General features: G+C 36.0%; 2 protein-coding genes across 3 annotated transcripts; one reads left to right on the top strand and one right to left on the bottom strand.

Moving 5' to 3' along the window:
* Positions 1-32,884: 32,884 nt before the first annotated feature.
* Positions 32,885-133,325, bottom strand: SPRED1 (sprouty related EVH1 domain containing 1). The gene is made up of 7 exons (XM_045527967.1): positions 132,955-133,325; positions 83,292-83,466; positions 63,069-63,237; positions 60,613-60,659; positions 43,029-43,187; positions 38,909-39,010; positions 32,885-35,911 (listed from the first exon to the last, which is right to left on the bottom strand). Exons 1-7 carry the CDS (start codon positions 132,984-132,986, stop codon positions 35,261-35,263), a joined length of 1,335 nt encoding a protein of 444 aa, XP_045383923.1. The 5' UTR covers positions 132,987-133,325; the 3' UTR covers positions 32,885-35,260.
* LOC123621899 (immediate early response gene 5 protein-like) lies at positions 133,107-135,821 on the top strand. 2 transcript variants are annotated; one of them, XM_045527978.1, is made up of 2 exons: positions 133,107-133,562; positions 135,185-135,821. In XM_045527978.1, exons 1-2 carry the CDS (start codon positions 133,143-133,145, stop codon positions 135,188-135,190), a joined length of 426 nt encoding a protein of 141 aa, XP_045383934.1. In that variant the 5' UTR covers positions 133,107-133,142; the 3' UTR covers positions 135,191-135,821. The 2 variants fall into 2 exon arrangements, 1 of the variants encoding a protein (XP_045383934.1); XR_006729325.1 differs by lacking the exon at positions 133,107-133,562 and adding an exon at positions 134,597-134,935.
* The last annotated feature ends 8,358 nt before the right edge of the window (positions 135,822-144,179 follow it).

Raw genomic sequence — 144,179 nt, 5'->3', positions numbered from 1 at the left:
TGGGTGCTAAGATGCCACGGTCGGAATCAACCGTCCTCTCCCTACCATTTAGCCATTTGACACTGTGGCTTCCCAACACATGGAGGAAACCTGGAAGCTTTTGAAAAAGGACAGCAGAGAGCAGTGAGGTTCCCAACCAAGAGCAGACACATATGCAAGCGAGACTGTTTTTAAGGTAAAAAGGATCTGTGATCAGTGATCATTTTCAGGAAAAATTCTGGCTTCAAAAAAAAACCTTTAGCATTGGATCTTGGCATTTTGTCTCTAGGGATTCTTTTCTTTGGGTTAAGTAAATGCTTTTAAGTTTCTTCTTTAAAATGCTAACTCAGGGAGGCAAAAGAGTAAGTGTAAGTCCCTTACACTTAAGCATAAACCTTAAGCTATTTCATTTTGATTCTATGAAAGTCTTTGAAAAATAAAAGATATGTGTGTTGAGGGGAGGGGGCAAAGATATGGAAACTGAGGAGTCTGAATAAGGAGAGAAAAGAGAGACTTAAAAGACCATCTACAGAGATTTTATAATTATGCCAAGGACTGTCAATGTAAATAATGGCCAGGACCTTTACTCCCTGGGGTGACTGAAACCATGCTGTGAAGCAATGGCAAGACACTTCTATGGAATATGAACCACATGATCGGAGCTGCAACTTCACTCAAAAAATGTAAAGAGCTTAAAATCAGAGTATGAGGAAGAGGAGGATGAACACAGAGAAGTATCAGTAGTTTGGCATTATTGAAAACAATTCATTTGGAAGTTTCAATATTCAGTGGACAATACCATTAAACAAATTAATCAGCTACATTTCGCAACTCTTAATAAATTAATGAATCTAGGCAATCATCATCAATGATTTGCTAAAACCATCCGTTAGAAGAAGATGAGGGACTGTATAATGGATGGGTCAAGTTGACATCTGAACTCACTGATCAATCTTAACATCACAAAACAAGAGACAACCAGACAGTATATGCCTCCTGATATGAAGCAGTAGGAATTATGTGGCATCACCTATGAAATTATCTTGCCAAAATATGGAATCTGAATCTGATTGAGCTTCTAGCTTTAACTATTCATCCATTGGGAAACCCAGGAAATGAAGAAACATGCTGAATGCTATCTTGGGGATGCTATAAGCAAAAGCCAGAATGTGTGAAATTATACAGACAAATGAATGGCAAGAAAAAAAGACAGTGAGAGGAGGGACTGTTCGGTTTAAAAAATACTTAAAGGACTTATCACCAGATGAAATTTATGATGCTTGTTTAGATTCCTTAATCAATCAATCAAACTAAAAAATAAGAACTGATTATAAGAAGGCATGTATAAGATTACCAAGAAATTTAAACATTGACTACAAATTTGATGATATTACTATATGTAATAATAGTACTGGGATCTTGGATTAGGCAACAGTTTCTTATATATGACACCAAAACCACAAACAACAAAAGAAAAAAATAAATTAGACTTCATCAACATTTAAAACTTCTGTGTATCAAAGAACATCATCATAAAAGCGAAAAGAAAAGCCACAAAATGGGAGAAAATATTTTCAAATCATATATCTGACAGGATTGAGTATCCAAAATATATTTTTAAAAGCTCTTAAATGCAACAATAAAAAGACAAATAACCCAACTTAAAAATGGACAAAGGACTAGAATAGACATTTCTTCAAAAGTATCAGTATAAATCTGCAGTCCCTAATCCCCAGGCCTCAGACCAGTACTAGTCCGTGACCTGTTAGGAACCAGGCCACACAGCAGGAGGTGAGCGGTGGGCAAGTGAGTGAAGCTTCATCTGTATTCACAGTCACTCCCCATCGCTCACATCACAACATAAGCTTCGCCTCCTGTCAGATAAGCGACCGGCATTAGATTGTCATAGGAGTGTGAACACTACCATAGACTGCACATGTGAGGGATCTAGGCTGCGTGCTCCTTATGAGAATCTAATGCTTGATGATCTGACATGGAGCTGAGGCAGTGATGCTAGCACTGGGAGTGGCTGTGAATACAGATTATCATTAGCAGACAGGTTTGACTGCACAATAAATGTAATGTGCTTGAATCATCCCAAAACTGCATCCTACCCGCCCCTCTGTCCATGGAAAAATTGTCTTCCATGCAACTGGTCCCTGGTGCCCAAAGGGTTGGGAACCACTGATATACATGACTAATAGAACATGAAAAGATGCTCAACATCATTAGTCATTAGGGAAATGCAAAGGAAACCACAATGAGATATCATTTCATACCCACTGCAACAGCTATAATCAAAAAGACAGAAAAATAACATGTTAGCAAGGATGTGGAGAAATCAGAACCACTCACATTGCTGGTAGGAATGTAAAATGGTACAGCCACTTTGGAAAACAGTTCAGCAATTCCTCAAAAAGTTAAATGTAGAATTATATGATCCAGTCATTCCAATCCTAGGTAAACACCTAAGAGAAATAAAAACATATGTCTTCGCAAGAAGTTGTACATAAATCCTCATAACTGCATTAATTATAATAGCCAAAAAGTAAAGGAAACAACCCAAATGTCCATCAACTGATGAATGGATAAACAAAATATCCCTACAATGGAATATTATTTACCCATAAGAATGAAGTACTGATACCTGCTACATCAACGAATCTTAAAAACATCATGCTAAGTGAAAGAAGCCACATATTGTATGATTCCATTTACACGAAATGTTCAGAATAGGCAAATCTATGGAGACAGAAAGTAGACCAGTGGTTGTGAGGATGAGGGGGAGGAGTGAATTGGAATTGCTAATGGGTAAGGGCCTAGATTTCTTTTGAGGGGTGATAGAAATGTACTGGAATTTTCTATTTTCCATGCTCACCACGGTGAAGGACAGTGTCACCAGTGGTGAAGAACAACATTCTGAATATGCTAAAAACTACTGAATTGTGTATTTTAAAATGGTAAATCTTATGTTATATAAATTTTATCTCAATAAAAACTGTTTTAAATAGTATTGTGATTTTTAAAAAGAACACTTATCTCTTAGAGATATTACTATATTTATGGATGAAATAGTGATGTCTGGGATCTGCTTTTTAAAAATCTAGTAGGGGGGTGGTAGGTCGTAGTGCTGGGGAGCTAGGAGGGTATGGATGATACAAAATTGGCATGAATTCATGTTTTTGAAGTTGGGTGATGAGCCAATGCAGGTGTGTTACACATATTATGAGTAACGCTCAAAAATATTAGCTGATAGATATGTAATCAAAAAATTTGGATGTTAGTATATGTTTAAAATTTTCCATAAGTAAATGTTTAAAAATCAACCAGTTGGTACTTTCCTGGGAAGCATGTTAAAATAAATAAATGAATAAATAAATAAATATCTAAAATAAAATAAACCAGTTGGTTGCTGTCAGGTCATAGGTGAGTTGGCTTTTAACAAGAGTGGCAGAGTTATACCACGTAAGGCATAGTTGGGATCTCACAGATCACCTAATTCAGCTCTTTCTTTTTATGTAAATGTGAAAATTGACATACCCAGAGAGAAACAATTATTTGCCCAAATGATCAATTACATCTAGAACAGGGATCTGCAAACTTTGTTTTTAAATACTTAATTTTTTAGAGCAGTTTTAGGTTCACAGTAAAACTGAGAGGAAAGTACAGAGCTATCTCATTATCCTCTTTCCCAACACATATATAGCTTCCCTCATTATCAATATCCCCCACCAGAGTGGTACATTTGTTACAACTGTTGAACTGACTTTGACACATCATCACCCAAAGTCCATAGTTTACATTAGGGTGCATTCTTGGTGTCATACATTCTATGAGTTTGGACAAATGTATAATGACCTATGCCCAGTATTATAGTACCACACAGAGTATTTTCACTTCCCTAAAAATCCTCTGAACTCCATGGACTATGCATGTGTAGGGGCAAGGGATATACAGGATATCTCTACTTTCAATTTTGCTATGAACCTAAAACTGCTCTGAAAATATTAAGTCTTAAAAAAAAATCCTCTGTGCTCTGCCTGTTGATCTCTTTTTCCCCTTGACCTCTGACAAACACTGATCTTTTTACTGTCTCCATAGTTTTGCCTTTTCCAGACCGTCGTACATGGCAGAGAGGAATGAGCTCAGGAAAGTGACCCCATAAAGTTGTTGGTGAATTACTGTGTTTACCCCTTTAGTGGTACACATGTGGATCTGACACTAATTGGCCTACCAAACACTTGGAGAACTGAACAAAGGATAGACCACCACCCAGGCTGCAGACTGATCACTGGCTGGTGCACACATGGGTGAGTGTACAGGGCTCATGACCACACGGACACAGCAGAAGGGATTTTTACCAGGTATGGAAGTGTTCTGCCTCCTGATGGTGGTGGTGTATGAATCCATACAGGTATTAAAATTTATAACACCACACACCAAAAAAAATTTGAACTGTATGTATCTTAAATTATCATACAGAGAATATAATGAATGACGACTACAGCAAAATCACAGTGTATCTCTCAAGGTCTTTGGATGCAAGCATCAGAAGTTGCTCTAGCTAACTTAGGTAGAAAAGGGTTTTATTTGAGGACGATTGATTGGCTCACAGAATTGACAAGAGGGACAAAGAACTAGTACTAGGAAGGCAATACGACAGTAATGCTCTGCCTAGGTCCATCACTGGCCTTATCAACACTGGGCATTCAGTTCCAACACAGCCACTTGTGTTCTGTCTGCCGGGCAGGGAGCGTCCGGACACTTTGGCTTTCATAGAGTTGCCCAGAATGGCCAGGGGACCACAACTGTAAACAGAAGGGGTACTCAGATGTCAGAGGGGAAAAAATAAATAAGTAAATACTATTATCAGCCCCTCCTATAGATGAGAAAACTGAGGTGTGTAAAATTTCTATAACTTCCCTGAGTTCACACAACTTCACCAGGACTCAAAACTTTTGTTCCTAACTACCACAGCTGGAAGTGGCCTCAGGAGAGCTTGGTGGAAACCATGGTGCCTGCCTGAAAACAAAGAAGAAAAGTAATTCGAAGCAGAAAGTCCAACTTCCGCCAGGCTCTGCTGTTCAAGGGAATGCTAACCCAGCTGTTTTTTTTTTTTTAACAGTTTGACTTTGTTTTGTCTTTTAAATATAAACACTGATTTTTTTTTTAGTATATGCTGCCTCATATATATTCTCTAGAGAAGTAGCATCCAAATTTTTTTGATTACATACCCATCAGCTAATATTTTTGAGCGTTACTCATAATATATGTAAGTTTATTTATAAATTATATGTATACTACAATATTTATTGTGTGTAGTCTAATACCTAAAGAAGAAAAACTAAAATATTTTTCATATTTCTAAATAACATTTATTAAAATAGTACAAAATCATATTTTAGGTCATTAAGAAATTAGTAATATGAGCAAGTTACTGAATATGCTTCAAGTGTCTGGATCTAAATTTGCTTATTTTTATACTTGATGTTATGGCTGCTATAATTGTTATGATATTATGATGTTAATGGCTATTATAGTTAGAAAAAATTCATAAAGATATGTAAATCCAAATGAAAAATGTTTATCATTGGCTATGTTTATTAAGTTATAATTTTTATTTTTTAAATCCCATCTACAAATTATGCAATGAGTTATTGCGGGGAGGGGAGAGAGAATTTAGTTAGTACATTTCCATTTCTGCTATTGTTGGGCAAACAATTAGAAGATGTTGCATTTTTGTATTTTTAACAAATGGCTTTAAGACTCAATAAAATTTTTTCAGCTAGAAAAATTTAAATATGTTAGAAAACTATGATTCCTAATTTTTAACCATTTTCCAGATGAGAGACTTTGTAAGTGCCAACCTATTATCATAGGCAACAACAAAATCTTAAAATGATGGAAATAATTTACAAGTTTTTTTTCAAAATTCTCTCTCCATAGCACAAATTTCTTTTGGAAGGTGGTTCACCTTTTCAAAAAGAACTTCACCTTTACCTTAAAGGAATAGATCAAGAATGCTTATTTAATAAAAAAAAATCTGCTAGGGAGCATACTATCAACAACTATGTGGCATCAGAGAAGACATCAGCAAATTTGGTACAGTGTGATCTTTCGTAAAACAAAAGCTCATACTTCATCCTTCCCTTTTCATGGAGTTTTGCTTCCAGCATTGGTGGACCAAGTTATTTCAGAAGTATTTTCTTATTTAAGACAACTAGAAAAGTTAAACAACAAAAATTCTTTTAAAAATGTGTTTGAAGGTATTAGAGAGCTACTAAGGGGATAAAGAATTGTAGACCAAGATCCAAGAGAGCAGGAATGCCCCAAGAGATGAGCACAGCAGTTAGAGCTACTTTTTTCCCTTCTAGGCAATTGACAGTCCAAAAAGTAATAGCTGAAAGGTTAAACAAGCTTTCAACAGATTCACAGGACTAGGGGGAAAATTCAGAAGAGGGGTCCTGAAAAATATTGCAGGAACTAAACCCCAGGATTGCTAGGCACAGTGGCTCATGCCTGTAATCCCAGCTACTCAGGAGGCTGAGGCAGAAGGATCAGGAGTTTGAGGATGCAGTGAGCTATGATCGTGCCACTGCATTCCAGCCTGGGAGACAGAGTGAGACCCTGTCTCTAACAAATAAGTATACAAAAATAAACCCTAGGAGTAAGGTGAATTAGAAATAAATCATCCCTCTCAAGGACTGAATCCCAGCTTCAAATCATTTCAATCCCTGTTTGAATTAAGATGATCTTTAATTGCTAGCACTCCTTGCCTAGACACCTGCTTAAGCAAAAATAAACTTTCTTGGAGAAAGATAACATAATCCAGAGGTTTAGAATATTTCTTCAATGTAAAAATCTCAGCAAAAAATAATCAGGCTACAAAAAGACACAGCACAATTGAAAATCCAGAGGGAAAAAAACACAGGGTAGATACAAATGCACAAGGAATACAATTAAATTTTTAGATATAACCTTAAAATATATATGATTAATATGTTAAAGTATTTGAAAGACAAGTCTGAGAATGTTGGCAGGGAATTGGAAAGAATAATCAAATGAAAATTTTAAAACTGAAAAAACATAAATGAAATTGAGACTTCAATGGATGAATTTAACAGCTTTAAAAAAATTGTAAGGTGAAGTAGATCAGAAGAAAATATTTAGACTGAAGCATGAAAAGATAAAAAGATAGAAAATAAAGAAAGGAGACATGGGATCTGTGTTAAAAAAGGGGAAACACCTATAATTAGAGTCACAGAAGGAGAGCAGGGGGAAAAAAGGGGCAGAAGAAACATTTGAAGAGATAATGACTGAGAATTTTCCATAACTGATGATAGACATTAAGCTACAGATTCAAGTACTTTTTGGCACAGGTAATTAGAAAACTTCTCTGAAGTATCAATGGTTTTAAAACAGTTCGTTTGTATAAAATTAACTTCATTAATGATATCTGGGGGATTTCTGTAAATTTCTGGCTCTACCCATTTTTGGAGCAATAGCTTGCCAAAAATCATGGGGAGAATGAGTTTTATATATGGTGCTGTATTTGTAACTCCAGAATCTTTTATTTATTTATTCTGGTTAAAGGATCCACTCTATTCAGTAGTTACATGTACACAAACTTTGTATGAATGGTGACCTTGGTTAACTTTAAAATGTCATTTACTACTGATATCATATATTCTCTAATACAATCTTACATAGAGGCTCACCCAAGAAAAGTAGATTCTTGTATGCAATTGACCCTTGAACAATTCAGGGGTTAGGGGCGCCAACTCCCTGTGCCATTGAAAATCTGTGTATAACTTTTGATTTCTCCAAAACTTAACTACTAATATCCTACTATTGACCAAAAGCCTTACTGGTAACAGAAACAGTTAACACATATTTGATATGCTACATATATTATATACTGTATTCTTACAGTAAATTAAGCTAGAGAAAAGAAAATGTTATCAAGAAAATCATAAGGAAGAAAAAATATATTTACTATTCATTAAATGAAAGTGGATCATCATAAAGGTCTTCATTCTCATCATCTTCACATTGAGTGGGCTAAAGACGAGGAGGAAGAGGAGGGGTAGTCTTGCTGTTTCAGAGGGGGCAGAGGCAGAAGAGGTGGAGGAGGTGAAAGGGAGGCAGGAGAGGTAGGCACACTCGGTATAACTGTATGGAAATACATCATAATTTCTGTCTCTTTTGCTTTTTCATTTCTCTAAAAATGTTTCTATATGATACCAATCCTTCTTCCATCATTTGCTTTAGTTTGAGTATCATAGAAGGGTCCATGTCGTAAAAGAAGTCAAAAGCAGTCTTGAATAATTGGAACCCTTCTGCCAGATTGTCTAACATCAATTCGTTTTGGGGGCACTGCTTCATTGACATTCCCCATCATCCGGGACTGGTTCGGAAGCATTCTTTTCTAAGTAGTCATCTTCTGTTAATTCCTCTGGTGTGTTGTCTGTTGGCTCTTGAATATCTCCAAGATCCATATCTTGAAACCCTTTACTCCCACGTTTTTATTTTTTTCGCCATATCCATAATCTTTTTCATTATTTCCTTGATTGGCTTTGTCATAAATCCTGTGAAGTCATGCACAACACCTGGACATGGTTTTCTCCAGCAGGAATTTGTTTTGAGTTTGACAGCTTTCATGGCTTTTTCTATAACAATAATGGCATCTGCAATGGTGTAATCCTTCCAGACTTCCACAATATTCTATCAGAGTTCTCTTCCATAGCATTGGTAATCCTTCCATGGAGCATTATGTGTAATCAGCTTCACAGATCCTTATGACGCCCAGATCTAGAGACTGAACTAGAGACATTGTGTTTGGGGCAACTAGACTATTTTAGCTCCTTCAGAGTTGAACTCATGGATTTTCTGGATTGCCAGGGGCACTGTTCAATATCAAAAGAAAGTTAAAAGGCAGTCCCTTGCTGGCAAGGTACTTCCCGACTTTGTGGACAAATCATTGATGGAACTAATTCAGAAAATGTGTTCTCATTGTCCGGGCCTTGTTGTATAACCAAAAGACTGGCAGCTGGTGTTTATCTTTTTCCTTCAAGGCTCAGGGGTTAGCAGCTTTATAGGTAAGGGCCATCCTGATCATAAACCTGAATGCATTTGCACAAAATAGTAGAGTTAGCCTAGCCCTTTCTGCTTTAAATCCTCGTGTTCACTTCTCTTCCTTATTAATAAATGTCCTTCATGGCATTCTCTTCCAGAATAAGGCACTTTTGCCTGCATTAAAAACTAATTCACGGTGGGGTGTAGTGGCTCACACCTGTAATCCTAGCACTCTGGGAGGCCGAGGAGGGAGGACTGCTTGAGCTCAGCTAGTTCAAGACCAGCCTGAGCAAGAGTGAGACCCCACCAAAAAGAAAGTGGGAAAAAAAAACCCAGGCAGGCGTTGCAGTGCACACCTGTAGTCCCAGCTACCAGGAAGGCTGAGGCAGGATTGCTTTGAGCCCAGGAGTTGGAGGTTGCAGTGAGCTACAATGGCACCACTGCACTCTACCCAGGGTAGCAGAGTCAGACTCTGTCTCAACAAAAACTAACGGACAAGGCAATTAACTGAACGCCCATCCTCACAACACCCCACCTCTTTAAAAGAATAAAAAAAAAATCACACATTTAGGCAAATATTTTTTCTCCTCAATGATTTTCTTAATGGTGTCTGGGAACTCATCTGTTGCCTCTTGGTCAGCAAGAAGCTGCTTCTTCTATTATCTTGACATTAAGCCAAATTTTTCTAAAATTATCAAACCATCTTTTGCTGGCATTAAGTTCTCCAGCTTTAGATCCTTCATCTTTCTTTTGCTTTAAGTTGTCACATAATGACTTTGCTTTTTCTTAAATCATTAGAGTTTATAGGTATGCCTCTCTTATAGCAACCTGCACCCATATAAAATGCATTTCAAAATGAGATTGAAAACTATTTAATAAAAAGTGCAAAGTTCTCATACCTGTTGGCGTAGCTGTAGTGACGGTTTCATGAATTTCCTTTTCTTTTTTCACAATGGTCCTTACACTGGATTCATTTATCTTGAAATGGGAGGTGACACCGCAGCTGCAGACTTCAACCTACACTTTTCTTGTAATGTCATGACTTTGCTTGTTGGGAGCACCACATATACACCTAACGGGTGCGGTGGGCACCGTCTGGGGGACGGACGTGCTTGAAGCTCTGTCCGGGAGGGTGGGCAAGGGCGATATATGTAACCTAAACAGTTGTACGCCTGTAATATGCTAAATAAAAAAAGTTTTAATAAAAACAACAATAAACGTAGAAATGAACGTTAAACCCAGAAGGGAAGGTTTGATGACTTTGATGAATGAATAATTAAAGTATAATGACAACAACAGAAAGATAATATTGAGGAAGCCAAATTGAGTGAGTTTCCACTGAGCAAAACTAGGATAATGTGAACATCAGTAAAAATAATACCTGTAATGCAGTGGTCCCCAACCTTTTTGACACCAGGGACCTGTTTCGTGGAAGACAGTTTTTCCACGGAAAGTGGGGGGCAGGCGGAAGGAGGATCACCACCTCGGCTCCACCTCAGCTCATCTGGTGGCTCCACCTCAGCACCTCGGGCGCTGGAGTCTCACGTGGAGCGCGCAACCTGGATCCCTCGCACGCGCAGTTTGCAGTGGGGTTTGCGCTCCTATAAGGGTCTGATGCCCCAGCTGATCTGACGGTGGGTGGGGCTCGGGAGGAGACGCAAGTGATGGGGAGCGGCTGTGGGTGCAGGTGGGCTTTGCTGACTCTGCTCTAGGCTGCTTAACTCCTGCTGTGCAGCGGGGGAGGGGGCAGGGGAGGGGTGAGGACCGCAGCTGTAATGGATGGAAACACATCAAATATGTTTAAATCCATGAGTTTATGGATTTTAAACCGCCCCCCCATCCCCCCGCCCGTATCTCACTGGCTGCTTTTGAAGGATTTAGAAAACCACCTCACTATTTTGAAAACTTGTAAATGAAGGGAAAATATCCAGCATTTATCCTGCCTTTCCTATGTGAGCTAAACCTCAGGGTAACTAAATAATTGCTGAGAAAACTTTCCCTTTATAGAAGCATCCCAGTTTATAAACAAAGAAGGAAGGGAGGAATGAGAAAAGCATCATTTTGCAGCCCCTAAGGAATTAATGGAACCATGCAGTGAATACTGATGGATGACAATATCCTAAAAAGAAAAACAAGCACACGTTATTCATCTGCTGATAGAGGCACACTCCACCACCCACGAAGTCATCTTGTCCTGAAAACACAAACCTGCATCTGACCAAGACTGTAGATCTGATTTCCAATTTAGAAAAATACATAAAAGAACATATTAAATCATCCCAGAGGTGTAATTGTTAAAATCCAGATTATGGGAAACTACAGAACACACAACATTGTTTCTTCAACAAAAATTTGCAAGGCAGGAAAAATCAAGTAAATTAAAAGAGACTTCAGAGACGTTATCAACTAGTCACAATGTATGGCTTATTTGGCTCCTGATTCAAACAAGCAGGCTGCTAAAAAAAATTATGAGGCAAACAAGGTAATATGGACATCAACTTGGATATTTGTTTATATTAAGGAATTGCTGTTTGTTTTTAGGCATGAAATGGTATTGTTTATATTTTTATAGGGGTCCTTATCATTTAGAGATACATACTGAAATAATTACAGATGAAATGATACAGATTCAGTGCAATCCTTTTAGCATTTTCCTTAGAATACTTGGTGTGGGGGGTGGACTTAAGGTACGTATAAATAAGATTACTAGTTGTTGAAGATGGGTGATTTGCATGTTGAGTATGTTATCTAATTCTTCTTATTCCATCTACTTTGTATAGGTTTGAAATTTTCTATAATAAAACTTTTTTAACAATTAACACCTGGACTGATTTAAACACAGGCCATCACATATGATTTACAGAAGGCACCAGCCAGGCTGAGAGATAAGCGGTCAGAAGCCCAGCCTTGTCTTCTCTGCTGCCCCATTTGTCTTGGTGGGCGGTGCTGTCAGCAGGAAGAATGGACATGTCTTCCTCAATATTCCGTTCAGAGGGGTCATCTGCTTGCTATTTATGGCAGTAAATATTTTTTAAACTTTTGCATCAAGGTGACTTGCTGGGACTCTAGACAGGGGCGGTATTCGAGCACTAGGCACCACTGAGGACAACCTCTTCCCTAATTTGGAGAACTGCGGTGGAGCTGTCAGAGCAGAGGAGGCACCAGCAGCCGAAGCCAGGTGAGAACAGGCGAGAGAGAAGAGCACCAGCCCAGTTCTTCAAGGCGCAGCGGGAGCAGCAGCAGCTGCAAGAGGAAGGGACCCGCTCGGCACGAAGTCACGGCCACTAGGAGGTGCGTTAGATTCACCGCCGCCTCAGTGAGGCGGGGCTCAAAGCCCTTCCACTTCCAGTAAGTGCTTTGGAGGAGGCTCAAAAGTGTCTACCTTGAGATTATACTCAAGCTCTTGTCCTTAAGCTGGGAGTAGCCTCAGGAAACGTAGCCTGCACAATACATGCCCACACGCCATCCTGCCCCACAGCATTCGTAAATTCTTATACCCCCAGGATGCTGGTTAATATCCCGGAAGTGGCCATTCACTGGCTCTAGCCAGTTGTGTGGACCTGTGTATTCCAAAGCTAAATCCATGCTTCTCAGGCAAACAAACATTAGGAGTCTAGTTTTCAATAGATGCACTTCAAAATGGTGACAGACTTTGTCTCAAGTCGCTATTATTTCCGAATAGCTAAAAATGTATTTAAATAGTTGCTAAGACAGCTGGCGTCTGGCAGGTGGCCAGCTGATTGGAAGGCAGCCGTATCACACACAGCATCATTCTCAACGCCCCGACTCACACTCACGCACAGACGCCTGGCCTCCCACACATTCCCACGCTGCGTGTGGACAGACTTTGAAGAAAATGCCTGTTCTCAGACTTGCTGCCTGGGGAGCCTGACTCCTCGGCTTCCTCCCTGGTGACTTCCCGACTTGGCTTCTGCAGGAAGCAGATCTGCTTTTCTCCCAGAGGAGGCCAAATGTCATAATAGAGAAAAAGGCTGCTAGCAACGAGGGGGCCCGAATGAGAAAGCAGGGGAAAGGTTGGGCCTAAGATCTCGAACAGATCATTTTACCGGAATGGAGAGAGAAAAATGAAGGTTTCTCTAAAGCTGATTGATTCGCCCCAGACACTTCTGGTCCCAGTGCCTCTGTATTCCTCCCTGGATTCTGTCTCCACCCCCATATGGCCCCTCATTACAAGCTCTGGAAATCAGTGAGTGATAGGTTAGCATGGTGCTCATCCCATGGTGTCACCTAGCAACGTGATGTTCATAAATAGCCACAATCAGCTCTTCTCCAAAAATGGCTAAAACTTCTTTTAAAGACATCAGGAAAAATGCTTAGCTCCTTCAGATCTAGTGTGAAATATTCCCTAGTGTCAGTTCTCCTATTCCCAGCCTTCCTCTTCCTCTTCTCAATTTGACCTCCCAGCATGTTTATTGTTTATACTTTGCCTTTTTAAAAAATGCACATTTCCTTCTGCAGGGTCACATAACAGCTGTTCATGTAAAAGTCTCCCAGTAGTTTTGTAAACTTCATTCAGCTCAAAAACAACTCAAAAGCCAAAAACATTCCTACTTAATTTTTCATCCCTTGCACTTTAGAAGAAATCATACTAGAAGTTGTAGAATATTAAGGCTGAGAATTACCTCCAAGTATTAAGAAGTTAAGATTGTACTAAATATATAGCACTATCAAGTCAAAGTTTTAGCCTTTTATTACAAGTTTAAATACACAAGAACAGAAAGGGTCCCATTAACTAGACTGATACCTAACAAAGCTTAATCAGCTCATGAATCCAACATACATTTTTGGGCATCTACTACATTTCAAATACTAAGCTATGTAGTAATACAAATGGATAGGGTTGTACCATTGGGGGTTCAAAGTGTAGTGAGAAATGTTGGGAAATTCTCATTGCAGATGGCCTAAACAGCATTCAAGCCAAGCCCAATCTTCTAATTATATACATTGTCATTGTTACAGATGGAGAGTCACAGATGAACAACCTCTGTATAAAAACCGGAGGACCCAGAAAAATGCTGATATTCTACTATAGAATTGAATCTTAGGTTCTTGGCATGAACAAAGGGATGCATGCTGGTGCCATGTCCTATGATGGGGAGGACAGGAAGTTCAGGAAGGATGAGGGTTCTGTTTTAGGTGTGTTAGATTTGAGATGTCCAGCAGTTGTCCATATCAATCGGGATGAGGCAAGAAACAGATGTACACTCAACAGAAGGGACTTTAATGAAGGGACTATAAAAGCATGGGCAAAAAAACCCAACAAGGGGTGGTGAAGCACCCTGGGACAAGCCACAGCACAGAATAGTTACCAGCTCTAAACTTTAGGGACAACAGGAGGAAGGGTGGGCTGGCAGAAGCCAGAGAGAGTAGCTGTAGCTGTTGAGGAGGTCTGACTCCAATAGAGGGAAACATCTAACCCATGGTGAGCAGGCAAAGAGGAAGACGAGGGAATGCATTCTGCACCTCATGTTCTCCTGTCTTCCCATCTGTGGCCAGTGCCCCCAATGGGCAGACCCAGCTGGAAGCCAGGAGACAAGAGAGCTTGGTGATGCAGCACCTATGGGCCAGCCTCTTAGGGCACAGGACAGGAAGAAGGTGGATGGAGAGTGGATGTGGAGGGGGAGATAGAAAATATCCAGCACCACACCCAAGGGGAGATGTCTAGAGGGCTTTTTTTGGTTATACAAATCTGGGAGTCAGGGGGGAGGTCAAAATTGGAGATATGAATCTAGGAGCTCTTCAGTTAATAAATGATCATTAAAGCCTTGTTTCTGGATGAAATCACCCTGAGAAGATGAAAGGTCTGAGGCCTGAGCCCTGGGGCATAATGTAGCAGTTTATCAGGGGAGGAGGAGCAGCCAGTGATTCTGAAGGAAAAGCAGAAAGTGGCATACCTAGAGCTAAAAAAAGAATATTTCAAGAAAAAAGGAGGGGCTGGTCCATTGTCCTGAATGAAACTGAGATTGAATAGGAGTATCTTTGGAGATGTGAGAAATAGCACACACCAATGTAACCACTTCATTGAATAAGAAAAACTTATTCAATACTTAAGGGTGCAACAAAAACCAACTTTAATCCCTTTCTCACAATTCTGGTGGGATAATTTTGCCTCACTTACATGGGTGAAATTTAAGCCAGGCCCATGATTTTCCTGGTCACTCTCAGATAATTAATTATTCCATGGCTACCTGAATTTTTTCCCTTTTAGTTTTCAGGCTTGGGAGTACCCTGAGACCTCAGGGATCAGGAGGAGGATGCCCTTTCTCCATGCATTGTCTCCAATCAGACAAACCAACATACAGAACCAGTGCTAGGCACCAGGGGAGCAGGTGTGTCTTACTAATCATCAGCACTCCTCATTTCCCCTCTCTGCTCACTCTGCATTCTGACTTACCTGCGACACCAAGTATTAAACAATCTCATTGCCCCTCTAGGAAGTTATTGCCATTGAGGGGAGCATATCTGATAACAGGGGGTGTTCTGGTTCTAGGGTATTGTGCCTCAAGGGAGGACCATGGAAGAGGACAATGCTTAACACTATTCATTCTTTAAAATGTATATTTTGAGCTTCTGCTCTGCTAGGTGCTGGGGATTCAAGTGATGAACAAAAATAAACATGGTCCCTGGTCTCACAGGAATTATGGTTTGTGCTTTATTAATCACACAAATAAATGCTGAGTGCATGCATGGAGCAGTAAGAGGGCATAACCCATTGGCGAGTCCAGGAAGTGCTTTCCTGAGGACATGATGCTGGGGCTGCTTGAAAGGTGAGTAGGAGTTAGTTAGCGGGGAGACGTGGTGGGAGTCAGGCTCGGGAATTGCATGAGCCAAGGCCCAGTGGATGGAGGGAGCATGAACTGAAAGACTGAAAGAAGGCCAGAGTGCCTGGAGCCCTACAGGCCTAGGGGGCGTGGAGTCCATCCAGCAGGATTCAGGGGTGGCACTTTTGCTCTAGAACCAGTGAGAAGCCATGGAAGGGGTTGCAGCAGATTTGAAGTGTAGGGAAGGGATTAGGGGAAATGGGCTGGGGCACTGATGGGTGTTGGTGGAATAGACTAATGCAGAAGTCATGGCAAGAGCAGATGGCGGCTTGGACCCAAGGGCGGTGCTGAGCAGGAATGGGAATGTGGGAGAGGGTGTGTCCAGAAGGACTCAGAATTTCTGGCCTGTCGACTGGTCAGATGGTGAGGATCATCACTGATTCACAGAGCAAGGAAGGAGTGGGAGACCACGAGCAATGTCAGGAACATTCTGTTGCTTATGTGCCTCTCAATAGGACCTGTTTTCAGCTATTTCTCTCCTCTTTGGGCTACCACTGGTACAAAATAATCATCAATTTTGTTAAGGAGATAGGAAGTTACTGAATTTGGTGTTTTACTGTTCAGTATGGGCAGAACTTTGCATAAAATGCATAAACATTTTCAAAGCATGTTGGCATCCAGCATTTTATTTTATCCTCACCAAAATTTCATCAGTTCCCCTATCCGTCCTTATTTAAAGATTGGTGCATTCACAATCTTGATCCAATTGTGATGTGTATTTCTGGGCACATCATCAAAATCCTGCAGCTGCTAAATCCATTATGAAATCTTAGACTCTCAGAGGTTTAAGGGAACATTAGCTCTCAGTTCCTTCCAAACCACTTATTTTGCTGAAGCCCAAAGAGCTAGCTAGAGGCAGAGCCAGGATTACAGTCAAATAAAAGAAGTACATATCCAATTAATACTCACAATCTCTAATAGTTATTATGTTACTCTTATATAGGGTTTTTAAAGAAGTAAATGGAAAATTTAAGACTCACCTGCGGTTGCTCAGCATGTCTGTATTGTGCTAACATGACAACCCAGTTCTGCTAACCAGCAGTGTTCCTCCATCAGCAAATGGCATGTGGCTCAACACAATGAGCTGTGGGCACTAGAAGATGAGAAAGACTCAGTCCCCTCATCTCTGCCCCTCCTGAGTGGGGATGGATTCTCACTAGGCATTCTCCTCAACTGCCCTTCTCAGAAAGCCACACCCAGGACTCCTAAATAGACAACCAGAGGGTTCAAGTGAGTTCATGAATCAGAAATGCCTGCTCTGGCAGGGACCCAGGGCAGTTCTTTGCAGGTATGCTAGAGTATTGCAAATTAGGTGGTTGCCTGGAATTTAATGGTTGTGGAATTTGAGGACAACCAATTGACCAACCAAGCAACCAAGCTTTATATACATAAAATCAACCCCAAAACCCATAAGACCACAACTGTCTTCAGGATGAATTTACACTTCAAGCTTGCCCTTGATGTTGGTTTCAATCTGATTTGTTCTAAAGAAAAATGTTGGAGGTAAGAAATAAGAGAGGTTCTAAACAGGGTTTGCCTCAGACTTAAATCCTGTTCCTCACCTTCATAACTTCTGCCTCAGCCACTCATTCAACAAACGTTCCTGGAGTACTGATCAGTGCTAGGCTTTATGCTAGGGTTTAGGGATGTGATACAAACAGGAGAAAACACTCCCTGTCCTCAAGGGGATTATGGTTTAGCAGGGGACTCAGACTGGCAAACACAATCCCGGTGTAAAGATAGGTGCTCACTGGCATGCGGACGAGTGCTAGAGAAGGTACTATGAGAGCCTGTTGGGGGGATATTGAGGAAGGTTTCATGAAAGAGGCAGTGTTTCAGTGATGTTTTAAGGAGTACATATAATTTGATAGGCGGCCCAAAGCATGCCAGGCAGAGGGAATAGTGTGTGCAAAGGGCACAGAAACATGGAATTGCTGGGAAGAGATTGTCAGGTGATGGCAGGAGATGAGAGACCAGCTCATGAAGGACTTCCAAGCCATGCTAAAGCCTGGAAGCAATCCGCTGCAATGGATTCCATATATGCTCAGGGTCTTGGCACAGAGCATAAGCGCATTCTGCTACAGTCACGCTGGAGAACAAGCAACCTCAAATATTCAGTGGTTTACAACAACAAAGGTTATTTGTCATTGGTGTTACATGTCAGCAGTGGATCAGCTGAGGTTCTGCTCTAGGTTGCAGGGGAGCTATGCATCAGCCCACATGTCCTCTCATCCTGGGCCCCAAGCTGAAGGACGTGCCATTCTCATGGCAGAGGGCACAAAGGAAATGTCTCGTTTCTCTGAAAGTACCTGCTTAGATGCCACAACCACTCCCATTCCCACTGGCCCGTGTCAGCCACATGGCCAAGACAAGCAAAAGAATAAGGAAGTATACTGCCCCCACAGGAAGGTGTAACAAGGATTGGAATGCAAAATATTCTTTCAGAGGATGGAATAGGTGATTGGAAATGACAACCAATATGCCACAAATGGCTTGGGGTCCAGGGGGGCGGGGAGGGGGGAAGGAAGAGGCTGTTGTAGTACTCCAGATGAAAAGTAGTCGCAGTATTCTAATTCCCTATGGCTGCATAATGAATCACCCCAAAATGTAGCAGCTTCAAGCAACAACAATCATTTTATTGTTGCTCATGGTTTCTGTAGGTCTGGAATTCAGGAAGGGCTTAGCTGGGCAGTTCTGGCTTGGGAGTCTATAACATACGTGCAGTGAAGCCTTTGTGGGGCTGGGGCAGAGGGAGGGGGCAGCACTCTCCCAGGTGGGCTCAGGCACTCTCCATGTCAGCTGGCGGGAGCATTCTTACAACACGGTGATCCCAGGGCATTCAGACAGCTTCTATGGTGACTGAAGTCTTCAAAGTTGAGGATTCCAGTGAACAGGGCAGAAGCTGTATCACTTTTCATGATGTAGCCTCAGAAATTACATAGCACCACTTTGGCTGTCCTCTAGAGCAGGGACAGACAAACTTTTTCCATAAAAATCCAGATAGTAAATGTTTTAGGCTTTGCAGGCCATTCAGACTCTGTGACAACTACTGCAAACTACTTAACTCTGCCACCGTAGCATGAAAGCAGCCACGATCACTACAAACAAGCATGGCTGTATTCCAAAAGACTAATTTGTGGACAATGAAATTTGAATTTCAATAATTTTCACATGTCATGAAATATTTTTTTGATGTTTTTTCAATCACTGAAAACTCGAAAAACGTTCTTGAAGACTGTGTGAGAAGGGCGGCAGGCCAGACTTGGCCCGCAGGCTGGAGTTTGCCAACCCTTGCTCTTCTGCAGAGATATCCTGTTGGGTATGTCCACGAGCAAATGGAAACATAGGTTCTATGCTCATGAAAAATATCTGGGTCAGAGTTAACAGAGCTGAGCATCACCTGTATTTGGGTGGTGGTTGAAGCCCCCTAAACCCATGAAATTTCCCCAGAAGTGTGCAGTGAGTGGGAAGCAGGATATCCTGGGATGGAATCTTTGGGACTCCAGCATTCAAGGGGTAGCTAGATGACAAGCCAATGAAGAAAGGTCAGGGAGGACCACAAGCCGGCCCCTCCCACCTTCTTTCTCAACCCCAAATCTCAGTCTTCTTGTTCCTACTTTCTTTCTCTGTCCCCCAATCCAAACCTTCCACCCTTAGACACTATTTCCAAAGTTATGGATAGAGAGTAAGGTTTGAAACATTTGAAATGTGGACGAGGCATTCTTCACACTCCTTTCTGTCCCATTCATACAAAAACTACAAGTTTATTTGTAAAATCATGTTATTGAAATACTAGGTGGCATTATTGCATGTTAAAGAGTATTGGCATACTAGATATTTATAAGTCATAATTATTTACCAAATAGAGAAACAGACCAACAAATTTAACCACAGGAACTTGTATTTGAAAACATTATTTATTTGTAGCTTACTGAGAAGGAAAATAAATTTCTCTAGAAGAAACATTCAATATTAAATAGAAGATCTGTAGAAAGAGATGGGAATTTGCTTAACTATACTTTCTCTACCTCTTTAGTCCCTCAAAAATCTGTTCAGAACTTCTTCAGAGTAGGGACACTAACACTGGGTAATGGAGAATAAATGTACTTTTTATCTAATGTTGGGGGTAGGAAATAGTTCTCTTGGCACATAAAAGGTCTGTGCAGAACAGCAGTAACACTTGATGAGCAAGGTAATTAGAAGTGGGTACAGGTGATTTTGTGAATTGAAGCCAGGAGGAAAATGACAGAAAAACAAAGTAGCAGAGTGCCATGATGTAGCTCCAAAGAAGTGAACCCAAAGCACCCCGGTCATGTGATGAGTGCTGAGCAGACAGACTTTGAACTGGGGTGGGTGGGAGTGTGGGGGGATAGGGTGACCCTCCCATCTCTGTGATTCGTGTATACTGTTTCCACGTGTCTTTAAGTAACATGTAGCTGATCATTCATTTATTCAGCAAATATTTAGTGAACTTCTAAGCAGAGACAAAAATCAACATGAGGAGTACTCTGTGGGGCTGAAGGATAAACAACATTTAAATAACACTCAGTCCTCGCTCAAAAGCAAATTATACTTTTTAGGGAAGATTGGATATGTACGTGAAGGGCTGCTCTAGACTGGGACCATGTAGTTTTCTATTGTCCTCCTTCCTTTTACTGAGGTTAGTGGGGGTAGAAGCCCTACCGAAAAAAACCATTGATTCAAAACCTGGTTTGCTGGTAGTGGTGATAGCCAAAAATGTAGAGGTGGGCATCTTTGTTTAAGGAAACACCTTAATGAGTGTTTTTTTGTTACAGGGTTCAGTGAGGGATGAAGGCTTCCTAGTCTCATAATGTAAGAGGCTATATCTTTTATGGACAGAGAAAACCTTTGCATAACTCTGTTTTGCTATTTTAGTGGTTGGAGTTTATAGTATAAATATTTATCAGTCTATCTTTCATTACTATTGTAACATTTCACGTGTAGTCTAAGAACCTTGTAATTCCATTTCTGCTCTCCCAGTCTTTGAGCTATTGTTGTCATAAATTTATTTCTACGTATGTTATCAACTACATACTATATTGCTTTTGTTTTTGGTTAAATGGTCAATATTCTTTTTAAGAGAATTAAATATGAATGAAGTATTTATGTGATCATGTAATTACTACATCCCGCGCTCTTCATTCCTTTGTTTGGCTCCAGATCCCCATCTGGTATCACTTCATTCTGGCTAAAAGACTTCTTTTCACATTTACTGTGGTGTGGGTCTGACGGTAATGGAGTCTTTTAGCTTTTGTATCTCTGAACAAGTCTTTATTTCGTCTTTCTGAAATATGTTTTGGCTGGATATAGAACCCTGATCTTATTTATTTGTCCCTTACCGTTGATTTGATCAATCTTGCCAGAGGTTTATTACTTGAATTAGTCTTTTCAAAACCACCTTTTGGCTCTCTTGATCTTCTACATTGTATGTTTTATTTTCTAGTTTATTAAATTTTAATCTTATTTCCTTCCTTTGACTTTTTTATGCTATTCTTTTTCTAACTTATCATGTTGGCTTTTTAGAAGCTTGTTAATTTTAAGATTTTCTTCTTTTCTAATATTAAAATTTAAAGGTATAAATTTTTCTCTAAGTACCATTGTGGCTTCATCTTACATGTTTTGCCATTCGATGCCTGTTATTTTTATTATTGTTCCAGTCTCAATAATCTTAAGTATTTATTGTAAGTTCCCCTTTGAACCACAAGTTATTGAGCAGTGTGTTTCTAATGTTCCTTGCATATTTTTTTTTACTAATTATCTTTCTGTTCCCTAACTTCATTGAGATCATAGATGTGTCTATGATCAATCTTTTAAAATTGACTGAAATTTGTTTCATGGCCCAATATACAGTCAATTTTTGTAAATTTTCTAAATGTATTTAAAAATAAAATATGTTCTGCAATTTGGGGATACGATACGTAGTTATTAGCTTGTTTAATTAAATAATTAATAATCCTATAAGACCCATAAAAAGAAAATTGAAGATCAAGGCAAAATCATTCACTTACTCATTTTACATCTCTAAAGCTAATTGCTCCTCAAGACTCTGTGCCCATATATTTAAGTCCCTATTCAACATCTTCACATGGATGTCTAATGTCACCTCCCCCTTCTCATCCCTACCAAGACTTGCTCGTTCCCAGGCTTGCCCCCATCAACATCTCTCCAGACTTAAGATCAAAGATTATTCTCTTTCACTGACTCCCTCCTCTCACCCCCTTTCATCCATTAGGAAGTCCTGTTGATGCCTCCTCCAAAACACATGTAGACTCTGTCCACATCTCTTCATCTCACTATCACTGCTCTGATCCAAACAAAAACAACTCCCTAAGACCACTGCAATAGCCTCCAAATTGGCCTTCCTGCTTTTCTGTTTTGCCTCTCTCTTTCCCAACCAATTTTCCATACAGTTGCCAGAGTAATCTTTTCAACTGACATTCCCCAGCTAAAACTCTTCAATTACTTCCCCTCATACTTAGAATAAAATCAAAGCTCCTAACCTTGGCTTACAGCACCTACATAATCTGGCTTCTGGCAATCTCTCCCATGCTCACTCTGCTCTTTTTCCAGTCTTCTACCTCTTCTTGAAGCACATAAAGCTTGCTTCCACCTGAGGGTCTACCCTATTCCACACTAGACAGGATAGCGTAGGTTCTGCAATACGCGACCCCCAAATCCCACAGAAGATCCAGCAGGGCCAGGCAGCTCTCCAGGGCAACTGTTGTCTCGGAGGGGAGTCAGTAATTCGGGCTGCCTCAGTCCTGTGATTTCACCATCTCAATATGAGGCTTCATCTGTGATTGTTGTGGTAGAGGAAGAAAGTACTATTGGATCTCACATCAGCCTGGAAATTATTTATATCACTTCCTCTCACAGACCACTTTCCAGAACCTACTTCTCCATCACCTCACATCTGGGAAAGTATAATCCTCCTGTGTGCCAGAAAGGAGAGGCAAGTCAGACGTGAGTGAGTACCACAGTCTCCATCATAGAATGATTCTCTACTCCTGGAATACACTTCCCCTAATTTTCATATGCCTGGCTTCCTATTGACACCCAGGTCTCATCGCAGAAGTCACCTTCTCTGGCTGCCATTGGCCACCCAGTGTTTCAACTAAATATTAATTTTCAACTCTGGCTTAGTTTTATTTGTTTGTTTATTGAAAGCCCTCTCCCTCATCTGGAATGGAGGCCCCATGAAAGCAGGCAACTTGTCTACCTTGCTTACTCTGGAAACCCTGGCTCTCAATAAAAATTTGTTGAATAATTTAATAATCACTCAAAAATGCAAATATGATCATCACACACACACACACACACATACATACACAGACACACACCCTACTTAGTGGAATTTTATAATCTCCAGGATAAGGTGTAAACTTTCTGGCATGGCATAAGAATCTTCATAACAGAATGTCTGATTACCTCTCATTCATCCCCAGAGGCTGGCACTGGGGATAGGGCAGTAAATTTAGAATCTCCAACTTCGTATCTTGCCCTTCTCTTCTTGGCACTCAGGGCTAGACAGAGTCATATAAACAACTCAACCTAAGGCAGCAAAAAGTTCCTGCTTCTTTAGACAGATCCTCTTTAAAGTTTAGGATTCATTTAGTAAGGATGGGGATAGATTACTGGTCTGCTAATACAAATTGTACAAAGAAAGAAATTCACTTTCTAATTTGCTTTTCCTGGCTAAAGCCAAATCAATGTTCTAAAATAATTCAGGAAAATCCTTATCACTTTTATTAGGATAATGCTAGATTGAGTTGCTGAATCAAAAACAACAAAACCCCAAAGTACCACGAGGTTGATATAACAAGGGTTTCTTTCTTTTTTTTTTTTGAGACAGAGTCTCGCTCTGTTGCCCGGGCTAGAGTGAGTGCCGTGGCGTCAGCCTAGCTCACAGCAACCTCAAAATCCTGGGCTTAAGCGATCCTCCTGCCTCAGCCTCCCCAGTAGCTGGGACTACAGGCATGCACCACCATGCCTGGCTAATTTTTTTTTTTAATATATATATTTTTAGTTGGCCAGATAATTTCTGTCTATTTTTAGTAGAGACGGGGTCTTGCTCTTGCTCAGGCTGGTCTCAAACTCCTGACCTCGAGCGATCCACCTGCCTCGGCCTCCCAGAGTGCTAGGATTACAGGCGTGAGCCACTGTGCCTGGCCCAAGGGTTTATTTCTTATGAAGGCAAAGTTGAGCGAAATTCAGGTTGTCCTCCTCCACCTTGTAGCTACGCCAGCTACACATGACCTCCAAGATCTCTGCGGCAGGGCAAAAGGGACACATGCACACTGGTTCTTAGCCGCCTTGCTGCAAATGTGAGACATGTCACCACACCTTAAACTACATTGGCCAGAAGTCAGTGTGTGGCCTCAACCTGTCCCCAGGGGCAGCTTGGAGATGTAGAGAAGCACACGGAAACCAGAAAGCACTAGCAAGCTCTGCCTCCATCAGGTTGCCAGTTAGTCTTTTGATTCTTTCCTTTCACTGGCAAAGACTCTCCCCTTGACTGGTGTCAGGCCCCTCTGAGCCCTCTTCTGGACGAGGCCCCAAACCTGCGCTCTGTCCTTGGCCATTTCATCCAGTTTTAGCAAGAATCCTGCTGTGACATATCAGTGAAAATCGCCGATCCTTGATACCTGATCAAATTCCTCATCCCCCACCCTTGATATCTTCTCTCTGGCCTGCCTTCAGCAAAGATTTTGTCAAGTTGGTTTAGCCAGAATCCCCCTTACTTCTGATGTTCCCTTTTAACAATTTTCCATCCACTGGCCCCCACCCTACTCCTTGGCAATAAATCCCATCTTGTCCTTGTATTCAGAGTTGAGCCCTCTCTCTTCCCTACTGCAAAACCCCCATTGCTAGCGTCCCTACATTTATCATGATAGTCCTGAATAAAATCTGCCTTACCATTTTAATGAGCATTGGAATACTCTTTTTTTAACACCATATAAAGAACACATAGAACCCATTCTCAAGGGAGACAACCTAAAGTACCATCTTTTGCATCTGGCTTTACATCCTGGATCTGTGTGTTTCTCTTGAAACAGGGTTTTTCTCCAGGGATTTACGAACAGTTAACTTACTTGCTTGTTCCTCCAACACATCCAACATACATTGCTGAGGCAAGAGTAGAATAACTACCATAAAAATTCTCACTCAAAAAGAGAAACAATAGTAGCTATAAAGCAATCGATAGTCCATAGCAATTCTAAAATGCCACTCAGTAGACACCAGGAAAGTCTCCTATCCTAAAAGTAGGAAAGAATACTAGATTAGCCCCTGATTTTTTGCTGAGAAAAATTCCTTTGTTCATGGCTCTCTGTGGCCCAGTGCTCTGGCCTTCTGGGAGGTTTTCCATTCTAAAGCATCATAGTTCTAAAGCACCACAGTTTTAGAGGCTGAAGTTTGGAGTGAGAATCACGGGGCTGAAATCAAGGTGTCAGGAGGGCTGTGCTCCCACTGGAGGCTTTGGGTGAGGGAGGATCTGTTGTTTGCTTCTTCCAGCTTCTGGTGGCTCCCAGCATTCCTTGGCTTGTGGCCACATCCCTCCAATCTTCAAGGCCAGCATCTTCAAAACTTCCTGTGTTCTCTTTACATTGCCTTCTCTTGTGTGTTACCGACCCCTCCCCACGCCCACCTCTTTCTTATAAGGATATGTGTGATTATATTTAAGGTCCACCTGAATAATCCAGGATAATCTCTCAAGATCCTTGCTCACACCTGCAAAGGCTATTTCTCTCTATAAGGTAACATTTACAGGTTTCAGGAATTAGAACCTGTTATATTTGAAGGCCATTATTCAGCCTACTACAGGAGGCTATTCCTTTTTTTATCATCCCTATAACTCTATCTGAAGTGGGCCTTTGGAGGGTGCACAGCTTTCTCAGTCTGCTTTTTGCCAGAGGAAGTTTAGTAGTCCACGGGTGGTCTTATTGTCCTGCACATAAGTTTTTCAGAGTTCTTGCTCTTGATTCTGTTTTCTTTTATAATTTTCTGAATCAGATGACTTCCTGGCAGACAAGGGTGAGTTTGAAAATTACATAAAACTATTGCTAATAATAGTTTATTCCTGGTTAAAAATACTACCATTCATTATTAAGTTTACCTAGCCTAAGCATCATTCATGTACAAGAAAGTTATTTTTAAATGCTTAAGAGGAGATGCTCTTTACTAAAGTACACACACTTTAAACCTATATTATGTCATCCGAAGTAGAGATGACTTTAATCAACTGCAGACCAAAGTACAAAAAGTAGTGAATAGGGCCAGCAGTTGCTAAGCACAATAGACTTAGTCCTGCTCCGTTACCAGGAAGCAAATAGAGGCCTTTTTATTAGAATATACGGCATTGCAGAAACATGCTACAGACTCTCAACCCTGACCTTGTAGTTAGTCATTTTCTTCCTAAAAATTTCAAAGCATAGAATTAACATCTTTAGGTGACTTTGTTACTGATTTGAGAGTCATGAAGCTAATCCCACAGACTGTCCTTTGAAAATTTAGTGTTACTTGGCTGTCATCTGTAGGTAAGAGAGGTCAGTGAGTATAAGAGAAAATGCAGAATGATAGAAAATACCAAGGCAGAGTTTGAAGGGGAAGAAAAAGGAGACAATACAGGTTTGAGCAAAAGCAATAAAGGAATAGAAATAAAGGCAGAGGAGAGACAAGGGATTTAAGGAAGGCACAAATGGAGGCAAACCCCAGAGGCAGAACCGAAGCCAGGAAAGAGTGGGAGTCAGAAAGACCAGGGTTTGAATTTTAGCTCCCACAGTTAATTCAGAACAGTTAAATTTCTCAATTTTTGTGCACCCTCAGTTTCCTGATCTGTGAAATGGAAGTAATCATACCTACTTTACAAAGTTGAGTAATTAAATCACATATATGTGAATATGTTCAACACAGTAGCTGGTCCCTAACAGGCATACAGTAAGCGCCAAGTTCTCTTTCCTCATTGTCTTTGTACAAAGTACAAGTGGGAAGGAAAGGAACAGGATAAGAGAAATAACAGTCAAATTAAGAAAGACTAATAATTAATACTGAAACTATGATAATGGAGAAGACAAATATTCAGTCAACACAAGGTAATGAATCGTTGTAAAAACAGAAGCCCCTGGAGGTGAAAGAGTGGAAGCAGGAAGCTGTTACTGAAAGGCAGGCAAGAGATAACTGAACCTCGGACTGAGATCGTAGTGGTACCCACGGTGAGGACTATTCAGAATTGAAATCTGTTTTTAACTTGAGTCTCTTGCTGATGGTCTGGATTTGAAACATGAGGCAAAAAGATTAACTCTTTGAACAACTGGGTAAATTATGATCATTTCTTAAAATGAGGCATACTGGAGGTGCAGCAGGTTTAGACGGGGAAATCGAGAGTTCTGTTTTGGCCTTAAGAGGACACTACAAGCACACATGTGACATTTAACTATGAGAATGGATGCGATCCCTTAAGAAGGGAGTATTGCCAGGAAGAGAGACTCTATTACGGCACCCTGAGGAATTCCAGCTTGCAGATTGGAAAGAGGAGAAGAGAAGAGGAACCAGTGAGACAGGAGGAAACCAGGGCACTGTAGTGCCAAGGAAGCCAAGTGAAACCGGTCACAAGCTGCTCAGTGAGGTGAGGTCTAAAATACGTCCACAGACTTAGCAACGTGGAGGTAGTGGGAGACCTTGTTGACCAGCCCAACAAGCCCAGAAACCAGTATTGGGGTTTCTAGTTTTAATAAAAGGCCACCTAACAGCCAGATCATGAAATTTCCCAGTTCAAAACCTTCCAGTGGATTTCTATCACTCTCAGAATAAAATGTGAACTCTTTACCATGACCTCTAAGTTCTCACATGATGTGGCACCTGCTGTCTTGCCTCCTTTCAAGTTTAGCCTCACCCAGCCCCTCCAGTCATACATACTAGCTTTTTGCTTTTCCTTCCACAAGCCAAGCTCCCTTCTATTCAGAGTCTTTGCATGTGCTCTTCTTTAACCTGCATGGTTCTTTCCCCCACTTGTGTGCGTGGCCTCCGCTGACTACTGTACATAAAACCGTACCTCCCAACGTCCATTAAGTAGTCAGCCTTGCCTGGAGATGTGACCTGTGAAAGGTGAAGAAATCTGTATCAGGTAGGCTATTTTTCATCTTGCTTTAGGAAAAAAGTGAGTTGGTAAAAGCAAAAAAAATCTTCTGAACATAGGCTCACCTGATTATAGAGCTACTGATTTACTTACAGAGCTATTAGTAATAAGATCCCAAAGGTTTACAGCAGTGGACTCTTCTCTTCCACCCAAGCTCTCAGAAAACCACCACCACCACCACAAACAATAAGATAATAAACTTAGAAAAAATAATGGGGTTGAGGAAAGGTGAATGTGACAGTTCACAGTTTATCGTTTTTGCAAGTTTGTACTTGGTATAATAATTCAACTCAGTCTTAATCCCCTAGTTAGTCTTAGGTGCTGACCTGTTCTTTCATGTCTCCATCGTTTAATTCCACAATCCCACCACAAATCATTTTTAAATTTTGTCTATCTGGGGATATCTGAATCTGAAGATCACAACTTTTTATCATTATTTTGTTGCACTATAAAGTACTTTCACCTTCTAATCATATTTAAAACACAGACCATCTCTTTTTAAAAATAAAGGCATACAAGTGATTCACTCAATGTCTGCTTCCCAATGTTAGTAGTGCGGGATGACTTCTACTAGGATAGGGACAGTGGGGAGGGAGGAACATGGCTTTGAGAGATATTTAAGAAATAGAATTGTAGGAAATTGAGAATCAATGGTGAAAAGTAAGGGAAAATGAAAAATTAAAGATGATGGGTCAGGTTTAAAGCCAGGTTTTCTGTTGAAAATTTCTTCTCCATGAATTCTTCCCCTTACAGATTTGGAGAAGGTGGAGACATTACTCCTGTCACAGAAAAAACAGGAAGAAGGAAAATATGGAGGGCACAAAAATGAAGTTTCTGTTTGACAAATAAAATCTACAAGATCTTCAGTATCACAATATATTTTAAAGAAAAAAAAAACCCCACATTTAAATTAGTATCTTACAATTTGGCAATACAAAATTCAGAAGTGATGGAGATGAAAGTTAAATAGGTCTACTTAAATTTTATCATCCAGATGTAATTATCTTTATCATTTCAATATTGAATGTTCTGGAATTCTTCCTGTCCTCCCCTTCCTTCCTAATTGCACATATAACATCTTGGTTATTATAAATTATGTCCAGATTAGCAGAATCAATAATTTCGAGGAAAGAGGGAATGCTAACCTCATCATTCTGACACATTTAAGAAGTAGCCCTGACAATACATGCAATTCTGGCTCCAAGGGCAGGCTTTGTGGAAAGACTGACATACAACTACCTCACTGGGGGAGGGCGGGGAGAAGAGTACCATATACAAAAGACTCATTTGATTTGAGAGCATTGTTTTCTACTGCCTCAAGGGAAAGTATTGCTGCTGCTTTGGTGAAAAAGAATCCCTCTTAGGAAATGCCACCAATTGAACAAAATGAACAATACCATACACTGGATTATGTACATTTTTAGTACTTCCCATGGGATCAGCTCACATTTGACATACCTTGAAGCATTATCCCAAATTTATTCTCCCAATTTTAAGGATTTCCCATGCCATACTGTGGATAGTACCCCACAATTTAGTAGAATATACAGGGGAGCTCAGAGATAAAAAAGGAGTAGGAATTAAGAAATTATTCCTTTATAAAATTACTCCAGCTTAAAATAAATAGAATTTGATTTTAACAGAATATGATTATTCTACAAAGTACAGCTGTAACCCTTGTAACAGAAAGGCAAAACTGCATCAGGAACAAAAACATGAGCTTTGGAGTCAGAATTTGATTCAGATTCTGGTGCCTTTTAAGTGATCTTGGAAATTTTTAACTTCTTGAAGCCTAAATATCTTCGTTAGTAAAATGAGGAGGATAATACTTATATTACAGGATTGATGATTAAAAGCGATTACACATAAAATACACTACATAACAAAAAGTGATAAAAAACACCATTTCAACTGATTTTGTTAGACTTTTATTATGAATGTATTTTTTTGAACCATCATTTCAGATCTTGCTAAAACTGCAAAACTTAGAGCAGTTAATTTTAAAGGAATTGGCTATAGCTTTCATACTATTGATTTTTTTTTCTTTAAGGAGCACTGTGTGCATAGCATTATATTGATGGCCAAGCAGGAACCCTAGTTTAAATTTCTGATGTAAAAACTATTCTACTAATTTGTGGGTATTAACCTGATGGGAAGAATATAAAGCAACTTTCTGAAAACCTGTAAATAAGCACATAAGACTGTATTTCATAATTCATGGTACAGGTATACTTATGTCTTGGTTTTTCAAATAAACACAACTATAATGTAGTAATCCAAGTTATTCTGGTATTGAGATAAACTCTGATTTTTAATTAGAGTACTGTCCTAATAGTTTTTCATTTAGGTTATTATTTTTGTTTATATTGCAAGTTAAGTGACACTGTGAAACTGACTATAATAAAAAAAATCAGTAGTAATCTTGGGTTAAGCATTTGCCACATATCAATTAAAGTGTTTAATCCCAATTTAGTTGCAATATGTTACCAAACCAATAAATATAATGTATTAGGTAAAAGACTAAAAAAAATCTGAATACAATCAAAGATAAATAAGTCATTAATATGAACTGTACATAAACTTGTAGTTAAAAAATATACCTCTAAAGAAAGGAACAAAAAATTATGATCAAAAGCTTCTATTTTTTATGACTTTCTCCTTCAGTAAGTATGTCTTATGTGATAACTTGATATGCTCTAGAAGAGTAAGAAAAAGTCCTTTTATATTTCATGATAGGTTTAATCAGGTAATTCCAGGGTGGGGGAAACCATTAAAACAAATTCTTATGATATCATCTGATATGTCCAATTACATGGGTATGATGTAACAAAAATGGTTACAAATTTATATATGCATATTTACATTATGTACTCAAAACTATCAAGCTAGTTAACTATATCTGAGGAGATACATTATGACATGATTTAAACAGTTTTTTGTTGCTTATTAGAAAGAATGCAGTCAAGCTTTTAATGGAAATAATATACAAGTGAGGCACTTTTGAGATCAGGAATAGAAAGCAAATGACACTACACATTGGAAATGTTCACAAAAATCTATATGTATTTTTCATACAAAGGCTTTTCAACTAGATTATTCTTGAAAATTTCAAAACTAACAATTTATGCAATTTAAGAAGCTTTCAGGAACAATGGCTAACATTTATCAGTGTACCAAAGCATATGAAAGTTTTGTAACCACCTGGCTGCTAGGCAAACAGTACCTTAATACCTTAAAGCCCTTTTGTTTTGTTTTTGGTTTATATTAATTACTTCAGGTTGTATTTCTTTTCTTAAACATTCTTTTTTTTTGAATGTTTGCCTCACTGTGAAACACCTTATGGTGCTATTATTATCATGATTTATAGTCTAATTTTTTTAGTGCAACAATAATCCAAGTTTCTAGTGCTTTCTCTTACACTTAGAAATGTGATCACAGAGACCAAATCAAGAATGAGAATACTACTTAGCAAAGAATCTGTGTTTTTCGGGTAACTGAAGTTTTCTAAGTTTCATGTAGAAAAATGCTACACTTGCTTAATGCACCTTTGGGCTACAACTAAAAACCCAATCTTAAACACATATTTCCAAGTGTAATCACAAAACCTAAAGTAAATTTCAACAAGACAAATATCCTTAAAGTTCTTTACCTTGCCCATCTAGAAGTATTATGTTTCCTGTACTCTGTAGACTTACATAGATATTAAAAAACATCTCTGTGCCATTTAATTAAGGGAGAAGGGGAGAGGAAAAAGAAAAAGCCAGACTTACCCAAGATATCAGATGGCACTATACACATGAATTGAAAGTGCATTTGTATTATTTCAAAAGCTCATTTTAGGCACTGCTGAACAACCAATGAAAATAGGTAGTTTCGAGTCTTTCCCTTTAAATTTTACCCCCTGCCCCATCATTATCTCAGAAACATACACACACTCTCTCTGAAATTCAAAATGAAATACAGGTGATTATGGTTTTTTTGTTTCTGTTTTTTTTTTTTTTTTTAATTCTCCCTGACTGGCAATGGGAGGAAAAAATAAGAATACCATTTTGGTAATGGCTTTTCAGAGTTAAAGGAACTGGTTCTATAAATGTCTCAGCATATCCATTAAGACTGAGTGCCAGTCCCAAATATCAATAAATATTTTAAAACAGGATATGTAAGACAAAAGTGCTTAAAATCTTTCAGTGAGCCAACAAGACACATTAGGGAAAAGAATCATTTTAAAGTTCCTTTGAGATATTTCTTACTCCTGGTTTCGCTGGTAGGAGGTGGCCACCACTCAAATAGCCCTTTAGTGGTAGTGATGATCCCTGTCAGATCCCTATTGTCATCTCATGTCTCTGGTCTGGAAATCATCCAGTAGGTGGTGCTGAAGCTCCACATCGCATATTTCTTCAGACATCAAATAATTCCTCTTTTCAAGACAGAAGAAATGTCATTTAAGAATTATCAACTCTGAACAAAACAAGTTTTTCCTCGTATGCCATCTAGATGATTTCATCTTCAATATTTAACTATTACTAAGGAAGTTTTGTTGAGCCATTTGATTACACTAAGATTAAAAACAAAGACAAGTTTTAGAGGAAAAGCCAATTGGCAGGCAGTGCCAAATTTGTAGAGAGAATGAGAAAATCTTCCTGAATGTACCTATACACATGTTTAAAAATCAGAGATTTAAACTACCCATTTGTTTTCACATAGGAATTCTAATTCACTCAAGAGAAAATTTCCACACAGGGATTCAGATAACAGTATATCACCAGTTAGTCTTCTAGACTGATTTGGAAACTGTGTGTTTTAACTATAAAGATCCAAGGTGAAATAAAAACCATTTCATCACCATAGTTTTTAATGAAGAAACTTGTTTAAAATTGTAAAGGAAAAAATGGGAATGGGACGGCAAAATCTTAGCAGCAAAGTGGTTAAACAAATTGAAAATATTAATGCACAAACATTAAAATATTAAAGCATATATGTCGCATATAAAATACAGTACAGAACCAGGAGTCGCACTATACTGATTAGTGCTTAACAGAAGAAATGATTAAATTTGTTCTTCCCAGAAGTATATACACAGTTCACTTCCACAGCATTTTCCTATATAGCCAGCAAGTTATTTTCTTCAGTAATTCACACCTTGCTCAAACCTGAATTATAAACTCAGCACTTACAAATATGAAAATTTATTCACAAGGAAAACCAATATTTCCATTTCACCAATAAAAATTAATTTTGAAAGTTAACAGTCTATTCTAGGAAACCAAGTTTAGCTGAAAACTTCAGGGATGAAGATCATCTGGTGTAGCAGCATTCACATATACAAACAGTAAAAATAAGACTTAAAATCGCTGCTACAATAATGTCATGTTTTGGATTTAGTTCATCCAATTGATTTTTAGTACAAAACTAGAAATACCCTCTTCTTCATAACATCTATAGTTATCAATATATTTTTCTTCTTTTCAATGTGAAATAATACTTCAAGATGATCTATATACACAATGTTGTCAGTTCAAGCTGTCATATAAATATAAATGCTTTCTTAAAAAAAGTATTTTACAGACAGATAGTGTTATATACATTGTTCAGTTTGATATGGGGCAAAAGAAGAAAGGTAACACAGGCTTCAGTGTGACATACAAAAAGAATGATACATAAATGACATTTAAGACCTGCATAGAAAATGAGCTTCCAATGGTAGTGTGATTTTAATTTTTATCACCTCTGAAACGTCAACTTCAAGCCATTAAAAAAAAAAAAAAAAAAAAAAAAAAAGGCACACTTCTCAACTTTATCCCTCTAAGGGAATGTTCTTAAAGAACCCTTTCCTTGGTTAGAGTTTTAATGTAACACTTAAAAAAAAAATGACCTCAAGGTACTAAACAGTTTGTTGGAACATTTACCCAACTACTTTGTAAATTAAACATCCAGTAATATAATGCTCTGCAAAAGAAATAAATTTATATGTACAAGATATTTCATTCACAATGTTGGATTAAATACTTTCCTGGGATAGTTTAGCACACATTTTTAACATAAAATAATTCTGCTTTTGGCCAGTTTAAATAAAAATAAAATGCAACTGAGAAAAGCTACCATTGTTATGTAAATAATAAGCACTGAGGATTAACTTAAAAAAATTAGTAACACAGCTGAACATATTCTGAGTTAGAATGATAAACGGAGATCTCATGAGGAAACTTTTACAATAACTATCCAGTTACGCTTTTTGCCTTGTAAAACATTTGTAAATGCAGTATGATTTTTTGAAGGAGGAAACTCTGAAAGAAAACAACTTGCTGGTTGAATACCACAAAAAACAAACAACTAAAAAAACCTCACTTTTTTCTATGTTTACTCAGTCTCTTTTTATATAAAAATAAGTGTTACGTTCCCATCAGAACATTAGACAATTACATCTGTGCTTTAAAAAAAGTTGGTCACTCAAGGCTATTAGAATATTTTTAAGGACTTTAGATTACCATAATGTACAGATATAACTCAATATAAATTGTAGCCAAAGAGAAATGAGGATGAAAATATCAAATCATTCACATGGAATAAAAACGTTAACTAGATGAGTTAAATATTCAAAATATATGGAATGTGACAGTAGATAGATGTCTATCTACTTCAGAACTAGGAAGGGGAAGAAAAGTTTAATATGTAATAATTCGTACCTTACATTTAGTTAAATATAAACATTTGTTATTTATACATAAAACTGCTTTCAAAAAACAACTAATAAATGATTTAGTTGCACTTGTTTTATTTCTTATAATTCCCAAGTGTTAACTTTTCTTAGATTGAAATCAACTGTCCCCTAGTGCACTTTTTAGTTCATGTCCTAATAAATTCAAACCTTTAAAAGTCCCATCACCTAATGCATAAATATACAAAAATGCCAAAAAATTAATCCCTTTTAGTTGGATCATGTTTTATGCTGACTTTTTATAGCCAATAACCAGAAATGGTTTCCTTCTGCAAATACTACAACCTGTAACAAAACATGCCATGCACTCAAGGGAAAAAGTTAGGCATGGCTAGCATTTGTGAAATGCCAAGAACTGATGAATTCTGCTTCCTCCACGTGTGGCCCCAATGATACCAGGCAAGATTCCATATTGCTTGCCAAAAGCTTCCACAAATCCAAGTTAGCTAATTCCTGGAAACAAAGATTTTAAGCTCATTCTGGCACTGGATCATTTCATCCAGCAGCTTTATGTTTCCCACCACAGCAACCACACGCCTCGCCACAGCGATGGCACATTCTCAAAGGGACGTAGCAGCACATACATGGTACAATGAAAGACAAAGCTACCAGGGCTAACCATCGTAAGCAGAATTTGTCATCGCTAGTGTCACATGAACAGGGATCAGAAAAATCTCCCTCTGAGTCTGACATACAATGATACAACATGCTCTCTGCACAGAGCATGCAACTAACTTGATATATGCATCTTTTAATAGGGTCTGGAGCATCCTGACATTTTCCCCTGCCATTTTCTTCATGATTAAACCTCTCCTGGCAGTAAACGCAGCGAGAACGTTCACCATCCTCTTTTCTTCGTTTTGACTTCTTAAATTTTAATGAGGAAGGTTGTGTCTTAAATACCACAGAGTCTTTGAGTGAACTTAACTTAGTCTCATCCCCACAAGAGTACAGATAGTCTGATTTTTTACTGTCTGGTTTAGGAAAGTGAATATTGGAGTCAGTATCATCTCTCTCCAAGTCATTTTTCCACATGTCAGGATGTCTGTAGTCTGCATAACGACGTATTAAGATATCTCGAGGGTTTATTCTGACAATCTCATCCTCATCTTGAAAGCTGACATGTCTGATTGATTTCAAAGGGACCTAAGGAAAGAAATGAAAACTGCAATAAAGACTATGATGGTTAATTTTGTGTATCACCTTGGTGGGCCACAGTGCCCAGATATTTGTTCAAGTATTATTTTGGATGTTTCTATGATGTGTTTTTTTGGATGAGATCAACGTTTCAACTGGTGGACTATGGGCGAAGCACAGTACATTCCGTGCTGTGGGTGGACCTCAGCCAATCAATCAGGTGAAGGCCTTAATAGAACAAAGAAAGACTGCTCTCCCCCTGAGCAAGAAGGAATTCTGCTAGCAGGCTGCCTTTGGACTCTGATGACAACTCTCTCCTGGGTCTCCAGCCAGCCTACGCTGCAGATTTTGGATTTGTATCTCCACTATCACAGGAGCCAATTCCTTAAAATATTGTAAAACTATCTATCTTACCTATCTACATATGCTATTGGTTCTGTTTCTCTGGAGAGCCTTGACAAATACAAATTTTGTTGCCAAGAAGTGGGTTGCCTCTGTAACAAATATCTAAAAATGTGGAAGTGGCTTAGGAATTGGGAGAGCTTTGAGATGCATGTTAGAATGAGCCTTGAGGAGACTGCTGGTAGAAATTTGAACTTTAAAGGTGCTTGTGGTGCGGTCTCAGATGGAAATAAGGAACATGTATTGGACACCAGAAGAAAGGCGATCCTTGTTATAAAGTGGTAAAGAACTTGGCTAAGTTTGTATCCCCGTGATGATAAGCTGAAATAAAAAAATAAAAAAAAACTTGGCTAAGTTGTGTTCTAGTGCTTTTTGGAAGGTAGAACTTGTGAGTGATGAACCTGGATATTTAGCAGAGATTTCTAAGCAAAGTGTTGAACTGTAGCCTACTTTCTCCTTGCTGCCTACAGTAAAATGTGAAAGGAGAGAGAAAAATTGAAGAAGGAATTGTTAAGCAAAAGGAACCAAACTTAAAAGATTTGGAAAATTCTCAGTCTATGCAAATTGAAAAAAATGAGAAAGCATGTTCTAGAGCAGTAGTCCTCGATCTTTTTGGCACCAAGTACCAGTTTCATGGAAGATGATTTTTCCACAGATGGGGGTGGGGTGAAGGTGGGAGGTGGCGCTCACTGAGTGAGCCATGGCGAGCAGCTATAAATACAGATGAAACTTTGCTCGCTCACCTGCCACTCACCTCCTGTTGTGTGTGTGGCCTGGTTTCTAAGTTTCATGGAAGACAATTTTTCCACAGGTGGAGGGGCGGGGAGGCACGGCTCTGCAGCCCAGTTGGTAACAGGCCAGGGACTGCTGGTACTGGTCTGCAGCCCTAGGGGTTGGGGACCTCAGTACTAAAGAGAACACCTAGGTGTAGCTGGACAACCATATGAGAAAGTGAAATGCTGCCAATTGGGACTGAAGGAGACAGAGAAAGGACAAAATGAAGAAAGGGCCGTAAGACTTCTGGAATTCTACAGGATGGGCCAAGGAAGCTACGTGGATGTGAACACATGTTATCCTGCAGAAAGAGGGAAGAATGGCCTGAAGGCAGGCTGTCTCCTCAGTTCCAAAGAATGGGGCCAAGTCCTCAGTTTCAGTGGGCCAGAGCCTCAGGGGTGATGCTGACACTTAGGGCTGAGGGGCTGGGGCTACCATTACAGTGGGCCCAGAGGACAAAGCATTAAGCCAAAGAGGATTATTCGTAATCCTAAAATCTTAAAAAATTGTAACATCTTTTTAAAGGCTTAAAATCTAATGGAATTTTCTTTTAGGTTTTGAAATTGTTTGGGACTCATGACACCTTTCTTCATTTAAATTTCTCACTTTTGAAAGCCTTTCCTACCACTGTATTTTGTAACCAATAACTTGTCTGGTTTCATATGTTCACAGCTAGGGAAGAAATTTTGCCTCAAGTTGAATCGTACCCTAAGTCCCACCCACACTTGATTGAGATTTAGATGATATTTAGATGAGATTTGGGATTTAATCGATGATGAAGTAGGGTAAGACTCTGGGGCTGCTGGGATGACGGTGAAATGTATTTTGCGTGTGAGAAGGGCAGGAATTTTGTGGCCAGAGGGCAGAATGTTATGGGCTAAATTGGCTCCACTTCAAATTCATATGTTGAGGCCTAACCTCCAGTACCTCAGAATGTGACTATATTTGGAGAGAGGGCCCTAAAAGAGATGACTAATGTGGCCCTTAGGGTAGACCTTAATCCAACCCAGCTGGTATCTTTATAAGAGGAAATTTGGACACAGAGAGACACCAGGGACATATGTGCAGAGCAAAGGCCATTTGAGGACACAGTGAGAAGGTGGTCATCTGCATGCCAAGTAGAAAGGCCCCAGAAGAATCCAAACCCGCTGATACCTTGGATCTTGAACTTCTAGCCTCCAGAACTGTGAGAAAATAAATTTCTGTTCTTAAGCCACCCAATGTGTGGTACTTTGTTATCGGAGCCCTAGCAAATTAATATAAGGATAGATATATTTATAGTTTGGTTATACAGAAAGTCTCTGAAAAATGACTCCTCCACCTCCCTTTTAATCCTTCTGGAGAGATTGCCTCTTTGAGGCCAAGGAACAAAATTAAGTCTTTTGAAACTTCCCATCATCATAAAGGTGGGCTGCTAGTAGGCAAATTTGTATCTCCTAGTTCCTAAACATAGTGACTAGTCTACAAGCAAGCACCTGAACCAGGTTGGGGGCAAACTTCTTTCTATTCCTCAGGTATCTGGAATTGGGGCTAAAAAATTCCAAGTCTGGGCTAAAAGCAGGATGATGGATGCAGTCCTTTAAATTAACAACATACAATTCCTTTCGGCTTTATGTGGTGAAAAATACAGCTGCGCAATCCCTCAGATTCAAATGAGAAGTTTGGATGGAGTTTAAGTAACAGGGTTTATAAGCATATGTGCAGAAAATTTTTACAATGAAAAGTTTTCTAGTATAATTCAACTATATGGAGAATTAGAAGGACTGGAAAACTTCACCTATATACTAATTAGTTACACACCATATCAGAAGATAAAGTAACATTACTTACCCTATTTTGGGACTTCAGGCTTCCACATTCCTTAGACAGTTGCCGCTGTACATATTCCATACTTCTGCTCTGAATATCTAGGCCTGGCTGACTGAATGTTATCTAAAATACAAACAATTTCTTACTTTTAGTGAAACCATATACAGTGGACATTCCAAAACTTCATAACCTCTTGGTAGTGAAGTTTTTCAAAATGGTCTTGATAAAAAACATTGAATCACCTCCCACCTTAAAAAAAAAAAATCAGGTCTTTTCTTACACATTTAAACTTTAACAAGTAATATATAGCCAAAAGAGTAAAAACAACCCAAATATACATCAACTAACCAATGGATAAGCAAAGATCCACAGAGTGGATATTACTCAACCACAATAAGAAATAAAGTCCCAACACATGTCACCATAGTGGTTGCCAGCGTCTGGCAGAGTAGGGGCACTGACTGCTAATTGGTATGGGTTTTTTTTGGTTGATAACAATGTTTTATAAATGTTTCAATACTGGTGATGGTTGCACAATCTCATGAATATACTAAAAACCACCAAATTATACACTCCTTTTATGGTATGTGGATTATATCTCAATTAAAAAAATCATAGGGACATTTACTGTCCTCATACATTTATTAGTTTTTTTAATTGCAAAGCTGATTTCAAAGCTAAATTATAGTTAAAATTTATCAGTTTAGTTTTTATTTTACAATGAAAAATTCGAATATACACAAAAGGAGAATAATATAATGAATCCCCACATGTTTATCATCTAGCTTCAACATTTTGACAATCTTGTTTGCTTCTTGATTATTTTTCTGGAGCATTTTGATCCAAATCTCACTGTTACAACTTAATAAAATAAAACTATAACCCTGAACATAAAAAGTAATATATGTACATGGCAAAAATTTCAAACTGTACAAAAGCACAGAAAGTAACAATCTTCATCCCAGAACTTCAGTCCCAGTCCTACAAGTTAACTATCATTAAAAAATTTTAGGCTGGGTGTGGTGGCTCACGCCTGTAATCCTAGCACTTTGGGAGGCTGAGAGGACTGCTTGAGGTCAGGAATTGGAGATCAGCCCGAGCAAAAGCGAGACCCCATCTCTACAAAAAATAGAAAAAATTAGCCGGGCATGGTGGCACCTACCACTTTAAGATTGCTTGAGGCCAGGAGTTTGGAACCAGCCTGGGCAACAGGAGACCCCCTTTCTACAAAATATTTAAAAATGAGCCGAGCATGGTGGTGTGTGCACCTATAGTCCCAGCTACTCAAGAGGTTGAGGCTGGAGGACCACTTGAGCCCAGGAATTCGAGATTACAGTGAGCTATGATCATACCACTGCACTCCAGCCTTGGTGACAGAGTGAGACCCCGTCTCTTAAAAAAAAACTTAACACATACACACACACACACACACACACACACACACACACACGAGTGCAAATATGTGGATCTTTAAAATGGGATGCTTTGTACTGTGCCCTTGCTTTTTGCACTTAATGATATATTATGGATAGTTTTCTATGCTAATAGGTAGAATATGTAATAATTCAGAAATTAATAGGGGAATAAATCCCTATGGATTAAATGGTCTGAGAAGGCTTCATAAACGAAATGACACTTCACATAAACACAGAATGAGAGCTAAATATTTGGCTAAATAAAAAAAAAAAACCAAAAAACCCAGAACAGTATTATGGAAAAGTAGAAAGAAATTTTTGTTCCTGATAGAATACAATAACCTCAATTATATATTAAATATATATTCTTGAGATCTTTTTAAAAAGTAAAAATGTCCACTTTTTCATGTATTATCCCAATTTTACTGCTCAGAAAAAAGATATACACTACTTAAACAGATATACACTTTGGAAAACTACCTGAGTCAATAGAGTCTATAAGTATTAGTTTTTTCACACAATCCCTAAGTAAAAAGACAAAGGGACAATGTTGATCTTTTTATACTTACTAAACAGATATTTAAGATACACCCAATTACCACTTTTTAACACCCAATTTGGTGCTTTCGCTATAGTCTTTAGGAGAATTTATCAGCTGAAAAAGCCATACGAGATGTTTCTTAAAAGTTAGTCACAAATTAAATTTTAAAGGATTCCACTTATGACAACACACAAAATGGTAAAAAGGAATAATCCCATAAAATATGTATATTTTCACAAAGAAAACGTGAAGTTTTATTGAGAAATATAGAAAAAGAGCTACATAAAGAGATATATTATATTTATGAATAAGACTAAATTATCCCCTAAACTAATAAATAGATTCAGTGCAATTCAAAGATAAACCACAAAACAATTTTTTATCAAACTCAACAAGCTGATTAAGGGCAAACAGCGCCCTCCCCTCCAAAAAAACAAAAGGGGGAGCCAAGAGGAAAAACAAAGTTAGGGCACTTGCTCTACAGATACTAGGCCTTGTTACGGAGCTACAGTAATTCTATCGTAAAGAAGACAATATTGCACTGGTACAAGGATAGACAAATAGACCAAGAGAGAAGAGAGACCCAAATATATAGAGGGGAATTTGTAAAAACAATATAAGGAGAAGAATGATAAATTCAATTGCAATAAACTTTAGAATGTCTGTTTACCAAAATATCATAGAGTAAAAAACAATCACAAACTATGAGATACTGGCCACAAATAAAACTCAAAAAGGATCTGTACCTAGAATACACAGAGAAATGACACTGAAAATTTTATTACTCAGTAATTAGGTTATCTAAGAGCATGTAGTTAAAAACAATTTGTAAAGGAACAATCACAATTATTTCTATAGTCTTCAAATTTTCAATATATATCCCTTGGTCATATGGCACACATCAATCCTATAGTTGAATACGTCCAAGAGCCTTTTGTAGCAAATCAACATCAAGAGCCCACTCTTATTCTAAGGAAACTCTTGTATGTGAATAAATGGGGACAAGAAAGTTTGTACTGGCAGTATGCCTAATAATGACAAAAACCTAAAAACAACTGAAACATCCACTGGCAGAAGAAAAAGAAACAAGTGGTAAACTATCAAGAAAAGCATGAGAATGCTAAACAAATAAAATTCAAGGTAATGGTTACCTCTGGGATGAAGGCAAGGGGATAGATAAGGGGTATATTTTTAAAAAGTTTTTGGTGGTTTCTCAAGTGTTTGGTGTATATATCCTTTCTATGTATCAAATATGTCATAAATCTTTGATCATGAGCTCACTGATACATGCTGCCTTATTTGTCTATAGTGAGATGACTTCCAGGAACTTGAAAGTAAGAGAAATTGAGAATAAGAACTATAATGGCTTCCAGGCTTAAAAAACTTAACTAAAACCTGAGTGTATTAGCATTTTGAAACACTGTACCCATCCATCCAAAGGATTTAAACTGCACATGGAGACATTAAAATGAGTCAAAGACAAACACTGACAATGCCTGTTAAGCATTATAGGAGAGAAAAACATAAGCTAGCATTTAAGTGGCAATTCTCCATGGGTGTCTCATTTCTGCAGATCTAGTAAAAACAAGCACTGTCTTCTATTTCAGACTATTTTTTCTTTTCAAGTATGTTTGTTTTTTTTTTTTTTTTTTTTTTTTTTGAGACAGAGTGTCACTTTGTTGCCCGGGCTAGAGTGAGTGCCGTGGCGTCAGCCTAGCTCACAGCAACCTCAGACTCCTGGGCTGAAGCGATCCTACTGCCTCAGCCTCCCGAGCAGCTGGGACTACAGGCATGAGCAACCATGCCCGGCTAATTTTTTTTTGTATATATATTTTTAGTTGGCCAGATAATTTCTTTCTATTTTTAGTAGAGACGGGGTCTCACTCTTGCTCAGGCTGGTCTCGAACTCCTGACCTCGAGCGATCCACCCGCCTCGGCCTCCCAGAGCTAGGATTACAGGCGTGAGCCACCGCGCCCGGCCTTCAAGTATGTTTGTATATAAGATGTTATGGTCTATACGTTTGTTGTCTTACTCTGGATTTGATTCATTATAAATTCTACTCTCCTGGTTTTGCTTTTTGTGTTGTTTATTTTGCCTGGTGAAGGGCAGATAGTTTTAATGTCCTTGTTTAATACATCATCTAATTTTTACACACAAAAATAACATGATGAAAAATATTCTCACCTGATTAGCTTGGCTTTGCATGTAGACTCTTCTGGCATTCAGATCTTCAAAGGGAGAAGGTCTTACATTTGAGCTCCTATAAGGCTCGCTGGTAACAACCGTCTCTTGCTGGAAAAGGTGATCCTTCACTAGAGAACTGGAAGTATCCTCTTCAGTTGCCTAATGGGAACAACCCTCAACTCATTAGTTGCCAGAATAAAAACAATGGGCTTTCTTAATGAAAACAACTTTAAGATTTGAAAGGCTAACCATGCCATACCAAACAGATATCTAGTAACCTTTTAACTATAATAAAAGTAATGCATGTACATAGAAAATGAACAAGTTATTACGAAGAAAATACAAATCAGTAACTCTAATTTTAGTAGCCTACACACTTGTTGAACAAGTGAATGAATAAATTATTCTGAACTTGCTGATTACTTAGAAGAATTTAAATTATGTACAAGAGACTTAGGTACATAATCAATGACAGTCACTAAAGATATGCTTTTAAAATGTCATAAACAATAATTTCTATGAAATAAATGTAAAAGAAATAGGATAACTATTTGCTATTTCTTTCTCCATTTTTGTACATTTACTTGAGAAGAAATGTTGACAGCCAAGTAAAAATGGCTAAAATACTTTCACTAAAATAATTCAGAGTAATCACTATGGGGCTAACAAATTTAGATCTTTATAAGTTTTCTTTTTTTTTTTTAATTAAAAAGATTTAAAAAATTTTTTTGGTGCTACTTCTAAAATTAACCAATAAAATTTATAAAATGACTAAGATATTTTAAATTTATAAATACAAGTTCTAGTTCTTGCTCTGGAACAAAAAATAGCCTTTGACATTTAATTTCTTTAGCATTCAGTTTTCTCAATTACAAAATAATTATAATACTTATGCTGTTTTATGACACTTGATTATCATAAGAATCTAGTGAGATAATAATTTAAGTGAATACATTCTGAAAACCAAAAGCTGTTATGGTATCAGCGGAGTAGAGAAACTTTTAAAACTTTTAAAAGGAATGAGAATCCACTGTAACTGAAAACTAACTATGTCAAAACCAATCATTATTTTTACCTAATTTTCATAACAGTTGTCCCAATGTGTTGTGACAGTTAATGCTAAAATACTGGAAGGGAGTTGACTAAATACTTCAAAATAAATAATTAAAATTGGGAGGAGTAAAAAAATTCAAGAAATACATTTATCTGTTCCCAGAGATTTTTTAAAATACATGACTCAAGTAATGGTCATAAATCATAAGTAAACTAAATAGAAGAAAACATTAGGGGGAAAAAAAGGTTGAGAAAAATGGCCTAAGTTAGAATTTTGTCTCATCCAATTAGGAAATAAAATGTAGGAAATTCACTTCTCTGAATCACAGTTTTTAATTATAAATTGGATATAATATCTGTATCAACAATCTTGGGGTTAACTGGAATACTCAAGAGATTAAAAACTATAAACAAGCATGAATTATAGTAGTATCAGCGGTAATTATAAAGTAATTATGATTTTAATGGTGACAATTTTTTTGAACTGGATTGTCTTTTACCAAATTACAACCTAATTGAGAAGTCATTTAAGAGTTATAAATTAAAATAAGGCTTACTTTTAAAAAATCTGTATCTAAACAAACCCAGTGTTTTATATACTGACTTGGGTTATTCTACTTATATTCTGTAAAATTAAATAACATATTTATATTGATTAAGAATATTTACTTATTTTTAAAGGTAAATATCCAAAGTGTATGTTGTTTCATTATTAAATAAAAATGTGTGTCATATTTGGGTAACAAATGATTTTAAAATGTTCATCAAAATAGCTAGAATTAACCTATTAGCTAGGAATGGTTCATATCACACAATGAATTTACAAGTACACACCTAAATGGGTCCCAGATAATAAAATTACTGAAGCATCATTCAGGTGTCTGATATGGCAAACAAAACAAAACATTAAAAATGCAAAGTATACATCTACAATAAGGCACATGTTATTCATGAATTGTGAAAACTAACATTTCAGAGAATTCTAAACTAGAAAAATGTATTTTTCTACTATTTAATTATATGTCTTTCAGCAAAGTTAAAAATTTAGATACATATTAGATTGACAAAGTTTTTAAAAAAGTAGTGATAAATGCGCATGCTCATTCATTGCCAATTTTACACAGGAATGTGGACCATTTCTGAAAAGCAATTTTATTAAAATTTATCAAAAGCTTTCTTTCACACATTTTGATCACTTCTTGAATTTATCAAAAAAAAAAGTACTAAAATGGAAGATGCTTTAGGCACAAAATATTTTTCTAAAAAAATTATTTTTAGTAGTAAAAAGGAAGAAATGACCTAAATGTGCCATAGTAAGGGAACAGGTAAGTATATTATATGTCCACCAAATGGAATATCGTGTGGTCATTTGAAATTAGGTTTGTGAATCACGTCAACTACGTGGGAACTGTTTAGTGTTAAAAACTCAGTATATAAAATTTTATTTGCAGTATTATAGTCATAAAAAGATAAAAGTTGGAAGAAAATAAAATGAATTAATATTCCTTCTTATGATATGAGTAATTTTCCAATTTTTAAGCTTGTTTACTTGTACATGATCAATTTATTTTAAAATCTAATTAATATATATATTAATACTTTACCCCTTATTTTTGATATATTACAGAATCATAATGTATTATTTTAAATTTTGTTGGAGGTGTAGTGTAACTCTTAATGAGACTAAACATTTATTTTTTTCAACTAATTCATATGTCCATGAATGAATATAATTATTGCTAGAATGATACAAGTTTAGCAACAATTCTACTCCTATTTTTTTCTTTTTATGTTTTTAAGAGATGGGGTCTCACTATGTTGCTCAGGCTGTCCTTAAGCTCTTGGCTTCAAGTGATCCTCCTGCCTTAGGATCCGGAGTAGCTCAGACTAGAGGCACGTACCACCCGAATCATATTTTAAAATACAATACAGTCAACTTTTTAGCTTAAATACATTTTTTCCTCTTCATCTGAAATAATGAACTGAGACATACTACACCCTTGCCCAAACCCCTCTGGACTCATGCAGAATATCTCTTTATGTCAATAAAATAATTTTCTATACAAGCTAATCTTCCGAGTTTTTCAAATTAATTTCCTCTTCTCAATACCCACTATTCACTGTTGCAATGCAAGCCCTCATTATCTTTTTTTGCCTGTCTTATTTCAGTAAGTTTCTAAGTGATCTCCTTGTTTCCAGTCTTTATCCCCTCATTCCTCATGCAAATCTGCTGTTTTTTCTATTTAAAGCCCTTCTAAGGTTTCCAATTACCAAGGCTTTGTTGGGAGACTGGGCACATACTGAAGAGGACAGGGAAGAGAATCAGTATTGCCTGCAGAACCCTTGCATAAGATACATAATTTACACAGTTCATAGGAATGGGCCCCCTCTCTACCTTGGAAACACAAACTTACAAGATGAAGTTCAATTTTATTTCATAAGAAAAAGAAATGGGTAATAAATATACGAAAATATGCTGAACTTCATTCAATGAAAGGCATATCAAATATCATGCCATTATTATATAATAACTAGGAAAGATGTAAAAAAATAGGTAACTAATAACACTCAATGTTGGCAAGGGTGTGGAGAAATAGGAATAATTTTTGCACTGTTGGTAAGAATCCAATTTGACAATGTCTCTGGAAAAAAATCCATGCCTTTTGACCTATCAATTCTACTTTGACAAACTGATTGTATATATAGACATACACACTCTCTCTCTCTCACAGTAGCACTATTTTTAACAAAAAAAGAGAAAATAAGAAAAAAAGTATCACTCTATCAGCAAGGGGATTGGTTAAAAATCATGACATATATATGGTAGAATTCTATGCAGCTATTAAAAAGATGTTTACAGTACTCACAAGATACTGTTAAGTGAAAATAGCTAGGTACAGAACAGTCAGTATGGCATGATCCCAGTAGTCTAACTGGTAGAAGGATGGATAGATTTATATTTATATTTTTAAAATACCAGGAAGTATACGCACCAAACCACTGACACAGTTCTAGGAAGCTGAGGCCAGAACCAGGGGACTCATGGGTTTTCTAAGGAAATATTTTATATATAAAGGTCTATATATGTAATGACACAAAGAATAATAAAACAAATGTATGCACTTGTCACCCAACTTAAGAAAAGTGAACATAACCAATACAACTAATAACTGTTTCTCCATATTAACAGCCACTACCATTTAGATACCCAGCAGGTAAACATTATCCCGAAGTCACTTTTTTCCCCATCTTCTTAGTCTTCTTTAGTTTTGCCACACAAGTATCATCCCTAAACAATATGTAGCTACAGAGCTTTTTTTTTGACTAATATCATGGTACATGGGACAGATTTGTTTTTGTTCAGTTTCTTTCATTGAAGTTCATTCATGCTGACATGTATAGCAATATTTCAGTCATTTTCACCTCTGTGTAGCAATGGTAGCTAAAATATATTGAACATTTTCTATGTATCAGGTATCATTCCAAACACTTTGCTTGGGTTAACTCATTTAGTACCCACAACAATCCTTTGAGGTAGATAGTACTATTATCTTTCTACTCCATATGAAGAAACTAAAGCTCAGAGGGATTAAGTAACTTGCCTAAAATAAAAGTTACTCAGTGGAAGAGCTAGGATAAAAATACTACAATTTATCCATTTATTCTCTATGGATGATTGGGTTGTTTTAACTTTTTGCTATTTCAAAAAATGTTGCTATGAACAATACTGTATAGGCCTCATGGTACTTATGTACAAAGGTTTCTCTGGTACATATCCAAGTGTGAAAATGCTGGGTTATGGGATATACATATGTTCCCATTTACATAATGATTTTCCAAGGTGGTTTTAACAATTCACATACCCACAAACAATATTTCATACTCTTACCGAGAGTAGGCATTTTCATAATATTCACTCTTACATGTGAATATGCTATTAATTTCTATGATAATGGATGTCTTACTAAAAATTACATAGCTTCCCTTAGGTGAACAAGAAAGTCTGAGAATTAAAAACTGACAAATGAATGCATAGTCTGTTACTTTAAAAGAGAAAAAAAGGAAACATACTTTGAAACTATGGCTCATTCTCTTTCATTCTCATCTTTTTATTTCAAAAATATTGATGAGCTTGTTTTTCTGTTACCATCTGACATTTCATACTTCTGATATTTTGGTACCCATCACTTCCTCTACCCATAATGGCTTTCTTCAAATTTTCTGCTAAAAAACTTGCTTTATGCTTAATCTCAGCCACAAACTCAAAAAGCTTTTGTTGATCCACTCCCAAGCTAATTACTCCCTCCTTTGAATTTCCTTAAAAATACATCTATCTATCTCCCTATAGTCTAAGCATTCTTTTATTTTTATTTTTCCCATGAACCAGTCTTATGGTCTGAATGTTTGTGTCCCCTCAAAATGCTTATGTGGAAACTTAATCACCAATGATGGTATTAGGCAGTGGGGCTGTGAGCAGATTATGAATGTGGAACCTTCATAAATGTGATTAGTCCCCTTATAAAAGTGGCCCCTGAGATACGTCTTGTCCTTTCTGCCATGTGGGGACACAGCCAGAAGGTGCTATTTATGAACTTGAAAATGGGCTCTCATCAGACACTGAATCTGCTGGTGCTTGATTGTTGACTGTGAGAAATAAATTTGCTGTTTATAAGCTACCCAGTCTATGGCATTTTGTTATAGCAGCCACAGCAAACTAAGACAGCCTATAAGGAGGGACTCTGCCAATGTTGTATGTCTAGAGCTCAGAACTAACTATGCCTGGCACACACTAAGAACCCTATACATAGTCTGATATGCAAATATCCACAAATCAGATAACATTAATATACACCTAAGGAGTAAATGTGGTATAACAGAAAACTATGTAGAAAGAGAGCTCCTTAAACAACAAATCTTCACAGAAAAATTACCTTTTAATAACTGTTCAAAGTTCAAATTACACAGAAAATAAAAATTATTCCAAAATCCCACTCCAATGGAATAGCCCCTATTACTATTTGACAAGTATCATTTCCAACTTCCTAATGCATGCATATGTTTACATATTATATATAATTTGATTCCATTTATATTACAAAATCTATCCATACAGCGTTTTTTTCATTTCATAACATTCCATGGACCTTCTCCTACATCATTATATAAGGATTTACCCCTGAAATGGCTGCAAAAAAGCCTAGTGTTTGCTTACATATTACTTAGCCAATACTCTAACTATGGGCATATTTTGATTATTTCCAAATTTTTGTTATATACATTGTAATGAATCTCCTTATACATACATCTTGGTGCACTTGTAATATTACTTCCCTAGGATTAATTCCCATAAATGGAGTTGTTGAATAAAGCATATATATATATACTCAATTATATTAAAAAAGCTACCCTCTGGCAAACTTACTTATCAACTAAAAACCCCTTAGTAATTTATGACACAGGGACCATTTCCTTACATCTCTGCTCACACTGGGCCTTATCATTTACCAATCTTTGCCAATCTAATAAGAAAAATATTTTGTTATTTTCCCAAAAAATTATCTGCACCATTTCTACAATTAAAATTACAGGTTGAGTATACCTTACACAAAATGCTTAGGACCACAGTGTTTCAATGTGTTCAGATTTTGGGATATTTATTTATACTTAGGTTCAACATCCCTAATCCAAAAATTCAGAATCTGAGCATTTCCCTTGAGTGACATATTGGTGCTCAAAACGTTTCGGATTTTGGAGCATTTCTAATTAGGGGTGCTCGACCTGTAAGAGTAACCAAAACACTTTCTCAATTTTGATACAATTGAGCAAAAAGTGTTAAGGCTAAGTCAAATTTCTATAATTTTTACTGGATTATAATCCTTGAAACGTAACAATTACTCTGGAAACATGGACATAACTTAAAGTTAGGAGGTGGGAAATGTCAAAAATCTTCCACAAGAGAAGTTTAATATAGGAAATGCACAAAGACTGTACATACATTAGCATGATCTCTAGATTTAAAAAAACATCTCTGGCAGTTATATACACCCATATTCAATGCTTTCAGTATTGTTTGCTGGCATAGGCTCATCTGTATTTATCTACAAAGTAACCCATGCCAATAATTAATGCACAATGGAAGTCTGTTTTACTCTCAGCTGCTGGTATAATAATTATTATCCTATGATTGCTAAGAGATTGCTTAGCTTTTTCTTTTTCAGAGAGTACTATAGCAATTTTGCCCATGGAGGCAAAAGGATACGGGGCAAAGCAATAAAATAATTCCAGCTGTAGCTCTCAATCAGCACATAAGACCAGATGACAGCTCTAGAGAAAATAAAAACAGACTTTGCTTCTCCCTCCCTTTGCCTTCTCCTACTATTAATTCTGAGACAGAGAAGATTTAATTTTGTTCTGTCATCCTCTTAAAATGTATAATTACCAACAAATAAATCAAGTGTGGAAAAAAGGGATATTGACATACTGCTCCAGAACTTCATTCTTATAGTTGTTTATCACAAATTACAGGTTTGAAAAATGTGTGGCTAAGTTATATCCAACTAAGAGAAGCTTTTAATAATTGTACTGTTGGTTTATTAAATGATAGAAGTAGTTAAAAATTTCCTTTGGTAAAGAACCCTTATATTTTAGCATTATATATATTAAAAGACAATGTCAAGAGAATGAGAAGATAAGCCACTGACTGGGAGAAAATATTTGCAAAAGACATATCTAATAAACAACCACTTTCCAAAATATACAAAGAACTCTTAAAACTCAACAATAAGAAATTGAGGCCGGGCGCGGTGGCTCACGCCTGTAATCCTAGCTCTGGGAGGCCGAGGCGGGTGGATCGCTCGAGGTCAGGAGTTCGAGACCAGCCTGAGCAAGAGTGAGACCCCGTCTCTACCAAAAATAGAAATAAATTATCTGGCCAACTAAAAATATATATACAAAAAAAAAAAATTAGCCGGGCATGGTGGCTCATGCCTGTAGTCCCAGCTACTCGGGAGGCTGAGGCAGTAGGATCGCTTAAGCCCGGGAGTCTGAGGTTGCTGTGAGCTAGGCTGATGCCACGGCACTCACTCTAGCCCGGGCAACAAAGTGAGACTCTGTCTCCAAAAAAAAAAAAAACAAAAAAAAAAAAAAAAAAAAAGAAATTGAACAACCCAATTAAAACATAGGCCAAGACTTTAACAGACACCTCACCAAAGAAGATACACAGATGGCAAAGAAGATTATGAAAAGATGTTCACTATCATATGAACTTAGAGAATTACAAATGAAAACAATGGACTACCACTACACAAGTATTAGAATGGTAAAACTCCAGAACAATGACAGCTCCAAATGCTGACTAGGATATACAACAAAAGGAATTCTCATTCTTTGTTGGTGGAAATGCAAAATGGTACAGCCACTTCTGAAGACAGTTTTAGTGGTTTCTTACAAATCTAAACATACCCTTACCATACAATCCAGCAATAGTATTTCTTGTTATTACCCAAAGAAGTTGAAAACTTATGCCCACACAAAATATTTATAGAAACTTTATTTATACTTGCCAAAACTTGGAAGCAACCAAGATGTCCTTGAGTAGGTGAGTGGACAAATAAATTGTGATATATCCAGACAATAGGATATTATTCAGTTCTAAAAAGGACTGAATTAACATGGAGGAAACTGAAATGCATGTTACTAAATAAAAGAAGCCAATCTGAAAAAGCTACATATTATGTTCCCAACTATATGACATTCTGGAAAAGGCAAAACTATGGAGACAGTAAAAAGATTAATGATTACACCAGAGGTTGGGAGGAGGGAGAGATGAATAGGCTGAGCTCAGAGGATTTTTAAGGCAATGAAACTGTACTGACACTACAATGGTGAATACATGTCATTATACATTCGTCAAACTCATTTAATGGATACCACAAAGAATTAACCCTAAGGTAAACTATAGACTTTGGGTGATAATGATGTGTCTATGTAAGTTCATTGATTGTAACAAATGTACCACTCTGTTGGGAAATGATGATAGTAGGGGAAGTTGTGCATGTGTAGTGATGGGGTATATGAGAACCCTCTGTACTTTCCACTCAATTTTGCTATAAACATAAAACTACTCTAAAAAATAAAGTTTATTAATTTAAAAATTACATATATTAAAAATGCTACCAAAGCATCTATTCTTTTGGTATTTAAAATTATATGCGTAAATTATGCCAACTTAGAAAGCAGAGAAAAGGAGAAAAAAATTACTCCTAATTCCTTAAGCCCAACAAAATCATTAACATTTTGGTATAGTGCTTTAGATAGCAATTCATTTTAGATTTGGCCACAATTGTCTCCTATTTTGTTCATTAGATTTCTTTAGTTACTTTTGGTTAGTTTAAGGATAAAAATAAACTAAGCCTTGAGTTTTTAATTTTGTATTTGTCTATGAGCTTTGTCTGAAAACCTCAATAGCTTACAGTATTTTCTTTAAGAAGTCTGAACACAGTAATCTGTGATAAAACTATATAGAAGGAATATGAAAAATGTACCAAACACGATGCTTGGCAACAGTAGAAAAGGAAAACAAGTCCTCTGTCTTGGCTTACTCAAGAACTAAACTGCCTTTCTAACAAAGAGTTATTAATAGTTTGGCTTAATGTGATATTAGGTTTTCAGAGATTGCTTACTGTCTGTAGATCTATTTTTGAGTTAGTAAGTAGTAGTTACATAGTTCTGCTAACCATATAAATCTTCAAATAACCCTTTAAATGGTAAATCTATTTCTAGGATTTTTATCTTAAGGTCACACTCAAAGATGCAAACAAAAATTTATATAAAAAGCTGTGGGAAATTAAGTAAATGTTCAATCACATGTAAATGGTTAAATAAATTCTAGTACAGCTACACAATATAATGGCTAAGATCAAAGACTCTGAAGGTAGATTGGGCAGGTTCAAATTTTATGATTTATACTAACTATTTAAATTCCAACTAGGAACATCATCACCACCACCACTACAAACAAAAATCCCCTCAAAAATATAATCAAAATAGTGAAGAGATTTTACAGCGACTGCATTTTAATATATGATCGCAATGGTGCTTTTAAAAGGAAGTATGCATTTGTATACAATATACAAAGAGAAAGAAAAACCTAGGCAGAAGCACCCAAAATACTGGTAGCAGTTATCTTTGCATAAAGATGAATGATTTCTGATTTTTTCCTTTATAATTTTCTAAATATCTAAATACATGAAGATGTATTAGGCTGAACGTGAAGAAAAAAATTAAATAATAAACAAAACATTTATTCAAAAAGCTATACAGGGGTTTTTTGCTCCCTTATTGGACAATAAATAAAACTCAATCTAAAATATATCAGGGCTTCCAGTCTGGGTGACAGAGAGAGAACCTGTCTCTAAAAATACATACACAGACACACATTGATTCATTCATTTACTTCAGGGCTTTTGGAACCAACTGTAGGATAGTGCTAGAGAGAACTGTGATAGGGTATAGTACTATAAAATACTTTTTACTAGCTAAATAAAGCCAATCCATTAACTTAGTTTTCAGATATAGAGTCCTATTAAAATATTACCACCTTCGAAAATCAGTACATGAACAATTTATAGTCCTCCTGCCTAAGCAAAACTACTTTAGATAATAAATGTAAATCACAGTCTCTTAATCATTTTAGCTCAGAAGTGACATTATCTACTCCTCAAAAAGATAAAATTAGTCAATGGCCAAGGGAGAAAACATGACAACTTTTCACTTCAGATCAGTCAGGCCTCCTCATATTTCTTCTGTCCAAAAGCATGATATCTAAGATCTTTTCCTCCTTTAACCCCACACCTGTTGTGAGGTGAGTTTTGTAGGTTTTGTTATTAATTCAGCATATCTGAATAAGAGCTGTATATGTTATAACTGACAACTCTGGCTGTCAACACTAAAAATGATTTTAAAATAAGCATAAGTTAGCATTAAAAAAAACCCCACAAAACCTTAACTGCCTCAATAAAATTGTCAGAACAAAAACAAAAACAAATGAAAAGGACATTCATACCTTAATATTGGTTAGGTATTTTTTTTTTACAAAAAAATCCTAATTTTTAAGATTTTTCCTCAAAAACCTTTCTTGAATACCGAGTATGTGATCAGAGCTATTAATACATCAAGGATAAAAGATGACCAAGATAGGATTTTAAATTCAAATGATGAAACCCTTCAAAGACAGATATGAAATATACAGGTAAACTTCTTTCTGTTGACTGATGAAGACAATGAATTGCTGAAAATAGAAAGCTTCCCACTAACAAATAACCAAATGTCTAACACAGTTATTGGTATAGAATAGGTACTCAAATATTTGTTGAATGAATTAATAGGTATTCAAAACAGAGAAGATTTCCAATGACATTTAGTGCCTTCAAGACATTTATGATCTAAATATAACATAATTATTACTTCTTCTGGGTTAAAAAAAAACTTAGATAATCGGTTATTCTTTTAAACTATATTAGGTGTCTTTGCAAATGATCACTAAAAATGTAAACCTGATAGTAACCACTACCTTAAATCACAGTTGGATTGCATTCAAAACCTCAAAATGTTTACTTATGCCAAACCCGTAAGGTGAATTATGAAACTTAATATGATGTATTTTATTATTGGTGAAGTGGCTAAATAAATTAGAATACTTTATAACTTCCCATCTATTCCAAAACGAGAATGACCTTTTAAAATTTTGGCACATCATGAAATAAATGGTACTAAGGTAAATTTAAGAGTTTTCCTTTGTGGTTGTCACTCCAGACATTGACTCTGAAAAATTTAGCTATTATTCTAATCATCTTAAGAAAAAGTTAAACCTACCTTTGTGCTTGTACATTAGTTATCTATTGCTGCATAAAAAAATTATCACAGAACTTAGCAGCTACAAGTAATAAACATTTATTTTTTCATGGTTTCTGTGAATCAGAAATTTGGGGGCAACTTAGCTGGGTGATTCTAGTTCATAGTCCCTTGTGAAGTTGCAGGCAAGATGTTAGCCATGACTATAGTTATCTGAAGGCTTGTTTAGTGCTGGAGGACTTGTTTCCAGGATAGTTCACTTCACATGGCTGTTTTAGAAGGCCCCAAGTCCTTGCTGGTTGTTGGCAGAAGGCCTCAGTTCCTCACATGAATTTCTTCATAGATTTGCTCAAATGTCCTTGCACATAGCAGCTGGCTTCTCTCAGAGTGAACCAAGAGAGAGAGCAAGATGGAAGCCACAAATTGTCTTATGACCTACTCTCAGAAGTCACATTTTATTATTTTCATCTCATTCTATTTGCTAGAAGTGAGTCATTAATACAGCCCCACACTCGAGGAGAGGACAATTAATTAGACTCCAGTGAAGTGAGGAGTATAAATGAATTTGTTTACATATTTTATTAAAACCACTACAGTTCACTCCTCTTTGGACACAAATTATTTACATTTTTTCTCATTATGCAAAATACACTCACTCCCTTCCAAGATTCCCCCAAAGTCTCATCCCTTTACGTAATAATTTCATATCTAAGATGTTGTAATCCAAAGGTCCACATACAGATGAAACTTCTTGGGTGCAATTACTCAAGTGCAGGTCCTTGCATATAGTTCCTCTCAATATGAAAATCTATTAAATAAAGAGACAAATTATCTGCCCAACACATACCTAAAAGACAATGATAGGACAGGCAGAGGATAAATGCTATATGACCTTCCTGTTCAAAAGTGGAGAAAATGAGAGCAAGTCTGAAATCAAGGTGAGAACATTAGAAGTTCCTGGAGTATAACTTAGGACCTGGGAATAATTTTTCATGGCTCTTTGCTCTGCTATTTGAGATCTTCGTTCTAATTTCTGAGTCATCTTTCCATTTTCATAAAAGGTAGGCCACACTTGCCATCTGTATAGTGTTTTCACCCTGCTTCTTGCCAGTGACATTCTGGAGATCCAAAGGGCCTCTCTTCAGTCCAAGTTGGTGGCATTTCTGCCAACACAATTCTTTGGAAAACTTTGTAGGTCTTTTGTGAATCTTACTGGCGTTCACTCCATTAGATATAAAGCACACTCACAAATCTCTCTGAGAGACACTCTTCTTAATTTTAAACTTCTGGTAAGGGATATGCCCTTACAAGCTTCTTAAAAGCTCAATTACTTCGATTGAAAGGTTCTCTGAGGCACCACCCCTTAGATCCTTCTAGGGTCTTAAGGAAGGAATTTACAGTCACACCTTTGGCTTTATTCTCAGCCGCAGCTTTTCTGAGAGGGCCCTGGATCTGACCTTTGCCTGGAAGCCACTTCTTAGTTTTAGCAGTTGGACATACTGAGAAACTGAGAATTTTCTTTTTGTTTAAGAGCCCTTCCTTAGCTTATTTCTCTCCTCTTCTGTTTACCACAATCAGTAAGAAGAAATCAGGCAACAGCTTTAATGTTTTACTTGAAAATCTCCTCAGCTGAATCACACAGTTCATTAGGTACATTTTCTGCTTCCCACATTCCTGCAGGTAACACTGTCGCTAAACTTTCTGCCACTACCCAACAAGGATTCCCTTTCTTCCATTTTTCAATATGGTTTTCTTAATTTTCATTTAAGCCCTTACTGGCAGTTTGCCCAAAAGCCTTTAAGCTTCTAGTAACAGTCTCTTCAGGACTTCACTAAAACTCTCCTCAAAGACCTTCCAATTTCCATTTACTGTCCAAGTCCAAAGTCACTCTCACATTTTAAAGTATTTATTATGGTAGCACCTCATTTATGGATACCAAAATCATATTAGTAATAAATATTCCCAAAATTAATGGCAAACATTTATTTCACAGTTTCTTCAGGAACTTAAGAACTACTTAACTAAGTGGTTTTGGCTTAGCATCCCTGATAAGGTTGTAGTCAAAATATCAGCTATGGCTACAGTCATCTGAAGGGTTTGTTTGGAGCAGAATGACCTGTTTCCAAGGTGGATGATTAATATGGCAATTGTCTGAAGGCTTTAGTTCCTCACCACATGGACATCTACATAGGGTTCCTTGCATGTCTTCATAATACGACAAGTACACATCCCTCAGAACTAGTGATCCATGAGAGTCAGACAGAAGCTGCAATGTATTTTCAGACTTGCCCTTGGGGTCACACTCTGTCATTTCTACCACATTCTCTTTGTTAAGATAACAACTCACTAAGTATTGTATAATCAAGGCAGTGGGGGTTGGAGGAGGATTACATTCCACTAAAAAAAAAAAATATTTAAAAATTTGTGAATCTATTTTAAAAACATAACAGCATGAAAAAAACAAGAATTAAAACTTAACATAAAAATTGCTCCTATTGAAATTACATTTAAAGAGAAGCCTATAATTAGGGTCTCCAATGACATTGCATATTTTCTATTTTATTATGAAAATAAAAACTAAACAAGTACTTTAGTGTCTAACAAAGCTAAGATATAAACAAATCCTGCGAGGGGGTTGTGTGTGTGGCTGTGCGTGCATAAACTGTTGGACTGAGGGCACTGGAGATACCTTACTATGAAGAAAGGATCCCAAGGAGATAACAACAGAATAGTTCTCTTGCTGCTTTTGTGATACAGTAATCTTCTTCACTAGCCTTCTTCTTCCTCTTTCTAACTTTTTACTATTTTACCTGCCTCTGTGAAGCCATTATTCTTTATTCATATCTTCCCACTGTTTTTACTTTATCCACTGTTTTACTTTTACATACCAAAGCCCTGACATATATGGCACTACTAGTGAACATGATTATGAAAACAGACAATGGTTTTTACAAAACCCACTGACCATTATATGCACAAGGTCTTGCAAACAATTATGTCCTATAGCACTTTTTAAAAATACAATGTTATCTGTAGAAATTATGTGAAACCAAATCAGAAGAGTATAAAAATGAATAATCATTAGGGGACATAGTATTAATATGTGAAAACTTTTGTAAAAATTGAATTTTAAACAAATTACTTTCACCACAAAGGATGTATTACAAAAATCTTTCCACTAGTCCCATATTTTGATTGATGGAACTTTGGAAAATACTTAACTAAAAAATATACTTATTTTTGGATTGTATTGCACATTTATTGTATCTAATTAATTGCAACTCACTGTATTTTTAAAATAATAATTAACCGTCAAGAGAATAAACACAGGCAGGGCGCGGTGGCTCATGCCTGTAATCCTAGCACTCTGGGAGGCCGAGGCGGGTGGATAGCTCAAGGTCAGGAGTTCGAGACCAGCCTGAGCAAGAGTGAGACCCTGTCTCTACTAAAAATAGAAAGAAATTATCTGGACAACTAAAAATATATATAGAAAAAATTAGCTGGGGATGGTGGCGCATGCCTGTAGTCCCAGTTACTCGGGAGGCTGAGGCAGTAGGATCCCTTAAGCCCAGGAGTTTGAGGTTGCTGTGAGCTAGGCTAATGCCATGGCACTCACTCTAGCCCAGGCAACAGAGTGAAACTCTGTCTCAAAAAAAAAAAAAAATTAAAAAAAAAAAAAGAGAGAATAAACATATACACATCTAAGAACTCTCAAATATACAATAGAGGATGGGTAATTAGATTATATCTGTTAAAAAAAAACCACACAAGTGAAAAATTGTAAACTTGAAAGGTATTTAAGGACACAGAAAATATTACTATGTATTTAAGTGAAAAAAAGCAGACTATGGTATAATGACACCATCTTATCATGTTTATGCATTTACAGAAAAAATACGAAAGACCATATTTTAAAACATGTATGAAAGTTATCATGGATGGTAACAAATTTATGTTTTATCCTTAAATTTTGCTATATATCTCAAATTTTCTAAAATAACTATATTTCTATTTTCTCATTTTAAAAGTATTAAACAACTATGTACATATTTTGCTATGTCTTTAAGCAACAACTATTTTTAAAATAATATGAATATTGGAATGTTAACACATGTACACATATTCAGCAAACTTAAAATACAGAGAAATATTAAAAAGAAAGCAATATAGCTCAGATTCCCGCAAACCAAAGGTAACCAACAAAACATTTATCATTTTAGCTGAGTAATGAAGATAACATCACATAATTTTTTTGCTTCTGTTGCTCGATACATTGCAAATTCATAAACAATATAATTTTTAGTGGTTGCATGACAGATATACCTTAAATTATTCAATCATTCCCACTATCCTATTGTTAGCTATTTAGATAGTTTCTCATTCATTATCAAATAATATTTTAAAATATGTATCTATATAACAAAATCTGTGTGTACAAATTTTTGTGCATCTCTATTTCCTTTGTATACATTACTAGAAATTGAATCATTAGATCAACAGCCATGAATGTTTCTACTTTTAAGGCTTTTTAATACAGACTGCCAAATCGCTTTCTAGAAAAAAATGTACCAATCTACAATTTCTTCAGCAGGACATCAATCTGTCAGTCTTACAGACACAGGATGGGGTAATAATTATTTTTTTAAACGTTTGGTCATCTGGTAAGTAAAAATGTTAATTTACTTTAATTTATCCTACCTGCTGATTACCAATGAGTTAAAACATAACAGTGTCCATAAGCTTACTAGCAATTTGCAATCCTTTTCTGTGAATTTTTTATACAAGAATCTTATCTATTTTTTCCTGGGAAATGAGGTATCTGGGATGGTTAATTTTATGTGTTAATTTGGCTAAGCTATTGTGCCCAGTTGTTTGGTCAAACACTAGTCTAGATGTTGCTGTGAAGGTAATTTTTAGATGTGACTAATATTTAAATTAATAGACACTGAGTGAAGGAGATCATCTTCCATAATGTGGGTAGCCTTATCCAATCAGTTTAAGGCCATAAGAGAACAGACTGAGGTCCTCTGAAGAGAATAGATTTTTGGCTGGAGATTGCCCTCTGGTGCAAGACTGCAACATTAACTTGTGCCAATTTCTAGCATACCTGCCTGCCCTCCCAATCCCACAATCTTGTGAGCCAATTCCTTTAAAACACAAATAAACAAACAAACAAGAACTTCTCTTTCTATATACAGGTTGAGTATCCCTTATCCAAAATACTAGGAACCAGACTGTTTCAAATGTCAGATTTTTGAATATTTCTATAACGACATATCTTAAGAAGGGTATCCAAGTTTAAACATGGATTTCATTGTTTCATATTCACTTTATATACATAGACTGAAGGTAATTTCAAGCACTATTTTTAATAATTTTGTGAAATAAAATTTTCAGAGTTTTGACTGTGACAACACGTCACATGACGTTAGGTCTAGAATTTTCTACTATGGTGTCATGTCAGTGCTCAAAAAGTTTCAAACTTTGGAGCATTTCTGATTTCAAATTTTCAGATTAGGGATGCTGCTCAACCTATTTGTACTTTTCTCTGGAGAACCCTGACAAACATAGTGTCTTCAAAATTATCTTAGTACTATAATTTATGAGTTTATTTATTAAGGCTAGTGATTTCCTTCACAACTTTTATGTTTAAAAACTCCTTTCAAGTCAAACTACTTACTTGTAAGTCATCTACTCCCTCCGCTTCATTTTTTGATTCGGGACATCCTAAGGAAACAGGTAATAGTTAATTAAGCACAAAATTCTGGTCTTAGATTTCAGTATTAATAACTGATTATGTCATTACAACACTATGTAAGATTTATCAGAGATCATTCTGGACTGCCTGGCAACCAGTCAGATATTGGCCACCTGTACTTGCCCCTTTGTTAGAATAACAGAGAACAAAGGGATTATTTCGCCGTTCTGCAGGTAAATTTCCAGTTACTTACAACAGATATTTCTCTGAAAGTATGCTATCCCCAGCAAGCCCTACCCTAGATTTCTCCCAAATACTCAAACTGCTAGGCAGATTATATGATCACACACTCCTTGGGTTATTTAGGTGACAGTAACGTGATTTATGCAATTTTTCTAAATGCTCTGATCCAGGAAACAGTATTTAGTACCCAAAAATCAGGATTTTAGCTGCTTTAGTTAAGAAAGAAAACAAATGAGTCTTATTCTACTACTGATAGCTAATGGCCAATTGTTGGTGTTGATTTTTGTGCATCAATGTCTCTGTATAGGTTTTCATAGGGCTCAAAAGTACCTTTACTTCCAATAAATTAGTAAGAAAGGATTTGTTCTAGGCAAAGTATTCTGAGTTTATGCTATTCTCCAGAAGACATAGCCAGCACGGAGTAGGCATGAGATAAAAAAAATATGCCCTTTGGAAAGAGTAGCATAACTTATTCTTCTTGTCATGGAAGGCTAAGTAAAAGAAAATTAATGAGACTGCTGAAAGTCCACACAGCAGCTGATAATAATGCTAACCAACAATATGTTAAAAAAAAATGTTCAAAAATAACAAGACAGGCTGAGTACTGCAGCCTACTCTACCTGGCCTAGAGTCTGTAAGCTCCTCCTTACAAATCACTTCCTAAAACATTAAACCCAATCTATTTGATCCTAGGGAAAGAAGAAAGTATACTCTCATGGGACAAGAGCATGGGCTTAAAAGTAATTCAAAACTTTAAAATAAATCATATAAATTCCAGCAGTCATGGATAATGATTTTTTCTTTAGACCACTGGTTCTTCAAACTTGGCTAAAGATGAGAATCAACTGGAAACTGTTAAAAAAGTATACTGATTCCAGAGTATAGGCCCAAGCCAAAAACTGTCAGAATTTCTGTGGGGTGATACACAGGACATCATGCATTTTTTTAATATTTAAATTTCTTATCATTTTTTTCAAACTCAAATTATAATCATTTTACTAGAGCAACAATTCCTCACCACATGTGAACTTTCTCATTTGGAGCTTTTGAAAAATAAGGGATGCCTCAGCTCTATCCCCCATATAGATTCAATAGGTCTAAAGTGGGGACCAGTCACTCTATGCTTCAAAAGCTTCCCAGGTGATTCTAATGTGCAGCCAAGGTTGAGAACTCTGATCTAGGGACAATTTATGGGTTCTTACAATAGAGATAAAATGATTACTATCATTTCATGGTAATTTTTTCTGGATCAGAAATCAAAAACTGCTTGGTTACCAAACTCTTATCTTCTAATGTAGCTAAACAAATTACTTAACTACAGTTTCATGCACTATCAAAACAGATTTGTACTAAACATTTCCATGTTCTTGCCTTTGGTTGGTCTCATAATTAGTTCATTTCTTCAACTTTTCCAATTAAAATGGCATCTTCAAAATACACAAATTACAATGTGGTCTAACACATTTTAATTCAGTTACTTTATATAGAAAGTTATTAATAGAGATAATTTTCCTAATTTAAGAAGAAAAAAATCAAGTCTTAGTTATTTCTTCCTTTTTGAGCAGAAATGGGTTTTAATGTGATTTTTGTTTAAATAAACACAAGCCAGTCTTACATGAAAAAACATTCTTCATCCACTCAAAACCTATATGCTTTAGAGTTAATCACCCTAATAGACTGGCAAGATATACAAAGGAATAGAATATATAGGGTTGTGTTCTCTGTCGACCCTCAATAAAGAAATCAATCAAGTAAAGGATTTTGTCATAAAATAGCTAGAGTCCACATATATTTGAATGTTATAAGTTCTCTCTTTATCTAATTACCAAAAAAGGGTGTGACTGGTATTGGAAAACACATACAAGTATACATAACTGTGATTTTGACAGCTCTACCTTACTGTCCCCCCTTCTTCTTTAAGCTTTTATTTTAGAACATTTGAATTATCTGAAGGCTGCTGTTGATGGGCTCGCGAATACATACAATTGGTACAGGCTGTGATGTGACAAATATAAATCAGTTTTAGGAGACTATTTTTTATCTTCATTTATTGTGTGAGCTTTCAAAGTGTTTTCACATATCACAAAAGCTGATTTGCTTAAAGTTCAGGAACTACTTTGGGTCAACTTTAAAAAAGATAACCTCTACTCTATATAACTAATAAACAAATTAAGAAAACAGTCAAGAATACCTACCTTGAGAAATATCCTCTAAAGCTCTTCGAATGCCTCTATCAAAAGCCCTAGCATCAGCAGGACTTTGAAAGGTAAGGCCAAACTTCTTGTCATCAATCTTCCAGTGATGAAATGTTGGAGTGACCTTATTATAAATGAGGTCTTTTTTAAGCATACATTCCAAAACCACCTGCCAAAAGCCAAATGCCAAAAATTAATACACATATATCAAATGCATCTAATGTAGCTCTTAGATACAAACTGAGATAAGAAAAGCTATTATTTTTAATAATTAATTTAATAAATATTTTAAATAAATTGATAAAAAGGTCTTGCTACGTAATTTACTTCACAATGTCATTCAAGAAAGAGATTAAGATGAGTTAAAAAAGGTCATGCAGGCTGGGCACAGTGGTTCACGCCTGTAATCCCAGCACTTTGGGAGGCTGAAATGGGAGGATCACATGAGGTCAGGAGTTCAAAGCCAGCCTGGACAACACTGCAAGACCACATAGCTACAAAAAATTAGGTGGACATGGTGGTGGGTATCTGCAGCCCTAGCTACTAGAGGCTGTGGCAAAAGGATCACAAGAGCCCAGGAGTTCAAGGCTGCAGTGAGCTATGGTCAAGTCACTGCACTCCAGCCAGGGCAATAGAGCAAGACCTTGTCTCTTAAAAAAAAAAAAAAATCATGCATGTTGTAAATAGCATATTTATTTACTCCCATTTTAAAGAATACACACACACACACACACACACACACACACACACATACACACACACACCTCTATTCAAAATTTCCAGAAGAATATACCAGGAATTACTTCTGGGAAAGAGGCAAGTGAGTGATAGTAATAGAAATTTAACTTTTTAAAGTCACTTTCCTATGTTTCTTAAAAAATCTATTAATATTTTGTTTGAGGATTTAATGGTCATAGCAGTAGATCAAATACTCACTTTCCCACTTTCTCAGAATATGCATGTAAGTGAGTTACTTGACCTTTGAAAGCTTTAGTTTCCTCATCTCTAAAATAGGAATAGCAATATTAAATATCTCATAGTTTATATGGAATTACTGAATATGCATTTATGTAAAAAGTTTCATTTAATATGTGGGACTATATACCTTTGCTTTTTTTTCATTTTTATTTTGAAATTATTTCAAATTTATACAAAAGTAACAAGAATGTAGAAAATTCCTGTGTGCCCTTTACCTGTATTTGCCACATTAATTTTTAACATTCTCTCTGCATATTTCCATGTACAAACATTTATTTTACCCTGAACCATTTCAAAGGAGGTTACATATACTATGTTTCACTGCTCTTTAATACGTATATACTTCCTAAAAGCAATGGTATTCTCTTATGTAATCTAATTCAGGAAATTTAAAACTAACACAGCACTTATCTAATCTACAGTCCATATTCTACTTTTCTCCACTGTGCTAATAACATCTTCTATAACATTCTAAAAAATTTCCAGTGCAGGATCCACTCCAGGATCACACATTATATTTAGTTATAATGTCTCTTCAGTCCATCTGGAACAGCTCCTCAGCCTGTCTTTCATGACATTCATCATATACTTTTAATAAATGTTAGATGTAATTATTACTATATAAAACAAAAGTGGGTCTATTAGTGATTCTTATAATTAATCTAATTAATCAAAAACTAAAATTATACACCTTAATTATCTTAAGAATACCCATAAGAAAGCAGGAGAAAAACAATTAAAAATAATCCAAATAAAAACCAGATCCCATTATTCTACTTTATTCCTTCATAGCACTGCACTGATAATAATCTCAAATCATTTTTGTTTACTGTTTATCCCTACTGCTAGAATGTAAATGCTCGGAAAGTAGGGACTTGGACTTGTTTTCTGCCTAATTCCTGTACCCTGAACAGCATGTGACACATAATAAATGCTCAGTAAATAGTAAAAGATTGAATATCTTTTCACAACTTCCCCTCTATTCCAATCACCATTATCACTTGCTTGTCTTTTCCATGCATCTGCTCCTAATCTGCTCAGATAATTTTACTACTCTTTAGGTGGAGTAGTAATCTTTATAAAAAATATAAACCTTATCAGACCACTCTCTTGTTTCAATGTCTTGAAGGTCTTCTGAATGCTTTTAAGATCTACTAGGCAGTGCATGAGCTGGTCTCTGCCTATTTGAGTTGCACTCTCACTTCCCATTCTCCTCTTGACTCTCTATGCTCAAATTGCACTGATCTATCTTCTTTCATACCCTTCAGTGCCCTTGCAGTACTATTCCCTCTCTGTGGAATCCCTTTCTTCATCTTTACCTTATTAATAGCTCCTACTTATCTTTAAGATCTTAACTTATATATAACTTCCTAAAGAAGGCCTTTCCTGATCTTTAGACTGGATAAGGACTCTGATATACATTATTAAATATATCTGTAATTTTGAAATCTGAGTGATTCTTTGATTAATGCCTATCTCCCCCATTTGTCTATAAGCAGGGCGAGGGTAAAGAGCATGCTCCATTTGGCCATCACTGCATGCCCAGTCCCAGTCCTTAAACTACAGTAGCAGACATACACTAGGTACTCAACAGATACTTCTCCTCAGAAAAATGCATATGTGTATAAATTTTCAGACTTTATGCAATCCCATAGATCGTGGAGTGGAATCTCATTTATACTTTAGGAATGAATCAGGTTCATCACAGGCACTGGTTTGCTAGAGCCTGTTTATACTGGCTCTTATGAGCCAGACATTAAATTTTCAGAAATTTTGCAAGTCATTATTAAAAGTGAAATCATATAACTTTACAATGAAATAAATTACATTTGAAATAAAGTAATAAATTCTTAAAAATCATTACTTCCTAATTATTTTACTATACTTTACAATTATCTGTGTTCTTGAGGGAGTTTATGTCTAGCATATCTGTATGATGGAAACACTATGTAGTGGTGTACTGTTGCTCATTTCTTCCCAATGCCTTATGTAATGATGTCATATTGAATGAAAGCAGTCAAGGTAGGAGTACACAAATGCTATAAATCATTGCCTTTTGTCCCTTCTTGAAAGCTGATTGTTAAAAATTTGTCAGCGTACCACTGAATACAATGATTCTTGATAGTAAGTCTTATTAATTCAGGAATAAATAATCAAGAAAGTGATTAAGATTCAGTCTTACCTGTTTATAGGCAATGTAATAAAATTGTCTCAAGAGTTTTGCTTTCTATAATTTGATGACTCTCCATGTATTAGAAAAGAATGAACATATATATTCACGGCTTTTATGAGTCAGCACTTTGCTAAGGCATATTATACACAACAATCATTTTTTAACAACCACCGCCATAATAATTCATGATTAAATTCTGGAATTCAAGGAGAAGTAAATATTGGTGTAATGGGCTACTGTAACATTTTTAGTATATTCATAAACAGTGGGGAAAGCTATGTTTTATAAAACAATGCTAAACTGGCATTGTTTAAAAAGCAGAGGTCATAAAAAACTGAGTTTGATCCTGTAGTTTTTACTATATAAAAAAATCACTAACTTCATTTTTAATACGTCAAAATATTACTGAATAATCCCCTCTTCAATTTTCAAATAATATTATTCAACTGTTTATTCTCAGATAAATAAAATTTCAACATAATCTACACTAATCTCCACCTCTTGTTTTCAAATGTTATATATTTATAGAGCCTCCCAAAACTCATTGAAAAATGAGTTTGAAAAATGAGCTTTAAAATGCACTAAGGAAATCAGAAGGATAATGAACTAGCTTACTGACTCATACAAATAACCTATGAACTAAAAGTCATGAAAATATTGTGTTTAAGCCTCATATAAAATTTTTTATTGTTTACTTTTATCTATAAAATATCAGAAAGAAAGCCAGGTGCAGGGAACTAGCACTCTGGGAGGCCAATGTGGGAGGATGACTTGAGGTCAGGAGTTCAAGACCAGCCTGAGCAAGAGCGAGACCCCATCTCTACAAAAAATAGAAAAATTAGCTGGACATGGTGGCATGCACCTGTAGTCCCAGCTACTTGGGAGGCTGATGCAGGAGGATAGCTCGAGCCTGGGAGTTTGAGGCTTCAGTGAGCTACAATGATGCCACTGCACTCTAGTCAGGGTGACAGAGCAAGGCTGTCAAAAAAAAAAGAAAAACAAAAAAGGAAAAAAATATTTTGCTGTTGATATTAATATATTTAATATAATGTAACATAAAACATTTAAGAAAAGGCTTCTATGGCAGTATCTATGACGGATTTAGGAATAGGTAGTGGAACAGAAGAAAGGCAGGTAATCTATTGACACAATCACCCAACATCTTTGTAGATAATTTTTAGGATATGCCTCCTAGAAGACTCTGCATCAGTATTTTAATAGGGATTGCACTGAATCTATGGAACACTTTGGGTAGTATAGACATTTTAATAATGTTGATTCTGCAGATCCATAAGCGTGGTATGTTTTTCCATCTGTTTACTTTCTCTTTTTATTTCCTTCCTCACTATTTCAAAGTTCTCCCAGTAGAGGTCTTTCACCTCCTTAGTTAAATATATTCCTAGGTATTTTATTTTCTTTGTTGCTGTTGTGAAAGGTACTGAGTCTTTGATTTGGTTCTCAGCCTATTTTTGGCATATATGAATGCTACTGATTTGTGTACACTGATTTTGTAACCTGAGACTTTGCTGAGTTTATTCATCAATTCCAGTAGTCTCTTGGCAGAATAGTTGGGGTTTTCTAGATATAAGATTATAACGTCAGCAAAGAGCGATAGTTTGATCTTTTCTGCCCCCATCTGGATACCCTTAATGCCAACATCATTTTTTGCAGATCTAGGAAAAATAATTCTATGCTTCGTATGGAACCAGAGAAGACCCTGTATAGCCAAAGCAACCTTAAGCAAAAAGAACAAATTGGGAGGCATCAATTTACCAGACTTCAAGCTATACTACAAGGCTATAGTAACTAAAACAGCCTGGTACTGGCACAAGAACAAAGACATAGGCCAATGGATCAGAACAGAGAACCCAGATATAAAACCATCCTCACATTGCCATGTGATCTTTGAAAAAGCAGACAAAAACATACACTGGGGAAAAGAATCCCTATTTAATAAATGGTGCTGGGAAAATTGGATAGCCACATGTAGAAGACTAAAACAGGATCTGTATCTCCCACAACTCAGAAAAATCAACTCACGATGGATAACAGACTTAAACCTATGGCATGAAACCACAAGAATTCTAGAAGAAAAGGTTGCAAAAACTCTTATGGGCATCCGCCTTGGCAAAGAATTTTTGAAGAAGGTCCCCAAAGCAATCACAGCAAACAAAAATAAATAAATGGTATCTGATCAAATTAAAAAGCTTCTGCACAGCCCAGGAAACATTTATTAGAGTGAATAGACAATCTACCGAATGGGAGAAAATATTTGCATGCTATATATCTGATAAAGGGCTGATAACTAGAATCTATAAAAAACTCAAGCAAATCAGCAAGAAAAAAAATCAAAAAAGTGGGCAAAAGACACGAACAAAAACTTTTCAAAAGAAGACAGACTAATGGCCAAAAAATATATGAAAAAATACGTAACATCTCTAATCATTGGGGAAATGCAAATCAAAACTGCAATGAGATATCACTTAACTCCAGTGAGAATGGCTTTTATCAAAAAGTCCCAAAACAACAAATGTTGGTGTGGATGCAGAGATAGGAACACTCATACACTGTTGGTGGGACTGCAAACTAGTACAGCATCTATGGAAAGTAGTATGGAGATACCTTAAAGAACTAAGAATGGAATTACCATTTAATCCAGCAATCCCACTACTGAGTATTTACCCAAAGGAAAAAAAGACATTCTATAAAAAAGACACTTGCACTCGAATGTTTATAGCAGCACAATTCACAATTGCAAAGATGCGGAAACAACCCAAGTGCCTATCAATACATGAGTGGATTAATATGTATACCATAGAGTACTACACAGCCATAAAAAGGTAAACTAATACCTCTTGTATTAACCTTGACAGAACTAGAGACCATTCTTCTAAGTGAAGTGTCATAAGAATGGAAAAACAAACACTGTATGTACTCATCAGTAAATTGGGACTGATCGATCAACACTTACATGCACATATGGAAATAACATTTATCAGAAATCAAGCGGGGGATGGGAACATGAAGACGAGATGGGTAAATTCACACCTAATGGGTACAACGCACACTATCTGGTGGATGGGCACACTTATAACTATGACTCAAACAGTACAAAGGCAATTTATGTAATCAAAACATTTGCACTCTTGTAATATTCTGGAAAAAAAAAAGATCACTGCATCCCTCAACATTGACATAATTCTCACAGTCTCCATGTCCAAAGTGTAACAATTTCTTATCCGTTTAAGCCATGTAATATACTAGAAAGTTGTTTTGCTTTTGACTTTAAGCAGCATTAAAAAATGTACATTCATCACATTAAGGACAATGTATAATATACCTTCATTAAGCAACAGAGATATCAATTGTCAAATTAAAAAATAATCAATGGGATTGAAAGTTGTATCCTCCCAAAAAATGTAGGAAGAAAGCCTCAAAAGACTTTTACCATCATGTGATCAATACTAAATCTACATTCCTGAAAAGCAAAAATAATTTCAACGGCTAGAAGGATATTTAAAAACTATTGAATTCTGCTGCATTTAATTCTGCGGCATTGCTCCTCCACCACTATGTCAGAAGAATGTGTTTTGACTTTAACCCACTGCAATCTTCACTACATTAATTCTGTATCTTAAGGTAACAGTAATGTTGGTATTAACAGACATATAGGAAACAAAGTTCAAATCTTACCATAATTGTGATTGGCATAATTAGCAAATAAATTGTAGAAAATAGCAATCACATCTTTGACAAGAGATTATAAACAACCAATCCAATATTATCAAATGAATATTTACTCTGTAGGAAAGATAAGGTAAAGGGATAAATTATTTCTGGACAACAGGGAGTTATACCTATTAATTACCAATGTAGTAAACTAAAAGGTTCTCTATCTCATAGGCCTGAAGTGGTTATTGTATTCTCCCAGAATACATGACTTATCTTTGTAAGAGAGGATGTGGAACAAAAGGAAATAAATAACTGAGTCCTGTTAAGGCTATTCTAAAGGCAACTTCCAGAAGACATTAATAACAATCTTAACAATATTCAGTCTACAGTTTTTAAACTTGAAATACACACCCCTAATTCTAATTAATAGCTCAATAAACTTCTTGCTGGGATTAAACAGTTCTGGAAATATGTGAATTTCATCAGGCCATGATAATCCTGAATGACATTTATAAATTACAGAGTAAAGATAAACTTAAAAGTAGATCAGTGGCCTACCCTCATTTCTACCCAAAAGATAGTTTATATCAAATTAATAAATAGAAAGGATATCAAGAGTATAAACAGCTATTATAAAGTGAATTATTAAATAAGACTGAATCAACAAGAATAACTACAAAAAATATGTTGCTCAAGTAATTGACATTTATAACCCTTAGCTGATCCATTAAGAATGTGGCTGGTTGAGGCTGGGTGGTGTGGGTCACGTCTGTAATCCTAGCACTCTGACAGGCTGAGGCAGGAGGAGAGTTTGAGCTCAGGAGTTTGAGATCAGCCTGACCCCTGAACAAGACTGAGACCCAGTTTCTACTAAAAACAGAAAAAATTAGCCAGGCATGATGGCGCAGCACCTGTGGTCCTAGCTACTCAGGCGGCTGAGGCAGAAGGATAGCTTGAGCCCAGGAGTTTGAGGTTGCTGTGAGCTAGGAACCTATGTTATCTACATTCTAATAAACAAATAGGGGGAAAGAAGGAGTTCTCTTCTGGATAATTTCTTTTTTTATTAATTCATACTCGTGTATTTCTTAATACTTTGGATTTATTACACACTCAATTTTAATTTTTTAAGTTAGACATTGAGTTCATTTTGTTTTCAGATCTTTATTTCCACTCTAAGCTTCTTTAGACTACAAATTGCCTTTTTAAATTCTGGCTTAGTTGCACTACACAAATATTTGTGTGTGCTATTTCATTATCTTTTGATTCTAAGGGTTTTCTAATTCTCATGCTGATTTCTTTGATTCATTAGTCATTTAGCAATAAGTATAATTTCTTTAAAAAGAATAGATATTTTAAACTGTTAATTTTTTATTTTACTGTATTATGTTTAGAGAATACAGTGTATGTCATAACTTGTATTTGTCAAGATATATTTTATGCTGTGGGTAAATGAATAATTTACTTAAATGTTCCACATATTTTGAAGAATGTATTTTTCAGGCATTTCATGCAAATTTTTGTGCATGTGTCCCATAGGTCAAACTTTTTATTTATTCACCCCTCCCCAGGTCAAACTTTTTAATGGTGGTATTCAGATCTGACAGTTGGAGATCTTCAGCCTTTGAGAGTTGAAGTACACACAAAAGATAAATAAGATTAAACTTTGCAAAGCCAAAACTTTATACTACAGTGAACTGAAGCTTTTTCAAAAGTCTGTGGACATTAGAAAGGACAAAAATCAATCTCCATCAAATCAATAAAATAGCAATAAAATCGATAAAATCAAATCAATAACTGAAGCTCCTATCTCAAGGAACAAGAAAAAGAGGGACAAAATAAAACCAAAGCAAGCAGAAAGAAAATAACAAACAGAAGTCAGTGAAAATGAAAACAGGAAATAAAGGAAAAATCAATGAAACAAAAATGGACTGACAAATTCGATGAGCAATGACACAAATCACCAATTACAGTAATGAAACAGAATATTGTTAAAGATTCTGTAGCTTTTAAAAGAATAACTGAATTACTAAGAACAACTTTATGCTCATAAATTAGAAAACTTAGAAAAAATGGACCAAAAATCACAAGTTACCAAAACTGAACCAAGATGAAACAGATAACCTGCATAGTCTGTAACAATTAAAGAAACTGATTTTGTAATTTTATATCTTCTGAAAAGATCTCCACACTAAGATAGTTTCACTGGAAAATTCTACCATTTAAAGAAGAACTAACACCAACTTTACATACTCTCTTACAGAAAACAGAATAGGAAGGAACACTTCCCAACTTACTTTAATGAGCCCAGTATAACCTTGACACCAATATTACACAAAGACAGTACAAAAAGGAAAAAAAACTATAAACCACTATCTCTCATGAACTTAAATACAAAATTCTTCAACAAAATATCAACAAATCAAATCCAGCAGTATATAAAAAATTATACACCATGACCAACTGTGATTTAGTTTAGATATACAAGGCTGATTCAACATTCAAAAATCAATCAATGTAATCTATCATATTAACAGGCTAAAGTTGTGATCATATCAACTGACATGGGAAAAAATATTTCCAAAACTCCAACACCCAGTCATGATAAAAATTATCAGCAAGTTAGAAATAGAAGGGAATTGTCTCAATTTGTTCAGAATGTCTATGAAAACCACTCCAGCCTAACATCATATACTAAAGGGTAAAAGAGTGAATTGTTTCCATTAAGATCTGGAACAGGGAAAGGATGTCCACTATTACCGCTATATTCAACATAGAACTGGAAGTTCTAACCACAGCAATAAGGAAAGAAAAAGACAAGGCATACATATTGAAAAGGAAGAAATAAAACTCTTCCTGTTTGTAGATGACATGATTGTCTAACATTAAAAAATCTCAGGCAATTTTCCAAAAAAAAAACCTTACAGTTCAGCCAAGTAACAGGATACAAGATCAACACATGAAAATGCATACATACACAATGTGTATGCAGTAACCAGAATTAAAAACACAATAGCATTTATAATTGCTGAAAAGAAAAGGCAACTCTTAGGTATACAATTAACAAAACACACAGGATCTACGTGCTAAAAAATAACAAAATACTAATGAAAAAATGCAAAGACCTAAATAGAGACACAGCATGTTCACAGAGACATAGAATGTTCATGGATTAGAAGACTTATCTTATTAAAGATGTAATTCTCCTTAAGTTGAATACAATTTAAGTTAACAAAATCCCAAAATCCCAGAAAGGTTTTTTGTAGATAGACAAGATTATTCTCAAATTTATATGGAGAGGCACAGACCCTAGAATAACTAACACAATCTTGAGAAAGTAAAGTACAATGGGAGAAATCTCTCTACCCATTCATTATTATGGCTTACGCTATAGCTACAGTAATAGTGTGTGGCAAAGGGATAGACAAATAGAGCAATGGAACATAACAGAGAACCTACACAAATATGCTCAACCTATTTTTTAACAGGAGTACAAAAGTAATTCAAAGGAGGAAGGACAATCTTTTCAACAATGGTATTGGAAAAACTGGACATTTATAGGCTAAAAAAAACCCAGCCCACCCCCTTGATCTAAGTATTACACCTTACACAAAAATTAATTTAAAATGGACCCTACGCTTACATATAAAACTATAATACCTTTAGGGAAAAAACATAAAATACATCTTCAGGACCTACAGCTAGGCAGAGTTCTTGGACTTGACACCAAAAGCATGATCCCTGAAAGGGAAAACTGATAAACTGAACCTTATTAAAGTTGAAACCTTTGCTCTGTGGAAGACCATGTTAAGAGGATGAACAGACAAGCCACAGATTGGGAGAAAATATTTTCAAACTACATATTCCAAAAAAGGACTAGTATCTAGAATATGTAAAAATTTCTCAAAACTCAAGAGTAAAAAAGCAAACAATTTAATGAGAAAAATGGGCAAAAGAACCAACATTTTATAAAAGAAGGTATAAATAATAAAATGAAAAGATATTCACCATCATCAGCCATTAGGGAAATGCAAATTAAAACCACAGTGAGTTATTATCACTACACACCTATCAGAATGACTAAAATAAAAAATAGTGACTATATGAAATGCTGGTGAGGATGCACAGGAAATGAACTGCTCACACACTGCTGGTGGCAATGTAACATGATACAGCCACTACAGGAAAAAGTTTGGCAGTCTCTTACAAAACTAAACATGCAACACCATACAACTTAGCAATTGCACAGTTGGTCATTTACTCCAGAGAAATAAAACTTACAGTCACAGGAAAACTTATACATGAATGTTCACAGCAGCCCTATTTGTATTAATAATAGCTTAGAAACAGGTTAGATGTCCTCAATGAGTCAACGGCTAAACAAACTCTGTACATATGTATAATAGAATACCACTCAACAAGAAAAAGGAACAAACTCCTGAGACAGTCAACCACCTGGATGAATCCTAAGGGAAACATGCTAAATGAAAAAAGATTACATACTTATGATTCCATTTTCATAACATTTTTAAAATGACAGAATTATAGAAACAATTGAGAGAACAGATTGATGGTTGCCAGACTAAGAGGGAAGTGGATGTGGTTATAAAAAAGCAAAAGGAAGAAGAGATTCTATTGTCACTGAACTGTTTTGTATTTTCTCTGTGGTGTAGGTACATGTGATAGACCTACATACAACTAAATACACACAAAAACAACTACAAGTAAAACTGAAGAAATCTGAATATGGTGGCTTGTATCCTGGTTGTGATATTACAATATAGTTTTGTAAAATGTTGCCACTGGAAAAACTGGGTAGAGGGTATCCAGAGGATTTCTATATTATTTTTTACAATAGCAATTAATCATCCACAATTATCTCAATAAAAATTTCCATTAAAAAAGTCTGTGGAACACTTGCAAAACCAGATTTCATAAAAATTAGTAACAAATTTTGGTGAGGGGGTGGGGAACATAAGAACACTTCCTTATCACGATAAAGGATATTTCAAAGCAACAGCCACGATCATACTTCTCTGTGCAACATCAGAAATTCCATTAAATTCACAAAGAAGATAAAGAGATCTTCAATCACCAATATTGTCTAACATTATTCTGGAAGTTCTAGCTGGCACCAGAAAAAAAGAAAAGTTGTAAGAAGAGCTTCAAAAGATACCAGAAATGATTTTTCTAAAAAAGGTATCATTTACAATAGTGCCCTAAATTTTTATGTGCCTAAGAAAAAACTCAAGTGAATGTACCTATGTGGGAAAAAAGATAAAAACTGTCTAGAGTTCTGAAAGAATAAGCAAAAATATACCCCACTCCGAAAAAGTTAAAGAAGACTAATGAGGAGAACTAGTACTAGCAGATGAACTAAACTCTACATAAAGTTACAATAATTTAAAAAGTGTACATACAAATCACAAAATACTACTCACCTCAGAATCAACCGACAGAACAGTGAAACTAAATAGGAGGTGCTATGAACTGGACTGTGTCCCCCACCCTACCAAATTCATATGTTTAAGTCCTAACACCCATTGTGACTATATTTGGACACAGGGCCTGTGAGGAGGTTATAAAGCCTTAAATGAGGTCAAAAAAGCAGGACCCTAAACTGACAGGGCTAGTGCCCTTCTAAGAGAAAGAGACAACAGAGCTCTCCCTGTCTAGGCTATGCGAGGACATCTTGAGAAGGTGACACTCTGCAAGCCAGGAAGAGCATCCTCACCAGAAACAGAAACTCAGCCAACACCTTGATGTTGGACTTCCTAGCATCCAGAACTGTGAAAAAATAAATTTCTGTTGTTTAAGCCATACAGTTTATTATATTTTGTTATGGCAGCCCAAGTAGACTAATACAGAAAGTTCAGTACACAGAAAGGACTCAAACTGTGGTTGATTAAATAAAGGAATAATACAATCAGCCAATCAATTAAAAGCATGACACATTCAAATTATAATTTAGATTCTAATAAAAGTAGTAAGGCAACATTTGGAAAGCTAATAAGATCAATAATTTGAGGTCAGAGTTTGGGCTTTAATTTAGCTACTGGGGAGGCTTTTACAGTTTAATGGCAATTGGAATTAACGGAAAGGATGTGAAATATATTATGAGATATATCACAATAAAGCATAAAAGAGAAAGAGGATAAATATGTGCAACTATTACACACCCATAATTAAATTTTTTTAATTTTTTAAAAAGAAAGATTAAGACAAGATAATCCTGATGAGCCTGACAGACCAAATCAACCAATATAAATCAATAAATAACTAAATAATGGAATGAGGCTAGTTTAAAATAAATGAAGAGTAAGGAGGAAATAGTCAATAAAAAGTGTGCTGAAGAAAGGTGAAAGTATTAAGCTGAAATTGTCTGATAAGAGAAAATAAAGGCAACCAGGAAGATAATCTGGGACATATTCACATTCCTTAATTTTCAGGCTCCAAAAGAAAGGGTATAGAAATATAACATGCAGATTTTTTTTCATCTTCAAAGAATACTGGCAATGTTAAAGAATTAACTGTTGCAAAACAACTGCTGGGAGAAAGTCACAAAATTCATTTTTGTACAGAAAGTCATTAATAATAGCACAATTGAGTACATTTTCAATGGACTGACCCTGGAATGCACAGGTAAACTTTGAAGTGGCTGAACGTCATTATTAGTGTTTCTCACAATTCTTCACAGCAAAATTCGTTTGCCTAAGCTACTTTAACCCAATTTTCCTATTTTTCTATTTGTGAAAATAAAAAGGAAACTCTTCCCCACCATTATTGTTTCCTGAGGATTAACAAGATGCCTCCCTGCATTCTCTATTCCACATAAACTCTTAATATACTATTCTTTATAGTTCCATATTTATTAATGTAAAAGAGGGGAGGGCACTGTCTTAAGTTCAATGCATGTTGCTTTTGATAACACATGAAAATGATTGCCTTTGAGAAAAAGATAAACACAAATGACATAAGGACCAGATTATAAATATTTTCTATGTTGAGATAAAGAGATGAAATTATCTTTAGGAAATTATTGGGGAATACTAAGGGAATATTAGACCCAAGCTTTAGAAATTTCCTTATGGTAGCTAGAGAAGCTAGAAGGAGCTAGGTAAAACTGGGCAATGAAAATAATTAGGAAGCTTATTTGCAGTAACACAGGCAAGATATGGGAGGGGCGGAGATTAAAAGAATGAAATAAAACCAACAATAAAGATCTGTAAAGTCAAAGGTACACCTGGTTGGGGGGTAGGGGGAAAATAAAGATCTGTTTGAGTAAGTGAAGGAATCATTGATAATTCCTAGGTTTTTATCTGTTATTGATGCACATTTTGATGCCATTCACCAAATCAAAAAGTTCAAGATCTTATATACGGTAGCGTTAAGAACTGAATCAAGAAGATAAATTCATTCTACTTTAGTACTCCTCAAGATTTAAGATCTGAACATAAAAACTAAAACATAATGCCTTATTCATAACATAAATCATCTTTACACAAATGTTACCCACCCTTCTCACTAAGGTCTTCCTTGGCTACTCTTTCTATATATTTTAACCAAGCTCTACCCCTCCCCTCAAAATTCCCTATACTTCTTTTCCCTAATTTTTTACCCTTAGCAATGTCTAGCGTATTATTTATTTTACTTAATTTATTATAATATTTACCTATCCCTCACTACAACATATAGTCCAGTCCCTTAAGAATTGAGATTTCTGCCTTTGTTTATATATTCCCAGTGCCTAAAACAGTATCTAGCACACAGTAGCTGCTCAACAATATTTGTTGCATGAATGAATGAAAGACTCATCTTTAAAAAGGGAGTATTAAAATGGAATACTGTAGGATTGAATGAAGTTCAGTAGACATACTGTCTCTACTGAAATGAATGAGTGGTTTAAGAGACTGATAGGAAAAATTTAGATTGAATTAAAAAAGAAAATAATAGAAAAGATACTGAAGCGAGAGGAATCTAGTGAAATTAGGAGAAAATTGGGGGCAAAAAGTAATACAGAAGATATGAAATCAAAGAGCAGCACGAAGAGAATAAAAAATAAATGACAGGAAATTATAAAATTCCTCAAATGGAACAGTTCTGGGTAACAACCAGATCCAGGAAAGTAGCTTGCTGAAATGAAGAACAGAAGGTCAAGACTGCAAAGAAAAGTAGCCAAGAATGATGATGAGGCTCAGATGTGGAAAAGCTGACTATGGGAAGGAACTGCTAAGGTCAGTAGCTGAAAATGAAACCTAGAAGATGGTGATCTGAACGGGACATAGAGTCAATAATGGGATTTATTATGTATGTGGGCGATTGAGTAATAACTTGTAAGGGGAATAAGGAATAATAAAAATGCTGCACCATATGTATTAACTCTGTGGTATTACAGTGAATAAGAGAACCTATATCTTTGTTTTTTTGTTTTTTTTTTTTTAAAGAACCTAGTATCTTTCAAGAGACAAAACTGCTAAGAAGGCTGAATCCTAAGGAAAAGCTAGTTAAGGCAATTAGTTTTTAGTGGAGGAGCACTTCTATAGGAGGATTGAGGTTTCACAATGGAATAATTCACAGAAGCACAGTGGAAAAGCTTAGCAGGAAATTCTTGTTCTGTACTTTTATATAAAAGTTCAACCGAAGGCAGAAAGATGTTTCCCTGGTCTTTTAAGATTTCCCCATGATAGAAAGGGAGTGAGTCTCATTTTTAATAAAGCTACTGATATATTATAACTATTTTATTTTCCTTCTAGAAAACAAATATTCTAATTTTGTTTTAAGCTCCAATAACAGGAAAGAAATCCCATTTTAAAAATGTGTTCTTTTTGAACAATAGACCCATTCATTTTAAAGGCACTTTAATTTCTATATAAAAAACTTATCCACAACCTAATTACTTATTAATCCTACAAACAATTCCTTAATCTCTTTGGCAACTTCCTAAACTGGAACTATTTCTTGCTTTTCATTTCTCCATTTCAATATTACCTTTGTCACTCTAAGTTTATAATGGTAGCTGTTTTATAACCTTGCATTTTCTTGTTTGCACAGAGCATCTTCAGTAATTCAGGTGTTTTAAAGGAGTCCTAACTATATCCTTCTACTTAGCCTATTCCATCTTTTATAATATCTTAGCACATAATATACTTAAAAAAGCATAACTTTAGCAAATTTTAATAAAATTAGCAAATTTACACTATTTTGTTGTCTACTGTGTAAACTTCTTAAAAAGTGATTTTAGATCCCCATAGTAATTAAAAACTGTGGTCAGTAGTGAATAGATATTTCAGCAAACTTTTTATGTTATTATATTATTGACCGTTAATTCGAGTACTTATAAAGAATCTAAAAGTGTATAATCCAGTGTTTTAAATTTACGTATCACATACAGTTCAACTAAAAATGGTCAAATAACAACCTATTTTGATAAAACATCTGTAAGATATTAGTGTACTTCTCACAAAGAAGAACCACTGTATCTAATGAAAACTAAATGTAAAAGAGAAAGTTTCTATCATGGGGAATGTGGAGCTCTATGTAAAAATTACCTACACAAATCAACAGCTGAATTAAGGGCTGTAAACATTTAGAATAAAATGGAGGATACAGTTTATATACATTAAGAAAGAGGCTCTAAGAATCTGTTCTTGATAAAGACAATTCCATCCCCAAATGTCTGCTAGATAGGTAGTACTTTCATTTTCTTAGGCTACAACACCAAAGCCTGGTGTTCCTTTCAAATTTTTTCTCAATCATCAATAAAGTATGAAAGCCAATTACGTAGAGCAGCGCTTTCCAACATTTCTCCTTGGGCACACAGAGAGAAGTAGCATTTCTAAGGCAGGCAGTCTGGAGTCTACAGCTACTTTAACCTATTCCTGGCACACAGGCTGAGCAGCTCTAATTTAAAGTATCAAAAGGATAACACAGAAAATAAACTCTACCTTTTTAGGCATCATAAAGCAAAGTAAGTTATAGGTAATCAACACAGGAAATAATCATTTCTAATCATTCTGAGTGAACGAATGAATGAAACAAATGAGCAATGATCCAATTACACGAAATGATGTCTTCTTGAAAAAGTCCTGGACAGCCTGCTCTTTATTTGTTCCCCTTTTCTTCTTATTATTATTTATTCATTTATTTTGAGACAGAGTCTTGCTCTTTTGCCCTGGCTAGAGTGCCATAGTGTCAGCCTAGCTCACAGCAACCTCAAACTCCTGGGCTTAAGCCATCCTTCTGCCTCAGCCTCCCGAGTAGCTGGGACTACAGGCATGTGCTACCATGCCCGGCTAATTTTTCTATATATATTTTTAGCTGTCCATATAATTTCTTTCTATTTTTTTAGTAGAGATGGGGTCTTGCTCTTGCTCAGGCTGGTCTCGAACTCCTGACCTCAAGCGATCCTCCTGCCTCAGCCTCCCAGAGTGCTAGGATTACAGGTGTGAGCCACCACGCCCGGCCTGTTCTCCTTTTCTTGTAAGGGTGAAATATAACCTTTGGGAAGTGTAACAAGATCTATTTTTAGTATAAGTAATTGTAAATCAAAGGCTGGAAAAGTCTTCAGCCCAAGTGGTTCTCTCATCATTGAGAAAAGCCCTCTTCCTTCTTCACTACTATTACCAGTATTCTAACTTAATGAACACTCTTTAGAATATTATCTAGGATTTAGTAGCCACACAAGTGGCCATACGCTCCTCTTCTTAGTATAATATTTATTCTTTCTTAAACGGTACAGGTTTTATTCATGGGTATGAGGGACAAGAATCTCACTTCTAGAATTCACCTAAGGTAGTCGATTCTAAGATATGACCAACAGGAAAAACAGGTACAGAACAGTGTTTAGCAAGTATCTTTTATATAATTAACTATAACATAGAAACAACTATTAAAATGTACTGTTTATTCACTGAGAAGGTTTTTAAAAGTAAGCAATCATTAATTTAGGAGGAATCTTATAGATTTACAGACTCAGTAATCACAGAGTACTTCTTTAAAAAAAAAATTCAAGAAACTGGAACCCAGAAAAATGGATTAAAATAAAACCAATCAATAAAAATACCTACAGAAATGGACATTAATGATTCCAAAAATGCAGTAATAATGAAAAAGAATACGTGTATACTTCAATTCTGTTATTGGGCTCTTCAGAACCAGTCTTGGTCAGAAGCAGCTAATTAATCTGCTTATTTCAATGTCACTGTATCATTTGTCTTTAGACTCCACAAGACTTTACTATTTTAATTTATAGCCATGAGTAATTGCCTCTGCCCTTGATCATACAAGTCCCCATAACCTAGAATGCTTTACTATAGCTAACTCCTGTAAGAAATAATGGCAACTGTCCAACTGAAAGTCATTTTTTTCATTATGCCTACACTAAGATATGTTCATTATCCCTGTTTCACAAATAACAAGCTTCCACAAGGAGAAATGGTTAGGTGAAACAATAGGTGTTCTGATTCTTGGTTAGTACTTCTAGCAGAAGAATCTATTTTCTTGTTAGTCTACCATGATTCTCCACCCTGGGCCTAGGTTAAGTGCTCTTTATTTTTAAGCCCTGTCATAGGGAATAAATTTGTGTTCTGTTTGAATTCCAGGTTGATTTTCACTAGCTTTATGTTAAAGCCACACCCTGAACAACCACCTAATCTACCAAACTGAGCTATTTCTGATCAGCCTCACTACCAGTTATATAGATTTGGTCCCTTATTATCCTAAAGTAAACTGTTCATCTTCATCATATCCAATATTCTGTTTCACTGATTTTCTTTATTTCACACCTAGTCATTTGTTCCTTGTTCTTGTATTTCTTGCAAGCTTTTTTTCTCCTCCAACTCTTACTCCATATTTAACTTCCTTCTTCAACTTTTCTATTCTTACTTAAAACAAGTTTCACTATAAAATGATGACTTAGATCTTCACTCTTTTACTCAGTTTCTAAAATTTACAATTTCTTCTCTAACAACATTCTCCAGTTACCATTAGCTCAGACTAGAAGCATTATACTCTAGGACAGGCCACCATAGGCCCTTTCTTAGATGTCTCCCAGCTCAAAAAAGTATTAGCATATGCCAGATACCATTTTACTCAAGGCCAGAACCACCTTTAAATATTTAAACGTTTTCAAGAGACATATTAAATTTATTATTATATATTCTCTTCTGACTTCAACTGGGGTTTCCTACAATACTAAAAGCACATTCCAGATAATTGAGAAATATTATACAAGGTGTAACACAGGTGAATTATAATCTCATAAAACAGTTGAAAGGCTTTCAAGACGATTTGGGATAACTCCCTTTAACTGAGGAAGAAATTGGGGTACAGTCAAGTTAGGCAATTTTCTATATTACTGAAATGATTCAGTGGTAAAAAAATATGAAGAAACCAAGATCCAAAACTAAAAGTAGGTTGTATTCAAAATGTTCATGTATGAAAGAATTATTTGGAACTTAAAACACATTTCCAATAGAAATAACACAGGTGCTAAATAAAGTGGTTCACAAATATATACTTAAAGAGAATTCTAGTTATTTCCAAGGGTCTTAGAAATTTTTTGACACTTTATTTTGATTTTGCTTCTAAGTGTATGTTCTCCTTTTCCTTAATGTAGAAATAACACTAACAGAACTCAGCTTTTTCTGATATAATTGTTTTTGGGTCACAAATGAAATAAAGAAGGTGAAAGAGCTTTCCAAACTAATTAAAAGAGAGCAAATAACTGACACTATCAAAGGTTAGACTGAAATTTTAAAATACATACATGTAAGAAAAGATTCACGTGAATCAAAGATAACAGTGTTAAAAATTATGCTGGGCACCAGATAGTTTTATGAGCCTAGAATAAGTAAATTAATATGGGGAATGACTTTGGCTATGTTCCAATAAAACTTAATTTACAGATACTGAAATTTTAACTTTATATACTTCTTATGTTTCACAAAATTATTATTCTTTGATTTTTTTTTCAACCATTTAAAAATATAAAAACCATTCTTAGCTCACAGGCCATATAAAAACAGGTGGCAGGCCTGAATTTGTCTTGTGGATTATAGTTTGTCAATCTCTAGTCTAAGGAATAGTGGGGAGAGGGGAAGGCAGGATGTAACTAGTTTAATAGTAAGGGGACTATTCATGAATGTACCTGCATTAAACCTAAAGGGAAAAGCAGCACCCCACCTCCAACAAGTATACACTAATGCCAGTCCCAGTAAAAAGGAAAATGTCATATTTCACTGTCTTTAACATAAAAACAGCTCTAGAAACTTAATCATTGTTTCATAGACAAATATAATTCTCATAAGTAACAGTATACTAACCATAATTTTAGTTTTGCAGAATTATAATTCGTTTTGCAGAAAATATTCTAACATTATAGCAATAGATACATAATTCATTACCATTTTGTCCCTGAGTCGCTCTCCACGGATAAAAAAGTCTGCACAGCCATTCTCTTCCTGATGAGGGACTTTGAAGACAGTGACGCTGCTTAGTCCACTCCCTCCAAGTGGTAACCATCCACCACTTGAGTCATCTCGGGTCATCACCACAGCTCGCACTCGTGCATAACTATTACTAAAATAGATGCAAAGATCAGGAATTAGCTTTTCCATAAACAAAAAACAGCCAAGCTGTCAGTCTTATTTCAGAAACCAAACACCACATTAGTTAATGTGTGGTGACTAAAGTATTTACTACTTCCATGACAGTCCACAGAAAGTAACCTACTTGACGAGGTCAAAAACCACAAACTAACTTTATAGGTTACCCTTTATTTTGAAGAATAACCTTATAAAGACTACAGACCTCTTATTTCAATTCATCATTTCAGTAGTTCAAGCACATCTGGCTGCCATGGAACAAGTTGTAAAGGACCCCAGAGACAAATACTGACAAACTACATAGGTTACCATCAAATTTGTCTATGTATGCACTTTTGCTGTAATATTATAACCCAGATAAATTATTGCTGTATTTTAGCACATTTAATTGTGGCATCTCAAAGTTTCTTAACAGTTCTGGAATACATTATAAATAAAATGCTGAAACAAACATGCTTAGCTTAGATGCCACATTTTATTTTTTCTACCAACTGGGAATCTAAACCACTTAGACAAATGTTCTGTTTAAATTAATTAAAAGGCAAATTGTTCTATTGAAACCTTTCATACCTTTCTTCTGGCAGTCTCTATTCTTAAAAGAAACTACATTCTAGTTTCATTTCAGAATCATTTCCCAATATTACTAACTCTTCTTTACACAAAATCTAGAAAATATGTTTAATATACTAAATGTTCTACACAATTCACCTCTAAGCATTTTAGTTCTGAAAACTTTTAATACAATAAATATTAATGAATCCTTTCTAAAAGTAGTATATCTTGCTGACTTCTTAGAAAAGTATACTGAATGTAACTTAACCACGCCTTGGTTAGTATGAATATCAATTGAGGTTCTAGGTAACAATTCTGTGGTTCTTAACATATGTCTGCTTTAAGTTGCCAACTGCTACTTCTGTTGTTATTGTGCTTATCTGAAAGCTCTCCCCTGCTTTTTTTAACTTTATATATTTATGTTTACTGAGGTATACTTTACATACAATAACACTGTAATTATATGTAAAATAAAGCATCGATTTTAAACATACAGAATTGAACAAATTCTGACAAATGTAATACATTTGTTGCTATGATCCAAATGTTTGTGTCCCCCCACCAAAAACTCTATGTTTAAATCCTAACCCCCAAGGTGATGGTATTGGGAGGCGGGATTTTTAGGTGATGATTAGGGCATTTTCAGTGCCCTTATAAAAAAGACCCCAGAAATCCTAGCTCACCCTTCCACCATGTGAAGACACAGCTAGAAAGCACCATCTATCAGCCAGGAAATAGGCCCTGAAAAGACACTTAATCTACTGGCACCTTATCTTGGACTTCCCAGCCTATAAATTTTTGTTGTTTATAAGGTAGCCAGTTTATGGTATTTTGCTATAGCTGTCTGAACGAACAAAGACACGTGTATAACCAACATGAAAAATCAAAACATGGAATCTTTTCAACTCTCCAGAAAATTCCCTTATGCTGGACATAGAGATCAGTTTTGCCTGTTTTGGGCCTACATATAAATGGAATCAAACAGAATTACAACTTGTACCCTTTCTGTCTTACTTCTCTAATGTTGTTTTGGGTATCAGAATTTTTTTTTTAACTAAGTAGTACTCTAATTAAATAAATATATCACAATTTTTTTATTCTTTTTTACACTGACAGACTTTTGGATTGTTCCTCGTTGTTGGCTATTATGAACAAAGCTGTTATAAACATTCTTGTACAAGTTCTTTTGTGAACATCTTTTCATTTCTCTTAATCACCTAGGAATGGAATTAATGGGTTACAAGATATACACATGTTAAACTATATGAGAAACTAACAAACTCTTTTCCAAAGTGGTTGTACTGTTACACATTCCCATTAATAATGTATGATAGTTTCAGGTCTTCCACATCCCTCACCAATGCGTGGTGTTTTTTGTCTTTTTAATTTTACTTACTGTAGTGAATATACGGTGGTATCTCATTGTGGTTTAAATGTCTATTTGCCTGATGACTCGTGATGCTGAACATCTTTTCATGTGCTTATCGGCCACTTATTTATCTTTTTTCAAGTCTTTTGACCATATTTATTATGCTGTCTTTTTATTGATTTTTAGAAATTATATATTCTGGACACAAGTCTTTTGTCAGAGAATATACTTTTAAAGCTATACTGTGTTGTGGTTAAGAGTGAGGATTCTAGAGTCAAACTTTCATAAGTTGGATCTTGGTTCAGCAACTTATTAGCTGTGTGACCTTGAGCAAGTTACTAAGTCATTATGCTCAGTCTCATCTGTGAAATGACAGCACTCACCTTTAATAAATGTGAACAAGGCCTGACACACAATATACCCTATATATGTATTAATTATTATTATGATGATGACAACAAAGCATTGGAAATTAAAGAAGGTGCCATCCTGGTAATTCAAAGCCAGTAAGGACCTGGGAAATAGTCAAATTTACATGGTAAACCATAATTCTCTCTGATTGGGGTCACAATAACTTTTACACAGAAGCTCTAAAAGGTTTTAGCTTTACAGGTAACTATTCTAAGCTTTTTAATTATTCAGTTATTCAGAGGCTCTGATTCTTATCTGGTCCCAATTCTTGCCAATCCTCAACTCAAAGAAGTAGTCAGAGGAGGAGGTAAGGGTTCACAAGGCTGGGTTGATGTAGACTGCAAATTAGAATCCTTCTTCCAGGATAGGCTGGAGTAAGTACCTCTACTATAAATAAACACAATATGCATCTTTAGCTTCATTTTTTAAAAATTTCAACTGGTATTTCAATAAAGGTAAAGGCAAAAGAAGATAACCAAACACGACAAATTTTGCCTCAGTTGTACTGGATCCATGTAGTTTCTTTTGAAATATCAATACTGTATTATATATGAGCCAGAATAACTCTAAAGTAATACTTTACTACATTTTGCAGACAAATGTATATTATGGCAGTATTTTCAAATTTGCATATTGGTAAAATAGTTCTTATCAAATTAGGGTCTAGTTACAGAAAATTTTACAAGCCCTAGTAGTTTTAACTGTCTAAAATGCAAAGTGTCCATGGCCGCCTTCCTCTTCTAGTTCTTTTCTCCCCTGCAGAACACTCTTGCTTTGTGATTACCAAGCCTACTGTATACCCTCCGAACTTCTAGAAAAGTAGAATGCCCAAGGAAGACATAGTCTGGAGATTTTGTCAAATGTTTTCTCTTTGTTTTATGTGTGGATTATAAAGAAAAATCAGGTTTAAAACACTTAAGATATTTAACTGTTAAGCTCCTTAAAGAACATACAGACTCCAGGGAGAGACCAGAATATATCAAGAAGCCAGATAACGTGAACATGATACTGTACTGCAGACATACACGTGCATTATAATGCAACCAATATTTTCACAAACTTATAGTACTTTTATTAACCAGTTCAATTTTGTTAGCATGAGGTAAAATAATATTTGCTCATGATGTTTACAAATTAAAATTCTATCTGTCCCCTATCCTTACTGTTACCAACTAATACGTTAAGCATAACATGTATTCCATTCAACCAAGTAACTGGGAAAAAAAGTTACCAAGCACTATGGCACAATATTTACTACTATGGAATTCTATTAATAATTGATGTTATACTGGTTTCATTTTTGAAATGCAGTCATGTGCTGCATAACCATATTTAGGTCAACAATGGACCCCCATATACAATGGTAGTCCCATAAGATTATAGCACTATATTTTTATTGTACCTTTTCTGTGTTTAGATATGTTTAGATACACAATTACCACTGTGCTACAAGTACCTACAGCACATTAACATGCTGTATATAAGTTTATAGCCTAGGAGCAAGAGGCTACACCTATAGCCTAGGTGTGTAGTAGGCTACGGTATCTAGGTTTGTGTAAATATACACTATGCTGTACAACAAAATCGCCCAACAATGCACTTCTCAGAATGTATACCCACCGTTAAGCAACATGTGACTATTACTTGACATATTTTTGTTCCCTTGGAAGTGTAATAATTTATGGTTTACTTCAGAGAGGATGCTGTAACTCCACTCAACTAGCACTCAAGTAACTAATTTGCAACAAAAAGATACCTTGATGAATCTATAAATCACAGGACCTAAAAATCTACAGAAGAGGATCTTTCCCCTTTAGACCAAAAAGGCTTAATCTCAGCTTTATGAACCTCTTGAAAGGGATTATGAATCCCCAAAATTGTATTAAAATATGAGTTTGGGGCCATATGTGTATTTTCTTCATGGGAGATAATACATAGCTTTAATCACAATTTCAATAGCATCAATGATTACCCTGACCTGCCAATTTAAAAACCACTGTTATACAAAAGAAACACAATGACTTGTACAGCTCTGGCTGTTGCTCAGATCTGTTTCTTCAATTTGGATACATTTCTAATTGCCTGCTGGTCATCTATAATGTTTTTGGCTGACTGTTCTTAAGCTTAACATTTCTAAAATAAATTCTGTCTTTTGCCTTTCTCTTCTCTCTGTAACTCTCTCTTTTCTGTGATATACCCAACCAACGCCTTGATTTTAGCATAGTGAGGCCCATTTGGATTTCTGACCTCCATACTGTAATACACATTTTTTTAAGCCACTAAGTTTATGGTACTTTGTTACAGAAGCAAAAGGAAACTAATACAAAAGATGAGGGAAAACTTGCTTGAGGATATGAAAGCAATCTATGCACAGGAAACAAAGATAAATGTTTTCCATTTCTAACTATAACAGTACCAAAACAAAATGCCCCCTCTAACTGAGAAGATTCTTAGAATCCATTAAGATCTGTACAGTACAAGAATTATTTTTCCAGTGAGGGATGTTTATAATGACAAAACATCTTTTTGCTCTCTAAAGTATATTTTAAGTAAACATTTACCATTCAAATATTAAACATTATTAAGGAGACTGAGTATAGGACAAAAGGTAAGCATTTAATAATAGTAGTTTAGGATGATACAGCATTTCACAGTTTAAGTGCTTACTTTCTAAACTATGTAGAATTTGGACATTCAGAAGATAACCATATTACTACTCATTCATCTATTCACTTAACCAGTGAGAATTTATAAGCTACATAAACAAAACTGAAAATTTATGGTATCTTCCCTGTAGAAGTTTATAATCTAGTAGACAAAGATATACTACCACAAAATGGAAATATAGGAGACTACTAGTATTCATATTTGATGTGTGTTTTGAATAGCAGTATATTAGATAGAAAAAAGGCTAAGGACACATCTTGGAGGGAGCATGACACAAGTGTGTCATATTTAAGAACCAATGTTAAGTTCAAAGGGTAATGGTAGGCATAAGCAGAGGAGGAAAAGCATATTATGCTCAAGGTTAGTACTCTTAATAAAAAGACCACAGGATGATAATAAGCAAGGGAGTAGAATATAATGATTACTGCTTTAAAAGATCTAAGAACGAGAGCAGTAAGAGAACTGTACTGCATTAACCCTAATGAGGTAGGTATTTCTCTATCTTACAGATAAAGAAATTAAGAACTGAGTTTGATTAGAAAGATGAAGATCTGAATTACTCCTTTAGCACTATCAACTTTAAAAACTAGAGCAAATATTATTTTCCATGTAGTAATCATCAAAGCATCACATGGCATTCTGTTTCAAAACAAGTCAGATCTCCTAGGTTTCAAAGGCAGGGCTACCATTTAAAAGTTATAATCTTGGGCAAAGTACTTAAGCTTTCTGTGCCCCCATTTTCCTGGTCTATAAAATGGGGATAATAACTATTTATTGCAGTGTTGTGAGAAGTAAATGAGGACATGCATATAAAGTGCTTAGCATTGTGCCTGGCTCATAGTTAGGTGCCAGATAAATGTTATTATGATGACTTTATATAGTAAGTCAACTTCATGTTACAGTTCTGTATTCTCAAATTGTCCAAATATGTCTCCTTCTGTATTAATGGTTTTGTATATAACACACCCAGAAGACAGCCCTCTTTCAGAACTTTTTACTTTAAGAATTATTAAGCGCAGCCAAATATCAAATATTAGTTATCTAAGAATTCCACAAAGTGCTTACCTGATGGAAGCACATACATCTAATGAAGTAATAGGTATCTGGGAGGTCTTCCGCAAGGAGAACTAAAACTAAATTCTGAAGGTTGAATAGAGGCTTTTACCGTATCCCTTTACAATCAATCATCAATCATTCTAGGTTCTGCTAGACAGCAACATCAACCTGCCGAAGTAGTTCAAACTATAACTATTTTGGATGTTCCTTGCCTTCTGGTACCACTACTGTCCATTCCCCATGACTCCTTAATTATTAGCACTGATACTATGCCTTCATTTTGAAGCTCTCTAGGATTATGTCAGAAGAATTGAACAATGAATAGTACTCACTGTCAACAAGAAATCACAACATAGAAGAAAGGAAGCCAACATTAATACTAGAGTTCATGATGAGATAAAAACATTAAAATAAAATATGGGAAGTTTAAAAATAATCTTATAGTGGGAAAGGCCTAAGATCCAGAGGCCATTAAAATATAAAAGGATAAATTCAACTATATTCACATTCCTACATAGAAAAACACCATAAATAAAGACAAATGACAAAAGTAACAAATTGAGAGGAAAAAAATGTATAACATATGTATTAGTTTTCTATTGCTGCCATAACAAATTACCACGCACTTAATGGCTTGAAACAATGGAAATTTACACACTTCTGTGAGTTGGAAGCCCAAAGTATTTCACTCAGCTTAAATCAAGGTGTTGGCAGCACTGCATTTCTTTCAAGAGGCTCTAAAAGAGAAACAATTTCTTTGCCTTTCAGTTCCTAGACACCATCCACATTCCTAGGCTCATGGCCCCCTTCCTCTACCTTCAAAACCAGGTACATTAACTTCTCTTTGAACCTTCTTCTATAGTCTTATCTTTCTCTGACCACAGTACTACAGTCAGGAAAAGTTCTACATTTTAAGGACTCATGTGATTAGACTGGACCCATGCAGATAATCCAGGACAATCTCCCTACATCAAAGTTCATAACTTTAATCACACTTGCAAAGTCCTGATATATTCACAGGTTCTGGAGATTAGGGCAAGGGCATCTTTGGGGAGGGGCTGGACACATTATTCTACCACAAATAACATATAATGGAAAAAACGATATTACCTTAACAGTAACTCAAAAAAATCAGTAAGAAAAGACAAACAACCCAGAGGAAAAACTGGCAAAGTTCACGAATAAAATCCACAGAAGAAAAATATAAATGCCATGAAATATACATAATAAAAAGAAACAATTTTATTCACGATAAAAGGAATGCAAATTTTTAAAAAGTGACCAAATACCAAGACATTTGTTAACACAGGAGTCGGTGATGGTGTGTATAGGTATAAATTAGTAGAACATGTTTGAAGGGTCTTTTGGAAATATCTATCAAAATTTAAGTTGCACATATTCCCTGTCTCAGCAAACTGTACTTCTACTCATTTCCTTTTACATGTATTAAATTATACCTCTATGAGCATAGTTTAAAGACAAGCACTGTTTCAACAGAAAAAAATAAAAGCAACCTAAATGAGAAACAGGAAACTAATTAATTATAAAACATCTATTCAATGGAATACTATATAGTGATGACAAAATGAGGAAGCTATTTATAGTCAAGTGAGCTGATCTGCAAGTTCTATTTTGTTTTTTTTAATTACATGTTTAGTTGAACAACATGAGTTTGAACTAAAAAAAAAAGTTATATGTTTACTATGCCACCATTTGTGAGGGAAAAACATACACACATATGCTTGTATATGAACAGAATCTTTACACAATAAAGCTGGTAACCGTCTCTCTAATGAGAGGAAATGGGACAGAGGTACAAAGATAATTTTCTTTTCATTAAATATCCCTTTTATATTTTTTGAATTTTTGTATCATGTGTACATATTACTCATTCAAAAATCAATTCACTAAATTCGTACACTTAAACACACACACAATCCCAGAAGGGCTATGAACTCAAAATAACACTTGTCTCTGTAATTGGAGTTAGAAATTTTATACATCTACCCTTTTAATACAAAGGTGAATTTTCAGTGGTATACAGACTGATTTTAACAGCTTTGTTTCCCTTCCTAATGTCAAAACCCTGCACAATACACCCCTTTCATCAACTTGAAAGAACCAACAAAACTTCTCTGTCCACATCTATTCACAATTTATCCTTCTCCCATCATGACAACTTGCTCAAATATAGCCTGACATCCCAATCCCTTCCATATACTTCTACAGAATATCCCACAAATCACATCATATGCATGTATTTCTTCTAAAGACGTTGGGCTCATCTTATTAAAGTGGCTGCTCTGTGAAAATCATAGGATAGATAGCAAATAAGGACTTGCCTGAAAAAAGATTGGATGTTCTCATGATTGATATACAAAAAAACAGGCATGTCCTAAGAGAAGAGATGTGAACTCAGAAGGTAGATAGGCATGAGAAGGAATTTCAGAGACCTAGATTTCAAGAAGGAAAAGATATGCTTGAAAGGAGTTCTTGGGTGATAGGAGAAATATAACTTCTACCCTTTGAAAGAAGTCATAGCTTTCTCAGAGAGGTATTCCTACAGACTCCAGAGTGAACATGGACGATCTCTAACTTATAATTCATTATATTTCTTACTTTTCAGGAAGTCTTCCTTGCTGCCTGTGATTGGGTTACGTACCTTTTATAAATGTTTCCATGGAGTAAGGTGAAAGTAAAAGGCTGAGATAAGTGATACTTGTTGGTTAACTGTGGTTAGTAATTCTTGTTTAAAGCAAAAAGTGGATACTCTTCCACTTTTCCAATTTAGGTTAGGTACATGACATCCTTGTGTGTGCCGTTATATATTAATAGTTACATGAGAAGTTACTTTTTACCAGGTAGGAAGAAAGCATAGGAGTCTATTACTCTTATTTCTCAATGTCTTTAGTAAAATTATATTGCCTGGTATTATCTGTGCTACCAAAGATATTAATGACAATTGTGGGTTTATGACTGGAATCAAGTAATACCCTCCACTCATCAGGGCAGTGGCAAGAGCGTTCAGTGAGAGATCACCATTCTCTCTGTTCAGAGTGATTCAGTGATCCTCCTGAGGATATAGTTCTTTCATTGTCAACACTAGAAGAGGGCTTTCACTAGGAAAGCCAGCAGAATCCTTTACCTTTAGTATCCACAACTTTTGAATCTGTTGTCAGCTCCTTCTGTAAGGTTCTGTATGTGTAACTCATTTGGTACAAGTGAGGAGCACTCACTTTTCCAAATGTGCCTAAAGCCAAGTTTTTAGAGTGCAGCTTTACCTATGCTGAGAATGTACATAACATCTCCACATTTAATAGCAGGGAAATGAAGAATAACAAGGGTAAGCTGCCAACTCTGAATATCTAGGATGTCAATTCTTCAGGAATCAGGCAACCAAGCTGGGGATACTTAAAAGATATGGAGTCAGTAGCAGGAACCAATATTAATCAGCACAATAATCTGGGGGGGGGGAGTATCTCCACATATACTATGAAAAATCACCAACATCTGAGTGTTCTGAATATGGCTAACATTTGGAAGACCTAGAAGTATCTCCACAAAATAGGCATTCAATAAACATTTGCATAATTGAATCCAGAAACAACAAAGAAAAGTCAGATAAATAGGCATAAAAAATGTTCGGCTCCTCTCATAAATACCTATCAAGAGTAGCTTTGGAGAGACATAGACAGTATAAGATGACATAAACACTTAAGTCAGAATCCAGGCAAAATTTAGGAGTCTTTAGTGATGGAGGTACATAAATACACAATGTTAATAACATTCATCCTATAGAAGGCAGTTTAGAGACTTCCTCTATAAAGGCCACCCTAATCTGGAAATAAACATACAATAGTAAATTGCTAATCCTAATTCGATTGTGCAATTGTGGGACCTTTAAAAATTTTAGACATTTGTTCCTTCCAAATGCAACATAAATTGACTCAATTTTCACTGAAAATTTAACATCCTACAGCAGTGCTGTCCAAAAGAAATATAATGCAAGCCACAGATATAATTTTAAATTTTTTAGTAGCTACATTAAAAAAATAAAAAGAGGATGGCAATAAAAATGGCATAGTAAGTAGTTCATCCCTTGAAAGAAACACTGAAAGACTGAGTAAAATTTGTCAGAATTAAATTGTCAGAACTCTAGAAAATGGTCAAAGATTTAAAGTGATAAACAAAGGCTGAATCAAGAAAAAGGCAACTTGTTCTTGGCCTTACTGTCCCCACCCCTCCTTAGCACTGGTCTTGAAGATGGCAGCTCACATATCCAGTGTAGGTTCCTGGTCCTAGGTTCCAATGGGAATAGAAAAGACCTTAGTGTCAAAGAAATGTGCTCTGTTTTAACTAGCCGGGATGTACAGTAAGGACTGACACAAGGTATCTGCATTCCTCAAACACATTTTTTAAGGCAAAAAACAACCAGCTGCCATGCAGAGGGGACAAAATATTACACATGAGGCCAACAACATAGATGCACAAAAGAGTCTGGGAGAAAAAGCTGGACAGAAAGTTTCTTTAAGGAATTATAGCAATCAAGATTGCATACTGGGGAATTTAGAAAGCCACATGCATACCCAAACCAGGATACATGTTCAGAAGACCTGAGAGACTCTAAGTTTTGACAATTTCTAGGCTTGGCACAAGCAGAAGTAAAGGGTAAGGAAGTAAAGGACTTATGCCATCATGCAGACACAATCTGCAAAGACTGGGTTTTTATTTCTTTCTTTTCTTTTTTAAGCTCCTGGTATTCAAGGAAATCCGTCAAAACACAAGAAGACCACATGGCAAAGGAACACAGACTTCAGGACTTACACTTCCTGATTTTGAAACCTACTACAAAGTTACAGTAATCAAAACACTGTGGTACTGGCATTAGAATAGACATATGTAAGAATGAGCATCCATAAATAAACCCATTTATCTATAGTAAATTGATTTTTGACAAGGGTGGCAAGATCTTTCAATGGGGGAAAGAACAGTCTCTTCAAAAAATGATATTGGGACAAATGGATATCCACATATACAAGAATAAAGTTGGACTCTTACCTCATACCATATACAAAAATTAATTCAAAATGGACTAAAGACCTAAATATAAGAGCTAAACTATAAATCCTTTAGAAAAAAATATATAAGTAAATCTTCGTGATCATGGATTTGACAATGGATTCTTAGATAACACCAAAGCATAAGCACCAAACAAAAAAAATAAGACATCATGATTAATAACTTCATAATAATTATGAATAAGTAATAACCTAAATAACTAACTTGAATTCTTTAATAGCAAAGGATGTTATCAAAGTGAAAAGACAGCCTACAGAGTAAGAAAAAATATTTGCAAATCATATATCTGATAAGAAACCAGTATCCAGGATATATTAAGAACTCTGTATCTTTCATTAGTTACTACCCTTATGATTCCTCTAATATCTATTATTTAACTTTTTAAACTTCTCCTATTTACCACATCTTACACTTCCCTATACCACCCATAGTATCTCATATATAGCAAGGGCTAAATTTGACATTCAACATTTTCCTGTTCCATTAAAACCTTCTCTCCCTACAACAATGAAAAATTATTTCATATGCAAGTAATGATAACACCAAAGGATGTCTGCAATGTCCATTCTCAATGAGTTGTTTACAGCAGAACCAAATAATCTCAGTTTCTATGAACTTGAATAGGACATATTTAGCATTCTTAATTCAAAATATAGGACAGGAAACACAGCAGGGCAGCTTCAAAACTGCCCTTCAGCAGGAGTCCTCACAACAATTCAGGAGGCTGCTCTTGCTCCTTGAATGACAATTCAGTAATGAGGGAATGACTCCCCAAAGGTGGATGGATGAATTACTCCTGGCTTGAATATCTCATAACAGTCCCAGCAAAAAAAAGACCAAAACTCTGGCTTTCCACAAGGTATATATATAGTTCATTCAGAATTCTCCTAGTCCAGACACTATTTATCAATCAACAATGCTACCTTTAACACGGCTGACATTCCATCTTCATCAAGATTTCAGACGACCAGAACCAAAAAGTTAACCAAAGTCATTTTTCCATAAAGAACACATTTGGTAAACTCTTTATTACTACTTAAAATATAATAACTGCTAAAATAGATGGGGGACACTTACATACATACCTTGATTAAAGAGTGCTTGCTCATTGTAATTCACTTTAATATCAGCTATGAGAATATGAATATTGCCTGATTATATGTAACTTGATCATAATAATCTACCTGTATATGAATAAAAATCAGTAAGAAATGATTTTAGTTATTTCTTACACATACAGATTTTTTAAAATGATCTGAGTTGTAACAGATTTACAACAAATAATGTAACTTGCAACAACATACCATCAAAAATATCACTGACAGAGGTAGAAAAAAATTCTGGTAACACATTATAAAAAAAGAAAAGAGGACCATGGTAGAATATTTTGAAATAACATCAAATATGTATCTGGAGTTTTGGGGACAGAAATCAGGTCAGGGAGTTTACCAGATCTGCCAGCCAATTTGTGCTGGCACAGAGTAGGTTTTAAGAGGGGAAAGTCAGGACATATACTCCTCTGAATCAAGCCTTCTGAGGAGAAAGCCTGGCAGCTGCTAATTAACCAAAAGAACAGGGATCCCTTTGGGGAATCAAAACAAAGACACTCCCTCTGATAACATTTCTCCAGTTAAACTAAAATAACCACGTAAGATTTAGTTTCAGAGTTAGTTTTTCTTACAGTGAGATTTCCTTAACTCCTCAATTTTTCCATACCAAATTACACAGATATTAAGTGGCAGGGCAGGGATTCAAACAAAGGTCTGAATAGAAAGCCCATGTTTTTTGCACTTTATCACTCTGTCAACCAAGCAAATGCATGGTTGCTATAACTTTTTAAAAATTAGTATTGATGCTTATATGTACTCAGCTAATCAGAAATAAATTCTTTTATCTCATTCTTGGTTTCAAAAAGCTGTTAAATTCCTATAGGGTAAGTTAAAATGAATCTCTCTTGCATTCATTCATGCACACACAAACACACACATACCTACCTGCCTGCAATGTGGACATAATATACAACTGCCAGAATGGGCAATTGAACAGGATCTCTGCTATTGAGTTATTTGCAGTGTACTAACAAGGCTTCAAATCAAAGGAGTTTTAATTTAAAAATAAAATCAACTTCATTTTAAAGCTGACTTTGGCTAAGGGTTTCTCATTGATCTTTCCCCATTAGCTCTAGGTTCATAAAATCCTTACAGCCCCAGCAGAGAATGCCTCCATCTCAGAGCTCAAAAGTCCTAGAATTGAGTCTCATTGTTTCTGATTTATCTGTCTTGAGTTATCTGCTTGCTAATCCCTAAACCAATCATACATCTGCAAGGGTAACCCACTCAACAAAAAGGCATGAAAGTGAAGAAGGGATGATTCCCCAAAGAAAAGAAGGGGGCTCTTAACAGAAGAGTCAAGGTATGCTTGACAGGCTAAAACAACAGATGGTCATTACAATATTGAAGGAAGTACCATGGGCATGTTTTTAAAAGAAGGCAAAAGAGAATTGTTTAAAGTAGGTGTCAAACCATGAAAGATGCAACAATATGAAATATATACATTATCACTGCTTGAGCTGGAAGATCATAGATGACAACAAAAATGAGTTAAATAGAAATTCTACTGCGGAAGGCCTGGCATATTAAAAAGGAAATTATTCTAGGCTTTTGTGCAGGGGAGATATGATTAAATTGGTATCTAAGAATAATTATATTGAAAAATAGGATCAGGAAACCTTGAAATACCCAGCAGAGAAAGTAAGGCATCTAGGAAGATACTATTTGTATCCAGATGCTACTTGAATAATGTAGCATGGGAATACAGCAGTGTATTTATAGATAGATCTAAAAGGAAGAATCCTCAATCTATACCTTTTAATAAAACACATAGAATATTATGAGAGTAAGGAAAAAGGGGTACAAAAATACAGGAGGCAAAGATAATCACCAAGACAATAAGCTTGTAGGATTAAATCCATTGGGACTACATATAGCGTAAAGGATACAGAAAAGAAGTTGTCAATCTAGAGTAAGAGTTCAGTTGTGAAGTATAGTAAGAACACTCAAATGAAGTAACTAAAAAGCCATGAAGAACCTAAATTGAATAATACCTAGTACATAATAAATGTTTGATAAAAAACAGACGGATGAATGAATTTATTTTATGTCTTTTACAAGACCAACAATGCAATAAACAGAAAGTATCCAAAGACAAATAAGACACAGCTTCTTTTCTCAAAGTATTCGCAACTAACTTGAATAAAAGATATAACAAGGGCAATAATTTTTATAAACTGCCATTGCAATTCAGAGGAATAAATGATTAATTCTGGTAATGCAACTGTGAAAGTAAATCAAAAGCCTGTATAAAAGAAAAGTAGAATATAAATATAGAACTGAGATTGAGCTTTGGGAGAAATACTCCTTATTTTAAGGAAGAGAGAAGTCAGTGACAGCAGTCATAGTACCTACAATAAGTGGGAAAATTTGAAGAGTATAGTGTAACGAAAGCCAAGATGATAGCTTTGTGTTATGCAAACATTTACTGGGAGCATAATTTGAATGCAAAAGTCCTAACAGACTGATACAATAAACATAAACTACTGATTTCTCCAGTAATAGAGAATGAGTAAAGTTATAAATTCAGATTTTATTAATGTATCTTTTTGTTAAGCCAAATCACTTTAAGATAGCCTATTTTTCAGGAAGGATTTAATAGCTATAAATAAATATTTGAATTTTCTGTCTCTTCTCATTTCACAGAAGACTCAAATTGGCCTATACCGATACCTGCAATAGTATCATAAGTCTTAATGTCGAGGTCAAAAACAAACATAGATGAGCAAAAAACCTACTTTAAGGGCTTATGATACTTGTGGTGGTGGGGGCTATGGCCGTCTAAAGGGAACACTTAACACTCCACTCCAGCAGCTAGCTGCCTCATAAGAATGCTGGCTCAGTATTAAGACAATGTTTGACTTTTTTTAAAGAAGCAGGAAATTCTACCTATGTGAAATCTGATTTCTTAAATGTTGGCTTATTTAAATGTGGACTGATTTCACCTCCAGTTTTCATCTCCTGTCTTAACTAATGAATAATGACTTTATGCAGAAATATAAATCGTTTTTATTCATTTTTACCACTGCATTTATCTTTTTTTAAACTAGAAAACTATACAATAAAAATTATACAAATAAACATAATCCATTTGGGGATTCACCAAACAATGCAAGCAATAAGAAAGCAACTATACCCTTAAATACTTAAACTTAATGTCATTTTATTGTTTGTTTGTTTGTTTTGAGACAGAGTGTCACTTTGTTGCCCGGGCTAGAGTGAGTGCCGTGGCATCAGCCTAGCTCACAGCAACCTCAAACTCCTGGGCTTAAGCGATCCTACTGCCTCAGCCTCCCGAGTAGCTGGGACTACAGGCATGTGCCACCATGCCCGGCTAATTTTTTCTATATATATTTTTAGTTGTCCAGATAGTTTTATTTCTATTTTTAGTAGAGACGGGGTCTCGCTCAGGCTGGTCTCGAACTCCTGACCTCGAGCGATCCACCCGCCTCGGCCTCCCAGAGGGCTAGGATTACAGGCGTGAGCCACCGCGCCCGGCCCATTTTAATGCATTTTTTTCATTTCAAAGTGTTGATACACTTTGATCTTAAACATGAAATATAAAACCTGTAAATCCCCAATAAATTCATTTAGAAATGACTACACTAATGACCAAGAACCATGGCAAAACTCGTTCTAATGAAAAATTCCATTGGTTCAGAGGTTCCTAAACTCGTGTCTGAGGACCTGGATAACTTTTTAAAGACACAGATTCCCAAGGTCCACTCTCTGATTCCTAAGAGATGAGGCTTGGGAAACCTGTATTTTAAATTTCTGAAGTAGTTATGATATAATATTTTCAAATAACTACTTATTCAGAATATTACTACATTAGAAATTAGTAAAACTAATCTTAATTTTGAATAAGCTAACTGAAAATGTCATGTAAAACTTTATTCATAGTAATTTATCTCCTATCACTTTAGGTAATATAGCCAGTTACTCCAGTCTTGGGCTTTAGATAACCTTAAAAATTAAGTTCCAAAGGAAAGCACAAATACAAGGTCTCAATACTCAAAGCAAAATATTGATTTAACATAGCATGGCAATCTGAAATCTCTTAATAGCTCCTTACCATTAATTTTGAAGGCCACACCTCTCTGACCACCTCTCCCACTGCTCACTCACTGTACTCCAACAACAATAGCATTCTTTCTACTCCTTAGTTATCTTTCCCTTACATGGATACTCATGAGATATTCTAGCGGCTCCCTCTTCTCAAGTATCAGATAACAGGAACCCTCCTCAGAATAGCACCAGCATTCACTTTCCTTCCACCTCATTCCATTACACTCATTTCTTTTCTTGATTTTATTCTCAGAATGTTTATGACTATCTTAAGTTATTTTATTAAGTATTCATTGTCTCCTATAAATAGGATTTATGCTCCATGTGAGCAGGGACTTTGTTTTCCTTGCTCACTACTACATCTAATATTTAATAGAATGTTATATGGACTACAGTAGGTATTCAATATGTAATTGCTGAATAAATGAATGGAAAAGCAAACAAACTCCCAGCCTTCCTCTCAACTCATTGACATGCTATATCCATGAGCCTCTATTAAGACAATAAAATATTTTATAAAATTTTAGTCATAAGGAAGACTGAAGTAGAAAATTTTCAGTATCCCTGCCTCCTCTACCTTCCTCCTCTAAGCTTCCCTTCCTCTAGCAACAGTTATTCACCCTTTGCCCTTGTGGCCAGGTAATTTTGACTTAGGGTAGGTAAACATGACTTCAGAAGCAACATACAGGAGTGCACGCAGTTACATTCTCACAATCCAAGCACAAACTGTAAGATATAAACCTTTTCTCAATTATGGATCATTCAGAGAAGACCATCTCAGATCTCAGAGTGATTCATGATGCTAGTCTTTCCAGGAACCAGGTGCCTCTGGGTCCTGAGAGTGGAAGGATGAGTAGAGGTAAATTACAAAGAAGAAAAAGTGAAGGAAGGGAAAAAGGGGCTTCTCTGATAGAAGACTACAGTCGTCCCTCAGTATCCTTCAGGGACTGGTTCTAGGACCTCACTCAGATATCAGAATTCTCAGATGCTCAAGTCCCTAATATAAAATGGTGCAGTATCTGCGTATGCAAATCCTCCTGTATACTTCAATTATCTCTAGATTACTTATAATACCTAATACAATGTAAACACTATGTAAATAGTTGCTATGCTATGTTGTTTAGAGAATAATGACAAGATAAAAAAGTCTGTGCATGTTCAGTATAGACACAAAGTTTTTTCAAATATTTTCGATGATGAGCACTTAGTTGAATCCACAGATGCAGAACCATGGAAGGCCAACTGTATTTTACGCAAAGGCCACAAGGCAAGAAAGAGCATTAGAGAAAATGATATGCTGCAAGATCCAAATATACATTTTTTGGAGGGGGGAGGGTGCACTAATGGGCTACATGGACCAGCTCATACAGAGACCATTAAGGGTTCTGTTCTTTACCTTAAGAAAAAACATATTTTGAGCAGGGAAATAGTAAGAGATCTGCATTTTTTAATAAAAATCATGCTCTGCCTTACAGATTAAGGAAAAGATGGGTAGGGGGAGAGAGAGTCAACAGTTGATACAGAAAGTATTTTAGTAATCCAGGTGAGAAATATAGACTAGGATGCTAACTAGACAAATGGATGAGAAAACTGAATGAATTAAGATTATTTTTTGGAGGTAAAACTGTGCTATCCAGTGTGGTTCTAAAGCTCTGACCTCTCTGTTGCACTTTTGTGCCTTTTCAATTGTTTCCAACCTCTAGAATAAAGAATTATTACATATTTTAAACAAGTGCTAATGCGATAATGCAATTCAACTTAACAGTGATGGCAACTGATTACATAAAACATCTGTGATAGAATACAAATATTAAAAAAGACCTCATCCATTTAAATAGGATTATAGATATAATACAAGCAGCCCTATAAGAATGTGTAGGACAAATAAAAATATATAGAAACAGAAAGGAGCAGAATCTCAAACATAAATTTGATAAAGTAGGACAAGAGTATTCTTACATAGCTTGCACTCTACAATTAAAACACTGGGAAAGGGAACTAAACTGAAAATCAAGAGACACTGTTTTATAGAAACTTTACTACCTTGAATGATGCTAAAAAACCAAAAAATTCAATAGTCACCCTTTAACATATTCCTGACAAAAAAGTAGTTCCTTGATACAGGAAAGGCTCAATTAATAAAATGCAAGTTACAACAATAATAAAAACTCAGTAATCAGTACCATTTCTAAAAAAATGAAATACCTTGATGAATTTCTAATAAAGTTAGAAACAGGACAACATTACTAGGGAGGTTTAAAAAAAGAAAAGGTATAAGTAATGATTAGAACAGGGAGAATGAGGAAAAGATAAATGAAACATAAGTATCGGTTTAAAAATTATCCTTATTTGGACATTATGTTTGCTTACCCAGAAAACACAAGCAAATTTCCTATGAGGAAAATAAGAGAATGTGGTATAGCGGATGGATAAAGGAAATAAAAAATTAATTGGATGTCCTATTTACCAATTAGAATTTGCAACACGTACAGAAAGAGTCACTTCACAATAAAAAGAATATACAATTGGTAGGACAATAATGTGCAGGACCAATATGAGGAAATCTGCAAAATTTTAATAAAGATGTAAAGGACTTGAATTATTAAAAAGATATTATATGTCTTCTGGAAGCTAAGCTCAGTATCTTAAAGATGACAATTGTGTTTAAATTTCCTGTCCATTTGGAAATTCTAATTGGAAATCCAGTTAGAAATACCAATGGATTTTTTAGGAAAGAAGGTAGTAACTTCGAAAAAAAAAACAAAAAAAGAGTCTTAAGCATACACTGAGGCCAAGAACATTTGATCTTTTAAACATGAGTCAGGTCATATGACTCCTGCTCATAAACCTGCAAGACCTACATATTTCACTCATGGCAACAGTCCAAACTCTGAACACCCTACACAATTTGGCTCTTGTTATCTTTGTGACCCTATCTCTAGCCATTCTCCCCTTCACTCACTATCCCAGCCATAATGTTCTTTCCCTTCCTCAAATATGCCAAGCATACGCCTGTTTAGTGCCTTTACCTTGATTGTGCTCCCTACCTAAAGCATTTCCAAGATAATCTATACGCCCAATTCTCTTACCTCCTCACTTTGCTCAAATGTCACCTTCCAATGAGGTACTCCTGCTGCCATTACCTCTATTCTATTCACTATCCCATGTATTTTGTGCTACCATAGCACTATAGTTTATTTAGGATTAATATTTTCTGTGATCCCTTGTAAGCCAAAGATCTTTGTTTTGTTGTCTATATACATCCTTAAACTAGAAGAGTGCCTGGCACAAAATAAACACTGAAAATATCTACTGAATAAATAAAGATTTTAATCGAAAGGGGAGGGGTGCTTTTCTTAGTCACTATCAGAGCGTATTATAAAAATATAGTATTTGAAAAAAGGGAGAGGCAGCAGGAGGGATGGTCAGTCCTGTCAGGCAGCAGGAGCCACTGGGAGTAAAAAAATTATACATCAAAAAAAGATACGGTATTTAAAATAGTGTGGTACAAATGAAACACAGCAAGTTTCTCAATGTGTGGTTCATAAAACACATGTATCATAATAATCTAATGTGTTTATTATAGAACTAATTCCTAGATCCCACCTAAACTTTTGAATCGTAATTTCTGAAGGCAAGCCCCATGAATTAAGAAAAAAAAAAATGCCAGATGAAGTCACACATATGTACAATATAGTTTGAAAACCACAGGAAGAGTCCAGAAAACACCCAAATGCATGCAAACATTTACTGTATGATAACAATAATGCACACCAAATCTGTAGAGAACAGACAGCTTATTCAATGAATGGTGTTGGAGTAAATGTCTGGCCATCTGAAAAAAAAATTAAAACTTGAATCTCCACATTACACTAAAATTAAAACTACGTAATGATTAAATATTTTAATAAGTTTTGTAATTTTAGAGTAGGCAATGCCTTTCTGAACTTCCACCGAAATCAGAAATTATAAGAGAAAAAAGACTGCTAGACCCAACTGCATAAAAATGGAAAGTCTTTGTATGGCTAAAAACACCAGAATATTAGCAGATAGATAGATGATGAACTTGGGGAAAACATGTATCATGCATGGCAAAGATTAGTATCATATTATTAAATAAAATCTTATAAATCAATTTGAAAACAAATGCAAAAATGAACAGAAAAACATGAAAAGGCAATTTATATAATAAGAAATGCAGGTTCTTCAGACTCACTAGTAATCAATAAAATGCAAATTACAATAATAATAAGATAACATTTTTCACCTACCAAACTGGTAAAGACTTAAAAGTCTATTCATAGCCAGTATTAGTACAGTACAGTCTTCCATACTTCTTATGGGACTGCAAATTGCTAAAATATTTCTGGAGAGCAATTTGACAAATTTAAAATATACATACCTTTAGACCCAGAAATTTTACATCCAGAAATTTATTCTAAAGAAATGGAGAAGTATACTCAGGAGTATATTCACAAAACTGTATATCATAAGACTGTATAGCATAGTAAAAAAACTTTAAAGTGGCTAAGGACCCCTCAGTAAGAGACTGACAAAGTAAATTTTCACTCATTAAAATTTAAATTTTTATAAGCTGACACAGTAAGTTAAAAAAATAGACTTGAAAACACTACAAACAGTTATCAGTTTTGGAGAAATAAAAAGGATATAAATATGCCTAAAAGAAAAATCTGAAAAAATTTACAACATAATGTCATCATGATTATCCCTTAGTATAAGTCAAGATTACCTTTATTTTCCTCTTTTATAATCACAAAAATCAACAAAACTACCTAAAACAAAAAAAAGCAATCCAAGCTCTAATAATAAATATTTAATAATAAACACCCAATATAGCAAACATTCATCCAGCTCTTACTATCTGCTCAACCTATTTTGGATATTTGGTTAAAGGCATTATCTTTAATTCTGACAACAACCCTGGAGAGAGGTGCTATTTCCATATTACAGATAAGGAAACTAAAGCTTCAAGACGGTAAATGACTTACACAAGATCACATCACTTGTAAGTGACAGAGCAAAGATTTACTTAGATCCCTGCTGTTCTAGTCCTACTCTGCAACTTAAATAGCTATAACTAGAAAGGAAAAACAGTTGCTCTTCACCCTCAGCTCCACTTATGTAAAAGTAAGAATATCTGGGATAAACACTCTCCAATTACATTTTTAATGTTCTATGATTTTATAAGTCTAAATGTAAGCTCCTGGCACCTACTGAAAAAGAAGCAGGATTCCACAATCATCCCCCCCTTCACCCTCACAAAGAAAATAAATCTCAAAATCTGTAATCCTATTTCACAAAGTAAACATATCTACCTTGTCTACATATCTTTTCACATTATGTCCCATAACTTTCATGCCCCCAAATATTCATCAACCTAATCAAAATACATTAGAACTTAGGAGAAGCTTTTTAACTATGAGCAGTACTAGGTTCAAATTAGTATTTGAGTCCTCATATGAAGCAGCATCAGAACAGTGGTTTAAAACAAAAACACAGCATCACAGTAAGGCACTTACAAACCTATTAATACAAACCACGGTCCTTACATGAAAGAAAAAACAGGCAACGGCAAAATAAAAACAGCCATTATCAGACAACTATAAATTTTTCATTTGAAAAGTTATAATGAGTAAGAGATTAATTATAGTAAAAGGGTACAGAATACATTTTCCACTGATATTAGGAAATAGGCATAGACAAGAATTTTCAAGTGTTTCCAAGATCCCAAAACTCAAACCATCCTAACACCATTTATCCCCCTAGGTCAGTAGCTTTTATATCAGACACAACTGGAACGAATCAAACACACTATCCATAGCTTCTTGAACAGAATAAGAAATGCTTAATTGATGTAAACCAATACCCATTCCTAAAAAGATATATTTATGGAAGATGAGTGGAATAGGACCATATATGAACTCAGTAATAATGCTGGTGTCTACTGGACTATAACAATTCAAAAAGTATTAAGCTAATCTCTTAAAACAAGAAGAGCTTTTTCAGTCCACAGAAAGCCACAAAAATCTACTTTCTTTTGTAACAAAATAAGCTTTACCCTGTAAGAACTCATACTGAACTAAGTATCAACTTTACATTTAGAATTTTTAGGAACTTCTGTAAGTGAACATGAATTGAGTATGTGTGTTTTCCTTTAAACCAAAAGATTAATGGGGGCCTGGCATGGTGGTTCCTGTCTGTAATCCTAGCACTTTGGGAGGCCAAAGCTAGAGGATCGCTTGAGGCCAGGAGTTTGAGACTAGCCTGGGCAACATAGGGAGACCCTTTTCTACAAAACTAAAGAAAAAAAATTAGCCAGGTGGGGTGGTACGTGCCTGTAGTCCTAGCTACTCAGGAGGATGAGGCCGGAAGATCACTTAAGACCAGGAATTTGAGGTTACAGTAAGCTATGATCAGGCCACTACACTCCAGGCTGGGCAACGGAGTGAGACCCTGTCTCTAAAAAAACACTTCTATACAAAAACAAAACAAAGATTAATGGGGGTTGATAATTTTTCCTTCATCCATAAATCTCACATTGTAGAGTACTTCTCTAAAACTATGCATTTGATGTTATTTACTTTTATAGAAAAACGTATTCTTCAGCGAGTGGAAATGTAAGAAACAGAACAGTGTATTAAGTGTATAAAAATTAAAAGCATGGAGCTTAAGCAGTTATAAGGAATCTGAAAGATCTAGAATAACCTGACACACAACAACACAGCACTCCTTTTGAAAAGATGCTTACAGACGATCAATCCTTTCTGCATAGGACAGTCCATTACATTATCAGACAAATCACATCATTAGGAAATTCTCTTTTGTATAGAACAAAAACCTATCCATTACACCTTTGACTTCCATCCACTGATTCTAGATTTACCCTCAAAGACAAATAAGTTGACTGCCATTATTTCATGAGCTTTCCAATTACTTGAAGACAGCTAATATTTTTCACTGATCAACTCTTCTACAAGCTCAACCTGACCAGTTCCTACAACTTGTCCTCATCTAATCTATTTTCTAAATATTTCATCAAATTGGTGGATTGTGAATTTATCACAATGGTTACATGGTATTGGAAAAAAATTGATAACCTTTCAGATATGGATGTTACATGATAAGCTAGACTTATCAGCAAAGCAATTCACTGGTTTCCCTTTTTAAGATGCCTTTCATTTCAGAATTATACTTCTGAAGAAGGTCAATAGAGTTCACAACCTAAGTAGTTCTTTTAAGTTCTCAGAGATACTAAATCTGTACTGATTCATTCTAAATCATTTGGTTTTGAAAACAATTGTTTTTGATTATGAAAGAAAATGTAGTTTGCTGGTCCACATATAGACTCATTAACTTCATTCAGTATACTACCTAACCAACTGCCCTAAATAGCACCAGACTAAAATCATATTACTTTTCATCTCTATGTTTAGATAAGATAGATTAATACCCTAACTCAATTACAATCACATCCACAAAAATAATAATGGATTAAAAAAAAAACCTGGGACAAAGGTGATAATAGTTGATTTTAGATAAGGATATAAATGACTGTTATCTTTTTGTACATTTCTATTTTTAAATTTCTAAAAAGTAAACAAGCAATTCACCCAAAAGCTAAATAATCAGTCTATTTCTTGCTAAGACTCTGCTAGCTACCATGAAAATCAGAACAGTGCTTTTAGAGAAGTTTGTTTCATTAACTTGTTGTAGGGATTAATGAAGAGATTCTTATAAAAAGCATTATTATATACTGGCATATTCCTTTAAAGAGGCAAATTAGGTATTTCTCTTCCAACTGATACTGCCTATACTTTAAGAATAAGTGCTGATTACTGGTATCAATGCTTCCTAAAAATAAAGACGACTTCTCCAAATAAATTATCTCCCTTAATAGAGATTAAGCTTGCCAGGGACATATTACAGGAAAAATATCAACAGAGGCAACATTCTTCAGTGGAAACAACACTAAACTGACAATCATGAAGACAAAGTTTCCACTAACACAATGCAACTGTAATATTTTTGGCAAGTTATTTTTTCATTCCAGGATTTAGTACCCTCATCTATAAACATAAGGGAGAAAAGATGCTATTTAATCAAAATTCTTTCCCATTCCAAATTTCTTTGGTTCCAAGAAACATCCTAGACTTGTAAAATTATCCTAGATAGTCCCCCATAAATGTTTGTCACGTATTACTTAGTGCTTATTCTACAATAAGAACTTTTAATGTTTCTTTGCAACAAATTAATTACTACTACCACCACTAATAATAATATTAATAGGCAGCCAACCCTTCAGTATTTGTTATATGGAGACACAGTTCAATGCTTTACATGTATTATATTTAATCCTCATAATAATCTTCCAAAACAGGTATGATGATTATACTCATTTTAAAGATGAGGAAACCAAGGGTTACAGAAGTCCAAGACTACACACCTGGTAACTGACAGAGCTGGGCCATGAACGTGGGCAGAAGGAACTCAAAAGTACCAATGGAAGTATACTTCAGAGGCTGTGATTAGATTAAGAAAGCACTGTTTGGCACAAAACCACATATACCCTTTTGATCAAGATGCTAATTTAGAATCTGATAAGATTTAAAAAAAAGAAACAATATTCTGCATCTACTCTTTTTTTTTGAGACAGAGTCTCACTTTGTTGCCCAGGGTAGACTGAGTGCCGTGGCATCCGCCTCGCTCATAGCAACCTCAAACTCCTGGGCTTAAGCTGATCCTACTGCCTCAGCCTCCCGAGTAGCTGGGACTACAAGCATGCACCACCATGCCCGGCTAATTTTTTCTATATAGATTTTTAGTTGGCCAGATAATTTCTTTCTATTTTTAGTAGAGACGGGGTGTCACTCTTGCTCAGGCTGGTCTCGAACTCCTGACCTTGAGCGATCCACCCGCCTCGGCCTCCCAGAGTGCTAGGATTACAGGCGTGAGCCACCGCGCCTGGCCTGCATCTACTCTTAAAATTAAATTCTAGTAAACTGAATCTGAATTACAGAGCTACAGCCTACATAAATCATGGCCTTAGCCTCACTGGTAAATTGCTCTAAACAGAGAAATCAATCCATATTTAAGGTACAACAATAAGAAAAAGTGGTTGAATTCTTGTTGGTCACTCACCAACATTCAAAGAACTGTATCATGATGCAGTACAGTCATATCTGCAGGTGTCATATTTGTAGGTTCCACATCAACAGATTCAACCAACCTTGGATCAAAAATGTAGTTAGGCTACAATGGATCTGTACTGAACAAGAACAGACTTTTTTGTCACTATGCCTTTAAAAAGTATAGTATGACAACTATTGACACAAAATTTACATTGTATTAGGTATTGTAAGTACTCTAAAGATGATTTAAAGTATATGGGAGGATGTGCGTAGGTTGTATGCAAATATGTCATTTTATACAAGGGACTTGGGCATCCACAGATTTTGCATTTGGGTGGGAGTACTGGAACCAATGCTGCACGGATATCAAGGGAGACAGTGTACATTTATATTTTACTCTAACCTTGATGTACACAAGGGGTAATAACTTCTAAGAGTTCTCTAAATAATGAACATGAATTTTTGTCTCGAAGTTTTTCTATACTAGTGAATAAACATACACACAGAGTTCTATCTTCTATTTCATGTTTTCATTTTTAAAATTACTATGAAATATCAGAGGCATAATTCCATATTACTTGTCATTGCCATTAATAATTTCTTATACTGACACCAGAAATTTCAAATACATTTCTTTCTTTTAATGTAGAAGCACAAAGATGAGCTTTATGAATTTTATTATTCTTTTTTATGAAGTCAGACCCCCAAACTATCATTGCAACCCAGAAAAGCAATGCCCAGAAAGTATTAGCCTGGTATTAGGAACTAGCACAAAAATGTATCCCTCTTTGTACCGTGGACACTGATCACTGTTCCAACAAAACTTTATAGACCAGAAGAATGTTCCATAAAACCTAAATGATTCTGAAATAAGATTACTTACGGGAAAACTACACTATGTTTTATAAATCAGGTATAAGCTGAGAAAGAATAGGATCAAAATGTGTTTTGAAACAGAATAGACTGAGCAAATCCTCAGCTTTAGAACTAAGAGATATTCTGAAAACCTAAACAAAATACATATACACCATAGAAATAGTACTTTACATAGTAGGTAGTATAAAAATTGGATTTAAAACCACCTTATAATACTTATTAAGCCATGACCTTGTGCAAGTCACTAATTTCTTATTTGTTCACTTGAAACATGAAAAAAATAATACCAACTCATGAAACTACTGTGAGAATTAAATGTAGCAAAAAACCAAAGTGCTTAACTGTATTTAACAAATTGGTATCATTTAATGAGGATATATTACAGTTATAAAAATGATACCATTTAATAGGTGCCTAATATAATTATGAACTGACAGTATACTAAAAGGAGATACATGTAAATACAAGTAAATCTAAATATTACATATAATATATAAATCCTAAGCTATTTGAATTCATAGATAATGAAATAATTTACAATTGTCATACCACCCACCTGTACCCCTTAAATATACATCGAGGAGAAAAAAGCCACAGTAAACAAACAAAACACATTCTCTGCACAAAGTCCCCCAATACATATGCACACAGTCAAATATCAGCAATGGCTGGCACAATGTCTTAGTCATACCAAACATGTAGTAAATATTTTTGGAATTGCAATGACTATAGTCTGTTTTAAAATAGTTATACTTATTATTAGCAAGTAATTTTAAATGTATTTCAATTAGATTGTACCTTGTCCTTGTCAGGAAAGGCATAGCAAAATTAATGGAAAAACAAGTATAAGGAAGGAATACTATGGTAACATGGGAGAGAACATAGAAAGAACCCAGACTCTTGGGTAAGAAGCCCTTAGTCTACATCCCAACTCCATCGCTTTATCTAGGTGTTGTAAACCAGACTTTTAACTTCAGCTAAATTTTCTCCAACTGTAAATATGGTTAATAATATCACCAACCTCATCCCAAAGCCAATGAACACATCTAGCACCCATATAATTATTTTTAAATATAATTCTCCAAAAAAGGAACCAGAGCTCCTTGGAGAAACAGGATGCTTCCAAACCTGGGGCAGGGAAAACATGAGATAAGCATGGAACATCTTGTGATACCAGAAAGGAGGTGCTAAAAAAAAAAAAAAAAAAAAAATGAAGGGACATGTCAAAAGGACACAGCAATCAACTTAACAGGCTTCCCAATGGCCAAATTGAGACAGCAGAGCATAAAAATTATGATAGCAATGGATTATAACCGATACTAACAGAAGTACTTATAGAAAGCTCTTCTATAGAATTACAATTAATAGAGGAATGATGGTAACAAAAAAAAATCACCATTTGGCAAACATCACAATTAATTGTTGCAGGCAAGAATCAGCAGCAGATGCTAAAAATAGTAAATATATAATAGAAAACAGGGTATTTACTTAGTCCCAAAGTATTTCCCTAGAAGATGTTTATTATCAAGAGAATTTAACAGCTGAGAAACCTGGCAAACACCTATCTTAACCAAATGATCAAAGTTAACCAGTAATGAGATCTAGATCAACATCACTGACCTCCTGAGTTGATGCATGAGGACACCATCACTCTGTAGTATTGCTGCCAAAATGCATAAATTGAATTTAGGAACATTCTACAAAATACCTGGCCAGTACTCTGAAAAACTGTCAAGGTTATAAAACAAAGACTGAAGAGCTGTTTCAGATTAAAGGTGACTAAGGAGACCTGACAACTTAATGCAATGTGATCATGGATTGTATCCTAAACTGGAAAGAGGACATTAGTGGAAGAGCAAATATCAACAGATACTAATATTATCAGTTGGTAATAATATCGTACAGATGTTAATTTCCTGATTTGGCTGTGTAAAATGTTAATGTTTTAGGAAGCTGCCTGAAGGAAATATGGATATTCTTTGTATGTTTTTTCCTACTTTTTAGTAGGTCTAAATTTATTTCAAAGTGAGAATGAATATACATGTAGCTCCGCCAACCTCACAGAATTACTCCGGAGAATCAGATGAGATAATGCATGTAAACATGCTCTGTAAATTCTAAAATAATACACAAACCTTAGCAGCTTTCATTATCATTTTCAACTCTGGTGTTGTAAGATGCCTGACACTTCCTCTTTGCAATCACCAAATATCCCTTCAAATTTATAGGAAGAACTGGAATGGTTAGCTAGAACTACATGCAGAATTTTGTTGCTAAACAAGGGTATCTAAGCGTGCTTAGATTTCTACTCTAAAGGGAAAAAAATTCTAAAAATGCAGTCTCACCACTTAAAAGTGAATCCCCTCTCCCTGTCCCCGTGGACCTTAAAGTAGATTCTAAGCATAAGAACTTTCTGAAGCAACACAGCAATATGAGGAGGACCAGCTCATAATTATCAATAACTGCCACATATCTTTGAGTGCTCTTTAGTATGTAATAGTGAAAATATTCTCAAGATTACCTAGGTTTCAAGAGAGGCAATGACAGGCAAGCATGTTTACATAATCCCTTCCCTACTTCTACCTTTATCTTTCATCATAAAACCTTCAGTTTTTAGTGTAACTAATTGAAATGGAAAGGGAGAAATAAAAATATTGATAGTTCAGTATGTTCAAGACAAGTTATCTGAGGAGTCTGGAATAACCACCATGTTCTTCACCTAAAATACCCCTCAGTCTTCCAATCAGAAATCTTGGCTGTTTAGACCATTTATGAGACTTAGAATAACATATCACATGTACTTACAGTAAAGCCTGACCCAACTGGGCTAATTATCATAGCTTTAAAGTTTTCATTCCCAAGCTTGTGCAAGTGAAGAAAATGATTTTTTAAAAAGATTAAAGTCCTACACATCGTATAGAACTGCAGTCCCAAACCCCGATGGTACCCGTCCCTGGCCTGTTAAGGACTGGGCTGTAGAGCTCTGCCGCCCCCTCCCCAGACTCCTCCCCGTCTTCAGAAACACTGTCTTCCATGAAACTTAGGAACAACACCCCCCCCCCCCATCCTGCACAGCAGGAGGTGGGCAGAGGAGGTATTTACAGCTACTCTCCATCACTTTCAGCTGGCATCACCGCCTGAGCTCCACCTCCCTGCCTGAGCTCCGCCTTCCCCTACCCCTACCCTGGTAAAACTGTCTTCCACGAAACCGGTCTCTGGTGCCAAAAAGGCTGAGGATCGCTGCTATAGATAATAAAGTAATATTCATATGTAAATAAAATTTTATTTGCAATTCCTAAAATATAAATTAAAGCTAAAGTTACAAAAAGACTACATTCACAATATTCATTTCATCCTTAGCTTGTTAACAGTCATTAAATCTTTAACCCTTCTTACACAATCTGTCTTGCCATACAAACTTCAGAGTGAATCAAAGACAGTTAATTAAGACTGTAGCTATCCAAATCACAAGACTACTGAACTATAAAGTTAAGCATAAGATATAAAGATGCCTCAGCAAAATGAAGTTATTTTTACTTTCAACAGTTTTTCTCACTCTCATGGGAAAACTATATTTCCCCTAGCAGTGAATCAGTATCTCTAAGTCCTTTATTACCAAAGATCCAATCACTTATTTCTAATGATTTATTTCTAATAATAGAGTCAGAACTGCTTGAGGGAAAAATCCATATTTTATTCATTTATATCCCCAAAGCCTACAGTCCTAACACCTAAACACAGTAAACCTCAAAATGTTAGTTCCCATACTTTCTCTGGCATATAATAAATGTTGTAGCTATTTCATTCATTACCAACATTAATGGCTGTGCCAAACCTTAGAGCAATGTAAAATCCAGGAGATGGACTAAATTTGACTAATAAGAAATGCTACAACATCCTGATCTCCATCTGTTTGGCTGCTTCTATCAGCCTACCATTCCAACACATATGTGTGATTGATCCTTTTGGGCCTGCTGCACTGAAACACTTAATTACTACTAAAATATGTAGTATACACATAATGGCTTTGAATTGAAAAATATTTCCTTACAGAAACAGGCTTAAATACTATTTTTACAGGATCTAAACACTTTAACATCTGATGTTTTGATAATACCCCACTTTGGCGTGCTATATAATCAGGTGTTTATTATTGGGACTAGCACTTTGTCACTCAATAATTACTAAGTAAATTTTCATATCACTAGAATTATCATTTTAAAATAATATTTATCTTTAAAAATTCAATATCTAAAAGGTAAAAACAAAGCATCTATTGATCATCCAGCAGATCGTAAAACATGATTGGCTTCATAAAGAACTACCTCAAAGATATCACCAAGAAATGTTAAAGGAAACATTTCATTCAATTCAAGAGATGTTAGGTATAAAAGTTATGTGAAGATTAGTATACATTCAAGTCCACTCCAGAATTTTTTTTTTCCTGAGACAGACTCTTGTTCTGTCACCCAGGCCAGAGTACAGATGGCGTGATCATAGCTCACTGCAGCCTCAAACTCCTGAGCTCAGGTGATCCTTCTGCCTTAGCCTCCCACCACTCTAGGTTTTTTAACTACTTAATACATTCAAATATTCTATTAAAAAATAATTAACTTTGGATAAAATGATATAATAAAACAAGCATAGTTTTAGTATTTATTCATTGTATTTCTGTATTTATATCAATATTTACCATAAAATATTAGTATTAAAATTGCCTCACATTTTAATACTAAAAAGGATAATGCAAATAACAGATTACTTTGAAATGAATGATGGCTGTATAAGAGATTAAGTCAAATTACAAAATATTAGAACCAAAAGTGCTAGAAATCATCCGAGCCATCTTATTCATTTCTAGCAATGAAGAAACTGAGGTTTTGCAGTAAGTTTCTTTTTAAAGGAAGATTACACATTAGGCAATGCTTAACCCACAATAATATAAAGATAGAATGAATAATCAACACCATCACAAGCATATAAAGGCCAAGAGACTGATGGGGCAGAAGAGAAAGAAACTATAAATGCATAAATGTTAATATTTGGAGAGAGGTAAAATATCGTATCAGGTAAGAAGCTGGATTCTACAGCCTGACCTGACCAAGTTTGAATCCCAAACTCCATCATTTACTAGCTTAACCTCACCAGGCCTCAATTTCCTCATCTATAAAAATGAATATAACTGTACCTAACCTCATAGGATTGTTGTGGGATTAAATGAGTTTATTAATTAATGTAAATTAACTAATTCACTAATCAAAATTCAGTGTCTGGCACATAGTAAGCAGTTAAAAATTTTAGCAAAAATCATTATCTGTTACAGAAAATGCAAATCAAGACCACAATAAGGTACAATTTTACACCAATTCTCTTATATTTCTAAGTGGAAATATTCATAAAAATTGGAAATATTTGGGGACACAATTGGGCATTGCCTGTAGGCTTCTTGAAAACTCAGGACATCTCTTACAACCTATTTCACTCCCAAATATATACTCAAGAGAATATTTAGCACATACGTATCAGGAGCGTAAGCAGGAATGTTCATAGTAGTAATGTTCATGACAGTAAATACTTAGAAATAACTCAAATACCCTTAGACAAGAGAATGTTTAAATTGTGATAACCTGACACAATGGAATGTTATACAGATGAAGGGAAAACTATATTTAAAAAAGGATAAATCTTTGTATTATTGAGTAAAAAAAAACCAAGTTCCAGGAATCAACAATAAGTAAATATATTCATATTATAGAGTTCAAGAACAATGAAACACTATTTAGACATACATATATGTGATAAAACTATTTTTAAAGGAAGACAGTAGTAAATACAATTCAGGACAGACATACTTCTGAAAAAAGGGAAGATAATAAGACAAAAGCACATTAGGTAGATGTTATTTATCACTAATGTCCTTATTCTTAGATTAGGCTGTGGGTGATTATTAGTCAAGTAAATAAAAACTGAGCTAAAATAATAAACTATAAGGCCGGGCGCAGTGGCTCACGCCTGTAATCCTAGCACTCTGGGAGGCCGAGGCAGGAGGATCGCTCGAGGTCAGGAGTTCAAGACCAGCCTGAGCAAGAGCGAGACCCCGTCTCTACTAAAAATAGAAAGAAATTATCTGGCCAACTAAAAATCTATATAGAAAAAATTAGTCAGGCATGGTGGCGCATGCCTGTAGTCCCAGCTACTCGGGAGGCTGAGGCAGTAGCGATCGCTTAAGCCCAGGAGTTTGAGGTTGCTGTGAGCTAGGCTGACGCCACGGCACTCATTCTAGCCTGGGCAACAAAGCGAGACTCTGTCTCAAAAAAAAAAATAAAATAAATAATAATAATAATAAACTATAGACGTCCATACATAAGACCAATGATGACAGTACGAAGCAAGAAATGATTACTCCAATTCTGCACATCTAGAAAGGTACTGAAGGTTAAGTGTCATCTGCTTTGGTATGCAGGATTCAACGAAATAATGTGTATTTGACACAGTAAAGTGCTTAATACATGTTAGCTGCCATCCAAAATGGTATAATCTATCAGAAAGTATTACAGAATAAAACACATTTTAAACATTAAAATCTCTTCTCATGCTAAACACTAACCTCTTTTCCATATTCCCAAAGCAGAAACCATACCTCATAAAGATAAAGAGATTGCTCCAGGCAAACAAGTGGCACAGCAAAACTCCTAATTCCCCACCAATCCAATTTCTTTCCACTGGATACGTCACAACTTGTTCTGACATTCACTACCTTCATCAATTGTTTGTCTTATGTACCACCTATATTATCCAAAACATATTGTTCTTAAAAGTTTTAATCACTAGCCAATTACAAAAATAAACAAAAGCTACCACAAGCCATAAATAAATAATCATAAAATTTAATATAGCAAAACCCAAACAATATTCATCTGTCTACCAGAGACTGAAGTTGATACTCCTCCTTTAAAATACATACACACACACACACACACACACACACACACACACACACAAACAGTTTTTATTTAAGATTCAAAAAGTATTGAGAAAGGAATAACTTCTCAATTTAATTTAATGCAATGTCTGTAAAACAATTAAAATTATCTTAACATAATAATAGCAAATTACACATTTTGTAAAAAGCTACACTACCTCAAAGCTATCTCCCTATTAAAAAAATTAGAAACTTTCTTCAACAGATTGAACAGAGAACATGTTATATACGTTTTCAAAAAATGTGGTGGGCTTGAAGGAATAGAAATGCTTCAGATCTGTCCCATCCAATAGTCACTAGCCAACCGTGGCTATTTAAATTAAATAAAATACAAATTGAATTCATCGCTCAAAACACATTTCAAGTATTAAATAGTTAAACAGCCAAAGAGTAGCTACCATATCAAATACCAAAAACAGAACATTTCCATCATCACAGAAAGTTCTATTGGACTCACTGCTTTAGATCCTCAAAGGCTTCTAATAAGGCCCAACTGGCAACAAAGGAAAATAAGGAAAATTTTAGGAGGAAAAAAAGGTAGCACATCTTTCAGTAAAGTAATAAGAAACATCTGGAAAGAATGGAGAGATAGGCACTAAATGCTAGTAGTAAAAATACATTTTGTTTCTATAATTCTTTTACAACCAGATGATTTCAAAAGTGGGAGATATACTAAGGTAGACAGGAATCCCTCTTCAACTAAGATGACAAGGTTATTATTGCAATTGAAGAATGGACTTAAAAACTTAGAAAAAAAGGTTAAGAGACTGAGGCTGTATATGGATGTATAATGACAAATACTTATTTGATGCTTATTGTGTCCCAAACACTTTTAACATAGCCTATGAAAACTCCTATAATTACCTTTATTAACATAAAACAATAAGGGCAGCATCCTCAAATAATGAACAGAATCTCTCTCTCTCTATATATATATATATATTTTTTTTTTTTTTAAATAATGGGTCCTATATAATGATTTCTTACTTACTTACTGTCATCACTTTAAAATGTTTACGATCTACTTCCACCCACTACATGATCTCAACATCCTTGTGAATTTGTTTAGGGATGACTGGAAGTTAGTCAGTAGGATAACTTGTTTTATACATAACTATACAACCTTTCATAAAACAACTTAGACTTACTGTGATGACACAAAGGCTAACTTTTATATTCTATTCTATTCCATATGAAAATATAATGCTGGTCAAGACCCACTGCAGTTCAAAATCCTCTGCTCTAAACTACGATACAGTACTTAGGATGTTTTTCTCCTCTGGAGCTGTATCTCCTTGTTGGTACTGAAGATTTAACATTTATTGTTCAGCTTATTATTTCACAAAAATAAGAGATAATACTAAAAGGTATAGAATCCTCAAGGGATTGGGTTTCAAGGTCAGGTTGTGAGGGATTGCAGTGGAATTCAGATTTGAATTTCTGTAGCTAGACCACAGATAACAAATGTTACATCACTGCTTTTCTCAGATTTCTTTACTGAAGTGCTCCAAATGACAAGGCAATGTATCCCAAAGTAATATTTAAAATATATATAATTAAAATCTAGTACACTATCTTGAATATTTATGTGAGCACTGAATTCTAATCAATAATACAATTCTTTTCACAAAATAAAATGTTTTTAATTATTTGTATTAGGAAAAAATGGAAAGCTTCTTATGAGCACGTACACTGTGTCAAAAGGTAAAATGTATTTGTTACTGTGACATAGTCAAAAAGTCTAACAAAGCCACTGTTTTAGGGCATAGGCTTTGGAGTAAGAAGACCTTTACCAGCTACGTAATCTTTGCCAAGTTATTTAACTTTCTCAAGCCTGTTTCCTCATCTTTGTAAATGGGGGTAGTAACAGTAATAACACTTAAATGGTTGTTATGAAGACTAAATCCATAAAATGATTTTAAGCCAATGCTGATAAGCACTCAAATGTAAGCTGTCATTTAATTATGTACTGGAAGCTCTATAAAACCACAAGGTACCAAAGAACAAAAATGGAATCTAAGAAATTTGAGTATAAATTTCCTTTATAAATAATCCACAATAGAAAAATGTGAATTTTTGGAAGTGGCAATTCATATCAAAAATGAAAAACTACTACCCTCACAGTTATCCCACTCCTGTAAATTTATCTTAAGAAATTAATTGAAGATGAAATAACAGTTATATGCAAAAGACACTCATTACAGTGTTATGTATAATAACAAAGAGCTCGAAAACTAGTGTTTGCTAAGGAGATGATAGCTATGTAAACTGTTGGTACAACTTAATGAAATATCACAGGTATTAAAATTATTAAAAAACTATATGAAGTCTTTATATTAAGTATATTAAGTATATCAGGTGAAAATGAATAATAAATATTTGTATGTACATTATTAAAACAAGTAAACATACAGATGTATGAAACTAAATGCAAATTAAAATTATGTAGGGTTTTCAGTTGATTTGTTTCTTGATCTAATTATTGCTCTTTGTCTTCCCAAAAACAAAGAAAGTCAGTTCAAAGGATTTAGCTCAGTTTCATCGTATTCCTCCTACTACCTGGTTAAATTTGAGATAGGGTAAATACAAAAACTGGATGATTTAATGTTAGTGATTTTAGTTCAATTTATTCTGTTTATCTAATGTATGCTAAGGCCTAGTATACATTACATAGGTTCAGACTCAAAAGAAATAGGGTCTATTTAACATAAGATAAATTCTTTTTCTTTTTGGCTCCCAAGTTTGCTCCCTGCCTTAAGTATCAAAAGGAGGAAAAAATGCTATGGAAAACTAAGGTGGTCAGAGGCTAGCTTGTCACATTCATTCATCTCTCATCACTCCCCTTTTCTTTTTAAAAATGGTAATATAAAGTTGAAGAACATCTTAATTTGATATATTTTTTAAAGTAATTTGTTACATATTCTTAAATTTTACTAAGTTTGGGTTTTTTGAATCAAATAACCCTCTTCAAAAGATAAAGTATGTACATTTCTCATCATATTTTTAAGTTCCTGATTTATGCTCATTCAAGATTATGATTCACAGATAACTTCAAATTCATTCGTAAATCAAGTTCATGATTATGTGTCCAAGGTGATTATTTCTGAATTAACAAATTATAGTTTTTTCAGAATAGTAGGACTAAACCTCAGGCTAAATGAAAATGTACACAGATTTTTTGCTTTAGTTGTTAATGATCATAAAATGAACTGAACATGAGCTTATGGACTCTCTGCTGTCCAAATTAAAGTTAACAGACTAAAGCCCATCCATCTTATAGGGATCTTAGTTTAGTTTGATTACTGCTGCAAAACAGTAATGTCTAACTCTTTAATAATTTAAATTTCCAGCCAGGTGCCATAGCTCATGCCTATAATCCTAGCACTCTGAGAGGCTGAGGTGGGAGGATCGTTTGAGGCCAGGAGACCCCAACTCAACAAAAAATAAAAAAATTAGCCAGGTGTGATGGCCCATGCCTGTAGTCCCAGCTACTCAGGAGGCTGAGACAAGAGAATGGTTGGAGCCTAGGAGTTTGAGGTTGCTGTGAGCTGTGATGACACCACTGCACTCTGGCCTGGCCAACAGAGCAAGAATCTGTCTCCAAAAAAAAAAAAAAATTAAATTTCTCTAAACTGAAAAATCTTCCTTTCCCTTTTTCTCCCATGGAAGTAGATTTCTGCCTTCCATATAATGATATTTAAAAGTTCCTGCATTCAACTGTAAGAAAGATGGCTTTTTTCCATCGAAAACGAGAGACATCAAATCTACTTATAATTCCAAAATGCCCTCAAGCATTAAAATTATTCTAGTGACAAGCTCTAGAAATATACTTTTAAAATAAATAGTTGTACTAAAAAAAAAAAACAAAAAACTAGCTAGAGCTAGTTCTTTGCCCTGTTGTCCTGCCCAATATTAGTTTTATCTACCTCTTCACTCAGTCTTTGCCCAGAACACGGGAAAAAAAATGTTCACAATATAAATTTATATTAATTTTCAGCTTGTTGGATTTTAAGTTTTTCTGAAAAGCTGCTTTCTAACATTTAAACTGAAATACAATCTTTCTAGCAGGTTAATAGTCCTTTTTTAAGAAAAAAGCAACCCCACCTTCAGGCTAAGTGAAAATGAGCGCTGATTATTTCATGAACATAGTACCTTTCTTTTGAAGAACTAAAAGTTCTTTTTAATATTCTCTTACCTCTAATCAAAAAATGTTATTGTGGGGAGAGGTTACATTTATCTTAACATCCCTCTGAAGTAGGGACATATTATCCTGGTTTTACAGATGGAGAATCAAGCACAAAGACGGGTTATATTACTTGCCTAAGTCTTAATGCTACAGTCAGCAGTAACCCCAGGATCATGTTAATTTTGAATACCAGGTTAACTGTAGAAATTTAATTAGTAAATTTTGTTTTGAAAGGGCCTCTCTAACCATATTAAGAATGAAGTACCCAAAGACTACAAAATCCTCTGTCAACAACAATTTATTTGGATAAAACTCTGCAAAATCAGCCAATATCTTGGTTTGCCTCTCATAAAACCTTAAAGTTCTTAACAAAACTCAAATATGGATAATTAATTTATATGTCTAATCTTCCCCTCTACTTTCTCTCAGCATCCCTCATTCCTGATAGGATCATTATTATATGGGATCCTATCATTTTCAATACTCTCAAATCTTTCCCAGCTAAGTCCTTCCTTTTTCTTATCCTCCCTGTCCACCCTCCCACCCTCAACACCCTTCTCTTCAAGCACCAATTCCAAAATCCTTACTCCTGCCTCTTTAAATTGTAGAGGCAGGTGGCAATGTTCATACTCCCACTCTAAGTCACTCATCCCACATTCACATTAAATATGCTGGCACTGGCTCAGCACTCCTCTCCACCTCAACTCCTGATACCATCCTAGCAGTCTGAACATCCATATTGTTGACTTTTTTTTTTTTAAACATCTTAGTAGACCCTGGCTTCTCTATGCCAACAAACTTCATTTCTGTTTCTGCTTTAATATTCCCTCACATGTCATCACTCTGGAGGAGCCTTTGTTCTTTGACCAAAATCTCTTTGTCTATTTCTCCCACTTACATTCCATGTCCTTTAACTTTACCAGAACTTTCAGTCCCTCAAAACAGCTGTCAATTCTGTGTCAACTTAACACTTCAAGCTTATTTTCTCTTTAAAATCTAGTCTGTTCATTAAGTGTATGAAGTACAATGTGGTATAAATACTGCGCAATTTGGATCTCAATTCTACTACTTTTGTGTGTCTGTGGGCAAGTTACTAAACTTCTTTTGAGTTCCAGTTATCTCGTCTGTAAACTATGGATAATACTCAGCTTATGTGGTCCTCAGAAGAATTGAATCTAGCAGTGTCTAAAAAACAGGAAAGCGGTTTTCCTGTTTGTTTGTTTTGAGACAGGGTCTTGCTCTGTTGCCCAGGCTAGAGTGCAGTAGCATCACCATATCTCATTACAACCTCAAACTCCTAGGCTCAAACGATCCTCCTGCCTCAGCCTCCCAAGTAGCTGGGACTACAGGCACGTGCCAAAATGCCCGCTAACTTTTAAAAATATTTTGTAGACACAAGGTCTTGCTATGTTGCTCAGGCTAGTCTTGAACTCCTGGGCTCAAGCAATCCTCCTGACTTGGCCTCCCTCAAAGTGCTGGGAGTACAGGTGTGAGCACCTGGCCAGGAAAGCAGTTTTATAAACTCCTCTTCTCCTGGGCCTTCCTCCATCAATTATCCACCTTTCCTTAAATTCTTTTTTTTGTTCTATTCTTCTCCATTACTGATTATCACCTCAGCCAACACATAATCTCAACTCCTAACTTTCCCCTGAATAACTGGCATCTATAATACCTTTGACTTCTTCACTTCATCACTTATTTCCTCTTTAATCTACAGTAAAATCTGATTTCTGCCCCCAGTATTGCTCCCACAAAGGTTGATGACATCTTAATAGTTAAATCCTTTTCTTAGATCTTACCAATCTAACCTTTCTTCAACATCTAACACTGATGGGCACCTCCTTTCTTAATACTCCTTTTCTCTTTGGCTTCTAAAACACTTTCCTCTCAGAACTCTCCATTCTCTCAAGACTCTTCTGTCTTTTGGTATCTCTTCTTTCTTCTACTCTCCCTTAAAAACACTGCTGTTTTTCACTACTCATCTTTCCATTAATACTTAATATTCTCCACAGGCTTCAATATTACACCTATAATTCTACCCTGTTAACCTTCTCTTTGGGAACTAAGTCTCTGTTTAAAACATCCTGTGGGACACATTCTACCTTGACTACCCAGACTCAAAAAGATCAAAATTGAGGTTATTTTCCCATTAAAAACCTGCTCCACCTCTATTCCCACTTCCTTTAAAATTATCACAGCAGCCCAAATTTTAAAAGTTCAAATCATCCTACATTCTTCCTATTCCTTTGTTCACATTCAGTCAAGTAATCTATTGGCCATCTGAATTCCCTCTCAAATGTATCCTCAATAGTTCCAAATGCACTACTTTCAGCTGTTTTTTGTCTTATTACACCTACCTTCCTTATTAACTGAAGTTCATTTTTTTCTGCAATCAACTGTCCTAATGAGCCGCAGTGTTCTGCTTTCTACACAACCTGTATATCACTCCCTCACTTAAAAATACTGGTTCCTATTTAGTAAATGTTTCCTAACAACTGAGGGAAATAAATGGTTTAGAATTACACCACAAATCAAACTCCAGCTGAATTAAAAAAAAAAAAATACTGGTTTCCCCATGGCCTACATAATAAAGACTTCATCTGGTGCTTCTCATCAAGTAAGCTTACTGATTGAAGAGAGTTGTGGTGAGGAGAGAGGGTAGCTCAAAGAACAAATTTTTTGAACTCTTGAGTGTTTCATCTGTAAAATTCAAGGGAACCCTGTTCAAAATTAATGTTATTACTGACCAGTTAAATAAATTTCCTCAACCTTTCAAGAAAAACAGATTTCCAGGAGCTCCTGCTGTGTTCATCTTGTGTCTCATATTCCGTGCCTAGCCACTACACTTTGCCCCAAAGTTGCAAAGTGAACACAAATCTAGACTACTCAGAACCTGGTCCCCCAACACTTTTCTTACCCCTCACTACTCCTCCAAACAAGTATATCTAAAAAGCTACCACTTCTCTTCAAGTTTTTCCTTTTCTCCTTCTATGCTTCTTTTCTGCCCCCCATCTTCTTGGTTGTAATGCCCTTTCCCTTTTGCATGCCCTCATTCATGGCTGGCAACTAAAATGCCACGTCTTTTCTAAAGCCTTCCTTCATATATAACCTCCATCCTGCAATCCACCCCCAGGTAGAATCACTTTCTCCTTGGGCCTTAAAGAACTTCATAAGCAGGGCACTCATGACATTTCAGAAGAATCTATTTCCCTTGTTGAATTGTGAAAGCAGTTATAAAGTTTTGCTTATCTTTGTATCTCAGAGCTAAGGAAAAAGTACCTAGTAAGCAAGCACTCACTCAAATGTCACTGAACTGGAATCCTTTAGGAAAAACTATCTATCTAATGGTGCCTATTCAAATCTATCATGAAAGTTTACGAAATCAATACATATAATCCAACAACTAAAACTCTGAAATGTTTAATAATGCTTCTACATAGTAAGGAGGAAACCCCAGGACTCTCCAATTCCAATCTCACGGCATGAAAATAACACAAGAAAACAGTAAAAAAAAAAAAAAAAAAAAAGTTTGGTGACTTTGTGCTGAGGTTAATAAAACATCCTAAGTTAGTAAAACTTGCAGTAACTTTAATAAAGTGGCATCAGAAAAGTCACAAATCACTAAATTTCATCTAAATTTTTGGTAATTCTACTACAGGATGCTAATATAGAGAAGCCATTAAAAAATACTGTGTATATGTGAAAGTAATCCCTAACCATGTGAACAGTCCAGGCAATATATCTAATCATATGCAACAAGATCACTAAATACAACCAGGAAAACAATCATGTTCCACATTCCAAGTCATAATGGCCTTTGTCTAAACTAACTCCTGATATACAGATAAAATTTAGAAACAGAATTATTAAACTGATATTAGATCAAAATTTAATTCCCAATTACTCTTGAATTTACTAAAGCTTATTCTCTGCTCTCTAAATGCAGAAAGAAATGCCTTGTAAGATAATTCAGAAATTTCAGATGCAAGGCAATTTCCATGAGTAACAGAAATGATATATTAAATGAGGATTTCTGAAGTACAAAGAAAATCACTTAGGATTCTAGAGCTCTTAAAAAAAAGGAAACCCCAAACTTAATCAAACCCAACATTCTCATTTTAAATCAGAAAAATTAAAAATCTAAAAATCTAGGGAGCAGAAAAACATTATGTCTCTATATTTATGAATATTTATTATGGACAGAGATTAATATTTCTGGCATTTATTAAGATTGTATCATTTCTCTCCCTTAATCTTCAAATGTGATAAATAAACTACATTGATTTTCTCATGTTGATCCATTCTTGCATTCTCAAGATAAACCCCATTTGACTGTGAGGCTTTGTTTTTAGTTCACTGAATTGGGTTTGATTTGCTACTTAATATTTCCTCTCCTCCATTATCTCTATTCTTTTGGAACCATTAGCTGTATGTTGGAGTTATTAATCTTATCTTTCATGTTTCTTATTCTTCCTATTTTACATCTATCTTTGAGTTCAGATTTCTGGGCTTCAGTCTTACGCAGGAGATTTTAACCTTTTGTGCCATGGACCTTTTTGACAGTCTGGTGAAGGCTATGGCCCCCTTTCTCAGAATGATATTAAAGGCCTAAAACAAAATACACAGGATTACAAAAGAAATCAGTTATACTGACAAATTTATCAAAGTAGTTTTCACTTTGATATAGTAATAATGTGGTTTTTTCTAACACATTAAAATATAAGCTCTGGCAATGGGTTTAATAACTATAATTTCAAAGTAGTGATGATGACAAATATTTTAAGATAGCTATTAACAACTGAACAGCAATTGAGCTACAAAAAAAATGTGTCATTTCTATTGGTGTTATGCGTTGAATTGCATCCCCCCAAAATATATGTTAAAGTCCTAACCCCCAGTGCTTCAGAATGTGACCTTATTTGGAAACAGGGTTGTTGCAGATGTAATTAGTTAAGATGAGGTTATACTGGAGTACAGTGGGATCCTAATCCAATGACTGGATCCTAATCCAATGACGGGTGTCCATGTACGAAGGTCATGTAATGATACAGAGACACACAGGGAGAACACCATATGATGATGAAGGCAAAGACCAGAGTTCTGCAGCTGCAAATCCAGGAATGTCAAAGATTCCCAGCAGTCACCAGAAGCTAGAAAGAGGCAAAGAGGGTTTCCCCAACTGGTTTTCAAAGGGAGCATGGCCCTGCTAAAACCCTGATTTTTTTACTTCTAGCCTCCAGAATTGTGAGACAACAAATTTCTATTGTTTTAAGCCACCTAATTTGTGGGTCTTTGTTATAGCAGCCCTAGGAAACTAATACAATTGCTGTCACAAGTACTTCTAATATGCTATGGCTTGTCAGCATTTCCTTCAGGTATGAATGTAAACAAATTTCACTTAGAGGTTAGTAAAAATAATGTCACTTTTTCCTGTTCAAGCCCACAAACACTCTGAATTTTAAGAACTCTTTGTCTATGGCAATTTAACACCTTGGCCTAAGTCCATTATTAAACCATGTTTTGAAAAAAATCCAACATATATATTTTTCTCGTTCTGAGTGTCACAAAAACAAATCTCACAAATTTGTAATCACTTTTGTTCTGGACTATGAGATGCAGCTATGACGCAAAAATTGTCACAAATAGAAACAAAATCTAAATATTAAATAACAAAATTCATTACCTGTGTTAGCTTCTTAAACTAATTAAATGTGCAATTATCCCTTAGAGTTAGATCAATATGAGTTGTATGAATGACCAAGTGAAAAGACTTACTTTTGGTACTTCTTGCTCAATAAGTAAAGCATGAAGACTTGTATCTTGTTGGTATACTCCTCATAGAACTAGTCCAAGTTGGTGCTTAAGCCCAATAACCTTTTGTTCACTTGTTAATCCACAAACAGAGGTCATACTTATAAAAAAAAGAGCAGTACAAAATTCTCCATCTGTGATGTATAATGTATCATCAAAGACACATGGCTATGAAACCCAACAAAGTCTTAAAAGATTATAAATGTACTGATTGTTTCCAAATTTTATACCTTAGTTGTTCAAAATTTATACTTTGACTTCATCATCCTGACATCTCTACTGGCAGTCTTTTATTTGCTTAAATAAGTCAGCAAAAACAATATAATAAAATTAACAAAGTCTAGTGACTTACAATATGTCTACTGCTGTATTACTACAGGAGAGATCATACACCATTAGTAGAAGAGCCATTATGACATTTGGTCCAAATTCCTTAATTTACAAATGAGCAAAATGAGGCCTATAGAAACTGTCATTTGTCCAGGATCACAGAATAAATTAAAAACAGCTGAAAGAGAAACTTCTCTCCCAATTTCAAGTTCAGCATTCTTTACACTATAGCATACTGCAAAAGAGAAGGTAAGAGTTAAATAAATGATCTGCAAATGGCTTTTGCATGATCACTTTAATTCTATTTGTAATATAGTATTTAAAAACATTCTAGTTACTCCAAAACAACCTAACAAGTTTTTTGTTTAAAAAAAATCAATTTCATTTTACCACCCACCACATTTTAAACATAGGAATAAGACTTCATTTTCCACCTTCAAAATTAGCTGATATTTTTAGAGAATTAGACTTTCAAAGCATAAGCACTCTCATATACTGAATTCTTTTCTAGAGGACAATTTAGCAGAAAGAATAAAATTTAATATTTCCCCCTCTTTTAACTGCATCCCTAAACTATCTCAAGACTATCCCTGATGTGGATGAAGACAAAACTCAATGAAAATGCAGCAATGTTCAAAAATAAAAATATCCAATAACGGCAGACTGATTAAAACTAATGCATATCATACACTGAACATTATGTATCCACTAAAAATTATGTTCTAGAATACTGAATGATGTAAGGGAATATTCACAATATACTAAACTATAATAGTATCCACTGTGCAATTCCATTCCATTGAGAATACATGTATATATTAATACAGAAACTATACAATACTTGTATAAAGCATTTATAACCATGCTTCACACATAGTAAAAAACCAATAAAAGAATATGACTCCTCATTACAGTTTAGGAAAAAAAAGCTTTGCTTATATACCAAAAATTAACACCTATTATCTAATGGTAGAATTGCAAATAAATTATTATTTCTTAACTTTAGAGATCATTTTGTAAATTATCTGAAATAAACTACTACTCCTGCATGGGATGAAGTATGTTTTTTAAATTGGCACTTTTAATGCAGTTCCAATTCCTACTAAAGGTTGGAGAAGAAAAGCAAACTTTTCTTTACCAATTGTTCCCCCAAACTTGGTAACAACTAGTCAAGTTCAAATTAAACAATGCCATAGAAGAGGCTGGATTGTTATCCTTTCCCCTTGGGCACTTCTCAGTCACCAACAGCTGCAGTATAAAATTATGGAACCCGCTGCCTTTTATCCTTTCCTGATCAATTCCAACTTCTTTATCCCCTAGTCATTTCCTCACAGTTTGCACTATGGAAAAGGGGGGTGGGGAGAGAGATTTAAGGAACTTAAAATTGACAAATGGCCAGAGCTATAAATTCCTAAATTTTGAGCTTCCTATGCCAAAAAAGACAGAGAGACAAATGTCTACCTCCTTGTTGATGATATGGGTCTTCAGATATACCAACAAAGCTCAGAGGCCAAGCTCGTCCAAATATTCCAACGGCATCTAAAACAGTTTTAAGCCTGAACTAAGTTACCTCTCAAACTTGCAGAAACAAAACATGTCAAAAATGAGGCCAATTTTGGCCTTAAAAAAAATAAATAAGGTAAGCCTTCTTTAATGGATAACAATTTACTTTTCCCATACTCTTTTTTAGCCTATTTTTCTAACACAGCTAATGATCTCAAATGCATAAATTCACAGAAAGCACAAATATGAGGTAATGACTTCATTAATTTAACCACATTTACAGAGCATCTATCACCAAACATTGTTTGAAAGTGGGGATTATATAATAGGGAACACAGAAGCAAGTTCACAATATTATGTTTTTAAAACTAATATAAATATGTAACAAGTACAGAGGCAATACAGAGGAGGGAATGTTGGGGGAGGAGTAAAGTGTAAATGATGTATTTACAAAATTTTGGGAGAGAAGAAATTATTCTAAGCCGGGTAGTACATTGTGTTTAAAAAATTTAGTTCAGGATCACAAAGTTTTAAGTGGGAAAGCAGGGGGAAATGAAGTTGAAGCAGGTAAGCCATCATTTAGCTCATATTTACATAGATCAATTGAATTTTAAGCATATGTTTATATTATGTATACACAAATATGAGTTGACTTAATATTACATAACTTTCCAATGCTTATATTTATTTCTAGAATGTTTTCCAGTTATACATACATAGGATGTTATAGGGGTGAATATATATTTATTTACACACACCCTCAGCATAACTCACCACTACGTACACTTTTTATGAGGCACAGATACAGCCACAAAAATTTGTTTTTTATTTATGGAAAAATGGTTCAAACCTAGATTACCCCATACCAAGTTTATCATAAGTGACCTAATTCTAGTTAACCTAATTCCAAAATCTAACATAATCGCAATTTACTATTAGAAAGCCTAACTGACATGGCAAGTGTTTCTGGCTAATGTGAGCCTAATAAGCAAAATGCTTACATTTCAGCCATTTCACTCCTCTATGTGCTTTGGATGAATTGGCAAAAGGACATGGAGTGCCATATACACTTAATATCAAAGGACAAAGACCCCTAAGAATGACATATTATGCCTTTAAATGTTTAAGACTCTATTAAAAAGGAGAATTCAACACGTATAATGAGGTATGGTTATATTCACTGGGAAACATTTGACTGAAGTACTAAACAATTTCTGTGAAATGAAAAATTACCTACAAAAAAATCATGTGTGGTTATTTTCTCTACTATTTATGACACAAATGATTTTACCCTAGAGTACATTTATTATCTTTTGAAAAGATTTTTAAACATGAATTTGAAACAGTCTAAGACAAATGTTTTATCCTATTCTAACTTCTTTCTTCCTCATTTGGTTTGGCATTAAGACAAAGCCTTGCACACAATAGATCCTTCACTAATTATTTATTAAATATACACTCACAATCAACCTCTAGGAGTTGTCTATTTCTACCCAGAACTCTAATGTCAAATCACAAAGCATTTACTAGAGGATTTCAGAACGAGGCCTCTAAAGGCCTTACTGGATTTTACCACAATGGCTACCCAGAAAAGGTTAATGGTTTCCCAAGAAAGTGGTGATTTTCACCTTTTTTAAAGGTTGAAATCAGGTGAAAAAAATAAACCGTGTTAAGAACAGTTTCTATTGTAATTAGATCCCTACAAACCTTAGCTTTAAAAGGAGAGGAGAAAAAGGGAAAAAAATATATATAAGGCCCAAATAAAATCCACATTACAGGGCAGTTTTAAACTATGCTATGGCCTTAATGGCTTTTGCCATAATATATCTCTTTTGTTTCTTCATAATATATGATTATAAATAATAAATTTCCATTTCAAAATATTACTTCATATATTAAAAATGACACATAAATTATCATATTAAAAGCTACATTCCAAAGAAGTTCACTCTTTGTGGTTTAGCTAATGCACAAGCAAACAACGTCAGCTCAAGCAAAATTGATTACCAGATGAACACACCACTTTCTAACATAAAATAGTTTTTTAAAGTAAAACACCCCTAAGATTTTGTCCCTATGAAGAGTTAACATCTCATACCAAAATATTATATGCTAAAACATACTATTCTTGCCCCCAGCAAGACTAACAGTATTACAAAGCTGCTAGGGAATAACATTAATAAAGCAGGGTAAATTTGTGAAAACATAATTTTAAAAGTCTGGATGAATGAAGTAATTTCCAGTTTGTCACATACTAAGTACATTCAGGATTTAAAAAAATAAAAAAAGCAATCCTCCCAGTCAAGATTGCCATTCAGTGTTTCAAATATCAATGTCTTGGGGAATATCTTTTCATCTTAGTGTAACAGCAGTATCATTCACTGATATCACTACACAAACACACAAAACCCTGCTCTCCCAATTTATCCATAGCAAGAACAAAGAAACGCCAATTTAGAAACAATATATATTACATTTGTGTCAATTCACATTCCATCATCTGCTTTCTTCTATTAGCTGCAGCTACAAGGAGATATTCACTACTTAAAAAGAAAATTAGGCTGGTCTTTTCCCATCTCTAAAATAAAACTTAACATTTTTGATCCAAGCTACTTGGTTGAAAGATACCAATAAAAGTTACCCTCATCCCGTTTAGCATTTTTAGCAGTTTTTCTCCTAACCAACTATTATCTGAGTTACTTCTTGATTTCCTTCAAAGTAGGTCTAATCTGCGGAAAGCAGCGAGACATTGTACTGCACTGTGAATGGACAGCCAGGTATTTTATGAATGGAGGCGATCACGTGATCCCAGCACCTCCCCGAACTGATATTTCCCACATAACTGTGTCAACATTCAGAGAACAGGGGTAGTTGTTTGTGTGTGCGTATGTTTTTAAATTTAAACTAAAATTTCAAATTCTCCTTACTTCCTGAACTCAAAAATCTACATGAAGACAAATAAGCTTCGAATTTTTCCTTAGGAAATCCTTTCAAGATGTCCAAGGTGATGGATGTTTAATTATTTTTTTATGAATGAAGAGTGTGCTATGCAAATGAGGACGATTCACAAAAAGAGAGAGAACATGGCGGCCACTTCTGCTTCTAGACTGCACTGACACTGCAGCAATCTACCTCCTTCTACACTCGCTCATCGGAAGCGGGTGCTTGGGGGGGGCTGGGGGAGAGGAAACGTCGCTTGGCCTTTCTCAAGCTATTTTATGTTAAACAGGCCTTCGCTTTAGACTTTTAAAGTTCTCTCAAAAAGGTCAGACTTGAGGAATGCACTTCATTTACAGGAATGCATCCTAAGGACTGGTCCTAACTCACTTAACTCTTTCCAACCCTCCAAAGAGAAACAAAACTTGAACTTAATTACAAGAAAACGGATGCCAACATTCTGCATTAATTATATCCCTTCTCAACAGAAAACTGTTTCCACACAATTATTCCTCCAGGCAGCTGTTACGTGAAAGCAAAATATTTCAAAGGCAAAGTATTTTATTTGGAAAACATAAGGACAGCCCAAATAAGCAAATACTTAAACCGGAATGATCTAGAAGTTGATGAAGCCACTAACATGTTCAGCAATGTAAATTCGGTTAAATTAACGTAAATGGTGTGTTTTAATATAGCCAAAGGGTAAAAATTAGCATTCAAAATACTTCTCTGTTCCTGAGGAACACACGTCCAATATTCGCGAAGGTAAACACTAGCTCAACATCTCCCACACTCCAGGTGTCCGTAATCCATTAAATTCTAAAAATGTTTCCCTGACCCTATTTTTTACAAGAATCTTATAGGTCATAAGTTTAAAAGGAGGAGGGGAGAGGGTGAAGGCTTAATCGGTATTTAAGAGTCACCGACTCACCGAATTAAGATTCAAGGGCAGTTTGCTGCAGGAGGTGCTCCCACACATTAGTCTGCAAGTTAAATAGCTATAAAGAAAGCAGGATGGATATTCAAGGTGTGTTAGCTGGCACGCTAGTGAAAAAGGACGGGCCGGGGTCTTCCAGGCAAAGGGCTACTTTCTACTCCACTTCCATCCATCCACATTACTCCATCTTCTGGACACACAACTGCCACCCAACCCAGCACTCAATACCCTTCCTCAACAGAAAGCGACTAAATGCGGGAGGGTGGGGAGGGGTGCTGCCACTAAAAATGGCTAAAGAAAACCAGTTATCTCCAGAACAAGATGCGCCGAACTCTGCAGGGTTGCAAGCTTTCCGGCACCAAGTCTCGGAGGGGTCCAGGGGAGTGCCGAGAAAGGACTGGGGGAGGGGGGCTAATAATCAAGATCAATGAGGCGCTTACTCGTTGTCAGAAGTCGCCGTCTCCTCGCTCATCTTTCCCTCACCGTGATCCGATCTGGAGATGGAGGAGCAACAGCAGGCGGGGGAGCAGCAGCAGCAGCACCGAGGGGCAGGAGGCAACGACGGCCGGGGGGGCGCGGGGGGCAGCGGCTCAGGGGCCTCACCATGGTGGATGCCTCACCCTGAACGATGCCCCCCCAGCCGGGAACCCCGACCACCCCCGCAGGGGGGTGGCGGCAGCAACCTCCGCCGTGGCGACCCCAGCCTCTTCCCCCACCTCAGCGCCCAGCCAAGGGATCCGAGGCGGCCGGGTGGGAAGGGAGAAAGAAGAGGGCTGCAAACGCTGACTGGAGAGCCGCCTCTCTGGCCACTGGGGTGGAGCGCGGCGGGGTCCGGCCAGGAAGGAGCAGGCGGGCGGAGAACCCGGGAGCAGAGGCGGCGCTTCCCTCAGGGATGCGGCGAGGAGGAAGCAGAGCGGCGCTCGGTGGGGGCCGGCGGGGGGGGTGCCGAGCCCAGGCTCAGGGCAGCGGCGGCGCGATCCTGCCGGAGCCCACCCCACCATCTCCCGCCTCGCCGCCGGCTGCCTGCTCAACCCCCAGCGGCGCCTGGGTCGGTCCTCGGGACCAGCAGAATCGGGCAAGGGGCCCCGCGGCGGCGGATTCCTCCAGACACGCTCCCGCCGGGACGACTCCTGAAGGGGGAGGAGGGGGCGGCGGGGAGCGTGTGGGGCGAGGGGACGGCGAGCCGATAGCTCCCACCCGGGCCGGAGAGGAGCGGGCAGGCCCGTGAGAGGCAGGGTCCTGAGAAGCGGCGGGAGAAGACGAGAGGGCCGCAGGTCCCCACCGGCCCGTGCCCACCGGGAGCTCGGCGGGCCAGCTCCTCACGCCCGGGAGAGGGGAACAGCGAGGGGGGCGGCGGAAGCGCTCACGCCGCCCGCTCCTTCCGCCGCCGCCGCTGCCCGAACCGGGGGCGCCCGCGAGAGGAGGCGAAGTAGTCCCTCCCGACTTCTCCCCGCCGCCCGCTTTCCCCCGAGGCCAGAGCAGGCGCGGGGTGGGGCTGCCAAGCGGGGTGCCCGGCCTGTGAGGGTGTGTGGGTAGGACTAAAAGCTGCGGCCTCCGGGCGAATCACTGCTATTAGAAGTCGTGTGCAGCATAGCAAGTTTCGGGAAAGTAGTTCCCCCCTCCCTTCATTTCCCAAATCGTTGTCGAGCCACTTGAGCGGGGAAAGGAGGAGGGAGGCGGAGGGATATTTCACTGCACCGAGCTCTGTGTGCGTGCGCGCGCTCCAAACTCTTGGCACGCTGCAAAAGGGGGCGGGCGTGGGAGCTGCCAGGGGAGCTGCTTGGGAGGTTGCATTGTTGTGGCGCGTTACTCCCCGTTACCCGGCTTGGAATCTTGGGGTTGCTTGAAGAGGCTAGAAAGACAGTGTGCTCAGAGGGGAAATCGGGGGGCTACTGTGTTCTGCCGTGTGTGTGTGTGTTTTCCTTGCAAAGAATGAAACTGGCACGAGTTCATCTTTAGTTAGTGGGGGTTAGAGGCAGGGACTGTGCAAAGAGAGCTCCGCCTGCTGTCCCTCTGATTGCATTGCTGCAGTCCCCTGGCTGCATGCACAAGAGTGTGTGTGTGTGTGTGTGTGTGTGTGTGTGTGCGCGGGCGCGCGAGAGAGAGAGAGAGAGAGAGACAGAGAGGGAGAGAGTTTTAATACCTAGCTGTCCAGATTCTTACTGCGCAAGGGGTAAGCTGTGCCGAGCATTCATCTCTGAAAGCTGGAGTGATTGTTAATGGAGAACGACTTCCATTGAAGCCCGGGGTAGGCGTGTTACATGAATCTGGCGCAGCCAAAAGCAGAGGAAATAACTCCCGCTGCGAGTGAGGTTGCATAACTATAGCGCAGGAGATGCCTCTGTGGCAAGAACTGCTCCGAACGGAGGCGGACCGATTATTGGATCGACAGCTGTCACGTTTGCATTGTTAGAGGACAAAGTACGCATTCATTTCAAAAGATTTTTGCACCAAAACCTGCTGGGCTTGCAGGCTGGAGCTTAGGGTCTGCCCCATCAGAGGACTCAGAGCTCCTGGCTTTGCAAATGTTATTATCTCTTCTCTACCTAGAAAGCCAGCCTATACCCGATCTGGCCTGGGGGACTGAATCCCAAGCACTCCCAAGTTCTTGATGCATCTCCCCAGGTATCAGTCTAGCACTGCGCGCAATGCTCTTCTTTTCATTTTCAGACCTGAGAATGAAGGTTGCTGCTCGTGCCACAGTGAGGAGAACACTTCTTGAGGAAGAAGAAAATGGGAGGAACTCCCAAAAAAGCCAGCTCTCGTCTTTGGCCATCTGTCTCCAGGAAGCTTCACGATTGCTGTTCTGGGAATGAGTGTGTGCACTAGCCTGTTAACAGTATTTTGCACATAGTAGGTGATTAATAAATGTTTAATGAATCAACGAAGGAGCTAAACCAGGGAGTGTGCCCAAAAAGTCATTCTGTTGATGTCTGAGGTTTCTTTATGTAACTTCTTGCTTCAGTAGCAGCATTGTCCTTACTTAGAGCAGGAAGGGGCAATGTTGGTGACGGAAAACAGTGAGGGGTCTGTGATAGTCAGGCCTGACATCTAAACCTATGTTTTTGAACTTGTTCTTGTGCAGAACCTGTAAGTGGGAGTGTTGGTACTGGCTTTTTCTCCTTGCAGTACTGCTAACCACTTTGGTTGCTCAGGTTTGAATCAAGTCCCATCAGTTAGAATCTGTGTTCTTAGGCAAATTACTGAAACTCTGTGCCTGCATAAAATGGGAATAATAGTACCCACCTCCCGGAGCTGTTGTACTGATTAATGAGATAATAATATGCATACAGTACTTAGATTAAGAATTCACAATGAGACTCAGTAAGTCCTAGCTCTTACTATTATTTTGTAAAACATGATAACTCAAGGCTAGCTGGTGGCAGTTGCTCTGAAGGTTAAATGTAAAGCGTTTAGTATTCTTGTTCAACAAATAACTACCCGTTCTCTTCTGTGTACCACCTTTGCTACACACATGGCCTGGTCCTTAGTAAGTCATTAATAAAAGATAATTATCACAGTCATTATGATTAAGTAAGTATAAGATAAGTTGGTCACTTGCAAAGGCCTCTTTCTCTGGTGAAGATGAGCATCTTTTTGAGTGCATCAGGAAAATGTCAATACAGTCTAGTGCATCAGGAAATTGTCAATACAGGCTTTGGGAAAAGATATGAAAACCATCTTGGTTGTCATGTGCCAGGCATTGTGCTGGCCACTTTCACCAACACTGCTTACCTAAAGGAGCAAGATGTGATCAACTGCTCAAATTAATGCTTTTCAAATTGTTCTTAACCTCATGACCAAGACACAATCACCAAACCATTTGTTGCTTTAGGTGGTTCCATGCCGCTTCTATGATAGAATCTGCCCTTTAACAGTGCATTTGTGGTTCTCTCCTGTCACCCAGTTTTTGGAGATCTTACCAACTTTTTTTTTTTTAAATTGCCTTGGTCTGAGCTGAACTCTGAGTCTTCTACTCTGAAATAGTCATAAATGGTACTACGATGAGGCACAGAAAGTCTCAGACTCTGACTTTCAATCAGCAGGAGCCCTAAACGCAAGAGGCCTCACTTGATCAATCCTGGCATCTGGATCTTAAGAGGTACAAGAGACATAGCAACCCAACACAATTTCTGAGACCTTATTTGGATCCTGATTTGAACAAATATTTTAAAATTTGGGACAATTGGGGCAATTTGAACACTCACCAGAAATTTGATGAAAACAAGGATTTTTTTTTTAAGTATTGGTTTGTGGTTATGTTTTTTTGTAATCTTTACGCTTTAGAGATACATACTGAAATATTTACAGATGAAATTATATGATCTCTGAGATTTGCTTCAAAATAATCCAGTAGGGTGAGGAATAGGAAGAGGTGAATAGGGATATGGATGAAACAAGATTGATTGTAGACTGATGATGAGCACTCTTCACTATCTTACATATTTTAACTTTCCCATAATAAGTGTTTTTTAGTACACTGCAAATACTTCTTTAAAATGCAGATTCCTATACCCCAGCCCAGAAATATTGATCAGTAGGTTTCTAATGGGGCCAGCAAGTCTACTTTTTCAGAAGTATGCTAGATGCTTGGCTGTTGTAGTCCTTCACTGTCTTCTTCTTTCTTCACAACTACTCTTGTCATCCTCTCTCCCAACACATCCCTAATTGAAACCAGCCAAATACAAAAAAGAGTGGCCCAAAATAAATCATAGGCTTACGTAGATATTGTTCAAGGCCAGAGGGATAATGCCAGCTAGGGAATGTGGATCCAGCCAGACTGGAAAATCTATGTGAAAAGTTAAATACAGATCATAGTCTCACCTTGAATTCCAACTCCATTTAGTTAGTACTAATCAAGAAGGATTCTATGGCTATGTCAGGGCTCAGCAAAAAAGGGGACACTTGTATTTGCTTGTTTGTGTTTTCTTAGATGGTGGCCCTGTGGGAAGGAAGCTGGTCCCAATAGCTGGTTCTCACAGGTTGCTCTCTGTCCTGTTGTCCTCAGTTTTAGGAATTAGCCACAGCCACTTAATGACCTGTTGGAGGTGATTAATTATCAATAGCATCCATGGACCAAAAAAGGAGGAGCGACAGCATAATTGCTGACACAGAGTTGGTCTTCTCAGATTCTTTTATTTTTGACTTGGCAGTTTGCCCTTGTGTTGATAACTATCTTTTTTTTTTTAACTTTTTATAAGTTTATGTTTGTTTTCCCCAATTAAATTTTAAGTGACTTGAAGGTAAAGGCTGCACTTCATATCTTTTTGTGTTCTCTTTAGCAGTGGTTTTAAGTAATAAATGCTTTTAAGGTGAAATATTATGCCAAAGCCTTGTCTATTATATAAAAATGAAGCTGTGCTGATTGATACTGCCCTGGAAATCAGGAGTCCCCTCTGGCTTCCTATTATGACTTAAATACTACTGCAGTTCAGAATTTCATATACACTGTCCTTTATGCTATAAGCTCTCAGGAGATATTTACACACTTGAAAAGCCAAAAGAAGAAACAGTCATGCCAACATTTGAGGTTCTAATAGCACAAAAAATACAAGTGCAAATTTCCATTTTTAAAATTACCCTTAACATTAGTCCTTAGCAGATGTTATTAAAATTTTGTATTTTAAAACTATTGTTAAAATGTGCCTAGGTCAACAGGAACTCTCTATTTTCATGTTGTACCTGTTTAATGAATTTTTTTGTTTGGGTTTTTGTTTGTTTGTTTTTTAGTGTAACCAGTCTCTTGGCTAATGAATTCTGCCTCTCAGTAGAATTACTAAATGGTAACCATGTTTCTAAATAGTTTCCTCCCCTCTGGCAGGAATCTGTTTCTCCATCACTAGAGTTTCCATGTTATTCCAAACTAATACAAAGTATAAAGGATAAGTATGCTGTTTTCTTTTTCTCCCTAAGGACTGCAATTGTTGGTCTGGTAGTATCCGGTGAGTGTGAAATCAGTTTACTTTTAATGCTGTAACTGCCTTTTACAGGAAGTTTCCACAAGATTAGGACAAGTACAAGGGAAATGAGCAGTCTGCTATTTCCTTTATTTTCTGTATAATCTTAGCAGGGAGGATGCTTACCAGACCCCACGCTACTAAATAAAGCTCTCTTCCCTTACCATCATTCCCCTGAATGGCTTCGGCATGCTCATTCTTTAAAGGTTATGTCCCACTACAGCAAATATGAAGGATTGAAATATCCACAAAAGAATCTAAGGCCATGTGCAACAACACAAATTTAGTACAACAAAAGATTCTAGGCAGCTCCTCGGATTTTCCTTTAAATATGGCCTTGATTTCCCTTTTAGTTAGTATTAATAGACCATTGTATAGGACTTTAAAATTGATGATGCCTTTCAGGAACTTACCCTCCAATTTACAGAGACTTGAGAACTGAAGATTAGTGAGGTTAGGTGCTTGCCAGAGGTTACATAGTGGTAAGGGCATGGCTAGAGCTCAAACCCAAATCATCTTCTTCAAAATCCCATGTGTTTGTGTGTGTGTTTCAATATTACCTATAATTTCTCAAAGGCTGGATCTTTGTTGGGATAGACTTTCTATTTCAAGACATTATTACTTTGAATAATAATTTGGCAGGAGAATCGTACTTTTTAGATAAGGGGGGAATTAAATTCCTTGGTTATTATCAACTGCCCTCTGTGGGCCTCAGGTACTAAGTTCCCTTATAATATCAGTTCTCAGAGAAGGGTCTGGAGAAAACGTGGAATCTCTTTTTGTAAATTTGTAGCTAAATCTAGACCATTGATAGGAAGACTATGTTAGTCAGGAAGCGAATAATATCTGATTGTATTCAGGCGATGCTACCAGATATTGATGGTCGTGGTAGCCACTAGCCATATGTGGCTATTTATTCCTCAGGTGTACTAGCCATACTTCAAGTGCTCAATTGCCACAAGTGGTTAGTGGCTACCATATTGGACAGTCCAGATATAAAACATTTCAATCATCACACGAAATTTTCTGGGACAACTTGATGTGCAATTATGTTGCTATAAATAACACAGGTAGTTATCTTGTTATAATATTAATATAGACATATAATAGTGATTATGCTCCTGAATATGTTGTTATGAGTTTGAAGTGGGGCACTGTATTTCCTGCTTTGATCTCAGATTATCTGTTTATTGCCATCAACTAAGTGTAAAAGGGAGAATAATTTCATAATTAAATTCTTTGATAACTCCCCAGAAGATATCTATATTGGGAAGTACAAATTCATTTATTTGTTTTCTCAAAATGCTTTAAGTGCTCATGTTTAATATTGTAAATCCTTGCTACTGAAAGCTGAAAAGCTTCACTTGGAAGCTTGTTAGAAATGCAAGCTTTCGGGCTCCACCCCAGCTTGCTCTAATTACTGAACTAGAATCTGTATTTTAACAATATCCCCATCTGATTCATCTAAGCATTAATGCTTAAGAAGCCCGGTTGTAAATAATCACTTAATCTATAATAGTGTCCCTTCTTAACCTTGATTGAATATATTGTTCTTCAGGCTTGTCCAGCCTCCAAATATACAGAAGTAAGAAATTCCCATCACCGTATCCAACCCTTTTGTTGTGTTCCCCCCATCTACCCCCAACAGAAGGATCTTTGTTTCTGTTTCCTTTTAGCCTCTTTTACTGGCATGTGACTTAGACCACTTAGCACCTTGTCTCTGCTCATCCCTGGATTAAACCCACTGCTCACCTTCAGTTCTCCCCTTTCCCTCTTTTCTTTCAAATCTCTCAACTTTCCTAACAAACATTTCTTCTTTTTTTCTAGCTCTCTCTTTCTGGCTTATCTGAAGGTTTCCTCATCTTCCCACTGCAACATCACACTTTGATAGGATTTTATCACACTTCATTAAGCATGTGTAAAGCCTGGTGCTTCTAAACAACCCACTCAGGCGTTCTTAAAACTTTGCATTTTGTTGTAAATTTGGTGTAGTCTACTATAGTTTTAAAGAGCAAAACAAAAAAAACCCTGCATTTACATAGAACACTGGCCTCTCCAGCCCTCTATCTGTGTTGGCTCTGTGTGTGTGTGTGTGTGTGTGTATGTGTGTGTAGTTTAATAGTTATAATTCAAAGTCAGAATATAGGTGGTAGAGGTGGGAGGGGAGCTATAAAGGAAATGTCAGTATTCAAGGAAAAAGATATCAGTTCTTTTTATCTATTATATTTTTATGTTTTTGTATAACATTTTGTATTATCTAAATGTTTCCATTTGGTTTTCCTTGCCTCCTAAGCTATATTGTAAGATTTTGGAGAGCAGCATAAAGGTTGTTGCGATAATCTATATGAGAGAAAAATGAGGGCATTGCTCAGGGACTAGAGAGAAGAAGATGAGTGCAAATATACGTAGGTGGTAGAATCCACAGGACTACTTTCGATACAGGGAGGAGGCCTACTTTCCAGAAACTTACAATCAAGCTACAGAAACATAGAACCAAAAGGAAACATTTAGATAATACAAGGTACAATGTGACTAAATGCCATAACAAGTAATAAAATTAACTGATGTTGTTTTCCTCTAATGACACCAATCTTATTAGCATCCTCAAATGTGTCCATTTTGGAATCCTATGGTATTATCTTTAATACTTTTATATTTAAAAAAAAACAACAAAATGAAAAATTCTGTTTTTAAAAATGCTAAAGACTTCAGCTCCAGTGACATCTGGCCAGTCCTTACCTCGCCAGAAAGAGATACTTTCATTCTCCATAAGGTTTAAAATCCTAAATAGACACTGGCTTTCTCTCATCCTAGAGACTGCCACCTTCAACTCTAAAGCTCTTTATCACTAAGCCCTAAAACACTTCACACCCCTATTGCCTCATGGGTTTTAGCCAATCTTTATTTATTTAAGTTTCCTTCCTTTGTTAGATCATCCCAAACTTCCTTCTGGGTCCCTGCCAAGCTGCCATGCATTTCAAACAATCACTCTTTACCTGTCTTATTGTTCTTGCCTATTTAAGTACAGTCATGTGCCACATAATGACATTTCAGTCAATGACAGACCACATATACAGTGGTGGTCCCATAAGATTATAATACTGTATTTTTACTGTGCTCTTTTCTGTGCTTAGATATGTTTAGATATACAAACACTTACCTTTGTGTTACAATGGCCCACATCAGTGGTCTCCAACATTTTTGGCACCAGGGACCAGTTTCATGAAAGACATTTTTTCCTTGCACCAAGAGTGGGGGGTATGGGGGGGCGGGGGATGGTTTGGGGATGATTCAAGTGCATTGCATTTATTGTGCACTTTAGTTCTATTCTTACATTGTCATTTGCCACTAACTGATAGGGTTTTGATATGAGTCTGCAAGCAATTGATTTATTATGGTCTCTGTGCAGTCAAACCTCTCTGCTAATGACAATCTGTATTTGCAGCTGCTCCCCAGCGCTAGCATCACCACCTCAGCTCCACCTCAGATCATCAGACATTAGATTCTCATCAGAGGTGTGCAACCTAGATCCCTCGAATGCGCAGTTTATAATAGGGTTTGTGCCTCTGTGAGAATCTAATGCTGCTGCTTATCTGACAGGAGGCGGAGCTCAGGTGGTGATGTGAGTGATGGGGAGTGGCTATAAATACAGATGAAGCTTTGCTAGCTTGCCTGCCTTGCTGGCCACTGCTGCTCACATGTTGCTGTAAGGCCTGGTTCCTAACAGGCCTCGGACCCATACCAGTCTGCAGCCCTGGGGTTGAGGACCGCAGGCCTATAGTATTCAGTACAGTACTGTGCTGTTCAGGTTTATAGCCTAGGAGCAATAGGCTAAACAATATAGTCTAGGTGTGTTGCAGGCTATACTATCTAGCTTTGAATAAGTACCCTCTATGATGTTCACACAACAATGGAATTGCCTAAGAATATTTTTCTCAGAATATATCCCTGTCTTTAAATGATGCATGACTCTGTATCTCCTGGGATTTTTCATATAGCATTTTAGAATTGATTTGAGAAATAAAATTGCTTTCTGCAATCTTACATTATTTGGTCCGGACTACATCTTAGAAATGTAGTTATTCTTGGTTTGTTCATTGATACTATTCTTAACTATGTATTTGTTTAATGTTTATATTTAGTTTACCATGCATTCTAAATTTTTATAAAATCTCAATATTCATATATATCAAATTAATTTTGTATACTGACTTGTAAAATGAGATGTCAGGTAGGTGCTCGTTAAATGTTATTTTATTATGGAAATAGTAATTTATTACTCCAGTAGGACTTTTAGTTTGTATTGTGAATTTATATGTATGGAGCTCCTATTCATTCAGATGTATAAATGGCATTAGAAATTTTGACATGCTTTCACCCAAATTTTTAAACTATATTTATGTATGACTCCAGTTTCTTTTTACTTTGTATATACCTAAAATATCAACTTTCCTTGAAAATCACTTGCAATCTAACTTGTTTAATTCTAACAATTCTTATTTCTTGGTTTTGCTCTTTTTTATGTTTCATCACCTTTGCTTCTGATATTTATCCTATTTTATAAAACCAACAGTACTCAATCAATAAAGGATAGAGAGAATCTTTAGAAAACTATCAGAGCCATCTAGAATTCATTAGAGAGTGGTATTTAGGTTCAACTTTCAAAGGGTCCATCTTTGATAAACTCACAGAAGATATCTATTAATATATCAGAACATTAGTTTATTCACTATTTTATTTGCCAGGCTCAGTGCTAGAGATGACATGAAAGCAGTCCTTGACTTCAAGAAGCTTATAATCTAGTGAAAGTATAAACTGGTAAATTACTATTACCATAGTAAGTTTTATAAGAGTTATGAACAAAGTGCTATGGGAGCAACATATTTTGCTTCACATAAAATATAGGATTAACAGTAGGTGAGTTACCATAAAACATTATTGTAAAACATAAATAAGGACAATGAAGTGAAAAAACCATCCTTGAAATTGACTTCACTTATATAGTCAAGGAGAATGGGAATAGAAAAAAATGCTAATGGTTGTTTATTGGTATAACTTCAACTTCCAAAGCGTCAGTTAGAGCTAAGAGAGATTTGATAAATGCTTGATTCTTTTTTTTTGTACACTTTTATATAGCAACAAAGCCAGAATGCTGAAGATGAAACCTCACCAGGATGAACCTCTCACTCCCCAACCTTCAGCCTATTAAAATGTGTTACCCCTTTCACCAGCGCCTGTCTTCATTTTCCCTGGGAGAGTATGTTTGATACCACACAAGTGACCCAGTGAGTGTTTATGTAGCTGACTTGTTTGTTTTCAATTATATTTTTTGGCAGTTACTTATGATACAAGCCCTTTTTGGTTTATTTCAGCAATCTCCTAATTTACCTAAATACTCTGAGAAAATAACCTTTTACATAATGCACTTTGTTTTGATTTCCAGCTCAAGAACTGACAGTGCTTGTCCTTTGTATTAATTCTAAATGCCCAAAGCCACCTGTCCAGCTTCTCATCCATCCTAATATAGTTTTCACTAGGGCTTCTATTTCTCTTGTCTCTTCTGAATGCATGTAAAAATCTATACTGGACATATTTCTGTTGTATTTATTTTATTCCAAAAAGTTTCCTTAGGTTCTTAGTGTGTGTTCTGAATATCAGATTAAGAAAACAGTAGCCTTAATTTCTAAACTCTCTTCAATCTTCCCAAA

This window comes from Lemur catta, chromosome 1 (genome assembly GCF_020740605.2).
Source record: "Lemur catta isolate mLemCat1 chromosome 1, mLemCat1.pri, whole genome shotgun sequence".
In the NCBI taxonomy this organism is placed as follows: Eukaryota; Metazoa; Chordata; class Mammalia; order Primates; family Lemuridae; genus Lemur; species Lemur catta.
Note: the sequence above shows the minus strand (reverse complement) of the source record. Positions and strands in the feature narration are given on the sequence as shown.

Excerpts from the sequence above, each read along its gene's own strand:
- SPRED1 (XM_045527967.1), bottom strand. The coding sequence starts at position 132,986 with ATGAGCGAGGAGACGGCGACTTCTGACAACGA. Across the intron at positions 83,467-132,954 it reads ACGGCGACTTCTGACAACGA|TAATAGTTATGCACGAGTGC; the intron begins GTAAGCGCCTCA and ends CATCTATTTTAG. Across the intron at positions 63,238-83,291 it reads AGCGACTCAGGGACAAAATG|GTGGTTTTGGAATGTATGCT; the intron begins GTAATGAATTAT and ends GGCTTTTGGCAG.
- LOC123621899 (XM_045527978.1), top strand. The coding sequence starts at position 133,143 with ATGCCCCCCCAGCCGGGAACCCCGACCACCCCCGCAGGGGGGTGGCGG.